This window comes from Marmota flaviventris, chromosome 17 (assembly GCF_047511675.1).
Source record: "Marmota flaviventris isolate mMarFla1 chromosome 17, mMarFla1.hap1, whole genome shotgun sequence".
Taxonomy (NCBI): Eukaryota; Metazoa; Chordata; class Mammalia; order Rodentia; family Sciuridae; genus Marmota; species Marmota flaviventris.
The window spans coordinates 6,392,336-6,536,514 of NC_092514.1; the positions used below are offsets into that span (position 1 = coordinate 6,392,336).

At 42.5% G+C, this 144,179-nt stretch overlaps 1 pseudogene; it reads left to right on the plus strand.

Moving 5' to 3' along the window:
- Positions 1-34,916: 34,916 nt before the first annotated feature.
- LOC114080942 (MYND-type zinc finger-containing chromatin reader ZMYND8-like) lies at positions 34,917-104,234 on the plus strand (annotated as a pseudogene).
- The last annotated feature ends 39,945 nt before the right edge of the window (positions 104,235-144,179 follow it).

Consider the following 144,179-nt stretch of genomic DNA (forward strand, 5'->3'; position numbering starts at 1 on the left):
CAAGTTTGATAGTTTTATTTCCTGGGGGGTAATTATGAGTCAGACAACTTGTGTGCTTTGTGTCATTAAATATGATCAAGAGTAGGGAGTGCAGCTGGTCTTGAGCAACATGATTTCAAGAGATTAAGTAGTGAAAATTATTACAAGACAGGAAAGAAAAATGAATCTCTGGGCCTACTACAGAGAGCAGAAGGGAATACCAGGAGCAGCCTGAGGAGTAACTCTGGGCTGAGCAATAGGGAGGCCCTTGGAGGTTTCAAAACAGCACCTTGTACTATTCAAAGCCCTTCCTATTATCATGCTTAATTCTCTGACTACTCTTTGGGTTGTGTACAGTTGATATTTTTATCTCTGTTTTTTTTTTCTAATAAGTAAATTAATTTTAAGAAAAGGTAAAGTGATCAAAAATACACAGCTAAAGAGAAGTTGATGTAGGACTAAGAAAATACCAGAACTTTTTCCACTATGCTATAATGCCACTGGAATCTAAAACAGAATTTCCTAATCGGAAAGATGTCTAGAGTACATTAGGCAAAGGTAGGGAGGGGTATGTGAGTAGGGAAGACAGTGGGATTTTTTTGTTTGTTGTGCTAGGGATTAAACACAGGACCATGTACATGCTGTGAAAGTGCTCTACAACTGAACTACATTCTCAGCCTGAGAGTGTTCTAAGTAGAGGGAATAGCTCTTGCAAAACCTGAACGAATGAGAGAGAATTGTGGTTCCTAAGAACCAAACCAGACCAGTACATTTGAAAAAGAAAAGCAAAATGGATACTGATATGATATGAGGCTAAACATATAGGAGGGACTAGATCAGCAAGGGGGCTTAGGGGTAGTTTTCTACTTCTTTAAGTAGATCTTGCATATCCATCAGCAGTCTCTCTTATAAAATAGGATAAGCACACTTCTTTCTTGGGGCTTTTGCTAACATCAAATATAATCAGTCTTTGAGCCTCCGAGATAGTGGGAAGGTGACATGGAATTAAGTGTAAGTACATAAATCTGTTTTTCACTTAATTCCATGTCACCTCCCCGCTACCTCAGAGGCTCAAATGAATATAAGTGTTGTTATGAATAAAACTCAAATCCATGCCCACTTACTCTTGAATTTCTGGGAGCATTCAGCTATTACATATATAAACCCTAGATCTCTCACCTCATCAGCCTGTGACAACAAATACAGTTGCAACTGGGGCTGGGATTGTAGCTCAGTGGTAGAGAACTTGCCTAGCACATGGAGAAACTAGGTTTGAGCCTTAGCATCACATAAAAATAAATAAATAAATCTAAGTATAAAAATATATAATGCAACTCCTTTTTGCTCTACAAATCATCATGGCTTAAAAGGGTCACCACTTGAAGTATTACCCAGTTAATTCTGAATGTTTTCATGGGTATGGAGAAGATCTTTTGGGTTCTTTCTGCTTGAGCTCCTTCCATAGTATTTTCTCTGATCTTTTCTGCTGATGGTTCATTGCAATTCTATATCCATGATCTTCTATTCCTGTGAACCCATCACTACCTTCCCACTACTTAAGTCCCCCTTGTTACTTTCATTCATTCCCACTGGTAATATCAGCACTGCTACTGTTGGACTCAAAGCTCAAATAGCTTTCTTCCTACTGGGAATGAAACTCTGGTGTAACATCCTGAGATGGAGGTTGGCCCTGCCCCTTCCCTGATATTGATCTCCCCTCTAGCCATTATCTTCTGTACTTTTGCATCCACCACTGTATCTGGTGAAACAAACACCAGCCTAGACATTTCTGGCAAGCAAAGTCTTGCTCTTACAACACATTTCATCTTTTTCCCCAGTATATAGGCAGCTTGCAGCTTACTCCCTGCAGGAGAATCTCTCTGAGGGTCTCCAGACCTATAATTCCTGTCCAACTGGCCTAATAAAAAGAGAGAAAGCCTTTTGTTCCTGTAGTCCACGGGGTTATCACATTATTCTTTTTTTAACAAAATTTCATTGACCAATTTGTATTTATTTGCATATTATTTATGACTACTTTTATACCATAGTGGCAGAACTGAAAGACTGTGACAGAGCTGAAAAGTTGTATGGTCAAAATTGGACCTTTACAAATAACATTTGTGAACTATCTCATCCATTATCTAGTCTGTAAAACATTCGAAGAATAGCTTCAGGATGGAAAGTGGGTGATATGATCAGATTTATTCTTTTAAAAGGTTACCCCAGTTGCAGTGACAAGAGTGAATTCAGAGTGAAACAGCAAAACTGGAGACAGAGACCAGGTAAGAGGGAGTTTCAAGAATTTAGGCAAAAGGTGATAGTGGTCTCAACCAAAAGATCAGAAGTGAAAATGGACAGAGGTCTTGGATTTCAGAATACCAGGAAGGTAAAACTAAATAAATATGGTAGTTGATCAGGTGTTTAATGCTTTTCTCTGAAATTCATCCCCCAAACTTGAAGCACTTTAATTATGACAATGGATATCTTCTTGTGTCTGGAATCTCTACTCTTGAAACCCTGTCTGCATCTTCTTCTAACCTCTATTAAAACAGTACAGAACTGCCTTCCTACTTTTGCCAGATTGCTAAGGCTCTGATACCTCTGACCACCTTTTATGGGGAAGTTGAAAGATATCAGCCTCAGGATTTCATGTCTCTTTTCTTTGTGCACAAATGGAAGATACTGCTAACATGGAATTGTGTTGCCATCTGGTATCATAGACTCAAATCTCTGGGGGATTTTTTTGCTTTCTCTGTCAGACTGGAATTTCTGTAAGCTGTTGTGTATTTCAGATTCAACTTTTCAGAGCTCACTTGTTTGTTTCTTTTGTCAGTGTTTAAGATGTTTTCAATCAACTTTATGATACAATAGATGTAAAGAGGAGGTGCATGTCCAGTATCTTCATTCTACTTAAAAATGCCATTTCTGTGCTTATTAGTCACATATCTCAACTGAAAACTTTTTGATGGAATGAGATATAACTCTCTTCTGCTCTCCTTTAGGGTTCTTTGTTTACTCTATATCCCAATATGCTGGTGGTTCCCAATTTTATATTTTGTATCCTGATTTATACCATTTTTTCCAACTATCCAGTGGATTTCTTCCTTTGTATGTGCCCCAAACACATGAAGTACAATCTATCCAAAATCTAAAATTTTTCCCTATTTCTTTATTTCCTACTCTGTCTCCCAGATTCTCTTTGCTGAGTGTTTCCACCAAATCATCCTGCTGTGCAAACAAAATTCATGGGACTCATTTCAAAGTTGTAAATTCTTCTTATATCTTACTCTACAATCTATCAGTTTTTTGTCTCCGATGGAATGAAGTGATGAGGATTAAACCCAGGGTCCTGTGCATACTCAGCACATACTCTAACACTGAGCTATATCTCTGGCCCTTCTTACATACATTTGGAAAATAAAAATGATCATCATTTTAATTTCCTCTGAACTGAATGTGAGATTGAAAAACAACATGTTCTTGTTGGATATGTATTTAATTTTAGGAGGAAAATCAGAAATATGTATATTTATCTTGTCCTTTTGATACTCACTCTGAACTAAGATATTCTCTTTTCAATATATTCTGTTCAAATTCTAGAAAATTTCTCCTCTGCTATGGAAGACCTCAAATGTGGCTTTTATTATGACTTTAAGGTGGTTTGAAGCTCTTTTGAAATAAAAAGTTTGGCTCTTTTACAAGAACTGCTCTGGCTCTCTGGGAAGGCCCTATGAAATGAAAATTCTGGTCTTACCTTAATTTTTATAATGTCACCTTTGTCCCTTGACAGTCTAAGCATATGCCTAAAGTAATATGGATCTCTTCAATCAACACAATGTCTTCACATCCTCTTTAAAGTTCAGGCTTGGACCAACTGGTATTCAGTCCCATCAAAAGGCTCTGCTGAGAAGAGTGATCTTTGAGAGATATTTAGAGATAATGAATCTGTTTCTAAGTTTTAACCTTAAATCAAATTAAAAATTTGCTTGAACTGCAGTCTTAATTCTACTAGAATGTCATCGCTGAATAACATTTGAATATTATGCTTTTGGGTTTTGTATAGGATTAATTTTTTTAAGAATTTTACTTCTGAAGAAACACCCCCAAAGTACTTTCCCTTATTTTACTCAGTGTTCAAGAAAAGTGTTTCAAATATTACAATTTTGGAACCAGAAAGTCTTTAAAGATTTTCTATAACAAGAATAAAATGAAGCATGTATGCTATCATGATCTTATCTTATGCACAAGGCAGACATTGCTAGTTGAATACAGTGCTCCTTCTCACCAAGCCTAATCATGGTCTTAATAGGGCTCCTCTCAGCAAAGCTTTCCTATTTCATTTTGTTGGCATGAGATGAAAGCTACTTATTAATCCAGATCTACTCCAATTATTTCGAATGGATGAAGAGAGTGAGACTAGGAAAGGCACAGTAACTTGCCTAAAGCCACACAAAAATGGAATCAGAGGAGCTGGGGATGCAGCCTAATGCTACAATACTTGCCTAGCATGTGAAAGGCCCTGAATTTGATTCCCAGAGCTGCAAAAACAAAAAACAAAAATGAGCAAGAAAAACATGAAACAAGAGCCACACCTATCAAGTCCAGCATTTCCTCTTCTATGTTAGACAGTCAGATTCTCAGGTATCTCTCAATCAAGGTAATTTCTAGAAAATTTCCAAGAATGTTGGTGTTGGTCTCCTGAAATCTTTTAAATTTAATTTTTAAAAGATATTTTACATCCTAGAGTGGAAACATGTAAGTTTATTTCTCACAACAAAATATGCAGGAATGGAGGTCTGAAAAAATGGATAAGAAAAAGTAGTTTGACTAGAGGCCTAAAAACTTTAGGAATTACCTAGAAATTAGTTCCCTGGGTTTTTTATTTTTATTTTTTTCTTGTCTCCTGTATGTCTTGAACTTGGCACAGCTAAGACTGATAACTTGGAAACAGGCACAGAAAAAACAAAATAACCACAAAAGAAACCTGGGCTCTCTGGCCAAAGAAAGAACTATGAAAAATTCTTTGTGGAACATCCAGCTCGATGAATCAGAAGGTTTTAGTCATACCTGCCTTTTCTCAAGGTGAGTCCTATGAGCAAGTTATTCCATTCCTCCACCCTGATGTGCACTGCAGGACTAGTAGAATCCATGTGCAGAATCCTGTCCTCTAATCACTTTGAAAAAAAGGAGATGATGCCCTTCCCCCATAGAGATTGCTGGTTGAATTCTGACATCCTATGTTCATTCTGCTCTGGTTATGCTCCTTTTTGAAAATTCCCTCAAACTTCAAGCTGAAATTTAATCGTGATTATAACAGTGTTGCAAGTTTGGATCTTGAAGAGGCAATTTGGTCATGGGGCACAGTATGGTGAATGGTTTAGAGTCATTGTCATGGGAATAGGTTAGTTATCTTGGGAATGATTTTCTCTCTCTCACAAGTGTCCTCTTAAAATGTTATGTATTCTGCCATGTTATAACACATTTCAAAGGCCCTCATTAGACCTAGGCCATTGATCTTGGACTTCCAAGTTTTTAGAACCAAGAGCCAAATAAAACTCTCTTGTTTATAATTTACTCAGTCTATAGCATTATGTTATTGTAGCAGAAAACAGACTGAGGGAGTTTGCCATAGCACGAGGTTGGTGTCTTAAACAAGAAAAAAATTAATTTCTCCCAGGTCTGGAGTATGGAAGACCAAAATCCAGGTGCAGATGTAATTAATTTCTGTTGAGGCCTCTATTCCTAGTTTTAGACAGCTGCCGTCTTTTTGTATCTTTACATGGCCTTTCATCTCTACATTGTAGATACAGACTGAAAAAAGAACTGGTGTCTCTTCCTTGTCAGATTTGGTTCCTACGTTCTGATCTCATTTAAGCTTAATCACCTCCCTAAAGATCTTATCTTCAAATATAGTCACTGTGTTAGTCAGTTTTCCATCACTATAACCAATTCAGCTGACAAGAACTACTTAGAGGAGGAAGACTTTATTTTGGCTCATGGTTTCAGAGGTTCAGTCTGTGGTTGATTGACTGAATTGCTCTGCATCCAAGATGAGGCAGAACATCATGGTGGAAGGGCATGGCAGCACAGGACCGGGCAACCAGGAAGCAAAGACAGCTTGAATGCAAGGAGTTCTCGAGTAGGGATAATAAAATCCTCAAGAGCACCTCCCCAGTGACTCACTTCCTCTAGCCACACCCTACCAGCCTACAGTTAACACCCATTAGTCTTCTCAAATTATTAATCTATCAAATAGATTAACCCACTGATAGGTCACAGCTCTCACAGTCACATCATTTCACCTCTGAAAATTCCTGTATAGTCTCACATATGAGAGACTTTGGGGTACACCTCATATCTAAACTATAACAGTTACACTGGGACTAGGGCTTTAACATGTGAATTTGGCAGTGTACACAATTCAGTCCACAACAACCCTTGAATCCCTGTGCTGCAGTAATGTCCTGTCTTTTCAGGTTAAGCCTATGCATAGACACCTAATATTTAACCCTGTCCTGCACTAACGAGAAAACAAAATTGATAAATTAGACTTCATCAAAATTTAAAGATTTTGCTTTGTGAAATATCTGCTAAAGGGATGAAAAAACAAGCTATAGAGTGAGAGAAAATATTTGTAAACCACATATCTAATGAAGAACTTGTATCCAAAATACATAAAGAATTTTATAAACTCAGTAGTAAGAAAATAAGCACTTCAATTGGAATATGGGCAAAAATCTTGAATAGATGCTTGTCTAGAGATGATATACTACTGGCAAATAAATACATAAAAAATATTCAGCATCATCTTCTAGGGAAATACAAATTAAAGTTACATTTGTTACCACAAAACACCTACTAGAAAAGGCAAATTATAAAATACTGGTAATACCAAGCACTGACAAAGAGTTTAAAAGGGTTTAACCACTTTGGAAAATATATGAGTTGTTTCTCTTAAACATACAGGAAACCATATGACCTAACAATCTCTTTTGTGCGTGAAATCTGTACTTGAGTTCCAAGATGGCAGATCAGAGGCATCCAGAACCTACCTGCTTTCCATGAGATAGAATCAAAAGGACAGGAATGTAGCTGCTTTTTGAGGTGGGTGACCCATGGGAGTGCTGAATACAATGGAGGAGAGCAAAGAAATCCACAGATTTTGGATAGTTAAATAGAGGGAGAAATAGAGCACCCTAGCACTAATAGCACAAAAGCAGTAGGGCAGGGAAAGGGGCATATCTCTTTGGCTGGTGTATAGGTAAAAAAGAGAGAGCCCTAGTGAGCTCCACTACTGCAGGATTCAGCCATGTAGTCTAAATAGATAAGAGACATGGAATATGCATAGTGAGCTGGCTCTAGAGAAGATCTCTGCACTTCCCAACATATTCTCATGGTGTTGTGACCACGAGCCATCTTGAGAAAGGCCCTATTATCTGAGCTTACTACTCTGGAAATCAAATGCCTCAGGATTTTCCTCTCTTTGTGACCCTGTGTCCTTGGCAGTGTACTAGATCAAAGGACAGCTGCCTCATGAGTCAGTTTGGCCTGTGAGTGAGAATTCACACCAACCTGCTGAAAATTCTATGGAGTAAGAAACTGAACTATGATATGGAAGGGCTTCCCATTAAAATTGGTGATCCTGGGGATGTGACAGTCAGGTGTGATTTCACATGGGAGCCAAGTCCAGGAGCACCAGCATCAGAGGCAGCAGATGTATGCGAGTCCTGCTGCTCTCACTTCCCATTACAGTTCTTTTATGACTCCAGTATCTTTCTCCAGCTACATGAGCATCCTCATATACTCTGCAGAGCTGGTGTCAGGCCTGTTCTCAGAACACGCTGCCCAAAAGCTCAGAGAGAATCTTTGGGGAGTTTGCATTCTATGCTAGCTCTCGGATAAACGACAGCACCAGTGCTAATCCTGCCCTTGAGTGTCAGGCACAGTGGCACAGACCTGTAATTCCAGTGATTAAGGAGGCTGAGGCAGGAAAATTGTGTTTGAGTCTAACCATAGCAACCTAGCAAGACCATGTCTCAAATTTTTTTAAAAAATAAATAAATAAAAATAAAAATGGTCTGAGATACAGCTCAATGGTTAAAAAGCCACCTAATTCAATCCTTAGATCCACACACACTCAAAATCCAAACACAAATACACAAGACCACCACCAACAACAACAATAAAACCTCTGGAGGAAATCTTTTATTGGAGTTTTGCATTGCATTCCAGTTCCTTGACATGCTGCTTCACTGGCATTTTTCAGCCCTTGGAATGCACAGACCAAAAGGCTCCAGAGAGGAATTTTACCTGGAGAACTTTGCTTTCTGCATTAGCTCTTTTCACTGAGCAAGGCAACTAAGAGGAATTTCAAGTAGCTTCAGCTAAAGATCACTCCTGCTAGTTATCAGGTGAGCATTACAAAGGAAAGAAGAGGGGGCAAGTACCCCCCAGCCTTTGCTTTGTCTATGCAGTGCATGGCCTAAGAAGACTCAGAGAGAAGCTTTGATTAGCTTAAGTTGCAAACATTCATTCTTGCCCTTTCATTTGAGTAACTCAGTGAGGGGGACAGTTTTATTTTCTATTAATATATTTTTGTTGTTTGTCTTCTTTGTTCTCACCTCTTTTTAAGTTTTAATATTTCTTTTTTCCTTTCTTGAGGAAGACAGACATCCAGGCACCAGAGGCATTTAGAACCCCAAATAGACATGAGCAAAAAAGAATCTCTCTATGACTTATTATAGCTAAATTGTCAAAATGTATAGCAAATAATATTAAAAATTATAAGAGAGAAATGATAAGTCACATTTAAATGCAAACCCATTATAATAGACTTTTCAGAAGAATCTCTGTAGGCTAAGAGGGCACTGCAATATATTTCAAGTCCTAAAGGAAAAAAAACTGCTAATCAAGACTATTATACTCAGCAAGGTTATCTTTCCGAAGCAAAGAGGAAATAGTCTTCATAAGATAGACATCAATTAGGGAAATTCATGATGGATAGACCAGCATTACAGAAGATACTTAAGGGAATCCTACACCTATAACAGGAAGAAAGATAAACAAAATTGTGAGAATATGGGAAAGAATAGATGGTACTGCAAATGTAGACCCACAAATGTAAAATAGAAAAGAATTTAACATTGTCATATAGTTTTCATTATACTATATATAATATAACATATACTATAGTAACTTTCCTTTAGACATAAGATGAATAAAGAGAGGAACCCATCAACTAAGATGAATAAGAAAGGAAGAAATAAATGTAAAAATTCAAAAAAACCTAAAGAAAATCAGCAAAACAATAAAACAACTACATACCTTTTGAAAACAACCCTGAAATGTAAGTGGTCTGAATTCACCAATTAAAAGATAGACTGACTGATTGGAATAAAGAACAAAACCCAACAATATGCTTCCTGCAAGAGACTCACCCCACTTGCAAAAACATACACAGATTAAAAATGTCAGAATGGAAAATGAAATCCAAAAGCAAGGATTATATCTGACTTATATACTTATATCTGACAAAATAGATTAAGACAAGAGCAGATAAAAGACCACAGAAGGTTGCTACGTAGTGTTCAATATTGATATCAATATTGATATTTGGTGCATATATACTTATAATCATTATATTTTCATTAAGAAGACATAATAATTATAAGTATATATGTACCAAATATCAGAGCACCAAGTTTTATAAAACAAACACTACTAGACATAAAGGTAGAGTCAGTCCCAATACAATAATAGTGGGTGGCTCTCACCAGTATATAAATCATCAATTCAAATACTCAACAAAGAAACATCAGAGTTACATTACACAATAGATCAAATGTACTTAACAAATTCAAAAACATTGTGATAATTCTTGCATTTTATTTGATCACAATGGAATGAAAGTAGAAATCAACACCAAGAGAATTTATAGAAATAACACTAACACATGGAGATTAAACAATACCCTTCTGGGTGAACATTGGGCCATTGAAGAAATCAGGGGTGGTGGAATTTAAAAATTCCTGGAATCAAACAGAAATGGAAACAAAACATACCAGAACCTGTGGATAGATTGAAAGGAGTACTATGAAGGAAATTTATAGCAATGAGTGCCCATATGGGGGGGGGAGGCGAGGCAGGGGGTGGGAGAGGTGGGAGAGAGAGAGAGAAAGAGAGAGAGAGAGAGAGAGAGAGAGAGAGAGAGAGAGATCTCAATTAAATAGTCTAATGAAGTACTCAAAGTCTTAGAAAAACAGAAGTAACCAAACTCCAAAGCAGTAGATGGAAAAACAAAATAAAGGTCAGAATACAAATAAATGGAATAGCAATTAATAGAACAATGTAAAAGATAAATGAAACAAAGAGTTGGTTCTTTGAAAAGAGAAACAAAATTGACAAACATCTAACTAAACTTACTAAAAGAGACAGAGAAAAGACTCAAGTAAATAAAATTTGAGGTGAAAAGGGAGATTACAACAGATATCACTAAAATGTAAAGGATCATTAGGGAATATTTTGAAAAACTATATGCCAATAAATTGAAAATTTAGAAGAAATAGACAGACTTTTTGACACACAACCTACCAAAATCAAACTACAGAATGTAAAAAAGCCTAAATAGATCAATGAAATTGAAGTAGCAATAGGAAATTTACCAAAAAAGAAAAGCCCATAATCAGATGAATTCACTGCTAAATTTCATCAGAATTTTGAAGAACTGACAACAATTCTTCAATTACAAACTAAATTTAATAGCATCTTAAAAAGATCATACACCATGATCAAGTTGGCTTCATGCAGTAGCTTTTCTATGTATGTATGTGTGTGTGCATGCATGTGTGTGTGTATATATGTGTGTGTGTGTGTATATATAAATATATAAATATAAATGAAGTGTGAGAAAGTTATAACAGCAATGCCATACACAATATTCTTTAAAAAAGTTAGTCATAAACTTAGCTAAGAAGGTGAAATACCTACACAATGAAAAATAGAAAACACTCTATAAAGAAATTGAAGAAGATACTAAAAGGTGAAAATTATTTCCCATGTGCAGAAGGCCGGCTGGCTGCAGCAAAATAACCGGGGGGGTGACGAATAACTTGTGTACGTTGATACAGCAGAAGTGGAAGCCGTTTATTGCAGGACAGGAGCAGTATTTATACATTCCACACAGCTTATCTAATTAGCATAAACTAGATACATCAGTCAACCAATCAGGAATCTCTACACTTAATGGCTCGCTTTTGTTACTTCTCAAACCACTCCCTCTGGCATTTTGCCAGGCACCATCCAGACTTGTTTACAACTCTAACATTCCCCTGGCAAAATGCCAGGTGTTATTTTGACTTGTTTACAGACTCTAACACCCATGTTCATGATTGAAAAGAATTAATATTGTTAAAATGGCCATACTTCTGAAAACGATCTGCAGGTTCAATGCAATCTCTATTAAAATGGCTTTCTTCACAGAAAAAAAAATTAAAATCCTAAAATTTATATGGAAGCACAAAAGACCCCCAAGAACCAAAATAATCCTAAGAAAAAGAGCAATGCTGAAGGCATCACCATGCCTGATTTTAAAACATGCTATAGAATCAGTAACAAAGACAGCATGATATTGGCATAAAAATAGACCTACAGATCAATGGAACAGAACAGAGGACCCAGAAAAAAACCTACTCATCTACAACCAGATGATTCTTGACAAAGGTGCCAAAAATATAAATTGGATAAAAGACAGTCTCTTCAACAAATGGTGTTAGGAAAACCAAATATCTGCATGCACAAGATTGAAACTAGACCTTCATGTCTCTCCCTGTACAAAAATCAAGTCAAATGCCCCAAAAAACCTTAAGGTAACAGCTGAAACATTGAATTTTTACTAGAAGAAAACAGATAAAGCTGGGCATGGTGGTGCACAACTATAATTTCAGAGACTCCAGAGGTTGAGGTAGGAGGCTCAAAAGTTCAAGGCCCACCCTGGACACTTAAAGAGACCCTGTCTCAAAATAAGAAATAAAAAGAGCTGAGGAACACCATCTTAGAAACTCTAGCCAGAGTAATTAGACAGAAGAAATAACGAGGTTTGAAAAGAAAGAGAAAAACTCAAACTCAATCCCTTTTTGCCGGTGACATGAATATATATTTAGAAGACCCAAAAAGCTACACCAGAAAACTACTAGAATTCATAAATGAATTCAGCCAAATAGCAGGGTATAAAATTAACACCCATAAATCAATTGTGTTCCTATATATCAGTGATGAATCAGCTGAAAGAGAAATTAGGAAAACTACCCCATTCACAATAGCCTAAAAAAATATTTGGGAATCAATCTAAAAAAAAAACAACAAAACAGGCGAAAGACCTCTATAATGAAAATTACAGAACACTAAAGAAATGAATTGAACAAGATCTTAGAAGATGGAAAAACTTTGTTATTGAATAGGCAGAATTAATATTGTCTAAATGGCCATACTACCAAAAGTGCTATACAAATTCAATACAATTCCTATTAAAATTTCAATGACATTTTTCATTGAAATAGAAAAAGCACTCATGAAATTCATTTGGAAAAATAAGAGACCCAGAATAGCCAAAGCAATCCTTAGTAAGAAAAGTGAAGCAGGAGCGTCACAATACCAGACTTTATATTATACTGCACAGTTATAGCAACAAAAATGGCATGGTATTGGTACCAAAACAGAATGTAGACCAATGGTAGAGAATAGAAGACACAGATACAAACCCACATAAACACAGTTATCTCACACTAGACAAAGATGCCAAAAATATACTTTGGAGAAAAGATAGGCTCTTCAACAAATGATGCTGGGAAAACTGGAAATCCATATACAGCAAAATGAAATTAGATCCCTGTCTCTAACCCTGCACAACACAACTCAAAGTGGATCTAGGCATTAAACCAGAGACCCTGTGCCTAAAAGAAGAAAAAGTATGCCCAAATCTCCATCATGTCGGCTTAGGAACCAACTTCCTTAGCAAGACTCCTAAAGTGAAAGAAGTCTGAAATTCAAGAACCAACAAATGGGATGGAATCAGAACTAAAAAGCTTCTTTTTTATTAAATTATTATTTATTCTAATTTGTTATACATGATGGCAGAATGTAATTCATTTCATATTACACATATAGAGTACAATTTTTCAAATCACTATACACAAAGTATTTTCACACCATTTGAGTCTTCATACATGTACTTAGGGTAATGATGTCTGTGATGTCTGTCTCACTCCACCATAATTCCTATTCCATTCTTGCCCTCTCCTTTCCCCTCCCTCCCCTTTGCCCTATCTAAAATTCCTCCATTCCTCCCATGCTCCCCACCCCCACCCCCCACCCCCATCACCATTATGTGTCAGCCTCCTCATGCAAAGAAAACATTTGGCCTTTGGTTTTTTGGGATTGGCTTGCTTCACTTAGCATTATATTCTCTAACTTCATCCATTTACCTGCAAATGCATGGTTTTATTCTCTTTTAATGCTGAGTAATGTTCCATTGTGTATACATACCAAAGTTTCCCTGTCCATTCATCTATTGAAGGGCCTCTAGGTTGTTTCCACAATTTAGCTATTGCTATTTGTGTTGCTATAAACATTGATGTGACTGTGTTCTTGTAGTATGCTGTTTTTAAGTCCTTTGGATATAAACCAAGGAGTGGGATAGCTGGGTCAAATGGTGGTTCCATTCCAAGTTTTCCAAGGAATCTCCATACTGATTTTCAGATTGGCTGCACCAATTTGCAATCCCACCAGCAATGTCTGAGTGTGTCTTTTCCCCCACATTCTCATCAACACTTATTGTTGTTTATATTCTTGATAGAGGACATTCTGACCGGAGTGAGATGAAATCTTAGGGTGGTTTTGATTTGCATTTCTCTAATTGCTAGAGATGTTGAATATTTTTTATATGTTTGTTGATTGGTTGTATATCCTCTTCTGAGAAGTGTCTGTTCAGTTAGGAAAGAATCGATAATGTGAAGAGAGAGCCTACAGAAAGGGAGAAAATTGTTGCCACCTGCACCTAGATAGAACATTAATCTTTAGGATATATAAAGAACTCAAAAACTTAACACCAAAACCCCCCCCAAATAACCCAATCAATGAATGGAAAATAGGTACTTCATAGAAGAAGAAATATAATTAGTCAACAAATATATGAAAAAATGTTCAACATCTCTATCAATTAGAGAAATGCAAATTAAAACTGCACTGAGATTTCACCTCATTCCAGTCAGAATGACAATTATTAAGAATAAAGTAACAATAAATGTATGTGAGGATATGGGGGGAAATGTATATTTATACATTTCTGGTAGGATTGCATATTGGTGCAACCACTCTGGAAATAGTATGGAGATTCCTCCAAAAACTTGGAATGGAACCACCATTTGACCTAGTTATCTCATCCCTTGATATGTACTTAAAGAACTTAAAATCAACCTACTATAGTGATATTGCCACATCAATGTATATAACAACTCAATCCACAATAGCTAAACTATGGAACCAGTCCAGGTGCCCAACAGATGAAGGGATAAAGAAAATGTAGTATATATACATAATGAAATATTACTCAGCCATAAAGTGAAATGAAATTATGGCATTTGCTGGTAAATGGATGGAACTAGAGACTTCATGCTAAGTAAAATAAGCCAATCCCCCAAACCCAAAGGCTGAATGTTCTCTCTGATATGCAGATGCTAATTCACAATAAGAGGTGGGGTAAGGAAAAATAAAAGTACTTTGGATAGACAAAAAGAAACAAAGGGAAGGGAGTGGGAATGGGGTTAGGAAATACAGTAGCATGAATTGGACATTACTTTTCTATGTTCATATATGAATACAGGGCCAATGTAATTCCACATTAGGTACAACCAGAAGAATGGGAGGTGGCACTCCATGTATGTATAATATGTCAACATACATTCTACTGTCATGTAAACATAAAAAATGAACAAATAAATTAAAAAAAAAAAAAAAGCTGAGGGACTGCAGTTGTAGATCGGTGGTAGAGCACTTGCCTAGCATGTGTGAGGCACTGGATTCGATCCTCAGAACCATATAAAAATTAAAAAAAAAAATGGATAAAAAATATAATAACATTTTTTAAAAAAAGAGCTGAGGATGTAGCTCAATGGTTGAGTGCCCTGGTTTCATCTTCAGTCCTGAGAGAAAAGGATAGAAGGAAGGAAGCAGAAGGGAAAACAAAGCAAAACATATAGAAAACACTTTAAGATATTGGCACAGACAATGATTTCCTGAATAGAATTCAAAGAGCTCAAGAAACAAAAACAAAAATATACAAATGGGCCTACAAATTAAAAATTTCTGTACAGCAAAGAAAGCATTAACAGAGTAAAGAGAAAACTAACAGGAGAAAATCTTTGTCAGCTATTCACCTGACAGAGGAGTAATATCCAGAATGTGTAAAGAACCAAAAATAAACAAATAATCCCCTCCCCCAACAATAAAAGTACAAGTAATCCAGCCAAAAAATGGGCAATGATCTGAACAGACACTTCTCGAAAGAAAGGTAAATGGCCAATAAATATATGAAAAAAGGCTCAATATATTCAGCCCTCTGGGAAATGCTAATCAAAAGTACAATGAAATTGCATCTCACCCTGGTCAGAACGGTTATTATCTAAAACCAAACAAAAATTAAATAATGCTGATCGGAATGTACAGGAAAAATAACACTTGTATCTTGTTGGTGGAAATGTAAATTAGTATAGCCACTAGGGAAAACAATATGGAGGTTATGCAAAAAGCTAAACATAGAACTAATATATACTACAATTATACCACCTCTGTGTATATCTCCAGAGGAAATGAAGTCAGCATACAAAAGAGATACTTGCATACCCATGTTTATTGTGACACTATTCACAATATCCAAGGTATGGAATCAAACTACATGTTCACTTTCAGATGAATGGTTAAAGAAAACTTGGTATATAAACAGAGTGGAGCATTATTCACTTATAAAGAAGAATGAAATCATGTCATTTAAAGGAAAATGAATGGAGGTGAAGGACATCATGTTAAGCAAAATAAGTCATACACTGAAAAACAAGTATTGCATATTTTTCCTCATATGTGGAATATATACAGTATATATTATATACTTATATATATAATACACAATTATATATTATATATACTTTATTATATATATATACTTTATATATATAGTATAATATATAAAATATATTTCTACTTTTAGAAGGGTGTATATATTTAGAAGAGAGTGTGTATATATATAGAAGAGGGGCTATTAGTAACTGGAAGGAGCAGGAAAGAAGGGGAGAACAAGAGATGATGGATACAATCAAGGCATGATAGATACGTGCATGTATGGAAATGTCATATTAATTTATACAATTAATGTGTTAATACAAAATTAAGGAAATATGTATATGAATATTCATAATAGTTTCCTTTCTTTTCTTTTCTTCTTTTTTGTGCTGCTGGGGATTGAACCCAAGTCTTCATGCACACTAGGCAAGTGCTTTACCACTGAGATACACCCTGAACCCATTTGTACTTGAAACAGTCAAAAACTGCAGATAAATCAAGGCACAGTGGTGCACACCTGTAATCTCAGAGACTCAGGAGGTTGAGGAAGGACAACTTGAAGTTCAAGACCAACCTTAGCAATTTAGCAAGGCCCTAAGCAACATAGCAAGACTCTGTGTCAAAATAAACAATAAAAAAGGCTGGGGATGTAGCTCAGTGGTAAAGCATCTCTGGGTTCAATCCCCAATACCAAAAAACAAAAACAAAAACAAACAAAACTGGTAAATACCCAAATATCCTACAGGAGGTAGATGGACAACAAACTGTGGAATATCTATAATACTGAATACTACTCAACTGAATAGAATTAACTATTGACACAAATAACAACTTGGATGGATCTTAAAGGAGTTATGCTGAATGAAAGAATCCAGTCTTAAAAGATTACATACTGAATGATTCCATTCATATAAGATTATTGAAGTGACACATCTCTCATGGTGAATGGGTCTGTGGTTGCCAGATGTTGAGTTTGGGGGCAGGATATGACTATTGGGGTATACTCCAGGGGAGTTTCTTTGTGTTGATAAAGTAATTCTTTATCTTCATTGTGGCAATGATTATACCAATCGTAGAACTATCTATGCACACACACATTCCCCTCAAATAATAGCCAATGCAAAATCTGATGAAATCCAAATAAGCTCTGCACTTGATACTGTGTTGTACCAACATCAGCTTCCTGGTTTTACAATATCCTGTGGCTAAGTGAGATGCTATAATTAGGGGAAACTGGGTGATGGGTACATGAGAACTGTCTGTACTATTTCTGGACATTCTTGTAAGCCTAAAACTATTTCAAAATAAGAAGTTGCAATTTTAAAAATCAGATGTAACAAACTTTAAACAATGTGCTAATCTGAAGCCCATCTGATTTGAAAGCCAGTACTCTTAGTCACTACATTACACTGGTAAGGATCCGTTGGAAAAATGCCTTTATTAGCATGCATAAATAAGATGCATTCTCAGCTATTCAAAACTCTTTTTGTCTCCTTAGATCTTAGAATGAGGAAAAAACTTCACAAAAGAGAAAATGGTTAGTTGAAACATTTATGGCATTTGAGATGGGATGGTTTAAATAGACTTTATATATCAGCTCATTTATGATAAATCTCACTTATTTGTTATGGAGTGATCTCAATGTATTGTGAATTCTCCTTGCTAGATTTTTACATCTGTATTCAGACAAACCTTATTCTACATGTTTTCCCTCCTCGGGTATTCTTTTTGATAGCATACTATATTTCAAAAGCTCTTTCCTATCATTTTAGTTTAGAGGAAAGTTTAAGGGAAACTAACATGTTCAAAATAAATTCTTAAAAGCCATAGACTATATTTTAAAACTATTCTTGTTATCCTACTATTTCATTAGTGTTATGACATTCCTGAAATATCTAAAATAGTTACAACTGTGAAAAACACAAGTACTGAGAGACCATATCAGATTTTGAAACACTCAAAAATTTTAACTGGGAAATACATAAAACAACTCTATTTGTCAGGGTTAAGGTCAAGGGAAATATATCTTTTTGCATTTGTAAAGTATAACATCATAGAAAGCTACGCCACATAAAGCTACGGAGCAAGAAGCACAGCACCAAACTGCAGTTACATCATCTGCTAAGCATGTATGTTGCAAATTACTTAAAAGCAATCATCATAATATTCTGGGTCCCACCAAAATGTTATGATTAAACATCCACAACAAAGGCTGTGCCCAAAAAGCCCTGCTTTTGTTCTGAGCAAGGTTTATTTGAAGGAAATGGAATGTGATTGTAATAAGAAGCCGGGGCTGGCTCTGTCTCTTCAACCCATTAGGCTGCTGTAATGTGCAAGAGGCAGTAGGTTGGAGGAAGACAGGCTGGGAAGAGACTCATAAGTTCCACTCCAGGACTTGACAAGGCAAGAGGAGATGACAGGTGCAGAGGAGATGTATGAAGTACTCCATCAGGTAGCTCCCGCAGAAATGTAGTCCTAGCCATAAGGGCAGAACTCCCAGGAGGGTGCACTCTATCATAGTCAAAAATTCCAGTGATACATTGTTCATGAGAAAAATCAGACAAGGCAATTACAGGACAGAGCAGAAAGCCACTTCCGTCTCCCAATCAGACTTTCAATATTTAACCATCACTTCCTGAGTGCAGTGGGGCTTGGTGAATAATGCAGCATCCACAAGGCTATCTGAGATTTGTTCCTAATAATGGATTTTTGCATCACAACTGAATAGGGATCATCTATTCCCTTCTCCTCTCTGTGGTTACTTCTGCCTAATTTGCATTTTTACCTTTAAGGTGGCCTTTGTTATAAGAAATAGGAAAACATCATGGCCTATGTGTGCCTGAACTACTTAACCCTATATTAATGAAGCACAATCTTTTGGATACTTTGTTCTTTCTGGCACACAGGCCTTCAAATAGATACAAATAACATGTAGTCAAATCCAAATGTGGTCTTTCCATCAGAAAAATAAAAGCAGGAACTGGCCTGCTAGAAGCTGAAGGTGACAAAGTGGAAATAGTCATAGCTGAGATGAATCAAATAAATAATGTAAGCCTTGGGCATTTTTCATAAGAGCACTGGCGTTAGTAGTTGTCAAGGAGGGGGCATTTTTTTAAGCTGTAGTGTTTATTTAGGGTTTTCCTTGGTAACATTACCAAGGCTGTGGCTTCAGACAACCATTTATTAGCTTCAAGTTCTGTAGGCTGGAAGTCCAAGCATGGTGTGGCTGGATTTCTGCTGGGGTTTCAGAGGTTGAAATCAAAGGGGCTGAATGAAGTCTCATCTGGAGACTAAGGAAGGATCCACTTGTAAACTCACTTAACTGGTTAACAGAACTGAGTTCTGTGCAGTGGTGGTGAAGTCCCTTTGAGCAGTTTTGAGGCTATAGGGATGTCACTCATGTTTAGCTGTAAGGCTAAGCATGGCAATCATTCCTCTTGAAGAGGGAGAATGTTCACATTTGAAAGACTGCCTGGGCTCTGTCCTTGTTTAGGCACCAGTTAACTATCAGGTTTCTAGACCATATTTGGCATTAAGGATGTGTTAACAAACTCCACTTTCTAAGGATTCTGATGCTTAGATATAATTCAAGGGATATAATAGTTTATTTTCATCTGCATGTATTCTCACTTATATTGAGGCTGTGCCAAGGAAAGTAAGAACACCTGTATAATAGGCAGCCTCATCCCTCCCTCCCTACTTCCATTTTTCCTCCCCTTCTCTTCCTTTATTTCCTTCCTTCCTTTTCTCTTCCCTTCCTTTCTTCCCTCCTCTCTTCCCTCTCCCAAAAGAAGTTGTTGAGTCCCTCCCATGTAACAGATAGGCACAGTGCTAAGTTCAAGGAAAAATTACACCTCAGAAGACATAGCCTCTGTTTTAGGGATGATTTTATAATTCAATGTGAAACACAGAAAAGTAAATGGGCAATCTCAAAGTCTGATAAAAGGAATAACATTTTAGGATGATAAATACAGGGGTATCATATTCACTAGATTTTTCTCTTAACTATCCATTAAGCCTAGTATCCCTTGAGCTGTATTACTCTTATTTTACTGAAAAGTCTTGAGGTTTAGTCAATTTTGCAAATTTATAAACTTAGCAAGTGTAAAGCTTGGATTTGAATCCTATCTGTGTTCTACAGCTCCAGTACTTATTGAACATGGACACTAATTGGTTGCTCTGGGAAAATGTGGTGGGAATGTGCAGCTAACATAGTCTTGGAAGATCCAGGGGATGGACATGAAAGGCTTCATAGAGAAAGTTACAGTTTATCTGAGAACTGAAGAAAGATTAATAGTGGAAGAACACGATATAAAGAATAAGATAAATTTGGGTCTGGAACCTAGCTATTCCTACTTCCTAGCTTGGGGGAAATGTTTAACTTCTCAGATTCAACTCCCTTATCTATTTTTTAAAATGAGGCTAATGATATCTTATGTCAGAGTTATCAGAATGAAATGAGATAGCACATGTGAAATTTCTAGCATAAGGCTTGGCATTAAGACGACATCTAGTAAGAATTTTTTTTCTATACTGTACTAATATTCTGTTTCACTGTGCAAACCATGGAATACATGATCTACTTGAATCTCAAAGCCATGGGATGATTCAGATGGTTTAAAATGAGAGTTTAGATTATTTATTCTAATTTATATCAGTATAACCTGAATATTTCCTTTGTTATTTTGGGTATTTCTTTTATCTACCTGCTGAGCAACTCATTCAGCTATTACTAGATATGTTTTAAGATAAACATTCCTGGAGGGAAAAAAATGCTTGGATATTTCTCAAAAATGTCAGAGCCTGAAAGAAGCATTTATTAATACAACTCAATTAAAAAAAAAAAAAAAAAAAAAACTTCTGTGACTGGTTGTCCATCCATGGTACTGGTTGTACCATCCCCCCTCCCTCCCCTCCCATATTCTCTCTCTACCCCATCCACTGTAATTCATATCTCTCCTTGTTTATTTTCCCATTCCCCTCACAACCTCTTATATGTAATTTTGTATAACAATGAGGGTCTACCTCCATTACCATGCAATTTCCCTTTTCTCTCCCTTTCCATCCCACCTCATGTATCTGTTTAATGTTAATCTTTTCTTCCTGCTCTTCCTCCCTGCTCTGTTCTTAGTTGCTCTCATTATATCAAAGAAGACATTTGGTATTTGTTTTTTAGGGATTGGCTAGCTTCACTAAGCATAATCTGCTCTAGTGCCATCCATTTCCCTGCAAATTCTATGATTTTGTCATTTTTTAGTGCTGCGTAATACTTCATGGTGTATAAATGCCACATTTTTTTTTTATCCATTCATCTATTGAAGGGCATCTGGGTTGGTTCCACAGTCTAGCAATTGTGAATTGTGCTGCTATGAACATCGATGTAGCAGTATCCCTGTAGTATGCTCTTTTAAGGTCTTCAGGGAAAAGTCCACTAAGGGCAATAGCTGGGTCAAATGGTGGTTCCATTCCCAGCTTTCCCAGGAATCTCCATACTGCTTTCCAGATTGGCCACACCAGTTTGCAGTCCCACCAGCAATGTACAAGAGTACCCTTTTCCCCACATCCTCTCCAGCACTTGTTGTTGTTTGACTTCATAATGGCTGCCAATCTTACTGGAGTGAGATGGTATCTTAGGGTGGTTTTGATTTACATTTCTCTGACTGCTAGAGATGGTGAGCATTTTTTCATGTACTTGTTGATTGATTGTATGTCCTCCTCTAAAAGTTGGTTATTTGAAAAAATAAATAAGATCGACAGACCCTTAGCCATGCTAATGAAGAGAAGAAGAGAGAGAACTCAAATCACTAACATACGGGATGAAAAAGGCAATATCACAACAGACACTTCAGAAATACAGAAGACAATTAGAAATTATTTTGAAAACCTATATTCCAATAAAATAGAAGATAGTGAAGACATCGATAAATTCCTTAAGTCATATGATTTGCCCAGACTGAGTCAGGAGGATACTCACAACTTTATACACTTTATATAAGGTCATTTTATTCATTTAAAACTAAGTTTCAATTTGAGAACTTGACTGCAAGGATGTTAACTGATGGAAGAGATCTGCTATTTTTGATACAACTAATGATCTCTCTTTTGGTTTTCATTATAATAAGCTTGGGAGAAATATATTACTTATTAGTAGCACTGATATGTTTACCTTTTTATTGCCCATTCATTTTTTAGTAAATAACTACAGAAGCATAATAGGATACTCAAATAATTGCATAAACACTGTACTAATTGAAAGGTGGCTATGTTGCTGAAATTAAGCTGTTCGGGCTAAGCAAGAGGCAATGTCAAGTGGTGATAGTTTGAAACATTTGTTCAACCATTTACATTGTCTAAACTCAACACATGAATGTAAATTCAGGGGTAATGATATGTAATTAAGAAAACCAGGGCTGCTAGTGTATTTTAGAAAGTTGTTAATTATAACTTCCATTTGATTAAACAGGCTTTAGCATATTGCCACAGTTATTAAATATTCCCCTCTCACTTTATTTTCACCCAAATGGATTTACTATGCTTCTAGTGTCAGGTTTGAGAATTTTCACTAAGATTATACCTTATTTATTACTGGGCTTTTTTCTTTCCTTTTATATTTAATCTATTTCTTTGTAGAAGAAATTCCCTTTGGTTGCTATATTCTTGACATGAATTTTATCAAATGTCAGAAAAAGTTATTGGTTACTTTCTTATATTAAAACATCAAATTCACCTTTGTTATCTGTCTTAGTCACCAGAAATTTCTGTTTATTTATAGCATACAGAAATTGTTATCTGTCTTAGTCAACAGAAAATTCTGTTTATTTGCAACAAACTGCAATTAACTTAGCAAATGCAGAATTTATTGGAAGGGAATTGGCTCATTAACGCTTAGGATAAGAGGAGAAGCTGAGGCTTTGGAGTGTCTGGAAAGGAAGCACCCAGGAAGCCATGAGCTGAAAGGTTGCTCTCTAAGTAAGGCTACTCACTTAGAGATTAAGCCTGTGCCTTCTAAAGGAGCCTAAGCAATGAACCATTCTCAGAATGAAGAGATCAAGGATCCCATGGGATGTTTGTTCATTACTGTTAAATAAATACTTTTTGTTGTTGTAGTTCATTTTTCACATTTTCACACACTCCCACAAATTATCAAGCAGGCATAAATCCATCTACATAGTAGATGCTAAATAAATATTTGTTGAGTTAAAAAAATGTTATTATTCACTTTTAGAGCATTGTCACACATTCCTTCTTGGATATGAAAGAGATGTGAGAGTGACATCTGCCCCTCCATTGACTGATTGCGCACATCAGGATTGCCCTGGGTGGGACTGACTTGATACTTTTTCTTTGTGCTTTCTGCAGACTGTAATTTTCCACCTAATGCATGAAAATCTTATACAATCAAATAACATGAGTACAGGACAATGACCTTCTGATTAGTGTTCTTTGAAAACCAAGCTGCCTGATTTGGAAAGAAATTTTTTAGAAAAATAATTGAAGAGTTCAAATTAAGTAAAGGTTTGAATTAAGGAAATCTTATAGTAGATTTCATTTAAAACTTTTTATACAAATTATAATTCTATCTGAGTGCCAGAACCTTAATGCATTAAGATATCTTTGTGGTGAGATCAATTCAATAAAACACTGGAGCAAACAGCAGAAGTTCCTTGGCAAAATCATCCTATACCAAGCTTTCCCAAGCTCTTGCCTGGGACTTCTCATTCCCCTTATTTTTCCTGACCAGATTTGGTCTTTGGCACCCCAATACTTGGATCTGCTTTTCTCTCCACATATTAGGAAGTCTTTTCTGATCCCCATCCAAGCTTCTTCAATCCCATTACCAACAAATGCAATTTGGTTTTCTAGTATCTGTCCACTAATATCTCTTGTGTGTGTGCCCTTGTGAAAATATTTTCTGTTGACTCTGCTACATGATTTAGATCCACCTCTCATGCTACACACTAAGACTGATTCCCAATCACATATTCCTGTAAAAATCTTGTTTCCTTTTCTTAGGGTACAGTATTAATCACCAATATATTTCTTAGCATGGGTCCTTGGGTCTTATGTAATGAAGAGACATGACTCATTTGTTATTGTAATCATCCATGGCAGAGTTGCCATATTATTTCTTGCCTACACTAGAAAAATGCTTGAGAGTAAAAGTAAGCATGATTCATAATTGCTCTATAATAACAGGTGCACACTAGACCCTGGGCTAACTGGAACTGTTGTCATCATAATAATTATGATTATCTGTTTTCTCATTTCTCTCCTGAGATTTACTAATTTTCCTTTATATTCTTAAGTCTCTCTCTGATTTTGCTAAGTTCTGGAAATGAGCCATTTAAAAAATAAATTAGGGACGTATTTTATGGAGATGGTCTTTAAAATCAAACAAACATCCTAAGAACCTTAACTTTCAAAACACTTTGATATTTTACGCTTGTGTGCTAGGGATACTTTTATTTTTAAAGTAAGAAATGAATTACATTGTCAGAAGGACTTACCCACTTTTTTCTTTATTCATAAAAAATTACCAATTTCTTTAATATTAGATGGCATTAGGTTTTTAAGTTTTCTGTGGCTTGGTCCAGAATGCCCACTTTAAAGTTCTGTTGTAGAAACACACATTGAAAATTTACTAAGTAGTTTGGATGTTTTTATGCAACATTTTCAAGTTTCTAAGTTTTGGATAATTTTATATATGTACACATATATATTTACATATATTTGTAATATATATTTACATATGTGTACACATATGTATATTAAATGCCTGAATTAATAATTAAAATACCTCAAAAACCATCTCATCCCTTGGTTCTTTCCCTTTGTGGCATATCAGAATTCTAATTTAAGTGGTCTTGGATGGGACCCAGGAAGAGGCACATAAAAAAAAAAAAACCCTCAGGTGATTCTAATAAGCAGCCAGCACTGAGGATCTGATTAAATTCAACCCTTCATTTTACATGTGAGAATATAGAGGTCCTCTTACTTCAGCTGTCACTGTGGGTTAACAATCCAAATATCCCTGTAAATCTCTAGATGCTTTTAAAAGGGCTCTGTGAAAGTGACATCACCTTCTTTATTTAGAACTGATCATAATTTTTATGGTTCCAACAGATGTCTTAGTTTCCTGAATTATCCTTTCATATCATGGGGCTTCTAAAGCACTTGCCAAAGAAGCCGGAAGGTATGTCTCTTTTTCTGTTCTCCAAGTAGTACAGCATATTTTAGCTTTTTATTTCTTGCCAGTATGTTTGCTTGAGTTTCTTCATTTATCTTTTGTCCACTGAAGTTTATCCTCTAATATTTTAGATTATGAGGATTGTACCACTAAAGAAAGAGCCTGCAGCCTCAAAAATATTTCTCTTTTGTCTTGAGTGATTATTTAGCTTAGATGTCAGCAAATTAAAACCCATGGGCCAAATCCAGCACACTGTTTTTACAAATAAAGTTTTATTGGAATTCAACCATGACTTTTTTATTTAACTAATGTCTATGGCTGCTTCAAAACCACAGAATTGAGTAGTTGTGACTCAGAGACAGTATGAGCCACAAAGTTGAAAACATTTACCATCTGATTCTTTACTAAAAATGTTCTCTGACCTCTGGTTTAGCTAGTTTAAAAAAATCTTTGGACTCCAAGATATTTGTAGCCGTTGCTCCTCTATCATATAAAGTTAAAAGCTGTGGAGTTTTCAACTAGATTCCCATTGACACTTTTATTTTATTGCCCACATTCAAGACCTGGTCTTTTTTCATGCGGGAACCCAACAGATCCTTCAACTCTGGAACCTAATATCTTCTCAGTTGCAACTATCCCACATCATCTTTTCTTGGCATACCATACATTTGATTTTTTATTTTTGTTTATTTTTAATGATATCTTGATTGAACATAGAATTGGACACCTATAATCCAAAGATGTTAATTATCCCCATTTTATTTAACTTTGGTGAGCATCTAATGTTCTTTTTTGCATTTATTTTATTTTTATATTATTTTGCTTACTTTTGTAGCACTTTTTATAGTATTTTAGTAACATTTATTCATCCTTTCCCTGGCTCTTGTATCTTTGCTTCAAGATTGTTAAAAGTTTTTATTAAGTTATTTGATTATATGGAAATATGCCTAATCATAATTTCATCTGCTTTATGGCAACATTTTTGCTCTGTCAAAATTCAGTTTTTTATGTGGAAATTGTTTTGTCTATATATTTCCTTTGTTTGCTTGGGACATCTTCATGTATTTTGTGTACTGGTTCCTTTGTAATAACTACTTATTTCTGAATATGTTCTTTCGGACACCTGTTTGCAGGAGACAAGACAAGGTTGTGCTTCTGAGCTGTGAAGCTTTTTATCTGGTTTGCAATCATGGCAGAAATTATTAATTACATTCTTTAACATCCATTTCTCCCTTCTATAACAACAGATACCAATTCTACTCATTGTCATTGTGCCCAGATAAAACTCTAAAATTCCCAGCTTTCCTTACTGCTGGTTTTGGCCATGTGACTAAACTCTGTCCAAAAATACATGAGTGTTGATTTTGGCTTCAAAGTAAGCACCTTCAGAGTAGGAAGGGGATGGTGTCTTCTTTCTCAACTATCCAAAAGTGCTCCAAAAGTTATTAGGTGACTGTGTGGTGATCAGGAACATGGAAACCACGTGAATATCAGCGCAGAAAGTTAGGAGCTGTTTCTTTGATGACAAACTCAATCATCAGATAAATCCTTTTCTTGAAATTTTTCAAAGACAGAAATAGTCATCTATCATTCTAAGGCTTCTTTTGGTTGTTATATAGGTAAACCTTATCTTAGCTAATATGGTAATAAGATTTATAACAGGATTGTGTGAGTGTGGGTTTGTATACAAGATAATTGATTGGACTTTACTTTTTCACTTTAACCAAAGGGGTCAGCTTGAATCTTTCTCTATTGTGCCCCATCTCACCAACAGGTTGTTTTCTGTTGAGATGTCTGTGTGGTTCTTTCTGCAGCCCCAGATTCCTTACTTCTCTGAGTGCCAAATGAGGACCAAAGAAGTTTCAACTACAAGCTTGTATGTTCCAACATCATTGTTTAGACAAGGAATCATCAGCTGCTCTTCTTGGGTTCTCCCACATCTTAGGAGACTAGGTGCTCTGCAGGCTTTGTCTGAGCTCTGTGTTTTCAGGTGGGTCTTGGCTTTATCTTCTTGTGGGCCTCTCTACTGGTCTCTATATTGGGCAATTCCCTCCTCATATATATTGGTTCAGATTTAGTTTTCCTAGTATTGTCAAAGACATAGTTTCCATTTCTATTTGTTTTCTGCCTGTTGTAGCAAGGTGACTTTGGAGAAGAAAAGGGGTACAGATGTATTTCCTCCACCATTTTAAAGCCAGAAGTCTCCTTAGTTTGTTTTAAAAATAATAATATTTGAAATAGAACAGGATATATGCTCATCAATCAATAGTGACTACTCTCTTTTTAAAAATATCTTTATTTCTTTATGTGGTGCTGAGGATCAAACTCAGTATCTCACACATGCGAGGCAAACACTCTACCACTGAGCCACAATCCAAGCCCAATACTGTCTACTGTTAACATTTTAAAGAATGTTTTTTTCACCAAATTTTCTCATTTTCTCTCAATCTTGTTATCTAAGTAGAGTGATAGGAAATACTTATATATGTGTAACATATATATAATAGGATATATATATAATAGGTGATATTTATTTATATCACTTATTTAATTTTTGGGAACATGATCTAGAATATACTTAGTCTACAACAATATTTTAATTATTTGTTGGCATTCCACAATATGGATATACTAAAAGTTATTAACCAATTCCCTAGTTTGAGATATTAATTTTTCACCCATTGGCTATGATAAGTAATTCTGTAATGTACACCTTTTTTTCTTAAAAAACAACAAGCTAAGAGTGCCTTATTATTTACATTTTCTTAGAAAATTTTTGTAGAGTGAAATTTCAGCTCAGGTCAGATGGTCATTCATTATGATTTATTAACTGATTATTATGTTCTCATTATTATTCAAGGTCAGTGAGGAGGCAGGATGGTAAAGGGAGCCCTGTAACTCAGTAATTATGTCATCCTCATCACTAGAGTAGAGGCTATGTTCCTCAACTTCCTGGCAGACCCAGACTGAAGCTTTTTATATAAACATAGGCAAAAAAGGCCCCAGAGTTTTAAGGACTGGGAAACCTCCCCTCCTGGGTATTCCTAACATCATAAGACCTAACAGTCTTCTCTACTTCCTATTAGGATTTTTAAAAAATATTTTTTTTTCTTTTAAACCAGCTTTAGAGCTGTAAAATAGATGAAAAATATTACAGAATTACCTTCTATTCCTTACCGTATGTCCCTTAAGACTAATGTCTTAGCCATAATATAATGGTTAAGAACACTATGTTAACATTGGTAACTTTGGAAACTAAACTACATGCCTTCTATGAATTTCACCAATTTTTCCATTAATGTTCTTTTTTAAATAGTAGAGGCCCAGGACAATTCCATATAACATTTAGTTTTATTTCTTCTTATTCTAGTCCAGCCTGTAATAGTTTCTCAGTCTTTCCTCATCTTTTCTGATATTCACACTTTTGATTAATACTGCTCCCTTACTTTGTAGAATGCCATTCTATTGGGATGTGTCTGATATTTTCTCATGATTAGATTGAGGCTGTTTGTTTTGGGTGACAATACTACAAAAATGATATTATAACTTTCTCAATGGGTCATATTGAGTTCATGATATTGACATGTCTTATTGCTGGTCATGTTTACCTTTCACAGTTGATTAAGTTGGTGTCTGACTATTTTCTCCCCTATAAAATTATTGCAATTGATAAGTATCTTGGGTGACATACTTCCAGACTATGCAAACACTATTTCTCTTCAAAATATTGCCCAGTAATTTTAGTATCCATTGGTGGATCTTGCCTTCAACAATTATTACTGTGATGTTTATCTAATGGTAATTCTGTATTTTTTTTTCATTCTATGTTTATCAATTGGAACTTGTGTGAAAGAGCTCTTGCTTTTCCCTCATTTATTTATTTGATTATTTATTATTTATTTATTTATTTATTTATTTATTTTATTTATTTGATTATATCATTAGGAACATATGGATATTTATTTTATTCTTTGGATTAAAAGCATGTATACAAAGTTATTTTTCTTTAGCCTCCAAGTTGCCTATCACGACATTATCTTTCATACTTACTTAGATTAGTTCTTCATATATTAGCATTATTATCCCTTTGTGCCATATATGTTCTGAATCTTTTGTCTCTGTCAGTTGCTTTTTGATTTTTCATTATAGTGGTTTTGTTATACAAAGCATTCAAAGACATTTATATAGTGAAATTTATCAATCTTGCTTTTTGTTGACTCTAGATTTTGAATCATCCTTAGAAAGCTTTTCCTACACAAAGTTTAAAGTAGAATTTACTCCATGGCTGCTTCTTGTATTTGTAATGTTTTATTTTTTTTAAATTCAGCTCCCTAATTCATTTGATTTTTATTGATTTTTATGATTGATGTAAGATATGGATCTAATTTTATCTTCCTTTAAATGGCTATTTTTTTAAACATTGTATCATCCTCTGTGCTCCTGTGTGATAGAGTGCAGAGGAAATAAAATCATGTTTGTGGCTCCTGACAGCATTCCCTATCCGGTTGTTGGGTTGTATTGTTGTGGTGCTGGTGTGTGTTTTTAATAATACCATGTAACTCTTTAAAAACAATTTCATTTTTGATCAAGTCCCAAATCTGCCAGGCTGTTCTCTCTTCCTAACTGTGGAAAAATGAGACAGTTACTTGAACATTTATTTGGTAAGTAAAACAATCCATTTCCTCTGTGACCATGTAGCCAGAGTTTTTGTGAATATTTGGGGTCTGTTTGGAAGAGGGGATCTTGGCTACAGCAGCTGGGGGCTTCATTAGCAGGAACAAAATAAAAGCTTTTAAAAAGAGTCTGGAGTTCAGGTGACTGTTTGAATCCACTGTTTTTCCTGATAACCTGCAGCTGGGAGGGAAGATTTCACTTCCTGTTTACCCTCAACCAGGGGAGAAATGTTCAGGGCATTGTCACTTGCTTCTACACCTTTAACTGGGTTTGTTTGGATCTTAGGACTCTGGGTAGGAGGTCTGCTTCTTGTAAGTTAATGCAACTGCTTGTTCTTAGAGTCACAGAGCCCTACAAACATGGGGGGCAGGGAGCTAACTGTTGGTGTGTGTGTGGGCATGGGGGTGTCAGTACTTAGTTTTAGGGTTACTTAAACGTAGTGCAAAATCCCATCCACCACCAAACTTGATTTCATTCAGGACTCAACTGATCAACAGAGTTGGCCTTTTTCCACACCTGACCCACACATCTGTAAGCATGCTGGCCTGACTTGGATTTATCTGTCTTTTTCTACTTTTCCCCTGATCTCTGGATGCTGTAGCTAGAATTTAAAAGTGAAAAAACGTCCACTTTTGCTTACCGTTACCTTTAGAATTCCCTTGGAAATTCATTCCATACATTTCCAGCTGGAAGACCAATTCAGCAGGATTTTAAGTGCTAGAAATATATTCAGTATCTGTGTTATGCCAACTTGATGAAGTCAGTTAATCTTTTTTTCTTTTTAAAGTAGTGTCCAGCCACCCAACTTTTGACAGCAGTTGGATGAAGGTGCATTGAATAAGGAGAAATGCACCAGATTCTAATTTGAAGTCTAAGGTGGGCCAGCATCTTAGAGTCAAAGTGCAGAGGGTGGTGATATTTTATATGGAACAGCCCGCCCCCAACTTAAGTTCAGACACTTAGCTATTTTCTTTGTTCTTATCTCCTTGCTCTAAATGGAAATTTCATATAGAGCTTCTCATGGTCTCCCTAGAAGCAATATCTAATCACAAGACACCTGGTTTGGTGCCTTCAGTGTTTGCATAATACTTTGTTTGTTGGGCTGCAAGGAGACTTAAGGACAGAACATTTGTCCTCTGAAAGCTTCCATTAAAATGGCTTCCACGGGTTTGGAAAGCTAAGACCTGTTTTCAAGTGTGCTGCCCCAGCACCTTCCCAGCCCTTGGATCAAGCTGGTCACTTTTCCTCTGGTACTGTGGCCATCACCAAGCACATTTCAGTTAAAAGTTAATTGCTTTTCAAAGTAGCCCTTATTTCCCAGTTCCTAAAGGGAAGGAATGTCTGCATTGCAGCAGGACGAGGTAGAGACAGCATTGTGGGCCCACGGAGCATCCCAATGGGCTTCCTCTCTCTCGCTCTTGAACCAATAGACTGAGAGGAAAGGTTAAAGATTGACAATTGCAGTGGCCAGACTGAGAAGGGGTGTTCTGGAAATTTCTACTACCATCTTTGTTCCTTTAAGGAAAAGCAGCTCCTCAGGCTGAAGAGTCCTACATTTCATTCCTCGGGCATCCTCCTTCCTCCCCCCTTGCTTCTCTCATCAAGGTAGAATGTTCTTCTGCCACATTGGTAAATTGCAGAGGGAGGAACATAATGATGGGCTGATTTCCTTTTTTCTTCTGCCTCCTCCGTCCCCAAAGAGAATGACAGCTGCACGGAACAAACACAGACACACTGGAGCTTTTGATTCCTTTTTTTTTCCCTCCAATACCCTCCAGGATGGATGCACTTTCTGCTTTGGGAAATTAAGTGGTATTCACGTGGGGGAGGGGGAGGAGGAAGCATCGGCTTTTATTAGCTCCAGAAAATGGTCAGTGTTCAGTCTGTAACTAGGAATTAATTACATGTAATCACTCAGTAAACTTTCTTCAGAGTTTTTCTAATTGCTGAGCATGAACATAGTGAGGCCCTTGGAGCCAAGTCCAGCTACTTTTGTAATTAAGAGCTCAAAGATTTGAGTCAGAAAGAAAGAAACAATGAGGGTCTCTTGGTTATAAATTAGGGATGAAAACAATAGTCATTTTCCTTTCTTTCTTGTAACCACTTTTCTTTTAAACAAAACATCCCCCTTTTCTTTCCCTGAAAAAGCCAGTAGGGATCTTAGAAGTAGAAGACTGAGTCACTCTTTAGAAAGCTGGGTGACAATAACCTAGCAAAACCTACAGGAAGGGGTGGGTTTTGGAAGGACCAGCCACTTCCAATGGGTAACCTTCTTTGTTTCTTCAGCCTTCTCTCCCCTTCTGTCCTCTGGCAGAGGCAGCCAAACATTAGTCAGCCCTGGATCTTGTTTTGCCTCTGGTTGACTCTGAAAAGAAAGATACATTCAAGGGGGCCTTCCCCACCCTGCAGCAGAGACCTGAAAGCCGGCCTGTTTGGAGGCCCCAAGTTGTTCTTAAAATGCACAAACAAGTAAGTATTCACCCTTGGCCTCAGGTTGCTGCACTGGGGCTGCCCTTCCCCCCACCCCTTGCTCTCCTTACAGACAAACAAGCAGGCAGTGGCCATGCCAGCTCTGCAGCCTGAGCCTGCCAGGCTGGCCCTCCCCATCATGGTCACCTACCTACCTACCGGCCGGCATTGAGCTAGTGCCCATCCTCATCCTCGCCCTGGCTTGGCTCTGGGTTCTGTGCCCTCTTTCTCCCCTGGAGCAAAAAAGCAGTCACCTTGAAACTCCTCATTCCCAGCTCTGGAGGAATCCTGAGGCCAATTCTCAGACCTTAACAGTAAATGACATTATCTACCATGAGGCTATTAGTTTGGCCTCTGAAAATGGGTTTTGAAAAACCTATTGCTCATTCTCAGGGCCCTGTTGGGGGTGGACAAAAACCTAATTTGTGAGTATCCTGTTCCTTGGAGAGGGGAACTTGGGACTTAAGTTTTCTCTTTTGCAGACTGGGGTTGTCTTTCCTTGATGTTAACATCTTAGGGGTGGCTCTGCAGAGGGCTGGGTGGATGGTGGCCATTTTCAGGCTTATAAACAGCCTTTTAATTTTACCTTGGCCTCAGCCTGGGGTGCAGCCCTCCAGCCTAGCTCTGCAGATGCCTGCTGTTCCGGAAGCACTTTCATTTTACCTAATTTGCAGGATGGATGCAGAGCTGGCCGCCCTGCACTGAGAAGGGGGAGTGGGCTTCTACCCACCCCCACCCTGCCCCCACCCCCAGCCTGCTCCCTGGGAACATTTCCTGTTTGCACAGACACCTGTCTGTCTGCCAGTGTGATTCCTAACCTTCCACCCACCTAGTTCCAGGGCAAGAAGGCCCCATCCCAGAGCCTCCTGTTGAAGGCTCAGAATGTGAAAGGGAAGGCTTTTCCTCAGGAACATGCAACTTCACAAACTCTCTCTCTCTGTCATTGCAGGTTCTGTTTTTTTAAGCTTCTAAGCATTGGGTTGTTGGTGTCCTTTGGTCGAGCTTTTCCTGGTTCTGATATTTAGGAAGGTGGCTTTGAAACTAGCAGGGCTGCTTAGATATAGGCTCAGCTATTGAACAAACTGCTACCATTTTAGCTTCAATCCAGGAATTAGGCAGTGTTGCCAGATGTCATTTTAAGAATCCTGCATAAATAGCTTAGCCACCGATGACTGTTGTGTTATTGTATGTTAGTGAGGTGTTTAAATTTAGCAGGCTTCTCTCTTCTGACGAAAACCATTTGTGACAACACATCAGTTGTTTCTTTGGTTATCTGTGTCACTGGCTTCTCTACAGATGCTGTGTAAATTAATTTGTTAATGGGGTCCAATATCGGAATGCTAAATGTGTTAATATCCTGATTTAAACCCAGACCAGCCTCCTCCTCCTCCTCTGCTGGGACTAGTTAGTGGAGGCCCAGAGCTCCTGTGATTTAATCCTGAGCTATCATCTTTTCCTTTCTGTCTGCCGCCCATCCTGAACTCTTCTCCCAGCAAACCTGGGGCACTTCTAAACACGTCTCCATCCTACACTGAGGTTCCAGGCCCAGGCCGCCTTTCTGGAATCTTTTGCCTTGTCACTGTCTTAGACAGCCCGACAGAGACAGGATGTTCTTCTCTAGCCTTCTTCCTGCCCTGGCTTCAGTCTTCCCAAAGGAAAACTCCAGCCCTGTCAGTTGGCAATGCACCTCTTGCTCCTTGTGGAACTGTGGTCTGATGGAATCACATTCTGAGTGGTGGCTGAGTGGAAAGTTCTAGCACCTCAAGCCCTTCTTCACACCTATAAACTCATGACTTCACTTCTTCCCTGGGCTTGGCTTGGGAGGTGGTATGGGGGGAAGATCTGGAATGGCCCAAGTTCCAGCAGAGAGGAAGAAGGTTCTGGAAGACTTTCCAGCTAAGGGTGCTTGCTTACCTTCCTTCTCTCCCCATCGCTGACTCTTGGCAGGGTCTTTCCTCATTCCACTTTTGTGGGGGAGGATAATTAGTCACAGCTCCAGAGGGAGCCAAGCCTTCTCTACAAGGACGCACCATGGGGGGCTGGCTCCCTAATTTGTGGAGTCGATGCTGATTGTTGGAATTGTTTTGCAACCAGCTCTTTCTTCTTCTAGTCAGTCTGAGCATATTTTACTACTTTGTAATTTAACCTGTATCTTTTTCCCCCTCCTTGTGTTCCTGCCTCATCAGAGAATTGTAAGATTTTAGCGGTTTGGGAAATACTCACTGCAGAGTTTAGAGATGAAACTCTGGGAACTCTGCGAACCCTTCCTGCTGCCTGACTTTGAACCCAGTGCTGGCAGTGAGAAGCTTGTTCATTTGAAGGCTGGGTTCTCATGAGCCCAAAGGAGTAGGTTGTAATTGTGTATCCAAAAAGATTTGCTTCTTTGCATACCCAATAGCATGACAACTGGAATAGTAATTTGACTTAAAAAACCATCTAGTGTTTTAAAGGAGTCCTTTAGGAATCTTAACACTGTGAAATCAGGGTTGTTCTTTCCCCTATGGTGGAGAGGGATGGGGGCTTGTCTTACCGATGGGCTGTGGCTAGGCTTCTCAGTGGCTGCCCCAAGGCAGGTTCTATCCCTCCTAAACATGAACATAATTTGCTCTATTTCAGCTTGGCTGAAGAGGAAATAAAAACAGAACAGGAGGTGGTAAAGGGCATGGATATTTCTACTCGCTCCAAAGGTGAGTAAAATTCTTGCATTATCTATTTCTGCACAAAGGAAGGAATGGGGGTTTCTTTTTATTGTTGGGGAGCCGTGAAGTATGGCCCTCTGAGCTGGCATTGCAACAGTCCGTGAATTGTGAGATGTGGACCCTTTAATGACTGAACCTAACTTCTGGAGAAATCTTTTGATTATCTTTCCCCTGCATGTATGCTTAGGTGTACCTACTTGTCAGGAATTGTCCCGACATTAGGTTTTGGGCATGTGTTGGGCCTGGAGATGGGCAGCTGCTGCTGGATTCCTGATTTTAGCAACAAGCCTCTTTGGGATCTCAGAAGTGGGATGAAGTTGGCCTGGTGCCTTGGGAAATGGTGGTCTTGGGTCAGAGATGAGAAGGAAGATCTGGGCTTTCTGGAATGTTGGGGGCAGTGTTTGCATTTAGGGCAAATTGTGGCACATTTGGGCACATCCAGGCCCCATCTACCTGTGGAGACGCCTCTTCTGGTCCTATAAGCATGGGGACCTCTTCTCTTCATCTCACGCCTGGGTTCTCCTGACTTGTCATCAGGTGGCAGCCCCTCTGCTGCCTGAGTGACTGCTTTGGGTGACCATGGCCTCTCCCTGCTGGAGCTAGGAGGATGTTAAAAAGCATCTCTTTTTTGCTGGCCCCTCCACCGACCTGCCAGCACCCTCCGTTCCAGTCTGAAGTCCCTGTGCCCTGCCTCCTGGGACAGCCTTGCTCCCTTCCTCTTGTGACATCCTATTCTCCTTGGGCCATTTCTCCCGACTCCACTCTACCTCTCTGGCCTCCTTCTGTGCCCTCCTTGGGGCTTGTGTGCCCTCTTTCTGGAACACGCTGCCCTAGGACCTGGCTGCTTGTGTCTTGTTGCTTGGATTCCTCCCCGAGGGTGACTTTTCTCGGCCACCTGGTCTGAAGGAGTCATTCCTTCATTTTCTGTTGTTTTTTGAAATAAACTTTTTTGTGTTTTAGAGTCACTTTAGATTTCCAGAAAAGTTGTAAAGACAGTGCTGAGAATTCCCACGTCACCCGGCTTGTGAGCCCACCCCACCCTGCTCCTAGCATCCTGAGTGCGAAGCATTTGTCAGAATCCGAGTCGGGGTGGCATGTCATTACCAACAAAGCCTTTGCTGTGTTCAGATTTCTTAGTTTAGCCACTGAGGCCCCTTTCTGTTCCAGGCTCCCATCCGCCATACTTGGTTGTCTTATCTCCTCAGGCTCCTGGCTGTGACAGATTTTCAGCCTTGTTTTCGATGACCTTTACAGTTTTGAGGCATGGGCCAGGCATTTGGTAGGTTTCCCCTTGCCTGGGTTCATGTGGGGTGTCTCAGGATGGATGGTGAGTTGATAACCTCAGGATTGACATGAGGAGTTTTGGGGAGAAGAACCCCCCAGGTACAGTGCCATTTCCATCACATTAAGGGTGCCTGTTATCAGTGACTTATATCAGTGCTGATGTTGACCTTGGCCATCTGGCCTTGGTGACAGTTCCTTTGCTGTTCATGTGGTGTCCTTTGGAAGGAGGTTGCAAGGCCCCAGCCACACTTAGAGTGGGAGGCCCACTCCACCTACTGAGGGTGGAGGATCTCAGGAAATTATTTGGAGCTTTTCTGTGTGGGAGGTTTATTTTCTTCTGCCCTGTTTATTTGTTTATTTAATCCTTTATGTGAGTGTGAATTTAAGGATAATTGGTTTATACTTTGGGTTGTAATACAATGCTAATTATCTATTTTATTGCACATTGTTCCCATTTTGGAAGTTGAATCCCTCTTCCCCATAATTGGGGATTGAACCCAGGACCCCTCTACCACTGAGCTACATCCATATCCCTTTTTATTTTTTTTATTTTGAGATAGGGTCTCACTAAGTAGTGGAGGCTGGCCTTGAACTTGAGATCCCCCTGCCTCAGCTGCCTGAGTAGCTGGAGTTACAGCATATGCCACCTCACCTAGATCTGTTTTTTTTTCTTTTTCTTTTTTTTTTCTTAATTGGAGAATGGTATTAGAAATCAAGATCTGGGGCTGGGGGCATAGCTCAGTTGGTAGAGTGCTTGCCTCACATGCACAAGGCCCTGGGTTCAATCTCAGCACCAAAAAGAAAAAGAAATCAAGATCTGTGTGCTGGGCATGCTCATGGTTCCTGGGTGTCTGTGCTTCTAGGTTCTCTGATTGACAGCAGGGAAACATTTACCTGTGTGGTCACCAGGGCATAGGCACCTGTCTGTCCATATTCCTGCATGTACCCATCTGTGTTAGCTAAATGTAAGACCATGAGATCCTGCACTTGACTCCATACTTTCCTATTCCTGCACAGATCAGCTCTAGCCTCATCCCCTTAGTTGAAATCTCCCCCTTCAGCAGTGAGAAAGGTGGCTCCTGCTGTCTGTCCTTGGTGTACCATGTCCTGGTGCACAGTTAACCTGATCTGTGACATACAGCTTGACGAATGACCGAGCGAACACTTGGGGCTATGACTCAGGTCAAGATAATTGAGCATCCTCAGCATCCAGAAGGTTCCTTGATCGCTCTGATATTGCTTTCATACTGTATTTGTTGGTTTTTGTGCCAGAATGTGGATGCCTTTTTTAGAAGGGCCTGGGCCTCCATGCTCACTCCTCCTCTCCCTTCGGGGGTCAGGAACTGCAGTTTCAAAAGCCAAACTCCTCCAGCCAGATTCCCTGGTTCTGGGTTGCCTCCTCCCTAGTTCAGTATTTATTCTTTGTGGCTCGGTTTCCCCACCTGGGGATGACAAGGATATAGGGTTAGTGCTGAGGTGAAGTTGCCCACCTGTAGAGTGCTCAGAGTGGAGCTGGGCCGTGGTGAGGGCTGAGGGGCTGGCCACCATTGGAACAGGCTTGCAGAGGCGGGTATGTCCAGGTGGCTGCCAGGGCAGGTCCTCCTCACTGTTCTGCTCTCCCCGCATCTTCAGCCTCTGGGAAGAGGGTGTGCAGGGAGATGGGAAAACGGTATCCAGACTGACCCCTGCTCAACAGGGAAGGATCATGTAGGGTGGCCCCGCAGAGGGCTTGGGACCTCTGTCTAGAACCCGACCCCGGGCACCGCCCTGCACCTGCCTGTCCTGCGGCCCCCACGGCTGTGGGAGAGAGCTGCTCTGCAGCTGTTTGGGATGAGCTCCCAGGTGCTCTGTACTTTTCTTGGGTTGGGAGTCCCTGGAGGGGCTCACCTTGTTTTGAGGGCGACCTTCCTCTTTACTGGGCGTTTCATGGAGGCTGTCCCTGGGCAGAGCTGAGTGCTCTTTCCTGGGGAGGGTGGCTGTGGTGGTGGCTTTTGTGTCCAGGACACCTTTCTCACAAAACCACTGGCACCAGGTGAGGTAGTGACACATGTAGTGACCTGGGCTTGACTGGGTTGCTGAGACTTCAAGATCCCAAGTCTGTGTGCACAAAGGTGTCATTTGTTTTTTCTGTACCAGAGATTGAACCCAGGGACGCTTACCCATCGAGCCTCACCGCCAGCTCTTGGTATTTTATTTAGAGATAGGGTCTCACTGAGCTGCTTAGAGCTGTACTACACTAAGTGGTTGAGGCTGGCTTTAAACTTGGGATCCCATCCTTCAGCTTCCTGAGCAGCGGGGACTTCAGGTGTGCACCACCGTGCTTAGCCAGTGGGACATGTTTAAAAGTGGACAGGACGGCTATGGAGTCTGATCTCTCTTTAGCTCCAGTTACCTCTGAGTTTGTGGCACAGGGCTCATGACTCAGTGAATGCTGGCTACTCCTCCAGCCTGCTTTTCCGTTTGGGAAAGTCAGTTCTTTGGTCCCACATGAAACTTCCCATCTGTGTTCTTTGGTTATGAGCCATGGAAGCCAGCTCTCATTTATTTGGATAGGAAGATGGTCAGCGGGCTCCCAGGAAGGCCAGTGGTCCAGGTGGCTCTGGGGAGTGGAATCACTCTGTGCCTCTCAGGAGCAAACTGCGACTATGTGTCATGTGTCTGTCCTTTGGTTAGGGAAGGGGCCCACCAACACCATCCCCTCCAGGGAAGAGAGAGTTCTCAAAAGGAGTGGAAGAGACCACCTTGGCATGTGGGGAAGCTGGCAGCGGTACTCTGCTGGCAGTTAGAAAACAGTCCTGGGCCGTGCTCTACTTGGGAACCTTGGACACTGGTGATTAGCCCAGAATTCTTTCCTCTTTCTCCGATGTCTGCTCCTTACAACCTTCCAGGTTATCTGACTGGATTTCCTTCTGCGTCCTCTGCCCAGCGAGCTCACCTGTTAACCAAGTCCCAAGTCACCCTTTCCATTATGCCAGCCTTGGCATTTTTCAGAGTGTTAACTTCTCAGAATACAAAGCTTTCAGGTTTTCAAGATGACACTGGACATTCATGTCCAAGGAAATGTCATCTAGATGCCAGGGGCGTTTGGGGGGCTCATGTTTTGTGAGTACTTACTGGGCTCACAAAAAATTTGCAGATGACCACATTTGGTTCTATGATAAAGGCTTTGGTGTAGGTATGCTGTCCCTGTTTTGTAGTGAAGGAAATCGAGGCTCCTATGAGCTGACAAGAGCACTGTGGTCAGACTTTATCTTTGACTTTAAGCCTTTCACTTAACCATGGACCATATCCAAGGATTCTGAGTTAAATACGTGTAGGGCCCAGCAAGTAGGTCAGTGGCATGTGGGATTCTGGGGACTTCTGTGAATGTGGGTGCGTCCATTTCATTGTTGACCCCTAGGGATATGGCCTACCTGGTTTAGAAATGTGGTAAAAGAGAGAGGAGAGATGTAATCTAGGTACACCAGCTTTTCAAAGACTGTGGATGAATTTAACGAAACATCTTGAGACGGAAGTGGCCGAGGACTGTCAGTTTGCATTCTCTGTGTTGGGTTGGTCACAGCAGAGTTCTTGCAGGACTTTGGGCATCCTATGTGTGAGTCAGGACAAGCCCCTGGAAGGTCTGGCTCTAGAAGCTTGAAGAGTGATGGGTGTGGGTTGAGTCCTATCTCTGTACAGGAGGCACAGTCCTGCCATGCACCATCCTGCCATGCATGCATTCACAGTAGTGATTGTGGTATGCATTTGCCAGGCTGACAAATCTGAAAACATTTAAAAAAAAATGTCTGTGTAATGTCACCAGAACAAGAGAATGAGCCACTTGGAAACCAGGCACAGATGCAGCGGAAGCCTGAGATATTAAAATCCTTCACGGTACCATTGTTGATGAGATCTGCCTGGGTAGGAGATGTTTTCAGAGACAGGATGCTACAGAATATACAATTATAGCAATTTGCTAACCAGCCCCAGACCTTAATTAGTACAGGACCCTCGTTTTCATTGTTGTATGTAAATTAAGATTCTCACAAAGGGATTGTTTATGAGGATGGCTCCGAGATAGAGACCTTCTGTCATTTTTCAAGGAAACTCTTTTAAGAAAATGAAACCGTAAACACTTTGTGTAGAAGTGCTGAGAATTTTTTTCTTTGAAGAAATGAGCATCAGTAATTTCAAGTCTATTTTGCCTTTTTTTACTTCTCCAAGTAGCACCATCCATGGACTGTGCACTAGAGTGTATTTGTGAGTTAGATAACCACCAGATTGTTCCTCTCCCAAGAAGATTTGAAATATCCTGGAACTTGGAAGATGCCTGACTAGAAGCTGGGACGTGGTCCACCCTCCCTGCATGGAGCCCCGTTGGTGACGCCTGGGTGACTTAATTTAGCTTTGGGGTTCACTTGCAGAAACCCTGCACCTGCTCCACATTTGAAGCCTGACCCTGGGACTTGTTTGTGGGACTATTACTATTCTGAGGGACTATGGTCAGAAATAGACCCTTTTCAGCCTTAAAAAGGAGCCCCATCTCTTTCTTCCTCCCAATGCCTTGAGTATACCCCAGTGGCCCCCGAGAGCTTTTAGAGACCCTGACACTTTTTCACTTGAAGTTTTGGGTAATGTTACAGGTTGAGTGTCCTTTGTCTGAAATATTTGGGACCAGAAGCGTTTTAGAGTTGGGATTTTTTTTTTCCTTCAGATTTTGCAATATTTGGGTGTGCATACTGTGGTATCTTGGACGGGACTCGAGTCTAAACAGAGTCTAACACGAGTTCATCACTGTTTCATACGCATCTTCCACAAGTGGCCTGTAGCTCATCTTGGGCAGTATCTTTAGTGGGCCTCTCTTGCGACTGACCTGTCACATGAGACCGGGTGTGGAATTTTCCACTTGTGATGTCACATCAGCATGAAAAGAGTCAGATTTTAGAGCATCTTGGGTTTCGTGTTGTTGGATTTGAGATGCTCAACCTCTACTTCATTTGGCTACAGTGGATTTTTTTTCTTTTTTTTTTGACATGGGATCTTGCTGTGTTGCTGAGGATGGTCTTGAACTTGGGGCTAAAGCCATTCTCCTGCCTTGACCCCCTGAGTAGTTGGAACCACAGGTCTGCACCTTGGGAGCTGGCTCATATAGTGGATTCTTTACCAGTGACATACAGAGCACGTTTGGGAAGGCCATAGCTTGTGGTGGGAGTGAGTGCAATGCTGTAAGGTCCCCAAGGTCCCCTTCAACCTCCTGGGAACCCCTGCCTCCCCCTGCACTCCTAGGAACCTAGAGATCAGCATTTCACAGACTTGAAGAAACACCTTTATTGATCCCCGCCTCTGCTGTCTGGTGTGTGCCTCGATTCCATCCTGAACATGCCTTATCACAGGACTTTGAGGACCATGCAGTTCTAGGTCAAGAAAAGCAAATCCCATCCCTTGTTCTATACCACTGACCTACACCCCCTGATCTCCTTGGTTTTTAGGGTGAAGATCTCCGTCCTCAAATCCTCATGCACTGCCCCTGCCCATCTTCCTGGCCACCTCACTGGCCTCCTTACTCCCTGTATTTCTCTCTTCTTCATTCATACTCGACCTTACAGATCCTTGAAAGAGTCACTTCTGGCCACAGGGCTTTTGCTCATACCTGGAAGTTCTCTCCTCCCCTTTCTCTCCTTGATGCCCCTCCCCACTCCACCATTTAAAGCTCTAGAAGAGGAAGAGTTCTGCCTGTTATTTTGGTTCATCCTCTTAACTAGTACTGTGCCTTTCGTAGGTGGTGCGCAATGAATCTTTATTTTGAATGAATGACTGAACTTTGTCTATCTGATGGATGGAACTTTGATCCTTTTGGCTTGGTTTCTAGCATAATCCAGTGCCTGGAAATACTTCCCTGGCTCAGGTGTCTGTTCTGTGTGCTACACCTTGTGGCTTATCTTTTCCCTCCAGGGACATGGGACTGTTGGACATGGCCCCTTCCCTGATTGCTTTCCTTCTTGACATACTGTTTCTGCTGGGCTCTTTCTAACACACAAATCCAGGTGTGTGTCCTGCTTTGTGTCTGAGGGCTGCTGCAGATTGGGCGGTGCAGAGGCAGACTCCTTGTTGGGTTGGGGATGCCCCGCGGGGCTCTGCAGACTGGCTGCCTGTGGTCCTGTGATGCGCCCTTACTGAGCCGCCCTTCAGCTCCTTCCAGCTGACTCTCTCTGAGGACACCTTACCCTGGTCTTCCATATCCCTGGAGACCCAAGCCCTCCCTCCTGAGCCCTTGATTCACACAATATAACTCTTGAAAGTGATCAAATGGCCCAGGAAGGTAATCCGTTTTGATCAGAAATTCTTAGGCTCACTGAAGGTCTGAGAAGTTTAGAGCTAGACTAAAGGAGGATTGAAAGGCAAGGCCATGTCCACCTCTCTAGGCCTTGAGTTCACCTTCCAAACCCTCCAGGCCGATGGGGAGGGGCCTGCCTGCAGGCCTGTGGCCTGTTCTGGGTCTTCATATCAAGCTCCTACTGCCCAATATGGCAGCCACAGGATGGCATTGTGCGTTTGATTCACAGTTTGCAAAACCAGACCTCTTTCCTGAGCGGTTCTAGCCCTGCTTCATGTGCACAGCAGCCCGGAGGGGCTGGAGGCCATCATAGTGGACAGCACAGATGCAGAAGAGACACAGAACAGGGCCGCCATTATAGCAAGCGCTATCTGGCCACCCTCCTCTGTGGCTCCAGAAGTGAATGGGCTCATTGTGAACTGAGCTGGGCTTGGAGGGGTCACACACAGCCAGGCCCAGTGCCGGGTGGATACTCTGCCTTGTGTTGAGTTGACATTTTGCTTGATGAGATCTCTCTTCCCATCTTCCCAAGTTGGCATTTCTTGCCCAGGTCCTGAGCAACTGCCTTTTGCCAGATCCTGGCACCGAGGTTCCTCAGGGGGTGTGGAGAGAGCCAGCTTCCCTCTCCTGGCCTCCTTTCCTGCTTTGGGTGTGTTTCCTGTCCCTGAACCCAGGGGGCTAGGCCTGCTTCCTGTCCCTGCACCCCGGTGTCCAGCCCTTGCATCTCTTGACTGTGGGGCAGTCACTTCATAGTAGCTGCTGAGTACATGCCTTTTTCAATGAAGGGTGTCTTCCTACAATTAAAATTAATTTTAAGGGAAAAATGTTTTGTTGGATTATTCCTTTACCAATTACAATAAAATCAATGTAGATCTCCTTGCAACAAGTCAAACCACTCAGAGAAAAAGTGAAGACCCCTCTTTTGGCAGGTGACCATTGTTAACAGTGGTGTGCTTGTATCTGGACTCCCCGCCCCATGTATAGACAAACCTATTCAGATCCTAGGAGGCTGAACCTGAACCCCCCACTCCATGTCCCCCAGTCCCGCTTCTGTGGCCTTCACTTTTTCTCATTGCCCTCTTGGCTGCATCTTCTCCCTGCCCTGTGAGCGGTTAACAGTGGAGACTGGCCACCAGGGAGTCTGCACTACCACCTGAGGGGCAGCCATGGAGAGTGGTCTCTGTGGAATGGGGGCCCTGCAGGGCCTGATTTGGTGACTTCACATCTGGTTTTTAAAATTTAGTTTCTACTTTTCTTTCTTTCTCATTTTCTTTTGTGGTGCTGAGGATTGAACCCCAGGGTCTTACACGTGCTAGGCTGGTGTTGTATCACTGAACAGCACCACTAGCCCTAGTTTCTGCCAATTTTTAAAAATCAAACCAATTAATTATTTATCTGGGGTACTGGGGGTCTAACCCAGGGGTGCCTGACTGCTGAGCCAGGTCCCTAACCCTTTTTGTCTCAATAAGTTGCTGAGAGTCTTGCCAAGATGCTGAGGCCAGCCTCCATCAGCCGCCTGAGTCTCTGGGATCACAGGCCTGTGCCACTGTGCCCAGCTGCCAATTTAAAATTTTTAGAATAGTGATGTCCAGCTGTGGGGGCTTCTGTTGGCCACCTCTGGCCCAGGCCTTGCTGGGGGTTCCCATGGCCTGAGTGCCAGTGGTGGCTATCCTGGATCACTGGTTCCCTTGTTACCCTAGTGGGGCTCTCCTTCCTGACCAGGCTGACCTGGTTTGTCACCTCCTCCTCCCCAGTGAGCCTAATTCCCTTTGTGGCACTTTAGTCTTTGGGGACCATCTTTCAAACCCATGGCTATTTTTGTGGGGCCAGAAATAGTAGTCTGTGAAGAGCGAGGGACTGTGTGGTAGGGTAGGTGGGCATCTGTGAAATCTGGACCAAGTCTGGGGCCACAGAAGCTTCGCCAGGCTGAGGAGGCCCAGCAGAGGCTGAGGAGGCCGAGCAGAGGCAGGAAGAAGGTTGACTCCTCTCACTCCTGCCCTGGGGCTGGGATGGGGTGACAGGCTTGAAAGGCAGCTTTGGCCTTGTCCTGGCTGCAGGAGGCTTCACTGTGCAGGTGCAGAACTGAGAATCCCATTGGCTGAGGACCTGGGGAGGTGTCCCCACAGAGAGCTTCAGACCTAAAAGGCCCCTAAGACAAAGGGCAGAGAGGCTGGGGCCTCAGGTGCCTGTGATCTCCTGGCAGGGAGTGTGTTTTCCCCAGGGAAAGTCACTTCTCTTTTTTACTGCCCCTGATTCTCCAGAACAATAGCTCTCCCCAAGAGTGGGATGAGTGGGAAGTGGGGGGCCAGGAAGCCTCCCAAGTCCCCCACTTTGGTCTTCTGGTGGTTTGTCTGAGCACAGCCCTGACACATTCAGGGTATAAATCCTCACTTAATCCCTTTCTTTTAGGGGGAAATGGGCCCGAATGGCCCTGTGCCTGTGGAGAGGGGAGTTTCCTGTTTTCAGGTCCCCTTTGGGCTGTTGACTCCACATTCCTGCTCTGCTGGATTTGCTGAAGACATTTCTGAAGGATGGGGAAGACAACCTGGAGTGTCCAGGTGGCTGGCACCCCTCTGGTCCTAACCTCCTCATCCAGATGTGTTTGGGGGCACCTGGCCAGGTTGTGTGCCCAGCTGTGGACTGCAGAAAGGACAAGCATGACGAGATGGAAGTCACAGTCAGGAGGAGACACAGTCAGCCAGTGAACTGGCAAAGGAGGAGAATCACTTATTTTACTTATTTATTTTATTTTTGGTCCCAGAGATTGGACCTGGGGGTGTTGAACCACTGAGCCCCATTCCCAGCCTTTTGTAGTATTTTTCTTAGATACGGGGTCTCACTGAGTTGCTCTGGGCCTTGCTAAATTGCTGAGACTGGCTTTGAATTTATAATTCTCCTGCCTTGGCCTCCTGAGCACCTGGCAGAAAATAACTTGATAGTCCTCAGTGAGGGATGGTGACCCAGGGAATACACCACAACTTCTGGATATTGTGAAGAGGAGGCTGAGGCCAGGGTGGTCAGGGAAGGCCTCTTTGGGGAGCTGATATTTGAGCCCAAAGCCAAAGTTGGCCAGTATGGAAAAGATTGCAGAGAACATTCTAGATGGAGGTGCATCCATGTGCAAATGGCTTGTCTGAGCAGCAGAAAGGGGGACACTGAGGTTGTAGTTGAGTGAATGAAGAACAGAGGGGCACAGGGCTGCTCACTGGGGGTGCTGTAGGTCTTGATAAGAGGGTCTCAGAGGAGGGCTGGAGCAGGATGTGCCCTTCCTGGTTCAGTGCCTGGTCTTGTTGAGGCAAGCAGACCAGCCGGTGGTTGGATAGTCATGGGATTGAAAAGTGGCAGCCAAGAAGGTTGGAATGAACGGGCAGAAGTGATGGTGGGGCAGGAGCACCCTTTGCTGAGCACCTTTTAGGTTCCAGGCACCCGACCTGTCATCCTAAACTGCCTCCCTCGCTCTCTGCCTTCCTTCCCAGCCCTGGGGATCAAACCCAGGGTCTTGCATGTTTCAGGCAAGCCCTCTAGCCCTGCCCTTCTTATTTTGAGACAGGGTCTTGCTAAGTTGCCTGGGCTGGCCTCCAACTTGCAGTCCTTCTGCCCGAGCCTCCTGTTTTCCTGGGATCAGGCCTGAGCCACCACACTCCTTGCACCCTGGGAGGTGGAGGATTCTTAAAGTAACTTCTCAACAAGCAATAGCTGAGAAATGTATGAGCCCTGTATAAAAAGAAAATAGAGAAGTACTTCCCTTGCTATACCTTCCTCCCATACATAATCACATATTCCTGATGTTTCTTTTTAAATTTTTTTTTGTCTAGAATGCAATCAGTCGTTTTGAATTTACTAGCCATATTACCATGGGGCTCTTTTCCTCTGGGCCTCAGTTACCGTATCAATAAAATGGGGTTTCTCAGAACCTACTGTCTTGCAAAATTGTGGTGAGCTGGAAATAAGTTGATTCTTATTTAGAAAAATCCCCCCCCCACACCAGTAAGTGTTCAGCAGGAGGCAACTGTTTGTTTCTGGTGTCCTCCCTGGAGGGCAGGCCCTCCACTGATGCTGGTGGCCTGGATATCTGGAAGTTGCTCAGTGACTATCTGTGAGTGACTATTGCCATTGTTTTCTTCCCTTTGAAATGCAGGTGAAACACTGGGTGTCCTCAGCCCAGGCTGGTTGCAACAGCGGGTGGCATGTTTACTCAGGGTTAGGCCTCCTGCAGGCTCACTGGAAGGTCCTTGATACCGAGCTTCTCAGCACAGTGGACATTATGGACCTGATCAGTCTGTCCTGGGACCCTCCTGTGGGGTGTTTGGCAGAGTCCCTGGTCTCTGTCCACCACAGGCCAGTAGCACCCCCTCTCTTTGTCTACCGTATCAATAAAATGGGGTTTCTGAGGGGTGTGGCAATTACTAAAATTATCTCCAGATGTTTCTGCTGGGTGTCCTCTGGGGGGACCCAGTTGATGACCTCTGTTCCTCTGTTTTAAACATCTGAGTCCCTTAAAGTTGGCCCTGGATGGATGTGCGGTTGGGGGAGGGCTGCCCTGAGCTCCTGCTGTATACTGGATCCTGGGGATACAGGGTAGGAGCACCTGGCATGTCCTGAGTGTTCCATCAATCTGTTGTCCCAATCCCCCACTTAAAGTGTTGGAGCATTCAGGGGCCCAGCACTTACTGAGTGTCCTATGTCTTGGCAAACCCAATGTGTGCCTGGCCCCTCCTGCACCTAGGTCTTGTGGCTGCCTGGTTTCTGAGGCCTTTGTGCCCTGATAGCACACAGATGCGTCTCTGCATCCCACCATGTGGCCAACCCGTGATGCTCTGCGTCCCACTCCCCCCATGGGTAGGCACTGCTGTGCATCCTATCTTGGGCTCCCATGGCCACGCTGCAGTGGCTGCCCTGGTGCCCGCTCTATGTGTGCCTTGCCTGTAGGCGGTAGGAAGGGCATCTCAGCATCGCTCCACTGGTGTCCTGGGGACAGGAAGCCTCCCTCCTTCCCTCCCTCCCTTGGCTCTATGGAATGTGGGCGATGTTCTGCATCTGAAATCCTCCCTTCCCCAGAGGGGTGCCCTGCGTTCACTGTGGAGGGCTGTCTCTTCTTCCTGGTCAGCATGCTCTTGTTTTCATTAAGGGGACTTTCCAGAGGCCTGCGGAGCGCTGCCTGGTCGGCCTTCATCTCCTCCTTTCTGAGGCACCTTTCTTCCCCTGTCTTCTCGCAGACCCACTCCGGGCTTCAGCTGCAGCCGCCACAGAATCACCTTTTTTTTCTGAAGAGGCCCTCGTGCCGCCACGGCTCGCACTGCCCCGTTTGAAAGCGTGGGGCACCTGAGCTTCCCAGAAGCCCAGCCGCACAGTGGGGGTGGGCACGGAGTTCTGCAGCTGCGAGAATCATGCAGATGGGTCTCTGCCAGCAGAGCCAGAGGCCTTGGGATGGCCTGAGGCAACTGGTTCATCCACATTCCCTGTGTGGTCTGGCCGAAGTGGCTGGCCGCCCTCTATGTGCCATGTTGGAGTGGCCTCGAGGCCTGGCCTCTGTGGGTGTGTGTGTGTGGGGGGGGTCAGTGCTTTCCTGGAGTGGGTTGGGCTCTGTCTCTTGGTAAATTGCACTGAGTTGGTTCTTCAGCAGGAGATGCCTGGCCGGTGGTCTCGCCTCTTCCTCCCCCAGGGCCTCGATCCAACTCCAAGGAGAAGTGAGGTTGCTCAGGCTGCTGAGCTGAAAAGAGAAGCCATTTGGAAACCAGCCCCCTTCCCTGGGTAGAAGCAGGTCCACCTCTTGCATTCATACTCCCCTTTGATCCCATTTTGCCCTGTAGAGTGTGGGGTGGGGGAGGCTGTACAGGGGCAGGGTCATTCCTCCTGCACCAGGACAGACTTCTCCCTTCCAGGAAGCGCATCAGAACTCAAAGACAATTTGAAGCAATTATTAAGACAATTGAAAGCACATTGAAAATACAAGGCACAGCCTTCAGTCCCCTTCCCCTCCTCACTCCTGGTCTGCAGAACAACTCAGACTCCTTGTGTTTATTCACCTTCACCTGAATAAATGGCTCTTTGGTGCAGTGCACTGAGGACTTGCAACGTGGCTGTGCTGCTGTCGAGGGTGATAAATCAGAGGCGAAGGCTCACAGACATGAAGGCAAGCCTCTGCCACAGATGGCCTGGTTGCAGAAAGGTGATGGTGTCCTTCCCCCACCAGGTGACCTAATGTGTCCAGAACCAGGGCTGGCCTGGTAAGTGGTGACTCTTAGCCTGTCCTCTGCTTCTTCCTCCTCCCCCTGGGAGAGGCTGCCGAGGAGCCGGAAGCAGAAATGTCTGCAAAGGAAGCCTCTGTGTCTTTGGAAAAGGACAGGCCAGGCCCTCAGAGAAGCCAGGCTTCCTCCATGGCCAGTAAGCATGCCCTCCCTGATTCCTGTGCTTGCTTTAGGTCACAGTGCCCAAGTTGCCAGGAAAGTGACCCTCTTATCCCACTGCCTTGTTTTCCCTTTCACCCCATCTCCTGGTTCTGGGTGGGAAGCTCCCGTCACTGAGGGCATCCTGGAGGAGCCACCAGGGCTGTGGAGGAGGCCGCTGTCCTCTGACCTGGCAGGCCCAGGCAGGCGGGCGCCGTGTTCCCCATGGGTTCCTGTAGCTCTGAGGCCACGTCTGCCCAAGGGCTGTGGGGACTCACATGCTCCTCGGGGCTCAAGATTCTTTGCTCTAAGGACAGTTTCACTCCCTGCCCCGATCCATTTCCCTGATTCCTGCTCTCTGCAAGGAGGAAATTCCGGGTCCCCTTTTTTATTTAGTAGTTGTTCCTAGCAGAGACCCCAAGATTCCTGCAGTGGGAGGCTGCTTGGGTCCCTGCTCTGTGTCCCAGGAGGGCAACTGCTTTGGAAGTGATCAGCCCTGCTCCACCTCGCTGCTTCTGGGAGGGCAGCTGTGGGTGGTCCCCTTTGAGGTGGGCTGTGCAAGGGCTGTGGTCACTGAGAGCTGTCTGAGCCTTGCTGTGGCCTCCTCTGACCTCTTCTGCTGCTATTACCTGGGAATCCTGCATTTTTATAGTCTGATTGAAATGCAGAAATCCATCCTGGCTCATTCCGAGTTCCACATGGACTGGTGTATTTGATAACTGTGAACTGTTTGTGGGGTTGATTTAACATGCATTTTGGAGAAGGCATGCTCTGCTTTAGGGGCAGGGTGGTGGTGGGGAGGAGGAGGAAGAGGAGGAAGAGAAGAAGCAATGATTGAGATAGTTCCTTGATTGAGCTCACTTTGTGCCCAGTCTTCTCCTGAAAGCTGAGCAAAATCATCTCATCTCCTCCTTTGGTGACTCTGCCACTTATCTCCATCTTACAGAACAGCCCAAAGAGGCTGAGTCGCTTCCTCACGGTCACACTGCTGGGGAGAGCAGAACTATGTTCTGGAGGCTGTTAATGCCAGAGAGCAGTTTCCCGACCGCCTGTCTTTGTCATCTACGACCTGGTGCCTCTACTCTGTAGGATGACCAGTTGTTCCAGTTTGCCCAGGGTACCCTGCTGCAGTGGTGGACATGCATGTCCCACTTATCTTACATGCAGGCCCCAGCAGGCTTGTGAAGACATTAACACCCACAGAAACAGGAGGCCTGGGCCTTGGCGCTTCAGCCTTTCCCCTGGAGGGACGATGATTCCCTGTAATATGTGTCATTTCCGAGACCCAGGAGAGCATCCAGTGCTGAGTCAGGCCCTGGGCGAGGGTGGGGATGAGGTGCCTGGTGTGGCCTGTCTGGGAGGCCTCAGTGGAGACAGGGAAGGGAGGGGAGGTGACCCTGGAGCCCCCAGCCTCTTTTGTAGCACCCAGCAGGTTCTGATGCCACCATTGGAAGATTCGAAGGTGAATGTGCTCCTGGGCGACTGTCGTTGGAGAGAATGGTGTGCCACCTTTGCCCAGTTCCCGCAACTCCTTGTGGGACCTTCCCTGCCCCCACAGCTGTTAGGGAAAAAAAAACCAAAAAAACAAAAGCAAAATCAGAGCCACCTGTTCAACCCTGGGCCCTAACTTAAGAAGTCCTCACGCTCAGAGCCAAGGATGAGGCCCTGCTGGGGCAAGGTCCTGTGGTGCCAGGGTTGGCAGTGTGGGCCTCAGAGCCAGCACAGCTGCCTGGGTTCAATTCCCAGCCTGCCACTCAGCAGCTTTGCCATCTTGGACAAGTGACCTGGAGGGAACCTCAGGGAAGCATTTTAAATGGTGCCTTGTACTTATTGCATGTGACAAAGGACAGTCTTGGCTGTTAGTACCCATGGCTCAGGAAGGCTCCAAGGCCAGGCCTGCTTGGAAGATGGATTCCCTCAAGTCCCGGCGTGGCTGGGCAGGGGTGAGCAGGGTTATTTCTGGTGGCTCCCAGTTAGGTCTGGGGAGGATCTCATCACATGCTGGCTCTTGGTACCCAGGAGACTTCCCGTATTCTGAAGATCTCAGGGAAGTGTCACCAGCCGGGAAACTTGTGCTGCTTCCTGTTGAAGGCCAAGCTGTTTCCCAGAGTCATTACCCTGCCCCTCCCTGGCCCAGTTCACCGGGATGATCCCTCACAGGTCAGACCTACATGGAGGGCGGGTGGGGGCCCAGGGTTGCTGGTGGGTCAGCCCCATAGAGTCACCGGTCTCCCTAACCCAGAGAAAGTGGCCAGAAAAACCCAGACCAAAACAGAACCAAGAAACCCTTCAGATCAAAGGTGAACCCTTCCCCTCACTGCAATCCAAGTGGCTGTTTGTCATCCTTCCAAGTTCGTGGATGAAATGTGCTTAGCAATAAGGCCTAGTCAGAATTAAATCATTAAAGGAGAAAAAAAAATGAATTACCCTTTTGGAAAAGCTCCCCGTGGTGGCTTTGTTACCGTGACAACAGCCAGATTTCTACCACCATCTTGTCACCACCAGAGGCCTGGTCTCAGCCAAGGGCTTGCATCAGAGCTGACCGCCATCTCCGACCTCTGAAGGGTGGGGGGTCCGGCGGATGTTTCCTGAGGTTTCTGCCTTGGAGCCTTCACAGAAGGTCCTGCTCTTGCCAGATGTGTCTGCTGATTGGAGGCTATTAAATTTCTGCCCCTTGGATACAGTCACTCAACTCTCATTAACTCTGGGGGGGAATCGGGGCCTTTGTAACCTCAGACAATTTTTAAAAATTATTTATTTATGTTTTAAAAACTATGTTTAGTTGTCCATGAATACAATACCTTTATTTTGTTGGTTTAGTTTTATGTGGTGCAGGGGATCGAACCCAGGGCCTCGCATATGCTAGGCAAGCGCTCTAACACTTGAGCTACAACCCCAGCCCACAATTGGAGTTTATATGTTCTGCTGAGACTGGAAAGTTTGGGATACTCTTCAGTGTGGTGACCCTGGGCCAGACCCGTCCTTCCACAGTTCAGGACCCCAGTTTCCTCTTGGTGTCCTGGTGGACTTGGGCAAACCTGGTTGGGTGCTCTAAATGGTTGACAGGAATATTAATTTCTAGTGTTGTTCTGAATCTTTCCCATGGAATTAAAGGATTTTGAAGTCCCAGAGGGACTTTGAGATCTTCTGGCCCTGCGGTCTTGATCTCTAGGACACCTCTGAGAAGCCTGAGTAGGCTGTGGCTGCTCGGCCCAGGGAGTTGTGTCTGTGTGTAGGACATGCCTTGTGTTGGTGGTGGACTCCAGGGAAGAGCTTCTACTTGGGTCCCTTTCTTTCTTCCTTTCCCACTTTAGAGACCAGGCGCTGAGGCCCTGAGAGGGAAAGACACTTCCTAGGGTTCTTTTTGATGTAGCCTCATTTTCCGGCCTGGTCACATTGCCTGGCTCTGTTTGTGGAGCCCCAGACCAGCCCCCACAGGTTTGATGGGAGGTGGAGGAGATGCCTCCCCAGGCCCGAGACCTCACAGTCCCCCCAGACACACACCACCCAGAGCATCTCAAACTGGGCACATCTTAGTCCTGGAAGGCCATTGAAGAGAGTGACTGGGCCCTGCCCCAGTGTTTCTAATCCTGTAGATCCAGAGCAGGGCCCCAAAATTGTCATTTCTAGTGTATTCTCGGGTGCTGCTGCTGCTGCTACTGCTGCTGGTTACCATCACCCCAGGGGACCTCAGTCACAGAGATAACAGGGTGCCGAGGGGAGCTGGCGATGCTCCAGCTCCAGCGGCCATCTGAGCACTGGCTGGGCTGGTCTGATCACCAGACCCTGTGTATCTGGGGACTGATGGAAATGAGAGGCAGAGTGTTGAGGTGGTCCTTGCAGTGAGGATGAGCCTTCCCTTCCAAAATCCTCTTGAGAAACACTGAAAACTTTCACTCCCTCTCCCACTGGTGAGCTTTTCTTCTCTCACAATACACTTGAAAACACACCAACCAAAGCCTTTTCCTGATTGCTCTCTATGTATGTGTTTTGTGTGGCTGGGATGGAACCCAGGGGTGCTTTGCCACTGAGCTATACCCCAGCCCTTTTTAATCTTTTTATTTGGTTTTTTTTTTTTTTTTTGGTTCCGGGGATTGAACTTTGGGGGGGGGGGGCACTTGACCACTGAGCCACATGCTCAGCCCTGTTTTATTTAGAGACAGTGTCTCACTGAGTTGCTTAGCGCCTCATCTCACCATTGCTGAGGCTGGCTTTGAACTCTCGATTCTCCTGTCTCAGCCTCCTGAGCCACTAAGATTACAGGCATGTGAAACCAGGCCCAGCTCCTTTTTATTTTTTGAGACAAGATCTTGCAAAGTTTGGAGGCTAACTTTGAACTTGTGATCCTCCTGCCTCAGCCTCCTGAGTCAATGGGATAACAGGTGTGCGCCACCACTCCTGGCTCAGAACACCTTTCTTAAACATTTATACTCTGACACTTGAGCAGAATACGGGGGTGTACTAGAGTCACGTAGTGCAAATCCCAAGGGCCTTCTGTGGTTCTCAATCCAGTCCCAAATTTATCCACCTGGGACGTTTTTATCCTGAATTGGGCCTCCTCCTTCGTTCATCAGGGACTTTGGTTTGCACCTGCTGCTTTCTTTCTTTCTTTTTTTTTAAATGTGTAACTGAACTTTATAAATACTTTTAATTTCCCTTATTTTGGTAAAGTCATTCAGGCACATAGTGAGTACAATACACAGAGGTATACAATGAAAAATAATCTCTCTCTGCTCCCTACAGGTCTCCTTCCAAGGCGGCCACCTGTCCCCATGTAGAGCCCTGCTGTATTTTTGTGTTCATGTGGGAGTCTTCAGAGGATGCACAAGCACCAATGTACAGTCACATCCTTACGGGTCCCTTAATGTGCTGGATACCTGTTGCTTTTACAATGTGGCACCGAAGCTTGGCAATGTCAGTTCATGGGGAGGTGCCCTTTGGATCCTTTCTATTTTGCAGTGCTAGGGAACATGCCAGGGCCTCACACATCCCCGGCCTTTTTAAATTTTTACTTGGAGACAGGGTCTCACTAAGTTGCGGAGGCTGGTCTTGAACTTGCCTTCCTCCTGCCTCAGCCTCCTGAGTCACTAGGGATGACAGGTGTGGGTCACGGCACCTGGCTGCCTGTTTTTCTAAAGGGCTGGAACATTCCATTGTGTCTGAGGACTGGCTCTTCGTGGACACATAAGTTGTCCAGTTCTGGGCACAACACACGGTGGCTGAGTGGGATCCTCTTGTTCCTGCTCTGCTCCAGGAGGGGTCTGTGGAGCCAGGCAGTGTGGACAAAGTGAGTTTTCCCGTCAGATAGTGGAGTGGACCCTTCTGGGAAAGCCGTTTTCCTGGGGAACGGTCCCTATTCCCAGAGCCTATCCCGGGTGCTGTCTTTTAGCTTTCTGACTAACTAGCTCCTGTGCCTTGGGGGCAACCCTTTGGGCTTTCTGGGCCTCCACTTGGTGTCTGTGGGATGCTTCCCCAGACCCTGGGCTCTTCACACTCAGGACACCTGTGGTTAGCATTGAATTTCCTCTACCGATCATTGGTTCAGAACTTTCTGGAAGCCTGGTGGTGAGGCAGGAGTGTCCACTCATTGTCAGGCCTTGTGCACTTGCTAGAGGCTGCCTGCCCTCCCAAAACAAAGGGAGCTGCTTGGAGGCCTTGCAAACAGTTTTGTTGGACCCTGAAGGCGGGAGATGTGGTGCAGGGTGATGTGCGTGCTGAGACTTTCCCGATGCTGAGTTGCAGGAGGAACATTTTTGGGGATTGTCATCTTCCCGTATCTCACATCCCATGCCAGCCCCAGTGTGCAGGGTGCACTCTCCACTCTCATGTGTCTGTAACTTTTGCTCTTCAGGATGCCAGCTGTCCCAAGCTGTGCCACTATTGTCCATGAGCCGAGGAGGCCACCTTGGGGCATGGGACGGACTCTGGTCCTTGCAGGTGAAGACTGAATGGATGGTGGTAGAAGGATACACTGAGATTCTGACTGGAAGGGAGGCTGGAAATGAGGGGGTTCTGGTAAGAGGGGAGCTGGTACTTTTCAGGCAAGAATCAATAAGAATGTAATTTGTATTGATTTCTTGGGAGGAAGGTCTCAGGGTGCCCACTGCTGACAGCCGGGAGAACTTTCCGGTGAGCAGGGTCATTCTTTTTACCCGTTCTGTTTTGTCAGCTGTGAGCATACACAGCAGCTCTCCTTTTCTGCACAGAGCAAGGTGCTGTCGTTGCCCTGGTGTGTGGCCTTGGTGACCTGCCTTTCATTGTTTCCTGATTGGCCATTTTTGTGGGTGTGGAAAAGTAGTTCGTGGGCATGCCAACAGCGCTGGTGCCTATGTGATGCCTCTTAGGAGCTTGGTTGCAGCCTTGTCAACAGGGACACAGTCAGGAACGGTGATGAGTGTGCAAGGTGGAGACTCATTCTCACCCCAACGTGGGATTGTTGCTCAACTTTATCTGGTGTCATCACGGCCTGTGGGCCCTGAACTTTTTTTGTTTTGGCAACCAACCAAGATTTCATAAAAATATCACGTAGGAGTGGAGTGTGGTGGTTCATGCCTGTAATCCCAGCTCATTGGGAGGCTGAGGCAGGAGGATCACAAGGTCAAGGTCAGCCTGGGCAAGACCCTGTCTCAAGATAAATTTTTTTAAAAAGGGTTGGGGATGTAGCTCAGTGGCAGACTGATCCTGGGTTAAATCCATAGTACCCCCCCCAAAAAAAAAAACAGTCATGCACATCCTTGACCTTGGACAATAAAAAGGGGGTCAAGTATATTATAGGAGGAGGAGTATACTTGCAAATGACCTTGAGTTTGGGGAAAAATGTACCACATCACATTCACCCTCCTGTGGGACCATGGCCACCCTGGTGCTTTAAAATGTGTGGTCCTGTGTGTCTCTTTCAGATCCTGGCTCTGCAGACAGAATAGCCCAGAAAAGAAAGCTCCCCAGCCCCCCACATTCTTCCAATGGCCACTCACTGCAGGACAACTCTACAAGCCCCATTAAAAATAAAAAGAAGCCCAGCTTACTGAGCAGCAACAGCAAGAAACAGGTAAGGCCGCGGCTGGGTGTGGCATGGCAGTGGGCACACCAGCGGGCAGCAATGCTCCGTTCCTCGGAGCCGGGTTTGGCATCTGTTCAGCAGGCTGCCCTGGCGCTGCCTGTCATTTGCATGTGTAGAAAGGGCAGCTCAGAGGGGCCTGTGTGAGGTTTCCAGCGGGTTCTCAGATCTGCTTGGGGACAGAGCAGTGACCCAGAGGAGATGAGGATATTCTTCTTGAGGGACTGGGGCTTCTCCTTGGCTTCATGTCTCCGTACTCTTAGGATGGTTTTCCCGGGTGGCCTGAGGATTTCCCCTGCTGACCAGTGCTGGGCGACACAGCTCCCTGCCAGTCTCGTTTTCTCATCTGTAAAATGAAGGGTGTGGGCCCCTAGTAGAGGCATGGCCCAAGGGTCACCTCCCCTTCTCTTGAGCACAGGCTCCCCATCCCCTTGGCTGACAGGATTGTCAGAGGCTCGGGAAAACCTCCTCACCATCCTGGGTCTCATCTAGGGAACCTTCTGGCTATAAAATTCTCTGGTGCAGCTTAGACATTCCAAATAGGGAACGTGAGAGCACTGTGGACTCACTGGTGGAAGTGTCCACCCCTGTGTGGACTGCGAGGTCAGGGGGTCTTGAGTGGTTCTTGAGCAGCAGTTCCTGGTGACCTGCTCATCTGTTCTGTGCATTATCACGCACTGCAGTGGGCCCTGGGGATGGAAGGTTGGATTAGATGAGATTGCTGCCTTCACGGGAGGAGCCCTAGCCACGTTAAGTGCCCCGGCCTGGGAGAGGCATGTGTCCAGTGCAAATCTATTTTCATTCTCAAAATTATAGAGTGAACTGCCAGCTCTGGCCTTGGCCCTGTGACTGTGGGCACGTGGACCTCCGTGGCTCTGGTTTCCTCGTTCACGGAACTGGGCGTCCTGGCGCTGCTGTTCAGGCCCTGGGGCTGTCATGGAGACTCATGGAGCTAAAGGACAGGGCAAGAGCAGAAACGAAGAGCACAGCCAGGCTCCGTTGCCAGAGTATGATCTGAGATTTGACCTTGGAGGCAGGCTGTTTCTGTGGCAGTGTCCTAGACCCCGATGTCTGGTGTCGACCCAGTCACGTGTGGCTCGTGAGCCCTCGAAATCAACCAGTGTCAGGGAGCAACTTGGTTTTTTTCATTCTGTTTAAAGTCACGTGGCTGCCTGTGGCTGGTAGCTGCCTCGTCAGTTAGAGATCCCATCGGAGGAGGAGCAACTGGGGGATCCCACGTGTGTTTTCAGGGGCACTTGGAAAAAAACTACTTGGGGAAATAAAAAGCATTGATGATGATACCAAAGCAGCGTTTGCCCCATGTCACCTGCCATTGCAAACATTTATGTCAGTCTGAATGTTTGTGCCAGGAAGGGCCATGTGCATCACCATTTTACAGTTGAAAACATAGAGATTGAATTGCTCCGTCTGTCCCAGAAGCTGGTGAGGACCTGCTGCAGTCGCCCCAGAAGCACCTCAGAGCTATCAGAAAGAAAATGGCAGTCAGATAACCCTCAGCCCTTAATTAAACCACCAGTTTGGCTTCCTGTGCCAACACTCCCTTTCCAGTTCCCAGGGAGTCCTGAGAGCAGATGTCCTTCCTGGCCAGAAGCTGTCCTTTCCTGTCTCCTCCCTCTGCCCATGCACACCCATGCACACCCATGCACACTCACTGTGGGAGTCCCTACTGTTCTCTAAGAATTTGCTCACAGTTCTTTCTCTGGAAGCTAATCCACTCGGGTATTTGCTGCCTTCTTACCCTGTGTGAAGACCGTTTCTGTGGCACAGAAACCTCATGACCAACTGATGTGACTGTAAGTTGGTGTCCCCTGCTTTGGATTAGCAGCCTCAGATCCTGGCTCTACAGACAGAACAGCCTGAGCGAGTGTTCAGGGTTATGTCGCCACAGGGTGGGAACTCGTGGATGCAGAAGGCACTCGGCCATGGACACAGCAGCGCCAGGGCGGGGAACACAGGGCCTGAGCACACTTCCTGTCCTCTCCAGTACCCACAGATGGGGGAGTTGCTCCTCTTGGACACAGGATCCTTCCAGTTCATGGCATCTGGGGGACTCACTGGGGGTGGCCACATCAGTGGCTTTCTCTTTGAGCTTCAGTTTATGTCCTAAAATAGGGTTTTGGACTAGAACATCCTAAGGTCCATTGCATGTTTGCATTTCTGATCCAAAACTCCAAGGCACAAAGGCCCAGAGACTTTTGTTGGCAAAAATGGAGTGACCTTCACTGAAACTGGAAGACGTCCCTGACCTTTGACCCTGTCATTCCTAACAGCATTTTTTTAAAAATGCTGGCAGAGTAGGGCCAATATTCTTCATGTGCAATCTCTGTTTTCCTCATAGGGAACTTAAAAGAAATGACACTGGATACCTACTTTTAAAAAAAAAAAAAAATTTAGAAGTACTTGGACACAATACCATTATTTTGTTTACTTATTTTTATGTGGTGCTGAGGATCAAACCCAGGGCCTCGCATATGCTACACGAGAGCTCTACCACTGAGCCCCAGCCCCAGCCCCTGAATACTTACCTTTCCTTTCCCTTCCCTTCCCCATATGTTGGTTTGACCAATATGTCATGATTTCTGTCAGTCACCAAACTCTGAGGATCGTGAGATTTCAAATAAAATCTTGCATTTCTGGGTTCTTATAAACACTAATTGTCTTAGCTGTTTGATTGGCTGTGACAAAGCACCATGGGCTGGGTGACCTACCAACAGTAGGAATTTCTGGAGGCTGGAAGTCCGAGATCAGGCACCATCACAGTTGTGTTCTGTCATAGAGGTGTGATAGAGGGTGTCCTGTGATAGAGGGTGAGCGCCTCTCTGGTATCGTCCTGGATAAGGCACATTCATCAGTAGTCAGAGGCCCCACCTTCTAGAAGATACCAACTTGGGAATTTTGAGGGAGACACAAAGATTTAGACCAAAGCACTTAGCAGAATCCAGCAACCCCAGTGCTGAGTAGAATCTGCCAAGCAGACGCTGGGCTGAGCTAGTGTTGGGCTGAGCTAATGTCAGCCTACACCGTACTCCCCACCCCTCACTATAGGATCACAAGCAGTCAGCTCTGCTCAACCCTTCCACCTCTGGGGGGGGCGGGATTAACAGTTTTCTGACTTTTGACTTATGTCTCTTTCTCCCCCCGGCCCCCCCAGGTTTTTTTCTGTGTTCCAGTGTTCTGAAAGAAAGCCATTTTGGCCTTGTAAAAAAGCAAACCATGAATTTCCATTTTTGATGAAGACCTGTTATTATCAATATCTGAGCCAAGTTTAAGTGCAGGCACTTTTTTTGTCTCTTTTTCACACATTGGGAGTTCAGGACTTTTAGAGGGAGGCTTTCTGTTTTTTTTGTTTTGTTTTGTTTTTTGTTTTTTATTGTTGTTGTTGTTATTGTTTTCTTTACTTTTTTCTTTCTGTGATGGTACTCATCAGACCCAGGGCCTCCTGAAGGCTGAACATTTGCTCTACTACCGAGCTGTATCCCCAGGGGGAATTTAAAAGAAAAAAATATTATCATATTTTTGATATTGGGGATTGAATCCAGGGATGCTTAACTGAGCCACATCATCCCCAGCCATTTTTAATATTTTATTTAGAGACAGGGTCTTCATGAGTTGCTTAGGACCTTGCTAAGTTGCTGAGCCTGGCTTTGAACTTGGGATCCTCCTGGTGGAGCACACCTGGCCCCAGGGTGGGGATTTAAGAAGACCTTTAAAATACTTTATTTGGGGCTGGGGACGTAGCTCAGTGGTAGAGCTATTGCCTGCCATATAGGTGGGTTCCCTGGGTTCCCTCCCCACTACCAAAAATAATAAAATAGAAAAACCTCAACCCACAAAAGCACAAACTAGCACTTCTCACAGCAGTCCTTGCTTGAAGTAGGCAGTGTATTAACCACTGGGATAGTTGGTGGTGCCCCCACAGGTTGGCCTGGGCTCTGCCCACCATCCCACTCACGTCCAGGCTGGTGAGCGTTCCTCACTCTAGGGTCCGGCTGGTTCCAGGGCTGTGTGGCTCTCACAGGCTTTGAAGTCAGCCCCACTCCTTTGCAAATGCAGGACAAAAGCTGATGCACGGTGCTGTTACTTATCTGTGCCACCTGAGTGGTCTCTGCAGGCATTTGAACTTGTGGCCTCCCCTCCATCACACATATGCAGGTCCAGAGCACCCGTTCTCGGGTGGATGTAGACGAGGTGTTGGCAACTGCTGCCTGTGGCCCAGGAGCCTGTTTTTGTAAAGTTTTATTGGCGCACATCTCTGTGGCTGCACTGATATATTTTCTGTGTTTCTGCACTGCACGGCCAGAGCTGAGCACTGTCAGTAGAGACCAAGTGGACTGCCAGGCCTCACCTCTTTGTAGAAAGTGTTTGCTGGCTCTTGATGTGCATGAAGAGATTCCAGAAGTGAACGGAAGGGTCTTTCCCACTCTTCTTGTCATACCAGCCTGTGGAAGGGCAGAGAATAAGAACATGTGCTCTCAGGACCTGTAACTGTCCCATTGAATCACAGGTTGTAACCTGCCTGCTCTGCTCTCAGGCTGCTTCCCTGTGGGGAAGAAAAAAATCATAACTCATTTTGCCTGAAAATGCTTTTCCTTTTAAAAGTGTTCCATATTTGTTATCAGATTATTTTTATGGAGCAGGTAACACTTATAAGCAGCAGATAAGGAAAGGATCTGATTGACAGGTGATTAATCAGGCAGCTGGTTCTCAGCATCCAGGGCTGCTCCAGGAGAGGAGGGAGTCTGGAGACTGGACCAGCCCAGCTGCAGCTTCCCCCATCCTCTGGGGACAGCCACCTGGAACAGTGGGGTGGGATAGTGACAGGATGTGAGAGAAACTTCATGCTGAAGGTTCAGTAACCTGGATTCTGCTCAGTCCCCAGCACCAAGGAAACAAAAACAAGACCAAAAAGATCCAGCTTGTATTTGACAGTAGATGTGGTTGCAAGTAAGGGAGGTTCGCTGTCACACTAGACTCTTCCTGTTTTATTATCATTGTTATTTTTGGTAGTGGGGATGGGACCCAGGGGTGCTGAACCCTGAGCCATATCTCTATCCCTTTTTGTGATTTATTCATTCATTGATTCATTCATTCATTCATTCATTCATTCATTTATGGTGCTGGGGATTGAACTCAGGGCCTTGTGCATGCAAGGCAAATACTATACCCACTGAGCTGTATCCCAGCCCCCTTTTTACGTTTTATTTTGAGACAGGGTCTCAGGAGTCGCAGAGGGCCTTGCTATATTGCTGGCCTGGCTTTGAACTTGTGATCGTCCTGCCTCAGCCTCCTGAGACTCTGGGATTATAGTGTGCACCACCACACCTGGCCCCAGACCTTTTTAAAGAAAGTTTTTTGAGACAGGGTCTCACTATGTTGCCCAGGCTTTCCTCAAACTTGAGATCCTCCTGCCTCAGCCTCCTGAGATGGAATTACAGTTGTGAGCCAAGCTTTTTCAATCACACCACTAGTTACCAGGATGTTTGATGCTTCCCATGGACTTGATCATAGATTTAAATAGGATTCCATATTGGAGCGTAATGGTGGTTTTCCTAATGAGTTTCTTTTGAGTGATTTTATGTGTTTGAAGGATGGCTTCCCTGTATTTCTGGTGTCCCTGGACCTGCCACAATCTCATCTTCCTGTGTTGTTTGTAATGAAGGCTGAGGCTCTCTGGCAACTACAGGGGCCTAAAGTGTTCAAGAGATGTGACTTGAGGAAGGTTCTGGTTGGTTCACGACTTTGTGCCTTGGGGATGGCCTTAAAAATGAAAGATCATTTTTTGGTCACTCAAATCCAATTGCTATATTCTCTAAGTGCCTACAGTACGAAGACTCCCAGGGCAGATCGCACACTTCTGTTGGCTTTGTAAACATGAACTTGTGTACGTTGGGCTCTTAACCATGGGGACAACATTGGTGATGGTGGCACCGTGTTAATTCCATACATTCTATCCTCTCATTTGAACACAGCCCCATAATCCCATGACATTAGGTACCTTACCCTCATTTTACAAATGAGAAAACTGAGGCTCAGCGGTGGGGAGACCCCTCCAAGGTCATGCAGCTATATAGCGGTAGTTAATATTTGTACCTACATAGGCCAGGGCCGCCTGGTGACTCTGAGACACTAGTGTTCAGTCTGTGGCCTTTTAAAATGGGAGGGAGGAAAGACCCTCATAGTTATCCAAAGACCTGCTAATGTTGTGGACAGTAGAGGAACCGCAGCTAGCTCGACTGTTTAGCAGATGTGAAATGCTGTGATTTTCTTGTGCTGTTATTGATGTACTTGTTCAAATTCCTGTTGAGAATGCACATTTGTTTTGAAACCAAACCTGTCTTTCTTGCCTACATTTCAGTCAGAACTAAGACATGGTCCGTTTTACTATATGAAGAAGCCACTCACCACAGACCCTGATGATGTTGTACCACAGGATGGATGGAATGATTTCTACTGCTGGGTTTGTCACCGGGAAGGCCAAGTCATTTGCTGTGAGCTCTGTCCCTGGGTTTATCACGCTAAGTGTCTGAGACTGACATTGGAACCAGAGGGGGACTGGTTTTGTCCTGAATGTGAGGTTAGTTCCCAAGGAATGAATACATTACCTGCTTCGTTTCCTATCTCTTCTCTTCCTTGACTTACAAACTTTCCAATAATCCAGATAAGGAGAAAAGAGACATTTCTTGTCTCTCACCTGCTTTGTCCTGGCCACCCCCCTTTTGGTCCAGCATCTGCCCCTGGCTGCTGTCCTGCAGCTCTTGGAGAAATGATCACATGGAATATTGTCTGGGTTCTTCTTGAGTCTTTGAATCGCTTTGACATCTGCTGCTACCTTTCTTTTTCTGGAATGCATGTCTTACATGATAACTTTTGAACTGTTAACAGTTCACACGGTCTGAAACACTCTTGCGCAGCTTCTCTTGGGTGTGCCCTGCTGTGTCATGGGGTCAGCAGCCGCCACCGACCTGGGATGCCCAGTTTGGGTCCTGTGTTCTGGGTGATGGCCGTGCCATCTGAGTCTTTCTTTCATGCAACAAGTATTTCTAATGGAGATCGGATAGTGCTCAGAAAAGTAGGCACGGATCACTTTCCTTTTAACAGAAAAGGACATAAGTGAAAATAAAGTTAGAAATAATGAGTTTGAAGAAAGGTGCAAATTGAAGATGGGGAGTAGGGAGTTCAGGAGCCACAGGGTGTTCCATTTTAAGTGTCCAGGCCTGGAACGTCCCCCTGAGATTTGAGAAGGACCTGATGGAGGTGGGCCCTGCCACCCTCTGGGGGAACCTTCAGGGCAGGGGGTGCAGCCTGGGCAGAGCAGGGGGACAGTGAAGGCAGCATAGGTTTTGTGGGTAGCCAAGAGCTGCTTTAAGGTAACCAGTCCCTGGACTTGCAGGGTTCTGAGGCGGCGTCTGTTCTTGGCCACTCTGGACTAGGAGGCTCTTTTGAATGCTAAAAAGAAGCGAGTCATCTGAAAGTCATTTGGTGTAGAATGTCTCTTGGATCCCAAGGCACGTTGGCCTCAGATTGCACATGAAGACGCATATGGGGAGCCCTGGAGGGGCTGCCCAGATGTTTTCTGTGGAAAAGAAAACAAGTCACAGGTAGTGTCCCTGCAGCCACTTCTGTGCAGGGAAAGAACGAAAATAGAAAATAAGTGAAAAGAAATCAGGCATTGAGTCGGTCTGGTGACGACCCTGGGATGGCACTCTGCCTCCGAAATGGCTGGAAGGTGGCTGCTGGTTGCCTTGGTCACTCTTCCATGGAGACTGAGACGGGCTGGGCATCGCCCACCCATGCCCGCCTATGTTTGGAGCCAGATCTTGTTCTGCTACACCTAGAGCGAGACCTGGAACCTCCACCAGTGTCCTTTGGTCCTAAGCGACTGTTCCCATTTCATCCCATTGCAGAACAGGTAGTGGTTCCCCTGGGACGCTTCCTCTGCAGGGAGAGCTCCTTCAAACTGTGCCTGAAACAGTGGGGTTTATTATCAGAATGTGTCGGAAGGGCCCAGAGACGGGGCCAGTCCCAGCTGGTGCCCAGTCAGGCCCTTTCCATCTCATTCTGAGGCCATGTGTCCCCCTCAAGGCCCCTAGGTGGGCTCCAGTGGCATGTGTGCATAGACAAGAGTCCTCTAAGAGAAAGACACTTCTGGCATCTCTTTGTCAAGCAGAAGGATTTTATCCTCATTCTCCAGCTGATTTATCCTGGCCTCAGGGTGAGCTTCCGATCCTCAGTTCCTATGCAACAAAGGTGTCCTAAGGGCTTCATGTAGCACTTCCAGGCAGTGCCAGCCAGGAGGTAGGAGCAGGGGGCGAGGGAGTGAGGGACAGTTGAGCATGTAACCCGAGTGTTCTCCTTGGATGGAGCCCAGCAACAAACTGCAATTCAAACAATCAGGAGTTCTGCGTGCACGATCCACAGCCTGATTTTCTTCCAGGGTCGCCTGGTAAGGTAGGCTGCTGGCAAGACTAGCTCTTCTGGCTCTGGTAGCCCAGGGATGAGACACATGCATCATGCAGCCTTTCTAACTTCCTAGTGACTCGTGGGTGGTCCTTCTCCTCAACAACCAACCAGAAACATCTGAGAATTCACAGAGAAGTGAAGAGTGGAAACAGTCCAAATTATCCAAGAAAACTTATCCACGCTCCTTTCACAGATGGCTGAGGAACATTGCATGACTTAGGAGCAGATGCTATTTTTGTTGTTGCTGGGACATGGGCCTTCTGAATCCCCGAGATATGGTATCACAGTCCCATGGCAGAATCCACTTTCCATCATTTCTCTCTGTCTCCTCTTTGATGGGACTTTCCTTTGTGAAATGACATCTCTTGCCTGTGTGGACAGACAGGTAGATTCTGCCCTTTGGAAATGTGCCCATGAATCCCAAGTGAGTTCACATCAGTGCTGATGAACAATGGAGTCCTATTAATTATTAGTCCACTCCCACCCCCGTGTTCTTCCTGCAGGGAGCCCTGTCTCTTGCCATCAGACAGTGCTGGGCCACGTTCCTGCACGTTAACTCTGAGTCTCAAGAGGCTTGAGATAAGCAGCTGATGAAAGTTCATCTTGGGAGGAGATCCCTCCTCTGAATGCATCGGTGACCTTCCCATTCACATCCCCTTCTTGAGAACCAAGGTTGGGATAAGGATGCTTTTCCAGATTCCCATCTCCCCCAACCTCCCCCAGATCCTGTTGTCTCTCTGAGCTGGAGACACTTGCTTGTAAGGTAGTCAGTGGGCTGGTTGCTTTCTAATGTCTACCCACAGATCCAGTATATTTTGGTCTGGTAGTTTGGAGTCCTTGCCAAGGGAAACAGCTATTCACATTTAGATGGGAATCTCTTTTTATGTGTATGTTAAAAAAAAAAGAAAAGAAAAAGTAGAAGGAGAATAAACCCGTGGCTCTGTGATTTTCTTTTTTCTAACTGGATGTGTGTGTATGATTTTTGACTCGTAAAAGATTGCAGTAGCAGAGTGCATTGAGACCCAGAGCAAAGCCATGAAAATGCTCACCATTGAACAGCTCTCCTACCTGCTCAAGTTTGCCATTCAGAAAATGAAACAGCCAGGGGTAAGAGGATCAGTCCACCAGTATAAGTGTAAATGAAGATAAGACTCCATTTAGTTCTGTTAGCAGCTTTCCACGTTGCTTGTCAGCTTTGCTTTTCAGATCCCTCTCCAGGCTCTTTAGACTTGTCTTGTGTGTCCCCACTTTAAATCTGTCAAGTAAACATCAGGTACAGTGCCATTCAGTGAGTTCTCTGTAGTGAGCTCTCCATGTCCCCAAGGAGCTTAGTCAGGAAATAACACGAGGTCCAGTAGTCAGTGGGGCCTTAAAGTCCTGATGGGTTGAGAAGTAGAACTTCACAGCCCCTTGGCCCTGAGGGCTGTGTGCTCCTTCCCTCAGCATGGATGGAATTCCACTTCAGGGAGAGGAGGGCGTCCCAGTTTATTTATAACTGAGGTCTGGTGTGGAACCAGGGAGATTTCCATAATGGGTGAGAATCTGGTTAGTTCCGTCAATTGTGAAATGAGTCCTGCTGCACAGCCTTTGCTACTTTTGGAAACTGTATGACAGCAAGGGTGCCAGGCTTGGCTGTGCCCTCACATGGCACCCTGCTGGGAGTGCCCACCATACCATAGGTATATCTGTTATTATTATGATAGTTTTCAGGAAAATGGCAGAGGAATACCTTCTGTCAAAAATAATATGATGATACTATGGACATATTATGACTCTGTCTCCCTCCAGATAAATCTAAAGAAGCTTAAGGATGGGTCCCTCCTTTCTGATTTGCTTTCTAAGTCAAGTGCATATGCAGTAGCCAAGTATCTCACTGCTTTTAGTGACCACTGTGGTTTTGTTTCTTTAAACAAATAAAAGTTTTGCTTTGAGACATTCTGAAATTTGTTATGATGAAGAAATTTAAGATGTGCCAATTAGATATTGAATTAGTTACCTATTTATCTCTTGAATTAAATCTTATTTGATGGAAGCAAAACTGTGCTAGTAGCTTTAGTTTAGTTAAAAAACAAAAATCTTGGGCCAGGGAAGGAGCTTGACTAATATGTGTAAGGCCCTGGGTTCAATCCTTGGAACCATAAAAAAAGAAAAAATCTTTTTTTTTTTTTTTTTTTTTTTACTGTGGAGTGATTGAACATGATGACTATTTACAAAAAGAGCAGAGTGTGTAGATTTGTCAGCTCTGTCAAGTTTTAAACCAAAGGACAAATAGAAGAAAGCTTTACTTTCTCACTCTGTTTGATGTAAAGTCACTGATTTTGTTGAAACCTCCATTCTGGAACTCGGGGCCTGGCACATGCTAGGCAAGTGCCTTTCCCATGAGCCATACCCCTGTTCTGGAGAATTTTTTAAATTTATAGTGGTCAAACTTTCATTCTGGATTGAAGTGAACACAGGTGATTGCAAAAGGAAATCTGTCCCGATTCTTTGCTTAGGTATAATTTGGTATTTAATTAAATCTTTGGATTTAAAAAGAAAAAAATTGTTAAATACCACCCAACCATCTTGAGCTGAGTCAAGTTAGAGCTTAAGCAAATGGGTGAAGGTAAAGACTTTTTGCACACTTCTTGTACTGAAGGCAATTTGACCTCTGAAAACAGGAACAAAATCTCACTGTCTAGATTTCCCATCGTATCAGAAACATCTGTTGGCACCCAAGAGACTTTGTCTGATGTGTCATCTTTAGGTGTGAACACATTTTCCCCTCAAGTCAGTTTTGGTGATGAGTCCCTCTAGGGTGTGGCCTAGCTCTAAAGTGACCCCTGGTGTATTGGGACTCTCAGCCTCACTGGAAGGGGACAGAACCTGCTACTTGGGTGTATGTTGATAGTAAAGCAAATAACAAAACCCCAACCAGTTCATCTGGGCCCAGGATTATCAACATCCAGGCAGCCTGGGATGGTGGCCAGTGGAGCTGCCTACGGCCTCCTTCCTGGCAGTTTCAGAGAGGTTCTCTTCAGCTTCTCAGTCCAGTGTTAGTTGAAGCGTGGTCTTCCTGGCCTGTGCATGTGTACCTTTTCTCTTACAGACAGATGCATTCCAGAAGCCCGTTCCCTTGGAACAGTATCCGGGCTACGCAGAATATATTATCCACCCCATGGACCTTTGTACACTGGAAAAGGTTGGCCTCTGTCTCAGAGCCTGCCGTGTTGGCCCCGGGTGTGGAGATGCCAAGGCAGCCCCTCACATCCAAGTTAGATCAGTTTTATTTGGAGAGAAGAACTCTTGGTCCTATCACTTCATTTCCTCTGTGATGTCCTTCCAGGGGATGAGTGGGTCCTGGGAGATGTGCTCACTGCTCTTCTGGGAGTGATTCCAGCTTCTACCTGAAAGAGCCATACTTCTAGGAATTAGCGATTTGATCGATTCGCGCCTTACGTTGTCTTCTCTTTCTTTCGGAGGTGCTAATGAGAGCAACAGGAAGGAAGAAGAGAACATTTAAGTAGCTGGAAAACCTCCAGATTAGCAATAAGGACGTGGTTTCTTAGAATCGGCTTCTCAGCCAATAAGTCTATTTTGTTAATGCCTGAAGGTGTTTTTCCAAGTTCATGCTAAAATTCCATGGTGAAAATTATATTTGTAACACTTTAGATTGCGCACACCACCATGGTGCTGATCTCAATATGGGTAATGAAAAGTATCTATGAAGAGGACACATTGCTGGGTGTGTTGGTGCATGCTCGATATCCCAGTGACTCAGGAGGCTGAGGCAGGAGGATTGCAAATTCAAGGCCAGCCTCAGCAACTTAGTGAGACCCAGACTCAAAATGATATAAAAAATGAAAAGAAGGACTGGGGATGTGGCTGAGTGGTAGGGTGCCCCTGGGTTCTTCCGTAGTAGAAAGGGATACATCTTTCATACTGTTGGCATAGTGTTGTGTGAAGTGGGGATGGTGATGTGTGCTTCCTTGAGTTTTCAGGAGGCTCATGTGAGACCTGTCTTAATAATAAATAAAAATAGAGAAATCGACCTCTTCTTGGAAGGAACCTCTTAACAAATGACAGCAGCGTTAAGATGAGAAAATTCAAGTTCCTGTGATGAATTCAGTGGTGCATTTTTTAATATAGGGTCATAGATCTCCCAGGATCATGGGAAATGAGTGGACGAGCCTTAATCAATTTGCCGAGTGGTGGTGAGAGGATGGTGTGAGGGGCAGGTGGTTCTGCTGTGTGTGGAGCCACTGCTTACTGTTCCCCGTGGCTTCTCTTCCCAGAACGCTGAAAAGAAAATGTACGGCTGCACGGAGGTCTTCCTAGCTGACACCAAGTGGATCTTGCACAACTGCATCATTTATAACAGGGGTGAGTGGCCGTGTGGCGCCCGGAGACGGCACCCTGCTCCTGGTGCACGCTCTGCTGCCCCTCGCAAAAAACTGGGCTGCAGAGTCGAGCATCAGGCTTCGGGGGACCGAGGACACTGTGTGTGCATGGCCGTGGCATGTGAACGGGGCCAGTGCGACCTGCACGGTAAGGCATGAGCCGACGTCCACGGCTCAGTGATGCGTGGTTTGCGCTCTGATGGTCATCTCCAAACTCCATAATTGAACGGAGGTAGAAATGTCAGGGAAATGCACAGGTTCATGAGCACGTTCAGTGACTTGGACAGGCGCAGGGCCACACCTCAGGTCAGGTGGAGGCTTTCCAGTCCACCTCCTGTTTCTGCTGGAGCTCCACTCTCCCTCGGTGGCCTAGAGTTCCAGATGGATGGGTTGGGGGTGCTCTCGGTGTCAGGGAGCACACCCTGCAATGGGATTTGGCGTGACCGAGGATTGTGCCTTTGTTTTTGCCAGGTGATCTTTTGCGTGGTCAGCACTCTTAAGTAGGTCCCTTCCCCTGGTTAATGATGGATGATCCTGTGGTCTCCATCTTTGGGTTCCGTCTTTGGGTTGTTGTGGAGGAAGCTGCAGGGGACTCCTGTGGTGCCCTTGGTCTGGGCAGGTGTGCCTGTGGCTCTTGGCTGTCTGGTGCTGGACCATCGAGTGGGTCATCTTAGATTCAGGAGCACTCTTGTCCCAGTGTGTGTGCACAGGGCTCATGTCAGTGTGCTCCATGGGCGGGCATGTGCTGTCCAGCCACCCCACATCCTGGCCCTGCCTAGCTTTTTGACCTGGCCATTCTTGGGTGACTTGAAATGTCTCCTATGTCACCAGGGGTTTTAATTTGCCTTTTCACTATGGCCAGGAACTGAGTCATCATTTCATGAACTTCACAGTGATTTGTGTGTTGGGGTGAAACCCCCCGACTGTTCACTCAGAAGCTGGGCTGTTGCGCTCTGTGGCTCACTGCCGGCATCCTTGATGTGCTGGATCTAGTGCTAACCGTTGTGTTCGTGGATTTGGAGGATGGAGCCTTCTGGCCAGAACAGAGGAGAATTTCCACTGATTTTCCTCTGGGCACCTTCCTTAAGGTTCTTTTCTGTCTGCCTCTGGCTGGGCAGGTCTCCCTGTCCAGCCCACCTGGTGCCCTGGTCTGCAGATCAGCTTGTGCTTGTGCTGGGTGGTACCTGCTGCTGACCTTCCACCTGCCTCTGCCTCCCTGGCCTTCCCTGTGACTCAGCCTTTCGGCCTCTAAGACTCCTTCCCTGAGGCCCCAGGCCATTGGAGGTCTCTGTCCTGGGCTCTCTACTGGCCTGGCTGCATCATCACAATTCCCAAGTGGTGCTGTTTGTATGTGCTTGATCTCTGCACCCAGAGGTGACTCCTCCAAGGGTGGGTCTGCCTCTTGTTCCCTGCGAATGAGTGGCCAAGTGCAGACCCTCAGCCAGCATTCCAGGGGAGCTCCCTGAGCAGGAGTCTGCATACTGCATTGTCAACTCCTCAGCCGCAGGGCCGGGAGAAAGGGGAGGTGCTGGGCAGTGAGCACAGAGTGGCCCATCGAGCATGTGAGAGAGTGAGTGGGGTCAGGGTGAAGGAGAAGACCAGCAGCCACAGGGATGGCCAGTGGGGTGAGGGGAGAAGGGACTCCTGGTTGTTTGGAGAGGCTGCTGTTGGTAGCTCCCGGGGCTTGTTGATTACAGGGTCATCAGACTTAAGGAGTTGGATATCTAGGTCGCGTGTGTGTATGTGTGTGTGTGTGTGTGTGTGTGTGTGTGTGTGTGAGAGAGAGAGAGAGAGAGAGAGAGAAATCTCTTTGTCAACAAATGTAAAACTTCTGAAAACATTCTAAGGGTCAAAGAAAACATGATTTTTTAACCACCTCATCCCCTGCTTTAGAGGAAAGGTAAGGAATTGGGTTAGACCTGTCCAGGTCTCTGCTTTGTTATGAGTGTCCTGGTGGAAGAACCTGATCTTGCCTTAGTTGATAATTGAGCTTGAACACTCTTCCCTGCTTGCTGTTGTGGCTCCTGGAGGACTCTTTGGAAACCCCTGGCCCAGCCACGTGGTGACGTCCCCACCGCCTTCTTGGGTTGCTGCAGTCTGGGATGACGGGTACAGTAAGGCTCCTCTCCAGGACTTTTGAGCCTGTAGAAGATCAAAACCTTTTTCAGATATTAATCCATGATCTGGGGAAAGCCATACCAGTCGCTTGGTTTTGGAGATGACCTTGAGGCATCAAAGACTGGTTGGTCTTGAAGGGCGGATAATTGGAACTGACGTTAGAAAGCAGAAACTTTGGTCAGCTGCTGGAGGAAAGCGAGCTAAATGTTGTCAGGGGACATCTAATTGCAAGGTGGGGTGTTACAGTGTTTCTGGTAGAATTAATCCTATTTTCTTATTGCCCTAGGAAATCACAAATTGACGCAAATAGCAAAAGTAGTCATCAAAATCTGTGAACACGAGGTATGTGTTTCCCGCCGACCTGTAGACGCGTCCAGAGCAGGGTGCTGGGATCTGAAGGCACGGTGGGGGGCCGTGGCCACCGTGGGCTTGGTTGACCTGTCTCTTGAAGGAAGTGAAGGCGACAAGAGAGGGGCTGCAGTGTGATGAGAACCTTTGCCTCCTGGTGGCCTCAGGGAGAGGATGCTCCTCTTTGGTTTTCTCCCTGAGGTCCTGGCCACCACCGGGGTCCTGAGGTCTTTTCCTGGTTGTCACTAGAGCTCTCTGTGTCTGGCCCTGGCTGCACAGCCTGTGGCTTGGAGTCAGTGTCCTTTCTGTCCTCCTAAAGATGAGGTTTGGGTGAAAGGTTCCATAGGGTGGCCAGGGTGTCCTGGATAAGCTGTCCTACGGACCCCCACAGGCTGTGCTGGACCTCTTGGGTCTGTGAGCTGTGAGACTCGGTGTGGTGGGACAAGATGGCAACCAGAGTAACAGGGAGTGACGTTCTTTACCAGATCCCTTTGTAAGAATAGAAACCGAGACCCGCCTTTGTGCGTCTGTCCCTTCCTTCCTAAGCGGAACTGCCTGGGATGGCTGGGGAGCATCCATGAGGCACGTGCTTCTGTGCGTGTCCACAGAGAGAGAAAGTAAGATTTTCTAAACTGCCTTTTCACTTGAAGTTCGAGTACTATCTATTTTCTGGGTAATTGAACAATGGGAAGAACTAAATTTTTCATGGCTGTGTAGTATCCACGGACATTTTTTTTGTCATTTGAGTGGAACCTACTTGTGACAGCACTTTACCTAAGGTGACAATGCATGCCGTTGCCCCTCCGGCTTGGGGTGTCCCATCTGCTTCTGATGGTCACTTTGCACAATGTTTAGATACACAGTGACCAGTTTGGAGGATGTGAACAGGGCAGAGGGCTAGGTAGATGCTTCCTGGTTGTCTTCCAGAAGAGCTGTTACACCTCACACAGCAGCTCGGGAGCTGACAGCGGGGAGGTGGTCTTCCCTCACTGTGGTCACCAGTTTGCCTTTGTTGGATGACACGTGGCTGTGTGTGGTGTGCCTCTGGAAGAGCCCAGCAGCTGAGTGGAGTGGGAGGAGATGACCCCTCCCTTCATTCACTCATGTCTTTGGTCACCTGTTAAGTCAATCGGTTTACAGTAAGTGGCCCCTGGCATGGTGATAGGTGATAAAGAGAAAATCGGGGCTGCTGACATGGGAGAGAGTAGCAGCTCACCATGCAGTGGGGGAGCTTCAGGGCTTTGGAGCCTGGTTGCCTGGGTTTACTTCCTGACCCAGCCACCTTGGTGCTGGGCCCTTGGACAGGTTCCTCAACTTCTCTGGGCCTCATTTTCTCCTCCTGAAAAATGGTGATAAGAAAAATCTCCCCTCGTTGGGCATTGTTGAGTCAATCCTCAGCGAGCACTCAGAAGGCCACCAGTCCTCAAGTCTTGGACAGCTGTTCACTTGTGTGGATACTGTGTCATCTGGCTCATTCTGTGTTTTTTATTAACCCTGGGATAGGATACCAATGGCACCCTTTTCCTTCCAAAGAAGAGGGGAGAATCAGGGAATATGGAGCTAGGAAATGGTGGCAGTGAAGTTGGATCAAGGAACTTCCTGGCTGTATATTCTGAGTCCGGAAGTTACTCGAGAAGTGTGCTGTATTCTGCAGGAAAGGGACAGGGGAGGAGTTTGATTTTGGGGTTGTTGTCACTGGAAATAAAGTAAGGATGGCATGATTAGAAATGGAAGTGGAGAATGGTGTGTTGGGGGACAGAGCAGCCAGAAAGGCTTGGAGAGCGGTGCTGGTACCAGGGGAGCTGAGTCCAGGGTGCATGTGACCTTGAGGTGCTTCAGGCATTTAAGTTTCATTGTTAGTTTCTCAAATTGGCATGCCTGGTATTTGGGGCCTGGGAACTCTTGGTCCAGGGAGCAGCACCCCCCAGGTGTGACAATCCAAAATGCCTCAGACCTTGCCAAGTTCCTGGGGCGGGAGAGGGGTGAGGAACCTGCCTGCAGACCCAGTGCAGGGAAGTCTCTGGAAGCTTTTGAAGCAAGTTCAGATTTCTGTGGCTCTGGGTCCCACGTGGGGAATGCACTGTTGTGGGGCGAGAGTCCAGGCTGGATACCTGGGGTGTCCTTGGTCCATAATGTGATGGTGGTGCCAAGATTGGATCTATTTCCAAGGTGTTCCCATTGTGGCCCAAATCATTAAAATCATTAAGCAAACTATGTGTGTGAGCCTACAGTCCCAGCTCCTCAGGGGTGGGAGGATCCCTTGAGCCCAGGGATCAGGGACAGCCTGGGCAACACAGCAAGAACCCTGTCTTAAAAACCAAATCCAGCAAACAGCCAAATCACCAAAAAAAAAAAAAAAAATCCCTGGACATTCAAATAAAAGCATAAACACTTTAAAAAGAAACCATCAAGCATTTATGAAGGCCTCCCAGATGTGAGGCTCCTGGTTGACATATTCTAATGTATTTTTGTTTTACAGATGAATGAAATTGAAGTATGTCCAGAATGTTATCTAGCTGCTTGCCAAAAATGAGATAACTGGTTTTTCGAGCCTTGTGTAAGTTGGAGTTACTTTCCTTATTTCATTTTCTGAACTCTGTCTTTGATGGCTCAGCCTTCTCCAGGGGGCTTAGGAGACGAAACTTTGGATGAAGTTTTAATATGTGTTTTTACTGATAAAATAACCTAGATAGAATAAGCCTCCTAGGCTGTTCGTGTGCGAGAACTAGTTAATCCGGGAGAATTGCAGAACCCAGAGTCGAAGGGAATTCAGAAGGAATATGGGATGCAGGCAGGGGGAGGTGTGGAATGTGGGATGTGGGGGGACAGGACATGCATGATGTGGGTCACAGGGTGCATGAATAATGCTGAGAGTTTTGTGAATGTTGATGAGTGTGTCATCCACAAATCTTCTTGGGCCTGTTTTAAGAATGTTAGAAATCTCTCATGGATTAATGTTATAGACTCTCCAGTCCATGGTGGTATTTTTTTCTTTCTTTCCTTTTTTTTTTTTAATTAGCAAAGACCAAAGTTCAGCTTTTTATTGAAAATGTTAAGAGCTGTCAAAAAAACCAAAGCCTATGCTTGAACCTTGGATACTTGGTTTCCATTTTCTTCTCTGGGTCAGAGGGATGGAGGGGAGGGACCTCCTGCTGACACAGCACCTGCTGCTACAGCGCACCCGCCAGCCCTGATGTTGCAAATGCAGCTCTCCAGCGTGGACATTGGCCAGGACCTTTGCAGACAAACCAGGCCAAAAAGATTCAACATTTACACCACCTGCCTCAACAAGGGTATTGATCTTATCCTCTGTGATAGTCACCTTGTCCTCATGAAGGATGAGGGCAGAGTAGATGCCATCTCGGGGAAAGAGGCCATGGCAGGCTGCAAGGTGAAGTGAGATCTTCACCGCAAGTGGCCTTAGTTTCCTTGGAAGAACCGAGTACCTTGGTGGCATCTGAGGAGAAAACAAATCATGGTTCTTGCAGGATCTAAAGACACCTTGGTTTCTCACTGTGGATCTGAATTTCCAAAGTGGTGTTTATTTTTTCCCTCTGTGATGCTGGAGGTGAAAGCCAGGGCCTTGTGCATGTCAGATGGTATTTTGCAGAGAGAAGTGGTGTGAGGTGGATAGAGGGGGTGGGGATGGAGGGCTGGAGGGGCATGACCAGGCAAGTGAAGGGAGAATCAAAATGTGCCTATGTCCCTTCGGGCCTTTGGAGATAAACACCTGATAGCTGGGGCTCAGTGGTAGAGCACTTGCCTAGCACCTGTGAGGCCCTGGGTTCTATCCCCAGTACCACATGAAAAAAAAAACTAAATAAACAAAATAAAGGTATTATATCCATCTACAAATAAAAATATTTAAAAAATGAAAAGAATAAACACAGCCTCTGCTGCCCTCTGTGCTGCCACAGGGCACATCAGCCCACACTTTGGGGGGGGGGGGAGCAGGCATCAGGGCTCTGTGTGGTGCAGGAAGGGGAGTGCCTTGCTCAGAGCCATCCAGGTGACAGCAGAGCCAGGACTCCAGCCTGGTTTTGTTGTCCTCGGATTCTGTCCCCTCCCCATTGGAGCCCTCCCCAGTTCTGTGCAGGCACCATGGCCCCCCTCTCTAGGGAACCCCACCGGGGCCTCTGTGGCCGCCTTCTCCCCGCTGTCTCACCCTCCCCAGCCGGGAAGTGTGTCTCACTGCCAAATGTGTGCCAACTCTGGGTTCTGTTTTGCTTCTAGAGCAATCCACATCCATTGGTCTGGGCAAAACTGAAGGGGTTTCCATTTTGGCCTGCAAAAGCCCTGAGGGATAAGGACAGGCAGGTCGATGCCCATTTCTTTGGATAACACAACATGTGGGCGTTAAAAACAGGCTTTGAACATGTAGCTTCACCGAACCTTTGACACTGTCATTGGATAAGAAAAGAGGTGGGGGGTATCACTATTATTTTTATTATTATTACCATTTTTAAAAGCTGATTTTTCCTCTTGTTGTTCACTGGTATGGCTGTGATTTGTTTACCGTCGTGAAACCAACCCTTGATCTTGTAGTAGAAAAGGTTTTCCTGTGCTGTGTTAAGCCTGATAATGTGTGGGCTTCAGTTTTTTTCCAGGTACATTAGAAAATAATCTTACTTTAGTGGATTTGTTGATCTAACTGGCATCGGAATGAATTCCCGGGCTATTTTAAGTGCTGCCATCCTTTTCAATTTTTTTTTTTTTTTCCCATCGTAAATTAAATCTGTGCAAATTGCTTTTCAAAATAATGCTTTCAGGGATCAGATGTATTTTCCCAGATTGCTGGTAAATGAATCTCTTATCATCCTGCTGGGTAGTTCCCTCCTGTTCCCTTTTCTCTGGAAATTACCAGGGGCTGCTGTTTTGACAGGTGTGAGCCTCCCCTCCCAGCATCTCTCCCTCCCCATTTCCACCACACACCAGGAAGTGCCTTTCAGCTAATAGCAGTTCCCTTCAGGGCAGAGCCCCTGCACTCAGAACAACAGGTAGACAGGGATGGGCAGGTTTATATTGCAGTCCTCTCCTGGCAAGTTCCCTTAGGGTTAAATGAGGCACATGCCAGACTGCCCCTGCCCCTGCAGTTTGGAGAGTGCATAGGGGAGTCTGTTTAAATACACGCAGCACATATTATACCCCACATGGGATACACAGAAAATGCAGTTTGAATTTTGAAATTTTGCTTGAGGTCTTGCAGATCAAAGAACAGTGTGAATTCCAAAGTAACTCACTTTCTTATTATGAATCCCAACAGTGCTTTGTCAGGAGACCAGATGGAAATTCCTTGATAGGGTACTGGGTTTGATAGGAGGTATCATATTTGGATTTTAATGGCTCTTGTTGGAAATCTGCTGGAAATTCTTTTATTAAATTTTCATTCAAAGAAGTATACATTTGGAGCCTGCTCAGCCTGGGTGCTGGGTGCTGGGGACACGGGAGTGAACAGGCAGGCAGACATCATCGCTGGGAAGATGGGTCACACCCAGGAGTCTGTTGGGCTAGCCATCTCCATCAGGAGGTGGTGGTGGGCCTGGTGCAAAGGTTTGGGTAGAGTGGGCAGCAAGAGCAGAGGTTCAGGCAGGGAAGGGTGGACCTGGTGTGTGATTAGAACAGGGAGCAGGGAGGAGAGGATGGTGGGAGACCGGGTCCCAGGGTTGGGCAGGACTTGTTCTTATTTGAAGAGCTGGAGGAATCCATGGCAGCCTGTTGATCCCACATCCTGATCAGAGCGTGGGAAAGTGAGCGGTCTTGGTGATTTAGGATTCCTATTCTGTAGGCTGGCACAGTGTGGGGACCTGCACTGGAATGTAGGTGACAGGGATAGCAGTGCTTGCCCCACATAGCAAGTGCACCAGGAGCTGAGTCAATCATCCAGCTCCCTCTTCTGGGACCATCCTGCAGAGACCTCTTGGTCCTTCCCTTGCCAGTCATCCGCTGAGAGTGGCTTAGGTTGCTAGAAGGAAGAGTGTGGGCTTTGCTCCCCAGTGGGCAGAGGCTGTCCCCAGAGCTTGCAGGTTCAGTCTTTGGTTCTAGGTGGGAGCCATCGGGGAGCCAAGCCCTTTGTGTTAGGTGGTGAAACTTCCCTGCCCCTCTGAGCGTCTCTAGTGCCCTCTACCCCTGTAGAGTGACTGTGTTGCCCTGTTGGTTTTAACTTGGGTGAGGGGGGCCCAAGCAGGGGGTTTGGTAAAGACCGTCCACAGTGCTGCAGTGACAGAAAAACCCTAAAATGTCCAGCTGTTCTCCGAGTGTCAGAAATGACCAGCATCCTGTGTCCTGACAGCCACCTTTCTGCTCATGCCTGCTAGGGAGGTTCTCCCCAGGGGAGTCCCTCTTTCCAGGAAGAGTTGCTGCCTCCCTAGAGGCAGGCACAGGGGGGCAGGCTCACGGACAGCTGCTCTGATGGGACCAGGCAGCACGAGTCCAGGCTCATTGGCACAAAGGCCAATGCACTGTCCCCTGCTTCGGGAGCTCAGAGGTGCACCAGAGACCAATGCACTGTCCCTTTCTCAGAGAGTTAAGAGGTGCACCAGAGGCCAACATACTGTCCTTTGCTCGGGGAGCTCATGTTGGGGTGGAGGAGCCAAAACATAAGCCTGAACACGTCCAAGTGAAGTAGGTCAGGGGAGGGAGAACTCAGCGCACAGCTCCTGTCAGCTTAGTGAGTGCTGGCATGGGACTGGGGGCCTCCTGCCCGACTCCAGGCATGTTCCTCGAGTCCCATGTGTGCCTTTTGTCTTTTAGAAGAATTTTCTTGTGTGTGTGTGTGTGTGTGTGTGTTTTAATTTTTATGATAGACCTCCACATGCACAGCCAAGTTAAAAACTTAGGAACTGGGTTGGTAGTGGTGATGCTGGCCTGTCATACCAGCTACTTGGCTAAAGCTGGAGGCTGTCTTGAACCTAAGAGTTCAAGGTCAGCCTGGGTAACATATCAGGATCTGTTTTTAAAAAAAAGACTAGATGACAACAACAACAACAATGAACAAAGAACTATTTTATTAAATACTTTCAGATTTTTTTTCTTTTTTTGGGGAGTTACTAGGGATTAAATTTAGGGGCACTTGATACTGAGCCACATCCCTAGTCCTATTTCGTATTTTATTAGAGACAGGGTCTCACTGAGTTGCTTAGCACCTCTCTAAATTGCTGAGGCTGGTTTTGAACTTGTGATCCTCCTGCCTCAGCCTCCCCAGCCCAGCTGGCGTTAAAGGTGTGCACCTGGCTCAGAATTTCTTTTTAAGCTAACATTAATTGAGTACTGCCTGTGCACTAGGCATTATTTTAAGTTATTTTTGTGGGGGTTATATTTTTGTTTTTGTAAGTTGCTTTTATCTGTTCTACTGATAAGAACATGGGGCCCAGCTAGGTCAATGCTTTGCCCAGGTGACTCAGCTAGCATGTAACCAGACTGGCTAGAACCATGAGAGTTTAACTCTAGCCCTTGGGCTCTGTAGGGTGCTGCTCTGTAGGGACCTCTCATGACACGTCCTCTCCCAGAGACTTTATATAGTAAAGCAGATCTAATTTCTCTTTAAATATTTTCTAGGCTTGTTTTGAAGGAAAGAAGCAGTTTCCCAAGGCCCCTTTGAAGACACCTAGGAACTTGGGAGGAGACAGTTATGTACTCGAAGCAAGCAAAAGTCTGGGCAGAAACAGGGTCACAAGATGTGGCTGCAGGCTCAGGAGTCCCTGGTAGTGCCTGGCCCTTGGCTCAGGTCTACTGTGTCTGCTCCACTGGAGAGGCCTTGGGGACTTCACCTCCTATCAGATCCGCCCTGTCCAGCCCGAGCACAACTGGAGAGAGGCCATGGTCTCCTCCTAGCCCTCCCCGATCCTGAGGGAGGTAAGTCTTCAGGCCTCAGCAGGAAGGTGGCTGGTCATTTCTGACACTCAGAGACAGATGGACATTTTAGGGTTTTTCACTTTTGGTTTCTGTCACAAGTCGCTATTGTCAGAAGCCAAGAGTGGCAATAAGGCACCTGTGTGCTCCATCCCACCCCCACTGATGGCTTTACTTCCTCTTAAAGAACAGGACTTCAGGGTGGACTGTGGACGAGTGGGAGAGGTAATGCTAGAAGCCCACAGTTTTGCTTCTTTTCAAAGCATGAGAAGGCGGGGACTCTTGGTCCAGGTCCTGCTCCTGCTGCTCTGCACTGCAGGGAGTAGGTGTCCAGCAGATAGTAGGTGTCCAATTCTCCCTGGGAGCAGGTGCAGGCATCTGTTCCCAGCACCCACTTGGCTTCTCCTTGGTTTATACCTGGATTGAGCTCCTGTGTGTGAAACCCAGAGGGATGCCCTAGAAGACCTTATTCCCACCACTTAGCAGTTATAACCTCTTGAGCTGGGTCATCAAAAGTGCTGCAGGCTGTGTTCTGAGGTCCCCGTGTGCCATCACCCACAGTGTCTATTCAGGTGTGCCAACCCCCTCCTGCAGCCACGCGGCTCGCTGGTTCTGTGAAGCAGCCACAGTTTTTTTTCTTTTTTCCCCCTTGCTATCAGGGGTCTGTGCAGAGTGTGCTGGGCCGTGGGGCATGGATGCTGGGAAGATGGGACTGGAGGTTGCAGACCTGAAGGCTTGGAGGGCTGCTTTGCAGTGATTTTCCCTTGTGAATTATCTGAAATTCACAAACATGAACCTCCTTCTAGGAATATGGGTTTCTGAAGTCCTAGTCCCTTTTAGAATAGCAATAAGAAAGCTGTTTGAGTCCATGTACAGTTGAGGGAGACCTGGGGAATACCCTTTTTGGTGGTACATTGGAGGAATGCAGTAACTTTTATTTTTAATTCTCTACCAGGTAAAAACCACAGGGGATTTAGTGTGTGTGTGTGTGTGTGTGTGTGTGTGTGTGTTTAATGGATTAAAATGTCTAAGACTGTCGAGCCTTTTACTATCTTTGCTGAGTTATGCTGTTCTGTGTTCTGTCCTTGTGGCAGAACATGCCTGTTAATTGGATCATTAATTAAACATTGAAACCAAGTCATTTATTTAAAAAGAGAATAAGCACTTAAGAATCTTGGCAAACATGCTAGGCTAATTTGGTTTGTATTCAGGAAAGAAAAAAGAAAAAAAGCCTTGCAAATCACTAAATTTGACTTGAACTTTCTTTCTCTTTTGCCTTCCCAGGGCCTGGGTTCCAATAAATAATTGCTACCTCATGTCTAAAGAAATTCCCTTTTCTGTGAAAAAGACTAAAGGCATCTTCAACAGCGCCATGCAGGAGATGGAGGTCTACGTGGAGAACATCCTCAGGAAGTTCGGGGTCTTTAATTACTCTCCCTTCAGGACGACCTACATGCCCAAAAGCCAGTACCAGGTGCTGCTGGATCCCGCCAACCCCGGTGAGGGCAGGCCAAGACGGACAAGCAGGAGAAGGTCAAGCTCAATTTCTACACAACGGCCTCGCCCAAGATCCTCATGAGCAAGCCCCTGCTGGGCGCCGGCTCGGGCTGCCTCATCTCTTTGTTGGACATGCCATGCTCGCCCATGAGCACCAACTCTTCGGTGCACACGGGCTCCGACGTGGAGCAGGATGCCCACAAGAAGGCCACCTCCAGCCACTTCAGCGCCAGCGAGGAGTCCGTGGACTTCCTGGACAAGAGCACCGGTCAGTCCCGGGCGGGGGACGGGCGGGACAGGGGACCCAAGGCTACTTGGGCGAGGGAAAGGGCTCCCGTTGGGGGAGGGGCTGGCAGCGAAGTAAGGGCCTTGAACGCAGAACTGAGGCCCAGACCAGAGGCGGGGCTGGACAGGCTCCTGGCATTCGGTTTTCCCCTCTGTAACGTGAGGATCTTAACGGTGTGCCTGGGAGGTTCTTGTAAGTAAGAGGAATTGGAGTGCACTTAGGACAGTGCCCCAGACACCCACGCTGCACAAGTGCTGGCTGCTACTTCTCCTGATGCTGCTGTCCACGTGGATCAGGGAACTGATGCCAGCAGGGATGGCCAATGGGTGAGAGGGAGAAAAGTAATGGTGACTTGAAAAAATTCTTTCTTCCCCAAAAGAATTTGGTCATGTGTTGAATATTCTATGAACGTCATTGCCTTCATGAGGAAGTGGTTTTGCTACTTTTCTTGAATTGTGGTATTCTCATTTTTTGTTACTCTGCCTTTGAGATATGGGCACAGAGAACCTTCTGTACCCAGCATGATGGTTCCTGGTTAGCCAGCTGTTGAGAATGGTGGAGATGTGGACACCTAGGGCATGTGCCTCATCTCAGGGACTTCACCCGTTGCCACCATGCAACTATGTGGCCTTGGGGCTTTCAGATCTTGATATTCTTCCAGAGAAATGGAAAATGTGGATTTTTAAGTAAAATCTCCACTTATTAAATGTCAGGCTGAGATGTCTTGGGGTGTTTTCTGGGGTAGTACATGTGCAGTTGGAGCAGCAGCTTTAGACTTGGAGCTGAAGTGCTCACCTTCAGTCGATGCCCCGCCTTCCCACTTGCACCATAAAATGATTTTCACTTCATATTTTTTATCGTAATAAGCAATGGGAGACTAGAGCCTAGCAATAGAACTTAGTAGCATATGACGACTGTGGAAACATTAAAGATAAGAGAGTCCTGAAGGATCAGCCATCCACTCTTCAGGAGACTGCTAATGACCCTAAAGGTAAAATAATGATGGGGACTTGGTGGCTGTGCACTCAGAGGTGCACCGATTCTGCTTCGCTCTCCCTGGATGGCCACAGGGAGGCAGAGCATTGGTGCTGGGTGGCTGTAGGGTCTTTGTTATAACAGACTGCAGCTCTGCCATGTACCCTGGGGTCCCCCATACTCGCAGTGCAGCTGTAGGGTCTTGTCCCTGGAGCCACATAGCTTGTGTGTACAGTGTCAGAAGGTCTTTCCTTTTGTCCCCTTGTTTCTGACCAGAGTCCTTAAAATAATACTTTAATTTCATGCATGGTTCTGTTGAAGCGAAATTCACAGAACATGCATGGTCTGGATCCCCTGGACCCACGGACTGTTACTTTTCATAGAGAGCTTGAGAAGGTGGGATTTCAGTTCTGGTGGCTATGCTGTGAGTCCCCATCACTTTCTGTGGAGCTTTGTTCCATTGTTGAGTGTTGGATCTGCAACTCAGCTTTGGCCTATGCAAAGTGAAATGTGTAAGCTCCTGTTTTTAAATGGCTTCTTGTTTTTGTTTTTTTTTTCCCCTTAATGCCATGAAGTTCACGGATGTTAATACATAAGTTGCTACAGTAAAATAAAAAATGTTGATGTGTAAACTGCCACTAGTTCTCCTGGGCCACATGTCAAGAAAATACAGTTTGTACTATTAGAACACATCTAATGTGTTTAATTTAGCCTCTCTCTTCCTTCTGGAGTGGCAAAGGAGAGGGATAAATGGCCTTAGACTTTGTGACAGAATTCCTCATCATTTGGGGTTTTAGGTGAGAGCAGTAGATTCCCTTTAAACTACAGAGATTCTTTCCTAAATTATAACTCTCTTGCTCAATATGTGCTTGGGACTTGGCTAATCCTGAACCCAATGTGTAGGAAACAGGGATGACACTTAGAATGTTGTTGTTGTTGTTTTGGTGGCACTGGGATCGAATGCAGGGCCTTACCCATGCCAGGCAGGAGTTGCACCCCAGAGCAATCCTTGATTTTGCAATCCTCCTGCCTCAGCCTCCAGGGTAGCTGGGATTATAGGCATGCTCCACCCCACCCAGCCAGAGTCATTTTAATCTTACAAATTGCCCCTGTTTCTATAAGAGGTCAAATAGTAATTATTTTAGGTCTTAAAGTGTATTTTGAAGCTGTAGACATGAGGTGGGCGAGTTCTAATAAAACTTTGTTGGTGGACACTGGAATTTGAATTTCGTGTGACTTGCATGCTTTATATGAACTTTTAATTCCTTCTTCCCTCCCAGCCACCTAAAAATGTCAAATCCTCATAGTTTGCAGGCTACATGGAACAGGTGGCATGTCAGATTCTGTGGCGCAACTTTGACAACCACTTCTACAGACTGAGAGAGTTAGGGGCAACTCTCATGGGTGCCATTGAGGGCCCTGCAGAGCGCAGGGGAGGCACAGAGCCTGCTTCCTCCCATGGCAGCCTGCTGCCCTCTGCTCTCCCAGTGACAGGAGCATTTTTTTTAACAGGGAACAGGAGCTATTAATGGCCCCCATGCTACACAATGGAGACAAAGTTGTGGCTTATCCAAAATCCTGCTTTAAAGAGAAGACCTGTCATGTCATAGGATAGGAAAACCATGTAAATAGTTTATGACAGTGACAAAATACGCAAGTCACAGCACAAAGCCACAAATTGGAATAAGTTATTCTATAAAATTTCTAAGAGACTTTGGAAATCTCCCTTTTGTTTGGAGGATTAGAGGCACAGACATGGGCCCTCCTTCTCCGGGCTAGATTTGCTCTCTGAGAAGCTCTTTGGTCAGTGGGAAGCCGTTAGCTCACAGGTTCCTGGAATCCCTCAGGCTTGATGGCCAAAGTGGTCCTCATTCTCAGTGGTTTTTCTGGTTTCTCATTTCTATAGGCCTCCTGGCCAGAATTGATGCCTTCACCAATATTGGCTTTCAGGATCCCCGTGCAAGACATTAAAATGTATTAGGGGAGCACCCTGGGGCCTGCTTTCGACCCTCTAGGGGCTAATGGTCCTTCAGTGTCATAGCTCCACTGTGGGATACCAGTCAGGGAGCAGGGAACGTGGTTCTATATTTTCCATCTCATGGTGTCATCAATACTTCTTTGTTGGAAGATAATTGTTAATTACAGGAACTAAAGTCACTAATGATTCCACCTCCCATAGTCAGCCCTCCAATGTTATTTTAGGGCCTTTTGGGGGTAGGTTTATAGGTCACACTATTAAACTGAAAACTTGAAATAGTCCCCCAAGGACCAGGCTGCTATGGAGATGCATAGGTCAGATGTGGTGGAGACTGTGGTGAGGAAAGCAGCAAGACACAGCTGTCCTGACCTGTCACACACGTCTGCCTGTGTGCACATTTGGGCAATAGTGCCACACATGCTCATTCTTCTGATAACAGGATGCATTTCTAATGTCTGTGTTTTTTGTTTTGTTTTGTTTGTTTGTTTCATCGTAAAGGAGATGCTTATAGCTCACTAATGGATCTTGATTGACCTGTAGCTCTCAAAATGTGGAGCAAGCTACTGGGGCCTTGTCTTGCAGCTGGTTCTGGCTAAGGGAGCTAAGCAGGCTTCATATTGCCAGATTGGTGATATTTCAAGAGCATCTGCAAATGGTTTTTCAATTGCAAACTACCCCAATTTTTACCCACTGTTTCAAATTTTATAAAAAATCTCTCTATCCTGAATCAAATGTATTTGTGAACTGCTTTAGTTAGTGGATCCCCTGGTTTCCATGTCTGGTGTAAACAGTGTAGGATTTTTGTTGTTGTTGTTTTAATCTGGAGCCTCACTTTCTTTCATTATTGAGATGGGATCTTGCTGTGTTAACCAGGCTGGCCTTGGACTTCTGAATACAAGGGATCTTCCTACCTCAGCTTCCCAAGTAGCCGTGACACAGGTGCATGCTACTACACCTGACATTTTACCCCTCCAGATGTGTTTCTTTTTTTTTAACGTTTTTATTTATTTTTTTAAAGAAGGAAATTTTTTAGAGAGAAAGATAGAGAGAGAGAATTTCAATATTTATTTTTTTAGTTTTCAGCAGACACAACATCTTTGTTTGTATGTGGTGCTGAGGATCGAACCCGGGCCGCACGCATGCCAGGCGAGTGTGCTACCCCTTGAACCACATCCCCAGCCCCCAGGTGTGTTTCTCTGTTAGTAAATAACCCTTAAAAACAGCACTTGCCCAACACCTCTTAGGCCACCCTAGACCATCAGGTGTCAGTCTGACGCTCAGCTCACCTGTCCCGAGGCACCTGAGCATGTGCAAGGTGCAGCCCTTTGAACATATAAGTTGTTTTCAAGTTTTGTGAATTCTGCACATTTAGCATGAATCATTAAGACCTCCACCCACTCCCACCCGCCCCAGTGCCGGCTGTGTGGGAGAGAATGAGGGGCACATTTTTCTAATTTAATATTAAGACTCCTATGTTTCATGGAGTCAGAATAGCACTTAGCTCAGGCCAGGGTTTTGTAAATGGAGATAATAGATGATGTGTTTTAGCCCACACTCATGAATTGTACATCAAAGTGTAAAATCTGATTAAATTATTTGTGACTTCAAAGGCAATTAGTTCTTCCTTTGGGCAAGATTTATGGCTTTATAAAAGGATTGGCGTCTGTTTCAAAGTTTAATTGAAATGAACATTTCATTTTTCAATTTTGTGAAAGCAAAAGGACATTTGGAAATGTTAGAATGATTTAAAGCAGTGTTTCTCAACCCCAGCTCTCTTGACATTTGGGCTGGACAAGTCTGTTGTGAGGTCTCTCCTGTGCACTGCAGAATGTCCAGCAGTTTCCTTGGCCTCTTCCCTGGAGATGCCAGGAGCAGCTATGTCACAGGATTGCAACAGGCAAAAATGCCTCTGCACATTTATTGCCAAATGTCCCCGGGGGCAAAATTACCCCTCCAGTCCCTCTTAAGAACCTTGGATTTAATATATGTCATATGTCAGTCTTTTGGACTTTAGCATTGGTAATATGATTGTTTGAAATTCTTCAATATTTTAATTTTAACGTTTAATTTTGTGTCTTTTTCCTGAGTACACAATATTCCGCATACTTTGGAAGAGACCCAAGTGCTTCCTTCAACTTCCTTCAACTTGACATCTTCCTGTGTCATCATGCAATATGCTGTGTCCTTCCCTCCCCTCCCTTCCCCTCTCCTCCTCTTCCCTTTCCTGGAACCCAGGGCCTTGTGTGCCCGACAAGTGCCCTCCCACGTGGCTGCATCCCTGGCCCTATATTTTTGTGTCACTGATCACCCAGCCTTATTTGTAGTAGGGCACCATATGAAGATGGACTCCACTGATGTTTCTATATGAAAACATCGTATTTGGTTGTCTTTATTGTGTCTTTGTTGCTTGTCATGACCACCGTAAGGAGAGGAGAAGCGGAGTCCTTGTTCTTTGGTGAACGTCATAGGTGCTCAGGACATGTTGGGCTGTGACCTGGGGGTCTGGTAGCCTGGAGGAACTGCTATCTGACATTCTCACAGCCACAGGGAGCCATAAACCAATGTCACCTTAGATGGGCCAGCAAGGGAGAGCTCTGAGGAGGTGACGTTGGGGGACCAGCAGCCAGTGTGTAGGCAGGTGTGAAGGCTGTAGGTGGGATCTGGCTGCCCCTCCCAGGTGTGGCTGGAGCCCCCTGGGGTCAAGGACTGGACGTAATTGATTAATATTTTTGGTGCCACTGTGTCGCTTGCGCGGCTTCCTGAGGTCGGGTGTGGAATTCTGCACTCCAGCTATCGTGGGTGCTCGCAGAGCTCTGAGCCGGGGCTGGCAGGGGAGGCTCAGTGGTAGAGCACAAAGTTCTGGATCCCATCCTGGCACCAAGAAAGAAAGGTCAAGTTCTGGAGCATTTTGGGTTTTCAGATCAGGGGCTTGTGTTGGACGTGTATTTCGTAATGCTTGTGCCCCTGTGCCTGACACAGAAGGGGAGCCAGACACTCCCGGCCTCCAGCACCCTGTGCAGCGTGTGTGGAGACAGGACAGCAGGAGTGGAGGTCATGGAGAGGCGGGGTGAAGTGGGGTGCACAGACCCTGGTGAAGAGTCAGGTCGTTGGAGGCCCGAGGGCGCTCAAGGAATTGCATTGGTGGAGGGTGTTAGACCTTGAACTAACAGGGGATGGTCATGGCATTAACTGCTAGGAGGAGGACAGGTCAGGTACAGGACATTACACAGGCTGGGGAGTTGGGACAGGGTGCATTTGGAGGTGGCATGGGAGGTCTCTTTTTTAAGGAGATAGAGTTCTGCCCAAATGGGATCTGTGGGTTGCTAGATGACCCTAAAGCTGTGTTCCTTCCCAAGTCTGTGAAGCTTTGCAGTCCTAGACCCCCGGGGGATGAGTGGGCCCTCTCCTGTCCAGACCCATCTCTGCTGGAAACCAGTGGAGACTACCTCATTCTTGCCACAGCCATGTGGTATGACCATTTCTTCAATCCTAATATTTAAAGGTTATCAACAAAGGAAGCATCCATAGAATTAAAAGCTTCCAATTATTATTTTTAATACACATGCATGTATATAACAGTTAAAAAAATTGACTTCATCCTGTGTGTTGCTAAAACCCACAGCAGGATCTCAGGTAGGACTGTCCTGCTAGAGCCCCTGTTGGCTGCACTCACCTGCTCTTCACTTGAACTTGACCCCATAAGCAGGGGATTCTCTATATTGGGTTCTGTGTGCTCAGTGGCTCTGCTGTCCCTCAGGATTAGGTCTCCTTGTCAGTTCCCAAGCAGTTCCTTACTTGCTAGTTTATAGGAATTAGAGAAGCTCTGGTCCTCCATCTGCACAGGGAATTCGTTATTTGGATCTTTTTAGCTACCACAAATCTCATCTGCAAGGAGGTACGACATACACGAATAAATTATTTAAAAGTCCATAGTAAAGATTTTATTGGTCATATTTCCTTAAAATGCCTTGTGTTCATCTTGTTGCTTTGTGTCCCATGGTAATGAAGGTGACAGTGGCAGCAACGCCCCCAGATGAAGGACTTCTCTGTGCCATGGCTGGGCCAGTCTGCCAGTCCGCCAGTCCTCGCAGTAGAATGGACATAATTGAATATTTTTAAAACCTAATTCTCAAGATGATTTCCCCCGTTAATTGAGCGCTTGGTTAAGCACGAGTGGATGGGCCCATCTAGCCCTCACCCCTGCCCCCGCTTCTCAGGAGAAGAGGATTTCCATGTGTCATTGTGGGCCAAGTAGTTCTTGGCTGTGGGGTGTCACAGGACATTCAGCCGTGTCCTGTGTCTCTCCCTACTAATTACCAGCAGCAGCCCTGCTCCCCTTGTGCTGGCCACCAAAATTGCCCATGCACATTGCCAGTCCTGTCCTGGGGGGGGGGGTGATGGGGGGTCAGGGGTGCATTTGCTTCTGGCTGAGAGTCACAGGTTCAGTGATGAAACTGAAGCCTTTGAGGTCAGTGAGGACATAGAAAACAAGTGCCCAACAGCAAGCAAGGGTCAAGCACTTGGTAGGTTCCAGGTGAGGCTCGGATGATGGACAGTTGCTGGATTCACTCCCCACAGTGGCCACAGGAGGTGTAGCTTTCCTCCTCCCCTCGGATCAAGCTCTGAGCATCCCCCTCTGCTGCTGCCATGTTGGGGGCTGCGGGGCTGCCTGCCCAAGGCCACCCAGCAGGCTAGCAGCTGGGCTGGGATTTGAACTGCAGTGTCTGCCTCCTGACCCTTGCTTACTCCAGGCCCCCCACAGTCTTTCCCACCAAATTATATGAAGATAAAGTTGACAGGTGCTGGGCCGAGGTTGGCTGATGGACACCAAGCCTTGGAGCTGGTGTGCAGAGTGAGCCTGTGGGGTCCCTTTTCTGCACATCTGTGTTGAGAAAGCGAGGGGGCGGAGGCCCGCCCCTGCCCCAGTGGACGAGCGCTTTTGAAGTCCCTGGGGAGTCTCATTCCTGCTCCCTTTGCCATCTGTAGCTGTCTGTCAAGACCAGGTCACCTCAGAGTTGAGGTTTCTTGCCTGTCTGAGGAGAACTGGCCATTTGTCATGGGTCATGGCTTTAGACCCAGCTGGTTTAGAGGAGCCCAGCAGGCCCCATGGTACAGTCCCAATGCAGTTGAGTGGCCAGGGCCAGCGGGCAGGGTCTGGGGGGCTCTGGTTGGCTCTTTGTTTTATTAAAAGAAGCACTTTGGTTTCTGTCTTCCTTCTCTCTCCCCCAGCAAAGGGAGGCGCAGGGGCAGCAGGTGGGAGGTAGGTAGTTTGAGGTTCAAAGCCGCAGGCTGCAGGACCACCTTCATCTCCCTGTTGAAGTTCCAAACACAGAAGGAGAGGATAATCACCAAAGGCTCCCTCCCTCTGTCTGGTCCTGAGTGGGGTTATCTGCAGCCTGGGAACCTCTGGACCAGTCGCTGCAGATATCCCTGGGCCTGGCTGCTGCCCTGGCCTGGCTGCTCCCCAGCAGGTGTGGGGCTGTGTGAACAGCCCCTGTCCCCATGCCCGTGGAGGCCATGCCATTTTCCAGCCTGGCTCCTGATCTCCACATCTGGACCTCGTGGGGGCTGCTGCAGTTCACTGATGTTTATTTTGAGATTTACACCCGTGGATGGGCCAAACCAATTTTGTGGGCAGCATAGCCGATTTGTCTTAGAGCTTTGTGTTTAATAGAGGGCTGGGAGGCCGCCTTCCTGGTGGCTTTAAGGGTTTAGCGTCGGGTGACACTGGAAATCAGCCACCAGCCAGCCCCGCCCTCTCCTTCCACATGCCTGTGTCCCAGCCAGAATGGTACATGCGCCCATCTATCCCCCCACCCCACCTGTGCCTGTGAGCACTCCTGTCGGTGTGTAAGTCTGACTTCTAACAGTGCCATACCTTTTCAGCCTCACCAGCCTCCATGAAGACCTGACAGGCAGGGAGTCTGTCCGGCAGCCCGAAGCCTTTCTCCCCGCAAGCGTCTGTGCACATCATGATGAAAATGGACAAGACATCCACCACCGGAAGCCTCCTGAACCTTAACCTGGGTCAGTTGGCAATTCTGGCAGAGTCTTTCTGTGACAACTGTGACTTGGCAATTGTAATGTCCTTTTCTATGTGTAGTTCTTGAACCTTTGAACTCTTTTCTCTGTGCAGATAATTAAAAAGGTGCAGTGGGTGAAGGTGAGGTGAATCATTCCCCCAGCCCTCCTTAACTTTGTTTTGTTTTTAGCATGGCCTCATCGAGTTACTGAGGCTGGCCTTGAACTTGCAGTCCTGGGGCCTCAGCCTCCTGAGTCACTGGAATAACAGACATGCGACACCACACCCATTTGCAGCTGTTCTTGTCTTGAAGGGCCTTAGGGCAGTGTTCAGAAGCTTGTTTCTCCTTAAGCCTATAAACCAGATCACTGATATGTGAATACATACATGTAGTGGAAAGAAGTTCCATGAACCAACTTTCCTGTGCCCAGTGTACTCTGATACACTGTTCCCTTTAATTTTCTGATATCGATTTTCATCCCTTGAATTAGTATTTTTTAATCAATTGGGTTTAGGTGGTTATTTAGAAAATACTGTTTTAGGAGAAAAAAAACCTGTTAGGCCAAAGTTTTACAAACATGCATGAGTAATGCCAAACAGCCAAGTACGGAGTCGTTTTGAGCCATTCTGTCATGACTCTTGCTTTTGTTGAGCACTTAGTATTGGGTAGTATTGTAGGCCTGGGAGAGAGGTTAGCCAGTCAGCTAGGGACCCGGCTCTTTCAAAGCTTCAGGTCCAGAGAGTGTACTCAAAGTAGGTGGGCAAGAGGGTTCACGCCTCCGTAAACACCTAGGAGGAAGAATCAGCCATGCCAACAGGAGGAAGAACATTCTAGGGGAAAGAAGAGGTCCTAGAGGTGGTGGGTGAGGACCCACTTGCTGTGCTGTAGGAGTGGCCAGGAGGCCTAGGTGGCTGCATCCTGTGGGCAGGTGCAGGAGGTGAGTAAATTGAGGGCTTGCAGACCCTGAGGTGGAGGGACCTGTGCCCACCTGAGGTGTCAGAAGGACAACTCTCTGTTGATCAGTCATTTTTCTGGTCAGTTGTGTCTCCACCCCACATGTGACCATGTCTGGGACATTTGCTTGTCCCCAGTGCCGCTGAGTCTCCTGTGGTGCCCAGGACCCTCATGGTATGGAACTCCTGGACCATGTGGTAACTGGGCCGACTCCCTGGCCAGCGGCAGAGCTATGGGCCAAGAGCTCCCCTTGGAATCAGTTTAAGATGCTTGTCAGACCCCAGGTGGGGAGGGCAGAGGGCACTTGGTGGCAGGTGCTCTGAGGCCAGCTCTGCAGGAGGTGAGTGCCGGCCATCTAGATGGACAGGCAGGTCTGGGGGTGTGCAGTGCCTCTGGAGCTGGGAGACACTAGGTCTGGACAGCACCCTGGGTGCCCAGCAGAGCCCAGCAGCCCAGCAGCCCAGCTGAAGCCCAGCTGTCTGTCCTTGGATCCTGGGTCTCCTGCGTGCTGGGTTGCCTGTTCCCGCAGCCCAGGTGGAACAGGGCACTCAGGGTGGAGCTTGGGGGTTCGGATTCAGAGTGACTAGAACAAAAGGGAACCCACTTGCTGCCTTGGGAACATTGACTGTTTCCTACCATTCCCAGAATGGTGGCCTCCTTTCCCACAGCCTCCCTCCTCCCTCCTGCACACCCGAGCAGCCAGGCTGTGTGGAGGCCTGCTCCCTGCCTTCCTCTCTGCCAGTCACGTGTGGCCAGAATAGCTCCTTCCGTAAATGGGGTGACCGGCAGGCATCCTGGTGACACTGTAGGTCTCTCAGTGTGGCTTGACTCACGTATGTGGAAGTGCAGGACCCTTACTGGGGCGTCTGTCTCTGGTGGGTGGGGAGTGGCCATGGGCAGTGGTGCTGGCTGCGGCTCCTGCCGCCTCTCTGGAAGCCCACAGCCCCCGACACACTGGGCAGTTTTGCCTCCTTCCCAGCAGGGATGAAGGCATGTGAGCTGGGTGTTGCCGTGGGTAGGATCTCAGGTCCCTCATGGGCAAGGATCCACTGGGTCCTGAAGTCTAGCAAGCTGAGTCCCACTGCCTGGGGCTGAGCGTGAGCTTCGTGGGCTTAGTCATGTCTGTCCCTGTGACAGCCTTCGCCAGATAGGAGTGATACAGAGTGCCAGAGACAGACAGACAGTAACAGTCACAAAACAGAATTCCATTAAAAAACCCCACAACAAAAACAAACAGACAAATGGATAGACAGACAGAACACTGGAAAAGGCAAAATCATAGTGATGGAAGCAGCCCGGGGTTGGGGTGGAACACTTGATCTTCCTGCCTGAGCCTCATGAGTTACTGGAATTACAGGTGTGTACCACCATGCCTGGCTGGTGGTTAATTTTTTCTTTCTTTCTTTCAATTGCCGATGGACCCATTATCTTTATTTTATTTTATGTTTTAAATTTTTTCTATGTGGTGCTGAGGCTTGAACCCAGGGCCTCATATGTGCTGGGCAAGTGCTCTGCTCCTGCGCTTCAGTCGCAGCCCCTGGTAGCTTATTCTTAACAAGAACGGACATAGTAGCCATTGATCGAGGCGAGAACACTTATTTTGTAAAAGAGGGTGCTTTCCTTTGGTTGTGTTCTTCCTGTGAATGTGCAACAGGTGAGTCTTCCTAGAGTAAACTTGAAGGGCCGCGTCTATCACAGGCATGCATGTGCACACACGTGCAACACAGGTCGAGGGCTCAGGTGAGGGCTGTCTCTTGATGAGCCCCATGAGGCGATGCAGCTACCACGGTGAAGGCCGTGCTGGATTTCTTTACTCACAGAAGTGGTCTTACACCAGGGTCTCAACACCAGCTGCTCCTAAGAGTCACCTGGGGGGTTTCTCCAGGTCTCCCAGACTGTAAGTCAGGGTTTCTGAGGGCCTGATGGATGCCGTATGTCAGCACATGTATATTTTTTATTTTGGGGTTGGTTTCTTCGTATTTGTTTTTAACCCCGTTAACATTAAAGCGCCCGAGGCAGAGCACGGGGTGTTTTGCACTCCACGTGAGCCTCAGTTGGCCACAGGGTTGGCGCGCTGTGCTGCTGTTTCACTATCAATGCTCTTTGTAAGCTGCAGATCCAGGCAGGTGCAGGTGAGTTTCTAGTTCTTCCTCAAGGAAATTTGAATGAAAGTTCTTCCCTCCCAGGCTTCCTCCCTCCCTTGAGGGCCTCTCTGAACAGCCTTCCGACGGGCCTGTGAACACACAGTGCACACACACGCGGGAACACATGCACACCTGGACTTTTGAGGGTGCTTTTCTGGAATCATAGTGGTAGCATCTTTGCTAGCTTTGAGCACTTACTTCCAGAATCTTGCACGTTTTGAGGAAAGAGCCCTTCCCAGTTAACCTGGGTGGGAAGGAAGGTCATTGGGGCAGTTTGTTGCTTCTGTTGGGTGGGGGTTTTGGGGACCTCACTCCTTTTGGTCACTAAAGGAACTGGTTTCTCCAAGTGCAGTGCTGGAGCATGCCCTCACTGGTTGAAGGTGAAGGGCTTTGGCTCATGCCAAAACAGAAGGAGAAAAGCAAGTGAAAGTTTTGCAAGCTCTGGGGTGATCTCCTGGGGCTTCTTTAACAGGCCAGTGAATAGGTTGCCTTGGGTGCGGGGTCAGCAGGGAGTGAAGGGAAGTCCAGGAGATGAGCCCACAGTGGCTAAGAGCAGGTTCAGAGGTGGCTTCTCCTCTCTGGTGGGTGATCAGATTTCACCTGCTTTCTGACCTGTGTTCTGGGGTTGGCTGGGTTGGGTTGGAGGGGATGCCACAGAATAATGTCAAGGGAAAGACAGGCTCCCCTCCCCCGTGATCTTACCTTGCTTTGGTATGGGAGAGCAAGTTCATCAACATGGGCTAATTGGCCCATTTGGTTATACAAGAGCCCTTGGTGGAGTGACACAGGGGACTTGGGTTAGGGGATGTCATCGCAGAGGGCTTTGCTTGGGAGTCATGATGAAGAACTTTGGTTCTTACCTGAGAGACCTGTTGGTCACAGGTTAGTGTCCAGGAGGAATCTACTTACCTGGCCTCTGCGGAGGCTGTCAGGTGAAGGGAGGCACAGCCGGGAAGACCTCCTCTCCCCTGTTTTCCTTTTCTAGTTTGATCCCCAGATTGGGTAGACCAGGAATGACCAAGGAAGCCTCAGTGGATGGTAGGCAGCCAGGGTCCCCAGCCCCAGGTGTCTCCAGGGGCCCCGAGCCTCATTTGGGTGGAAGCCCCACTCACTGGTCTTGGGGAGTTTGGAGCAGGTGTTGAATGCTGGGTGTTCTCTCCCTGCTGATTCTGAGACTGAGCTCCTCTGGCTTTGGAGGGTCTCGGGTCTTACAGACTCTCTGCCTGGCACCCTCCAGCTTACACCTGAAAGCCGCCAGTGGGAATCCACCTGCTGCGGGAGCTCACTGGCCGTCACCCCAGCCTCCCATGTTGCTGGGGAGAGCTCAGTGGTGAGTACCACTTGGGCCCCGCGCCTGGGCTTAGGAGGGTGTGGTGGTGTCTTCCAGATGGTAGCAATGCCGAGATGGACCTGAAGGATCTGAGTGAGTCCATGCAGCATCAGTCCACCCCGGCGCCCCTCATCTCCCCCAAGCAGCAGATCCACAGCAGGTTCCAACTGAATCTCGACAAGACCATAGAGAGCTGCAAAGCACAGTTAGGTATGGCTTATGGTGACTTGCTGTTCCTGATAATGTTTCTAATTGTTTGTAATGATGACATCCACCTGGACCGGTGAGGGTCCAGTCCTGGCTGCTCTTAGCAGCTGTTCTGACCTTGAACCACCTGTGGAACTAAAATGTATTTCCACTCATGGCAAAGTGTCCTGGACCTGCTAGTTAATTATTTAGTTGATCCTTGGTGAAGACAGCCTTGAGGACTCACGGTGCTGAGTGCTCCTCTGCCCCTGCCTCACCAGTGTCTCACATCTGTCCTGAATGGGTCTATAGGAACCTGTCCCCGCAGGTGGGCCAGTCACTTAATCCCTCTTGGGTCCTCCCACACAGCTTTGTAAAGCCCCCCATTCCTGTTTACTGAATGCCTGTGGTACATCCTGCCCTGTGCTCAGCACAGTGCATCCATCATTCTGGGAGATTGCTACTATTCTCAGTCTCATTTTTCAGATGAAGAATCTGAGGATCAGAGAGGTGCATCATTTGTTCAAGGTCACACAGCCAGTGACACCAGGAGCAGGATTTAAATTGTCACCATTTTGATTCTGGTACCTAGTACTTACTACACGTTTGGTCCAACTTGTCTTTCTTGGGTCCAGCCATTAGCTACACTAGCACAAACATGAGATCTAAAAACCATACCATGCCTGGGTGTTCTGTGTTTCTCCTGTGATTTTGACCGGGCCCTGGTGGAGGCAGGAGTGTTTCCTACAGATCTGCCAACCTCCCAGGTCCTGAGCTCCTCATGGCTCTTGTCCTCTTGTGGGTCTCTCTTGGTGTGTCCAGGTCAAGACAGACGATTCAAGAGGCCGTTGCTCCTGAGGGAAGAAGTCCAAAGAGTCGATTGGGTTTTCTTTCTGATTTTAATTTTTGGGCATAGTATTGTTTACCTGTGGCCTGGCCACACTCGGGCATTGCCGGAAGCACAGCGGGGCTGAGCAGAACTGCTCCTGGGAGGGGCTTCTCCCCTGTTTGGAGCACCTGCTGTTTTGTGCCCCCTCCCCCCTCCTTTTTTTTGGCGGGGCTGGGGATTGAATCCCGGCTTTGTGCATGCGAGGCGAGCACTGTACCCACTGAGCCACATCCCCAGTCCCTGTTCTTCCCTTTCGGGGGACATGGGCACATGCAAGTCCATCTTGGCCCCTGTGAGTGGAAGAACAGTGAACAGTCCACTCTGTCCTGGGGCCTGCTGGTTACTCTGTCACCTGAAGAACCCCCGCCCCTCTCCCATGGCTGCTTGGCCACAGGCCTGTGTCTGAAAGTAGGCAAGTCCTCTGTTCTTTGCTGACTCTGCCCGCCACCTTGGTGAGTTGGGCACCATATCCTAAGTTAGAAAAAGCAAAACACAGACATAAATGGGTGCCGCCTGCCAGCACAGCATTCCCTAATGAAGGTGCCTGTGGCTGGGTGGGATCGAGGGCCTTGGCCTACTTCTGGAGGCCTGGACAAAGGGTGTGAAGGGCACAGAGGCTTTGGAAGCACACGGGAGGAGGCTGGTGATGAGTCTGAGCCTGAGATCCACCTTCTGCTTTTGTCTCCTGGTTGTCTCCGTGTCCTAGGACAGGTGATTCTCTGAGCCTCTATTTTTTTTAATATTTTTTTTAGCTGCAGATGGACACAGTACATTTTATTTTATTTATTTATTTTTATGTGGTGCTGAAGATTGAACCCAGGGCCTTACATTGGTGAGGCGAGCGCTCTAGCACTGAGCTGTGACCCCAGCCCTGAGCCTCTATTTTTTAACCTGTAGGTTGGCTGGTTTGAGTGGCTTGTCCCTTTGTTCCTCTACCCTCTCCCTCTCTTACCAGCGATGCGGATTTAGCTTGCTCCTGTTTAATCATATGTAGGGAGGTCCCAGGTCACCTCTGAAGGCTAAGGCCCGAAGCCCCTGCAGACAGGGCTCCTGCTGGTCACTTGTATCCAGCCGCTGCTTCCATTTACTCCCATCCCTTGCACCAGTGTGATGTGATTTGAGTGTGTTTTTCTCACTCCAGCCTTTGGCATGGGAACCATCTGCACTTCCTAGTCCTGATTTTGGTTCGATGACTGCACAACAGGCTGGGTTTTCTCTTTTGAATTTAGGCATCAATAAAATCTCGGAGGACGTGTACACGGCCATGGAGCACAGCGACTGGGAGCATTCCAAGATGTCGGAGAGTAGTGACAGTAAGTACCTCAGTGACAACGAGAGCAGAAGTCCAAGAATGAGCCAGAAGACGCGGAGGACAAGGATGGCAGCACGCTGGACAAAGAGCCACCCGCTGCCAAAAAAAAGCCCAAGCCCGCCAACCCCATGGAGGTCCCTGAGGAGCTGAAAAGCCGTCTCCAGTCAGTTAGAAGGAAGAGCCCACGGCCGCGAAGGCCAACCCGGAGCCCGAGAGGGACCCTGCCGAGAGAGCAAAGCCATCCCTGCATCCCGCCAAGGACAAACTGAAGGGCAAAAATGAGATGGATTTTCGATGGTGCACTTGGGCCTGGACTCGGATTCAGAGAGTGAAGTTGTCATAGACTTGGGAGACGACCATCCTGGGCAGGAGGGCCGGAAAAATAAGAAGGAACCCAAAGAGCCACTTCCCAAGCAGGACGGTAAGTCCTTGTGTCCATCTGCAGGTTCTCACTGGAACGCCCCTGGCCCTTGGATTGGCAGAAGCCATGGGGCCCCCAGCTCTATTCAGCCAGGAAACCTTCGATGGCCTTACGTTCCCAGGCTGAGGACAGAACAGGACCAGGGCTTAGGTGTAGGCCCCCTGACCTTGGCCTGCTCAGTGCCCACCATGATTGATTGGGAGCCCAGACAAGGAAGCACTTAGAAAATGGTAGTTGATTTTAGTCCTCTTTAGCCTAAGCTACTGCTTTTCCAACAGGCTCACTCATGTCCCTGAAGTGTTTCTTGACATGTCGACCTCTGACCAGGCTCAGGTGCCTATGAGCATTCAGTCAAAGGTCCTCCTTAGTCCAGCTTCCTGTCTGTCCATAATGCTACTCAGGCATTACCAGGTACATTTTCTTACAAGAATGTGAAACTGTTTGGTAATTGGTACCTGAGTGCCTGAGAACCTTTTGAGGACCTAGAAACCGAAGGGGCAGTGTCTGGTGACATGCCACCTGATTTGATGTCCGTCCTGTTCATTTAGCTGACTCGAGCCAAGTGCTGCTCATCTGGGCACTAGGGACACTTTGCCCTAGAGAGTTCTCTGTCTTGTGCGCTGGAGGGTCTCTAGGAGCATCCTGGCCTCTACCACTAGGTGACAGCAGGACCTTCCTGGTGTTGGCTGTTAGGTGTCCCTAGAGGGCATGACACTTCATAGAGCACCCTTTCTCTGCAGGAAAACCCACTAGAGGGAGCTTGGGAATGAGTCGGAGGGTGTTCTTGCCCTGACAAAGCCATCAGCATATTTTCCAGCTGGCTTGGCAAATGGGTGGTGGGTGGAGCCCAGCATGCCCACGGAAGGTACTGAAGAATTAATTAAGGGTCCCTGGAGAAATTTTGCCTGAGGACAGATTAGAGATCATAACCATAAAGCCTTATGTACTTTGTGGGTAACTTAAAGCATAGCCAGGTTTAGTTTTTGACTATGCCTTACTTCTGACAGCTGCTAGCTTCTTATCCAAACCATTGAGTAAGATGTGAGTCTGTGTCGTTTGAATTTCCCCAGTCTGGTGGCTTAAAGCAAGGGCTCATTCTGCAATCTGTGTATGGGGTGAAGGCGGGAGTTCATAACCCACTTGAATCAAAGTGTGGAATATGATATGTCAAGAAATTTGTAATATTTTGAACAACCCACAATAAAAAATTAAAAAAAAAAATAAAGCAAGGGCTCAGTGTGTGTGTAGAATCTTGCTGCTGTGGAGTCTCAGTTGTTAGTGAGGAGAGAGGGTATCCCGCCGCTCAGGAAGAGAGAACAGGATGTCTCTGAAGCATGCAGGAGTGGAGAGGGAAAGGAGACACAGCACAGAGAAGGCAGGCTGACCGTCTCTGGCCATCTCTTAGATTCATAGATGCTTCTGAAAAATACAGTGATGTCATGCATTGAGTTCTGAGAGGCTGCTCTTTATTATTGCAGAAAAATGGGCAGTAGCATTTGTTCCATGAGGATTGTGGAAGTGTGATTTGGGTGTAGGTGGTACAGGACTCCTGAGGCACATTTATACTGTTCTGTTCTTTCTGGAACAGGCCTTTTGATTGATTGATTCATTTAATGCCCCTTCCCCTTCCAGACAGGATTTTCAGCAGATTGACAAGAATACATAATCATTAAACAGAAAGAAAATAAAGAAGTCAGTGTAAAAGGGAAATGAAGGAGAATAACTGGGCAACACTTTTATGCAAAAGTATGTGCTATCAGCGTTTAGAGTTGGGCTCTGAGCTTCCTGGCCATGAAAGCAAAAAAGGAAGAGATCCTTAAAAGATCTCACACTCTCCAAAAACTCAAAATTAATCCAGTTGTTGAGAAAAAATAGAGATTTTCCTCATGCTGATGTCTCCAGGAAACTTCTCCTGGAGCCCCTGAGTAGATGCTGGATGATTGAGCAAAAGATTCTAGAACCCAGTTCAGTTAGCAGCTTCTTAGTGATTAGGAAAAAACAAATGATCTTAAATCCAGAGTCTCTTGGTGGTTCGGGTCTCAAAGGCTCAGTCTTGGACTCTGCAGTGGAGCAGGGTCCCTACCAAGTGCCTTCGCTTTTGCTCAGTTGAAGGGGAGGGCATTTGGGACTGTGCTGTAGGGACTCCCACTCACCCTCAGCGTGGAGTGCAGCATGTGGTGGAGTAGGTACCTTCAGAGCAGAACCGCTCCAATCAGAAGCAAAGGGAGCCCCTAGAGACCCTGCTACCTGCTGCGCCCAGGAGTCCTGCCACCCTTCCCCACCGGGATGCTAATTCAGGGTGGCAAGTTCTGGAATATGTCAGGGAATTTGATTGGGCAGCTTCCAGGGTGCCAGCCCTTTAAAGGCTTCACCCTTTTGGGATGAATTTTGGGTGATTATATACTCCAGATTTCTAACCAGTGAAATTTCCTTGAGATTCCTCCCCGCCAATCATCAGAATACCCTAGAAATTAAAATTTGCCTAAATGATAACGTGGGGAGCTGGAGGCGGGAGTCTTTTCAGGCCCCCCACCCCTTTTCCTGAAGGAAGAGCCAGCATGACCCTTGCAGAGCAGCTGCCCCACTGCACAGCTGCGTGTTTGCTCTTATAAATCAGAAGGGAGTGACCCTTTGGCATTGCCCTTGGCAGGGGCATGCAGGCCACATTGCCCAGCGATACACACATTTTCTCATTGGCAGAGAGGGAGGCGTTGAATGTGCTTCTGCAGGTGGGAGACTGGCTGGTGCCAGGCCTCTGCCCAGCTCTCAGTAGAGCCCAGATGAATGCCTCCTGTGTACCTCGAAGGAGCAGGGGCTGTGTTCAGTACTTGCAGGTCACCTAGGAAAGATCGGGACCCCTCATTGCAGGAAGAGAACCCCGCCCAGCTCCACTTGGGCTGATGCCCAGTAGCCGGCTGAATGCTGCCCTCCAGGAAAGCAGGAGGGCTGCCCCAGGCTGGCCCAGAGTCGGCCAGCTGCTGTCCCTCAGCTTCCTTCTCCTGGCCTCCTAAACCCCACAGCATCCTGACCGTCCTCCCTTCATCACGCTCTCATGTTTTATTTGAGGAGTTTGATGTCCAGGCAGCACGGAGTCTGAGGTCAGGGGTGGTTAACCCGCACCTGTGTTTGCAGTGTGTTCCCTGATGTCCTCTTGGGGACAAGTCCACCTAATCCACGATTGGGACTTCGGTGGCCATGAACAACCCCCTTTCTGAATGTGCCCCCTGCTCTCTCAGTGCTTCTGACTCTTCTGCCTCGGCTGCTCCTGCCCCGCTGTCTCCTTACCACGGTGGCCCTGTCATGGCCTGGGCTCCTCCCTCTGTTCTCACTCTTCCGGGTGAAGCCCCAGCCCCAGCCCCAGCCCCACTTCTCCAGGAAGACCGCAGGGCAGTGGGCACCACCTCAGGCCTTCACATGCACAGTTTTTGTGATTCTCAAGTCCTGCTTGTGTAGTTGTTGACAATATTTTTATTAAAAGAAACTCATTTTAAAAGACGTGAACATGTGTTACACTTGACCACCACACAACGGGAGAGCCAGGACTGTGTGCCATGGACACAAGACAGCAGGGCAGACAATCATCCAGAAGTAAAACTCCCAGAATGACTGTGCTGGGGGAAGTTCTGGCTGTGCGTGGGGCAGAGTTCCTTTTAGTGTCAACACCTCCCTGGGACGTTGTCCTGGAGGGAATTGAAGAGACAGAGGGGGCTTTTCTTTCTGGGCGGGTGGCTCCATGCTGCTCAGTCCTTGCCAGAGGAGAGGCCATCTGGTTCTTGGGGTGCGGGTGTTAGAGGATCCCTACCTGAAGGGCTTCCCCTGGCCCTCTGGAGTGAGTCCTTTCTTAGACAAGCACTTGCAGGGATTCTGTCACCCACTGCTTCCTTCCCTAGTGGGGGGTCGTGTTCACCTCCTGTCCCCCAGGGTTCTTGGCTTGGGTCTCGATGCCAGCCGGGCTCAGTGGAGGTGAGATGGAAAGTGGAACTGCTGGTCCTCAGTGGGCGCCTGGTGCGGACCTCCCTGGTCACCCTTGGCTTTGGTTGGTTTTGCCCAGAACTCACAGGCAGGTTCCTGCCTGCTCTGTTTGTCTGTCTGTCTCCACACCCTGGCTGTAGTCATAGGTAAAGCGCCACTGTCCATGACTTCGGGCAGCCAGTCTCCCCCCGAGATGCTGGTGCTCACCTGCTCCTCCTCCCAAACCCCCGTGGCCGGCGTCCCGGCCAACACCAGCACAATGTCCACCATCACGGTCACCGTGCCGGTCACCACGCCAGCCCCCGCTGTCACAGGAAGCCTGGTGAAAAAGCAGAGGCCGCTCTTACCAAAGGAGACTGCCCTGGCCATGCATCCGGTCGTGTGGAACTCATCAAGTAAGTTTCAAACGTCCTCCCAAAAGTGGCACATGCAGAAGATGCAGCGTCAGCAGCAGCAGCAGCAGCAGCAGCAGCAGCAGCCTCAGTCTTCCCAGGGGACGAGATATCAGACCAGACAGGCTGTGAAAGGTATAGCCCCCTTCTGCTCTGTGTGGCACCCACTCCCTTTGCCACATCGACAGGACAAAAAACATTGCCGTTTTATTTTTCCCCCCTGTTTGTGTTCCGGCCATCGTGTCCTGAGGGCCTCACACGTTCCATTTGGCGTTATTTTTTTTAAAGTTGGTTTGCAACTCACTTATTCACTTAATTTTTTTTAAGGTGATACATGCCTCTCTTCTCCTTAGAAATGGGACAGGATGTTTATATGATAATTTTGTTGAGTGTTGTCCCGTTCACCTTCCATTTAATTGTCCTTCCTTCCTCAGTAGCCATGATCAGTCACCTAAAACCCTTTCCTATGCATGTACGCACAAGTATGTACACACACCGACCCCCACACACCCACACACAACACCATAAAAGTACTTATTTTCCCCTTATTTCTTTTTTAAGACATAAAAATTGTACCATACTTGCTTTTTTTTTTTTCACCCATCAGCATGTTTCGAGGTCTGCCTGTGTCCCAGCATATGGCCCTGCCTTCTTCTTTTGGACTGCTGCGCAGTATTCCCTAGTTTATGTAAAGCATTTCCTTCCCAGTGGGCTTAGGTTACTTCCATTTTTTTTTCTACCATAAGCAGTGCTGCAAAGAAAGTTGTACCTTTGTATAGTGTTTCCAAGGGCACATGAGCAAAGCCCTAGTCCTTGTTTTGGGAAGAGTACAGTGGAAGAGGTTGACAGCAAAGCTTACTCTAAAAAACAGGGATTTGCCACACCCATGAGATATGCAAGTGGCAGGAACTGCTTGCTGAAGTTGCAGAATTGAAACTCCCACCAGAAAGCAGGACGCTCCATCTGCAGCTGACGTCAGGGCACACAGAGGGCTGGCTGATCTGCCCAGGGTCAGTTTTCCCAGGTTTGTGAGGCTGGGGTACATTTTGTTCCTCAGGGAACCTCCTCTAGATCCTGGAAAGTGGGGCCCCTGATTGAAAGTCTCCTAGTGAGTGCACCCTGGTGAGCAGGCCTTCTGATTAGCAGCAGGATGCAAGGTAAAAAGGTCACCTCAGAGGAACCCCATGTAACCCTCCAAAGATTGGCGAATGGGAGAGGAAAGAGTGGAAAACTGGAGAGGTCAAGTTGGAAGACAGTTGAAGTGACCTAGTGCTTAAAATGTGTTTGGAGCTGGGCACAGTGGCCCACGCCTGCAATCCCAGCAGTTCGGAAGGCTGAGGCAGGAGGATCGAGAGTTCCAAGCCAGCCTCAGCAAAGGCGAGGCATTAAGTAACTCAGTGAGACCCTGTCCCTAAATAAAATACCAAGTAATTCTGGGGATGTGGTTTAGTGGCTGAGTGTCCCTGAGTTCAATCCCTGGTACAAAAAAGAACAGTTGTTGGGACAGATCTAGGTTGCTGGAAATGAGGATGAGTATGTCTTGTCTTACTACCCCGTGAGCAGATGCTCCTTTCCCAGGGGAGGTTTGGTGCTTCCAGAAAGACTTGTGGACATTATGGTCCTCAGCTTTCCAATTGTCTCTGTCAAAATAAAGTGACGAGGACCGATGGCATGTTTGCAGCACTAGTTAAGGTGATAAGACACCTGAATCAGCTGGGCACTCCCACACCACTAGTTAAGGTGTAATCAGTCATACACTGGTGCACTAGACAGGGAGTCCAGGTGAACTGACTTCTGCTTTGACCTGTGTGGAGGTTTTGGGCCTGTGGGTAGGTTGAGGGAGCAGGGAGGGTGCAATGAGGGCTCAGGAGAGTCAGGAAAGTTGGACAATATGGGCCATCCAGGGTGGTGAGGCATCTCCCCTCCCATGGGGCTGGAAGACAGAGCCCCCTCTTCTGTTGCCCTGTTGCAGGTTGGAACCAGCTGGGGTTCCTTGGGCAGCCTGGAGTCTGCCCCGGGCACTCGGGGCACCAGGGCTGCCTCACAACCTTGAGCTCTCAGAGATGGTTCATGTTTCCTCAAGTTTTTCTACTGGGGTTGGGTCCTAGCCTGGCTCCTTTGGTCACTTTAGAGTAAAAAAATCCCACAGGGTGCGTCAAGGGCTGGGCTGCAGTTGTCACCACAGCGTTGTGCTGGGACAGCCCTTCCTATGTTTCTGGGTGACCAGGACCCTTTGTTCTCCTAGATGTCCAGCAGAAGGAGGTCACACAGAGCCCGTCCATGTCCACCATCACCCTGGTGACCAGCACACAGTCATCCCCCCTGATCAGCAGCTCTGGCTGCACAAGCACCCTCAGTCATCAGTCAGCGCCGACCTGCCCATTGCTACCGCGTCGGCCGACGTCGCCGTCGACATCGCCAAGTACGTGAGCAAAGTGAGTGGCAGGCGCCTGGTTGGCTGCTGCAGGGCGCCTGGGCAGAGGACCCTGTTGCTCCCAGCCCAGATCCACACTGGCTCTGAAGTCCATTCTCAAAGGGTATTGTAGGGCAGACTCAATCTCACACCAGGAAGGCTTAGATCCTAAAACCAGCCCATAAAATCCAAAAGGCGCTGGAGTCCCCTTTGGAATTCAGGCTGCTCATGAAGGACAGGATTTCTTTGAGTGCTGGAGCAAAGGACAGTTGACCCAGGGGTTCAGGGTCCCCGAGGTTCTGAACAGGGAGGATTCCAGGGTCAGTGATATGCCACTCACGATGGTTTTCTGGCCTGTTCATTACCTGAGCCAGTTTTGAGTTAATATTTTTATTTAAACTTAATTCCTGTTGTTTAAATCCATTCCGTTTAAAAACCTAAATAAATGAAGCTTAATCTCACCAGATACTGTTTGTGTCAAGGCTTGGACTGGAGGGAGACTGACCGAGCTTGATATCAAATCAGAGACATGCCTTCTGATAGAAGAAAAAGTTGGCTACGATCTACATACTGTGGGGTCGGGCTCCAAATTCCTCAATAGGACACCCATAGCACAAAAGTTAATAACTAGAATCAACAAATGGGACTTACTCAAACTAAAAAGTTTTTTTCTCAGCAAAAGAAACAATAAGAGAGGTAAATAGGGAGCCTACACCCTGGGAACAAATCTTTACTCCTCACACTTCAGATAGAGCCCTAATATCCAGAGTATACAAAGAACTCAAAAATTTAGACAGTAAGAGAACAAACAACCCAATCAACAAATGGGCCAAGGACCTGAACAGACACTTCTCAGAGGAGGACATACAATCAATCAACAAGTACATGAAAAAATGCTCACCATCTCTAGCAGTCAGAGAAATGCAAATCAAAACCACCCTAAGATACCATCTCACTCCAGTTAGATTGGCAGCCATTATGAAGTCAAACAACAACAAGTGCTGGCAAGGATGTGGGGAAAAGGGTACACTTGTACATTGCTGGTGGGACTGCAAATTGGTGCGGCCAATTTGGAAAGCAGTATGGAGATTTCTTGGAAAGCTGGGAATGGAGCCACCATTTGACCCAGCTATTCCCCTTCTTGGTCTATTCCCTAAAGACCTAAAAAGAGCATGCTACAGGGACACTGCTACATCGATGTTCATAGCAGCACAATTCACAATAGCAAGGCTGTGGAACCAACCTAGATGCCCTTCAATAGACGAATGGATAAAAAATGTGGCATTTATACACAATGGAGTATTACTCTGCATTAAAAAATGACAAAATCATAGAATTTGCAGGGAAATGGATGGCATTAGAGCAGATTATGCTAAGTGAAGCTAGCCAATCCCTAAAAAACAAATGCCAAATGTCTTCTTTGATATAAGGAGAGTAACTAAGATCAGAGTAGGGATGAAGAGCAGGAGAAGAAGATTAATATTTAACAGGGATGAGAGGTGGGAGGGAAAGGGAGAGAGAAGGGAAATTGCATGGAAATGGAAGGAGACCCTCAGGGTTATACAGTGGAGGGGGTAGAGAGAGAGGAGGGGAGGGGAGGGGAGAGGTGGGGAGGGGGGATGGTGGAGGATGGGAAAGGCAGCGGAGCACAACAGACACTAGTATGGCAATATGTAAATCAATGGATGTGTAACTGATGTGATTCTGCAATCTGTGTATGGGGTGAAGGTGGGAGTTCATAACCCACTTGAATCAAGGTGTGGAATATGATATGTCAAGAAATTTGTAATGTTTTGAACAACCAACAATAAAAAATTAAAATAAATAAATAAATAAATAAATAAAAGAAAAAGAAAGCTCAGAAGAAGAAGTATTATCAGGAAAAAAGTTGCAGCAAAAGGCTATTACTAAAAACTTTTTGTTACCGGAGGGTGCGTGAAGCGGAGAGGCGGCTGCAGAGTGTGCAAGCTGGTCACAGCGCAGCAAGGATTTTCCAAGAGGCGGCGGCTACTGGCCCTTCCCCGCCTCCTGGCCGGGGAGCTGGCTCGTCCAATGCCGCGAGCCCAAATCTAGACCTGACCTGGAGGCACAGTCTCGCAGGCTCTTGCTCCCTGTGCCCAGTAGCAGTTTGAGTCCGGGACACTCCCCAGGGCCATCTGGGGCTGCCCAGGATGCTACAGCCAGCAAAAGATGCTACTGGTGTCCCTGATGTTTGGTCATTTTCAATGCCAATAACTAAGCTACAATGGTTCTCCCACACCTGGAAGCTGATGAGTAATGAACACTATTAATGCTTATTTCAAATGCAAAAAAAAACCTTGAGATAATGTACTAAATTGTTCAGAAGGTTGTTTTCTTAGTTGAATGCTACAGGATTTTCTTTAGCCATCCGGAGTTCATGCCTTCGTCCCAGTGCCGATAAAGACCAAGGTGGAAGAATTTCCAGTGTTGCTGAAAACCGGACGAGACTTCGGCTGAGAACCGGAGGAGACTTCAGATCAAGCTAGCTGCCTGCAGAACTTACCTGAACTGTGAACTTAAGCTAGCTGCCTGCAGAACTTACCTGGACTGTGATTTAAGCTAGCTGCCTGCAAAACTTACCTGGACTGTGAGTTAATCTATTTGAGACACTGCTTTACCTGGACTGAGACAACAAACTGTAATCTATAACAAATTGTAACTCGGTATCTTTGCTAACAGTGTCATTGCTGGTATAATTTTTCCAAGGGCTTCTTGCATGGAGCCATCAATTGGCTTGGTATTGTGGCATTTAGTATCCTCCCTTTCTGTTTGTAGCAGGTTATTTATGGTGTTTCTGTAAAAACCACTATGGTTGTTATTTAAATTAAACAAAAGGGGGAAATGTTAGAGTCTGTAAACAAGTCAAAATAACACCTGGCATTTTGCCAGGGGAATGTTAAAGTTCGTAAACAAGTCTGGATGGTGCCTGGCAAAATGCCAGAGGGAGTGGTTTGAGAAGTAACAAAAGCGAGCCATTAAGTGTGGAGATTCCTGATTGGTTGACTGCTGTATCTAGTTTATGCTAATTAGATAAGCTGTGTGGAATGTATAAATACTGCTCCTGTCCTGCAATAAACGGCTTCCACTCCTGCTGTATCAATCTACACAAGTTCTTCGTCACCCCCCGGTTATTTTGCTGCAGCCGGACTGCGGCAACTGTCCACTTATGGGGGGCTGGAATCTTGTACAGGGAAGAAGGAACCTTGCAAGATCAGTACAGAGCTGGGCACTTACTCTGGGATGGGCCCTTAAGGGCTGGAGCAGTATACTGCATGTCCTTCCCATGTGCTGCTTCAGTTTCACAGGAGTAGAAGAATAATCATTTTTTTCAGCAGTGCAAGTTCATCAGACCCAGAACCTTCCTTCTGCAATGTCCCTTGTATGCCCTCTACTGACAAAGATTAACATGAAACTCAGTACAAATTCATTATCACAGAACAGGTACTAAGGGGTGAATTGAAAGCAAACCACAATTACATTGAAGAGGAAGAACAATGTAGGAAGACTTGATTCTGTAAGACTTCACAAACTATAAAGCTCTATTAAGTTAGATAGTGTAATATTAAAGAGGGGACAGGAAAATTAATCAATAGAACAGAACAGAAAAGTAGAAAGACACATATAAAATTTTGACAAAAAGTGTCTCTTCAAAGTAGGAGAATGACATTTTTCCTAAACATACAAAAATATAGATATTTGGTATTATCTGAAGCCATAGGTATATCAGAGATGTAAATGTCAAAAAGAAATAATAAAGACAACACATGATAATAAGGGCTATTATCTAAATTTCCATAGAATAGGAAATTATTGTTCATAGAGGATAAAATATAGACTAGTCATGATGGAAAAAAACTCAAACTGGACTAAGTTTAATACATTGCAGTTCTCAAAATATATTTTAAAAAGCCAACTCACAGACTAAGAGAATATTTAAATCATGTGTCTACATCTATGAGATATAAGAAACACTCACCTATCAATTTCTTAAAATAAAGAAAATAAAATTTGTCTACAGACTTGAGTAGTTACTTGATTATATTGAATATTCAAATGGAAAGTTACATATGAGCAGGAAATCAATTTTCTTATAATTAGGGAAAGGAAGATTGAAAGTATCTTAGATACCAGTACAAAAATAGCCAAACTTAATAAACATGTCTAGGAAGATATGGAGCAAAATTAATATAAATTAATAAAATAATTTTAGACAATTATTGACTTCTACTTTAAGCATACATATGTTTTAAAGCATAGCCATTCTACTCTGTGTATGAACCTAAAAGAAATTTGTACAGAGTACATGAAGAGACATATACATAAATATTCTGAGCGGCATTATCTATAATAGAAGAAGCTAGAAAGCACCCAATATCTATCAACATAACAATCAATTAACTAATGTTAATGCAATGGAATATGATAAAACAAGAAAAGTTGAGTTTGTATACCATACACAAAATGTTGACTGAAAGAAGCCAGATGTATAAGAATGCGTACATTCCTATTTCAAGAGACAAAAATTGAAGAATGATTATTAAAAGACATTTTAAACTTGGATAATATAGGAGTAAAAGTTGGAGGAAGGGTATGAAAACAGAGTCTGGTGTGCTGGTAATGTTCTATTTTATAAACCAAGCGATTGCCACTCAAATAATTTTGTATTAATGTATTAAGTATATTTATGTTTCTTCATTGACTGTATGATAGATCCACAATTATATAGATTATATTATATAGATTTAAAATAAATTATAAATGACTTTTTGCTGATTTTAGTGTGTTCTGTTAAAGAGCATGGGTGAAATTGCTAGCAACTAAAGAAAAAATAATCTTCTATAGACAGAGATAAAGAGTAATCATATATATTTCAGCTAGAGGGTTCCAACTGTTTTTCAGAAAAGAAAAATAAAACAAAGAATCTTGAAGATCTCATGCAAAAAATATATCTCAGGTTCCAGCCCAATAGGCCATGTTAGAACATAGATCCATGTGGACTGAAAGTTCATCTGGTAAGAAACAAATGCGTCACATGGAGAGAGATGTATGACTGCATCAAACATATCAATGATCATGAAACAGGGAATAAAAGATATATAGTCATAAAATTAGAGCTGATCAAGAAGATGTAAAAGTTCAAGTCAATTAAAGGCTGTCCATGGCATCTTTGTGAATAAAAAGAATGAATAAGAAAAAAATAATATGATTTAATATGTGTCAAGAAATCAAATAACTTGAGAGCAGTTTCAAAAATACAATGTTCTATGTAAGAGTAAATTCATAAGGGTGGGCCACATTTATAGTAAAAGAGTGGGAAGTTATACACAACAGAACAAATAAGTTAGATTCTACCTAAAGCCAATTCATTAAAAATTCTTCTAAATAAGGAATTAATCTAATTTTTAGTCTTGTAGGTCTTGACTAGAATAAAAGTATTTGGAATGATATTCTACATGTATGTGTATGTACTTGTGAGTATGTGGAGTGTGTCTGTACAAAAGAATGTAAAGAAATAAAAATGTTAGAACTCAATTCTCAATTTCTGGTCCATTAATTCTCAAAAACAAAAGAAAACAAAAACCAAAAAAAAAAAAAAAAAAAAACTCCTGTCTCAAGTATGAGAGCAATAATCTTTGAAGTAGACTAAATAGATTTTAGTAAAATTAATAAACTTTTCATCCTTTCTCATTCCCACTTCTATTTTTTAATATGTATTTTCCCCAAACATAGCTTTTAGATTGTCTCCTTTATAATAAAAGACACTTTATTACAACGAAGCATCCTTGAAGTAAAGTTTTCAATGACAAACTGAGGGATGGAAAGTGGGAAATGCCAAAACGAAGCAAACACTGGAAACACAAATTGCTAAAATTTATTTTTAGTTTATATCCTCAGAGATTCCTTTAAAACCCAGAGCATCACTACAGGACTTATAGGAATGACTATTAAATTATACTGTCTTTTCCCTTAATATTTAATCTAACTTTCTGTTTTATTCAAGAGATGAATTCAAGATTAAAAACTATACTGGCAACAGAAAAAATAACTCCCTTATCAAGTGATGAGACACAAAGTTTAATTTTTCTGATCCTTTCCAATATACTTTACTAGATATTTCAATTCTTTATTTAGTAAAATCTATCTTGTCTTGCTGATAGTGGGAAATTTCTATCGATAAATTTCTATTTTTCCTTTTTTTGTTGTTCTTGTTTTTTTTTTTTGTTTGTTTGTTTGTTTGTTTTTCAGGTAGGCAATTAGAGGCCTGTGTAGAAAAGTGGAGGAGAATCTCCTGTTGGACTCATTGCAAGCATACTTACACTTTTCTTAGATCACATCAATGAACTAACAATGGATTGATTTACTTTCCTGGATTCTTGCTTTCGATTTAGCAAGTGTTAACCCTTCAACTGTATAGGTTCTGCCAAGGAATAGATCACATATACTTAGTATTTATCAAATAGTCTTGCTTGTGTGTGAATTCCTGAGCACATTAGTGCAGGGGCACTCTCTCCACTCAGTCATTGGTACGTGGGTTCTGGTGTACAGTAGAATACTCCCCATCTGGTGTCTATGGCAGGGGCATAGGCATTTGTTCTTGCCAGACCTGTAAAGAGCTGATTATTGTCTTTTTAGAAAATCATATGTAATACTGTTTAGACACACTAGCTTGAATCTTCCCTTTCCAAAATTCTGGAGGTTGATGACTAGTTTAGCTTTTGTCTTACAAGTTGAATGTTTTATGGACATGATGCTTCCATACATTTTAAATTTAGAATGCTGAGTGATAGAAAGTTTAATAGTTATAAATTCTACATCATCTTAGAAATAATAAATATTTTAATTATTTGCTACTTGCTATTATATCAGCTTCATTACTTGAATTCTGTACTTATTACACATAAAAATGCATCAAAATTAATAAAGAATATTGGTTGTTAAACAAATAGATGTGGGGTGTCATTTAGTGATTACATTTTTTATTACATTTGTCAATTTTGATAACATTTGTCATTTAGTGATTACATTTTTTTTATTACTTAACATAACAACATTGGTCAAAGGTGGTATGATCTCAAAAGGTTTTGTGTATGAGTTTACCTGTGCTTATTCCCCAATTCCTTACTTTTGCCACAAAACACACAGTTTATTCTAGTACCCTTTTACTTAACAGGATTTTTATTAAATTTAATTAGACTTCTGAATTTTTATTATATACTACTATCCACACTTCAGTTTCTCTTTAAGCTGACACATATGAGCAGCATCAATAGTTGCTGTGCCTTCTAGTTTCAAGTTATGCTGTGACAATGAGAAGGACTAGCCATAGACTACAGCATGAAGTTTGCAGATCATCCATGGGAGACCAGAGTACCTTCTCATCTGCTGTTTCCATGCAACTATACTTTCATTAACCAAGACTACCCTGTCCTCTTAGCACCAGGGCTGGTCATTTCTCACTGCCGTAGCTGCCACAAGACAAGGATGACATTCTACCTCCCATACCAGTTTTCCTAAGCCCTCCTCTTATGGCTGGAAGTAGTAGTAAGTAGTAGTATATTAACTAAAGTCTTCACTTAGCCTCTTTGTCCTGTTGGTTTTCTACTGAGTCCCTGACAGTTGTAATTTTTTTAGTAAAACACACTTTTTTTAATTGGTTGGTTTGTTTGGTTAGTTTTATAGAAAAGTCTTTGGTTTTTGGAATAATTTGTAAGGGAATGGTTTAAAAAGCATTTACAGTAATAGTCATTTCAGAATCAATATTTGCAAATATAAAGTGACTACTCTGAATAGAAGAAGCATAATCCTTTAAATATCAAGGACTCAACATTTTCCCTATCAATCACAATAATAATGGCCACATCTTTTATTGCCAAGAGTCCATTTGTCATTTCCCTTGTTAAAGTCATGTCCTAACTCCCCATGGCATTTGATAATTTTTAGTACTTTTATAATCTTAGTTTAATCATGAAATGCTATTTGACCAGTATTCTCTTAGTAAAACTCTCCTCTTATTTTCTGTAAAGAGTATATAGTGTAAAGAGAGAGTTTTTCATAGGTTCTGCTCTCAAAGCATGTATAATTTATTTTGGTCAGTAAATTATGTATTGTTATTAGGTATAGTTATTATATTCTGACATGAGCTTAGGAAAACTCTCAGGACAAATTCATAAGGTCTAGAAGTAATATTTTAAGTCATTTATTTTGCATTATTGGTATCATTGCAAGGGTGAGCTAATAAAAATCAATATACAACTATTCCTAAAGTCTTAGGAAAAATTCAGTGGAGATGCAACAAGTTTCTCTTTTAATGGAAGTAGCCTCCCAAACGGTGCAGGTGTAGTCATGATAAAACACATTCAAGCGTCGCTCTTGGTTTTCTATTATATTTTGTTTTATTTTTAAAGGTAGGAATTCCTTTAGTAATAAGCCCACTCTATGTGAACTTAAATTTGAAGCAAAGTAACTTGAAGCTCCATTACATGATAGGTGTTTCCAAAGTCTTTTCTTTGTGTTTGTGTCTGTAGTAAAGACTGATTCCATGTTCACACTTTTGAGGTTATTTGTTTTTAAGGACAGCTTCTGGGTTATATGTCATTGGGACAGGCAGCCAATGAAGGATGTGCAGAAATGCTCTTGCCCTGCTGCAGGGTTTCACTTCACAGACCGGGGCTCGGTGGAAGATAGATGAGTCTTCCTACCATTGTTCAGTATTCAGTCCAGGAGTTTAACAGAAGAAATCAATGAGGCACAACTGTGTAAAATAGAGGTCAAATATGTACAGCTGTGGCTCCACATATATCAGTAGCATGGTTTGATTTTTCTCTAGACAGCGTTCATTATCAAAATGGGTTTCAGAAGCTTTTTATTAAAAACAAATTGATGTTAATTAATTCAGATTGCAGTGGCCATTAGTTGCTATCACATTGCAGGAAACTAGATAGAATCAAGTCTATTCCCTGTAATCTCTGATGGTTTGCTATCTCTAAATCCAATTTTAAGATGGAATTCTTATATTTTGAGTTAATGTGAGCTTTCCAATCTGGTTTTCTCTTGAATATCAGCTGCTTTCTTTGTTTGCTGCTTGACTTTATTTTAGAGATCTGTGTTATCTTATTTTCCCATTTATTTACTGATAACACTATGCAATTACATTTTTTCTATCATATATTTCTGTCTTCTAAAAAGTATGATTTTACACTTGAATACACAAGATTTTTAAATCTAAATACATTTTCAAGAGGAATCAATTTTCCCCCACATTTTGTAAAATAAATATGTCCTAAACATACAAATTCTGACAAGCCCCTTCTCTTGGTGTTTTAAGTATTCATATTCTAGAGCTCTTTTCCCGTATATTATTCTGCTTTCACACCTTATCTCTTTCCAACACACACATACATACATAAACAAAAGAAAGAATAAATCCTTTCAAAGATTCTTTACTTTTTTTTCTCTTTTCCTATAATTAGTCTGAATGAGAACCATTAAATTGCCCTTTTTCTCATTGTCTTGGCCATTTGTCTCTCTGAGTGACCCACAAATTAGGTGCAGGCAGATATGAATTATGTTTGCTTCTTTTTTCCTCACCTTTCTTTAGACCAATGAATAGTAAGAAAGACAGAAGCAGGAAGCAGAATCTCTAGAAATAGTATGTGAGAAAAAAAGAAAGTTACCCAAAGATACATGTATGACTATGTGGGGCTGGCAGGGGTGCAGAAAAAGAATTTCAAATCATTTGCAACAGAGCAGTGAGACTATTGGGACAAAAGTTGCCATAAGAAGGGAATTTAAGGTGATTTAAAACTCACAGGTGATATTGCTCTTAGACCAAGCTGAACCGCCATTCCTCAGATGGCCACCGCCTTTTGAAGTACCTTTTTCAAAACTCTCAACATTCTGTTTTAGGGGATGTGAAAAGCTGAGCTAGTTGGAATAACTGAAGTCCAGATTGGTACTATGTTTTCCTCTTACAGGTATTCTCTGACCCTCTTCTTGCTTCAAAATGGTGCAGTTATTGAATACCCCCAAGAACTCCTGCACTTGCAGATATGTAGTCATACCTGGGAGCTCTGGCCAGCTTCCCAGGTCCTGGTTCTAGAAAGCTACATGGACATGTAAATTTTCCCTTTAATTAAGCATTTCTCTAATAGGATCTAGCCTAATTGGTGGCGACCTGCTGATTTGAAGCAAAAATCACTCTCATCACCTTTTACATTGTGACCCCCACAATATTGGCATCTAGCCCTCCCAAAGGTTGGTCAATCTTCCAGGGGTTATTGCTTATGTTTCTTCACATGACTTTTCATGGTATTGTATTATATTGCTAATAGATCCTTTTTTAAAAAAAGGTTTTATTTATTTGCCAATGGATACATTTTCTTTATTTGATTCATTTATTTTTATGTGGTGCTGAGGATCGAACCCAGTGCCTCTATGTGCTAGGCAGATGCTCTACCACTGAGCCACAACCTCAGACCCCACAATGGACACTTTTGATCAATGTCCTTTCTTACTTCCAATTGATGGGGTAGATTCCCCCCCTCAGGTCAGTCTTAAGGCATGATAGAAAGAGAAGGACATTTCTCTTGTGAATGAGACTTCTTTTCTCACTCCACTAACAGACCTTGTTATGGACTAAATGTTTTTATGCCAAATAGGTCATGTTGAAATATAATTCCTAATAGGATAGAATTTTAATGTTGCACTTTAGAAAAATAAGTAGGTCATAAAGGTGAAATTCTTATGAATGGGATTAGTGCCCTTATAAACCTGGAGAGAAATTGATCTGCATATGTTGATTTCATAGGTAAATACATTAAGAAGACAGTTCTTAAAACTCTGAAGGGTAAACTCACTCAGAACAGGACGATGCCAAGACGCTGGTCTCTGATTTCTAACCTAAAGAACTGTGAGAAATGTTTATATTTAAGCCACTTGTCTATGGAGATTTGTTATAGCTACCTTAATTGACTGAAAGTCCACTTCCCTACACTCCTGACTAATGTTAGTATATAAAAATAGATCACATTTTAAGAATGTAATAATTACAGCCTCAAGATTACAAGAATTGATACTGTTAGAAGTTGTAATATATTATAAAATTTCATGTACTACATATAATTTGACCAGGTGACAAATTATCATTCACAATTATCCAATTTCCCCCAATGTCTGGGTGAGACTTGCATTTGTGGATCTCTTCAAAACAACAGAGTAATGTCTTCTTAAGGAATCCTTGGGTGTAGTTTCATGGGCAGCATGACAGATGGTACAGCTTCATGAGAAATGATGTCACCAACACTAAAAAAATGGCATTAGGGAACTGTGGTATTGAGAAGATCTAGATTGTTTCAATACAGAAAGGTTGTGAAGAGCATGACATTGTGAGTAATAACTGTTGCTACCTTTCTCAAGGTCGGAGACATAAAGTTATCCAACTATGACACATTTAAAAAGAAAGAATCTAAAGAAATACTCCAGGATCTGAAGACAAAGATTGTGCCTAGACACTACCAGAATCTTCATATGCACTGATCAAATAAATAAGTACCAAATACCCTTCCCTCTGCCTGTTATTTTACATGTTAACTGATAGATCATTCAACCTCACATGGTATTCTGAATTTTATTAAATTTTAAATCAAAGTGTTAATGTCTCAACAGAGACATTTTCTCATGATTCTGACCACACTAGAGGCAACCCACTTCACCAGGTTCTCTCTGGTGATCCATCCATATTCCCAGAGCTATGTAGGCTATAATCATGCTTTGAAAATGTGAAGAACACTTCAAATGTACAGTGTGTATTATAGTAATAACTTTCCCAAAAGAAAACTAGTCCTTAATATGCTGATAAATTAATCCTGAAACCCAATTCCACATGAATGGAGTAGAAGGATGTCAAATTCCCTCTGTGGAGCTGATGTGAATTGTCAGAGGTTGAGCCAGGAGGGTTCTTTACCTCACTCTGCTTCCACAAAAGCCATATAAATTCTGTACCATACTGATGGCAAGTTAATAGTGAAGCAAATGAAGCGTATCCACTTTCCTCACTTACACAAATTCCCTCCAAGTCGCTAAAACTAAATTTATATTTACAATCTGTGTTGCCTTAATAAAGAATATCCCCAAAATGTGTTCTTATGAGCCTAGTTCTCTTACAATCATGTGGCCAATAGAATGATCAAGATAAAGCTAATTGGAATTGGTTAAGCTATTTTTTGCACATGGGAGCAAGAGAACTCAAAACACACCTGCTGTAGGGATGTCTTCCCAGGGAAAGATAAAGTCATACAACAAAGAGTAGGACACATGGAGGAAGGAGTGATCCACGATCAGATTACTTCAGTCTGGCAGAGCCAGAAAGAAAGAGTGTTAAATCTGTCTTTGGAAGCAGATCTCTTTGTCAGAAGTACAGAATCAGCAGAACTGATTCAATTCATTGATAGAAAAATTTTGTATGAAGCAAATTAAGTAAGAAAGGATGAAAGGACATTTCACTAGGAATAGATAAGAAGTGAGTGTGAAAGAACCAAATGGATTTTGCATAACTCTAGTGCAATTAATAAACTAAAAGAGATACACAGTGGTCTAAACCGATATCTTGGTGGGGACTTCCTGTCATCATGGAAGAGTTTGCAATAAAAGACCTTTCTCCTCTATCTTGGTTACCTCCATTACTGAAAACATCTTCCCAATAGAAAAATGTTCTGTTGCAGTTGCAAACCACAAACATAGTTTTATATTTTCTAATAGATACCTGTTTAAAAGTAAAAGGAGCCAGTGAAATTGTTGGTAATAATAAATGTTTTTAATCCAATATATCAAAATATTTTCACATTTCTTATATTACAAAGTACAATCCACATAAAAAATTACTAATAAAATATTTGACATGTACTCTTACAGAACATTTATTTTAACAAGCTACATTCCAGATTCTCTGTAGGCATGAGTGGCAGAGGTAAGCAAGCATAGAGGTAACTGTGGTTTGAGGCTATGAGGTGCTTACTCCTAAACTTCATTATATTTAAATTCAAACCCAGGCTGGGTATGTAGCTCATTCATAGAGCATGAGCTTATCATAGGAGATGGCTTGGATTCAGTCCCAGTGTCCTGAAAAACAAACAAAATTCAATCATCAATGAGAGGCTTTTAGATGACTAGACCCTATTGAAGAAAAGTTTTTGAAAAGAGCACATACACACGCACACACACATACACACACACATACACACACACACACACACACACACACAAGAATAAATTAAGTGTTCTGCCCATGTATCATGAAGGATAAAGGACTATAGCTATTTCAGCCAGAAGGTATAACCTCCATAAGTTTACTGGTTGGAGAAAGTACCCTAGCAAAGTTACAGGAGTCACCTACAACAGAGAACCAAAAACTCTGGATAATAGATAAGACCAACATTAGTCCATTTAAAAGGAAATCAGAGCTTTTTTAAAAAAAATACATTTTGATGAAGGCTTCTAAATTTTTATTTAATAAATACTACCTCAAAGCCTTTGCTATTTTCTGAGTTATAGAACCATAACTTCATTAGAGAAAATTTTAGAAAGCATTACTCTGAAGAACAACAAAAATAATAAAAAATGTTTTTATTTAAAAAAAGGAAAAAGAAAAAGAAAAGAATATTTATTGTTTAGTCAGCACAATAGTTTTCCTGTTCTCTTACAAGAAATTATTTGATTTAGATTGTCTAGCTCCTGGGACAGTGGTTTCTGTTTATTTGTTTTTGTTTTTAAATAGGCCATATCTTTTTGATATTTATGTATGTGTACTGTGTGTGTGTGTGTTTCCTCTGTAACTCCCACAGTCAGATGCAAACTCCATATGCCCAACCATTTAAGTAGTTTCTTTAATAATACAGGAAGAATAATTCCTGAATTAGGATATTCTTAGCTCATTGTTCCACTGTGTACATTATAAATGTAAAGCAGGCACCAGCTCTGTCTCTCCACAGGGAGAATTTATGACATGGTACTATTATAGACCCAAAGATTTTATAGTGTTTCATTTTATATCTACTGTGCCTAAAATGACCTAAGGTATAATTTTCCTCCCACTGATAGATGCCATCTACAAAGTGCCACTGCTATTGAAGGGTTGGGCTGAACCTGCAAGGAAATAATTCTCACCTTTATGTCTTTTGCTGCTAAACCCAGGAGGTAATGAAAGGGTGGTACATCAGTAAAAGGTTATTCATTAAGTGCCCTTAAGCATATTTGTAAGTACAGGGAACAAGAAAGACTCTAAGAACATTTCTGACCGCAACTTTTGGTCATTTGAAGCAATTACTTAAGGTGGTCTCTGTGAATGCTCCTAGAACCAGTGAATTGTCTAAGGAAAAAAAAAGTGAATTCCTAAATAGCTTTTATAGCTAATGTGGCCTCTAGCCATTAAGCTCATCACCACACATGAGAACAAGTGCCTGTTTATCTTCTCCAAATATACTTCATTTTAGCTCCGTATGTGGAAGCTCTTAATGCTCCATTCTAGGTAAAACACTGTCTTAGAAAAAAAAAAGTCCTCAGTGATATATATTTAAAAGTGCTTAAAGGATATTGAACATGAATTTGATTCAAATTTATTTGTGAATAAAATGAAGCACTGGTGATACAGAAATTGTATTTCAATTTAATCAGTATGTTTGAATTTCAAGTCAATCTAGTATAATGATAGATAAAGCTCCATAATCTTCAGAGAGGCCAGTCATTATCAGTTAACTCAACACTATGGCTTTCATATGCTATCCACACGCAAATATGATATTAACTATCAATCAGTCAATCTCACCTATGAGCCCCCACCCTTTACTCTTCTCAATTTATTTTGTGCTTCTCATTTGTTGCACTTTATAAAATGTTTTAGCTATCTGTCTTTGTTGTGTGTGTGTGTGTGTGTGTGTGTGTAATTTTTCTGTCCCTACAGTTGTGTTCATCCTCACATTTAAATGACCCCTTAACTTGTTATCTCCTCCAGGATGAGGACTGTGTCTTTTGCTTTGTATAACCCCCAGAGGACTTAGGGAAGGATTTCTACATATCATGGATGATATTGGAAGCTGTTGCATTAAGCCTCATATAAAGTACAAGTAAAACCTTTGGAACTAAAACTTTGAAAGATTTTCATATTTTAATTTAGTTACACAAGTAATTAGGCAAATAAAGTTCAGTCTAAATGAGCACTCAGTTTTTCCCATAGGTATGTGTGATTAAAGTTATCACTTGATGCATGCAATTGACTCTAGTTGGGATATATTTTTACCCCTCAGAAAAGAGGTAAATAGAAATATATTGGTCTCTTTATTGGTATGTAATTGAAAAGTGGAGCTCAGAATGTAAAAGCTAGTATTTCAGGTTTTCAGGCACTAACAGACAGATGTCTGCTGGGTCCATGGTTAATTGTGAAGAATTTAAGAGAGGTCCCCCTAAGGAAATAACATGAAGGGAACAAAGCTTCCTTAGATAAAATCCAGTCTAATACATGAGCCAAGGGAGAAAAAAAAATGTTCTTTTTTTAATTCTGATTTTTTTCTAAGGAATTAGTAGGAATTTACCCAAGATTGGATTCTATATAATAATAAAAGAATAAGTATTGTATTTTACTCAAGCTATAGCTCAAATGGTGCAGCTAAAATGCCTATTCTCAAAAAAACCAAGTCACCTATGCTTGGTCAGAATTTGTGAATCTTTGTGCTAGAGTGACAGTTTAGCTGGCTTATTCAGCTCAAATTGAGAGAAACTATTTGGGCATGAAGTCCTCTTTCCCAGCAGACTGATTAATAAAAATACAAAAGTTGTCTTCAATGATTGTATAATCCAGCTGCAGATAGGCCCTGTTTGCCTTTTTAAAAAATTATATATTGATTGACTTCTTATTTATTTCATTTTTTCTAGTTATGCATGACAATACTGTATAATTAACATAATCATACTAATATGTAGTACATCTTATTCTGACTAGAATCTTGTGGTTGTACATTCACTGTAGTTTATTTATATAGGTGCATAAAAAAGTTAATTCAGACTTATTCCACTGTCTTTCCTATTCCTGTCTCCCTTCATTTAACTTTGTCTAGTCTACTGAACTTCTAATCTTCCCTGCCTTGTTGTTTGTTAGCATCTGCATATCAGGGAGAACATTTGACCTTTTATTTCTAGGGGATTGGCTTATTTTGCTTGGCAAATACTCTTCAGTTCCATACATTTCCTGCAAATGTCATAATTTAATTATTTTTTATGACTGAGTAATGTTTCACTATATATATATATATATATATATATATATATATATATATATATATATATACACACACACACACACACACACACACACACACACACACATCCCTTTGGGTATATGCCAAGGAGTGGGATAACTGGGTCAAATGGTGAACCCATTCCAAGTTTTCTAAGGCATCTCCATACTGCTTTCCAGAGTTGTTGTACCAATTTGTAGCCTCACTAGCAATGTATGAGTATACCATTTTACCCACATAATTGCCAAAATTTATTGTTAATTGTATTCTTAACTGTTGCCATTGTGACTGGATTGAGATGAAATCTCAGTATAGTTTTAATTTTCATTTCTCTAATTGCTAGAGATGTTGAACATTTTTTCATATGTTTTTGACCATTCATATTTATTCTTTTGTGAAGTGTCTGTTCAATTCCTTTGCTCATTTATTGACTGGGCTATTTGTTCTTTTGATATCAATTTTTTGAATTCTTTATATATCCTCAAGATTCATGTTTTCTCTGAAGTGCAGGTGGCAAAGATTTTTTTATCATTCTGTAGGCTCTCTGTTCATGTTCTTGATTGTTTCCTTTATTGTGAAGAAGCTTTTTAGTTTCATACATCCCATTTATTGATTTTTGATTTAACAACCTTTTGAATTTTAATATCCAAAAAGATGGCTGGAAACGTGGAGAATTCTTGTCTCTCATGAAAACACAGTCTTTTGGTAAGCCCACAGGAATGTGTCAAGAGTATTCCACTGTTATCCATAAGCTATTTTAGAACAGGAGAAGCAGCAAATCTTATCAGGGAGTAGTGCCCTACCATGATGAAACTGTCAGACTCTAGATTAGACAAAACTTATCTCCAGTTACCTAATCACCTGTTTCAGTTTTATGTAAAAAATAATGCCAACTATCTCACCATATAGATGTTAGATGTTACCTGAGATGAAAAGGTTTGACATGTACAGGAGGTTTTAGCAAATTTAATTCTTGTAAGATTATTTCCTTAGCACTATAAAAAATGAAACACCTTACTAGTAATTTTGATTTTATGTAGAAGTGACAATGATACACAGCAGAGTTTGTTTCTATAAGGCAAGCTGTTACTGTCTTTTCAAAATCCCTTTCTGAACCATGATTTAATTTAACTGCATATGTTATAAGCTAAAGTACATTCTCCTGCCATTGTTATGGTTAGGGATGACCAGTAAAATTATAGGTAGAAGTCTCATGTGATACTTTCTGATATATTCTGTAGAAGAAGGACATTTCTCTTTGTTCTTTCTGCAGCCTCTGGTTTACACCTTTGGTATCATGTTGTAGTCATTATTTTGGATTAGGAAGATCAGTTCCAGTCAATCACTGAACCCTAAAAATGTCTGACAACTTTGTGAACATTGCAGACAAACCTGGGATTTCTTATTGCAAATTCACTGTATGTAAGAAATAATTAAATTTAATATTTCCTATCATATGAGAGAGAAATGAATTTCTCTATTTTCTACATCATTTTTATTTTGGTGTTTTTGTTTATCTGTTATAAGGACACTTAATCATAACTGTTGTCCCAGGAATAACCAAATTATTTCTTCCTGAAAGTGACTAGTACATGTTAAAAGTCAATATCCACACAAAAAATTATTTGTAGACCAAAAACGATCTTTAACTGTTTTTTTTTTTCAAAATCTAAGGAAATCAAGCTGTTAAAAGTATAAAGGGAAAGATTATGAATTTAGCAATTTTGTTCTCCAGCAGTAGCAATACACACAAATTATAGATTTTTTAAAATTAGAAGAAACACAAAAGGAAAAAGAGTCCACAATAGACTCATCATCTTTTTGTCTACTTACCGATTTTCTCTGTTTGCTCCTCTTGTAAGAGGAAGATGTGTGCCTGATCACAGTGAGAAGCTCAGGTGTGATTATTCAGAGATTGCAAAGGTATTCAACTTTATTAAACCCAGAGAAGGGGACAAAAGAAGATATAAATTTACTTTAGTTTGACTGTACTCAGTTACTGAACCATCTTTGAAGAATAGGAAAAGAACAGTAAGTAGAAGCAATCTTCAGGGCAAGTTTTACTTGTAATTCTCTTAAAAAGTTTATTGCCCTAGCTTCCTAGAAGTTGGCTAGTTCTTCCTGAACTGACATTTTTAGGAATCAATTTTTTCAAGGGTTTTTTGGTGACTAAGAATGCTGTTCCTGACAATTGGAAGCCAATAAGTAGCAATGTGGAAGCTCAGCTTCAGTTGATTAGGTCATAATTTCCACACCAATAACTTACCTATTTTAACATTCACTCTAACCCTTGGTGTATTTTGCTTTTTTCTACTTTTCACAAGAAAAGATTTTACTTTGCACAAAGCAAATTCAATGTAAATAGTTTATGATATATTTTGTAGAAATTTTCCAAAATTTCTGATGGTTTGAAATTTCCCTGAGTTATCCATGAAGATAGAAGTCTTTCATTAAAATTATACCATTTTGATATCAGACAAATAATACCACTGAAATATTGTAAAGAAAAGGTTTCCCTTTTATCCTTCCCCCTTTGATCATGTCAAATTTTGAATACTTAAAATTTAGTTTAAATGAAAAAAAGTCCTCAGAGAAACCTTTCCCAAACTAAAAACTTGAGTTATCTTCCTCTGTTACAAAGTAAGCACCATTATGACTTGTTTACAACTGGATCATAAGTACAATAAACTTAGTATTCCTGGGTACAATGTCTAATGTTTTAGAAAACATTCTAGACTTATTTATTCAGTGGTCCATTGTATTGATACACTTCAATAAATTTGAGCTAGTAAGTTCATTTAAAATGGACTCACATTACCCTCATAGATTGGAATTTTTTGTTTTATTTTAAAATCTAAAAAGATCAATTCTGAGGAAGAAATTTTGTAATGTGTAATTAGTTGGCTGTGAATGTGACATGCTTTATATTTACTAAATACTTATTGCCAACAACTAAATGAGGATTTATATGTCATATTACTTAACAAAATTGATACAAAACAGAATGCATAACATGGGCAGAAGGGATTAGACCTAGGATATCACCAAAGTAGTGTGGACTTATATTAGATGCATTATTAAGGCCATATCAGTTTTGGAGACCTGATTATTCCCAAATGTTGGGTGCAAAATAACACTTAATTTTCATTATTCTTAAAGTAAATTTGTGCCAAATTGTTTTCATATTTTATCAAATTTAATCACTGAACAACTCTCTGAAAGTTGGGTTCTATCTAGATAGCTACTGTAGTTTTAGAAGTCTCATAAGCATTCAGCATTATTTGCCCCTAGGCTTTATTTGCCCAAACTCAAATAACTCCTAAAGGTTGGTGCCAAGGATTTGAATTAGTCTGAATGAAAGACATTTCCAATCCCTCCAAACCACAGTGATAATGTACATATGTATTCCTGTTTCTGCTATGCACATATTATGGAATATTCAGACTAGATAAGGATAAGAGAAGTTCTATTCTCTAGAGAGTATGGGCAAAGACTCTGGAGCCAAATAGCATACACAGGTTGTTTCTCCAGCTCCGCTCCCGCCCCTGTGCCTTGGATAATCTTCCTATCACTCAGGTAATCTATGTATTAAATGTAAAAAATAGAAGTACTAACTCATACTGTTTCTCTGGATTTGTTCAGTTATGAAACAAAGCTAGCTGATCATCTTTGAAGTATATATTCCTGATTAGGGAGATGATTTCATCTGGAGTATAACAAACTAAAATATTTGTTTATCTTAAATGTATTAAAGTAAGTAAAAATCATCAGAATGTTGCCAGTTTTTCCTGACATTGAAATTTCTTGCTAAACATAAACTTGAAATCAGCAATGTTAACATGTCTGAAATTTTCTATGCCTTAAAGATTCAACTATTATAAATTCTCATTCCAGTCCAAACCAGTGAGACTGCAGTGTACTCAAACACATAAAAGAATTATTTTACATATTATGAACTAGAGTAAATTGAAAAATGAAATAAAAATGTGTTGACTAATATCAAGTTTAGTGATTTATTATTGACTTTGTTCATAGAGAAAATAGAAAAGCATTATCCACCACTCATTGACTTCAGGAAAAAGATGTCATTTTTGAGATTTGAACCCAAGTATTGCAATAACTATTTCTTAGAGATAATTTGGTTTTCTATTTGCAAAATTTCTTCTCAAAAACTCTACATTCAGAAGTTTGGTTCCCTTGGCAACTTTATTTTAGCAACACAAAAACAGCATAAACATGTACTGTTGTCCAGGACTGTAGCAACTTCAACCAATTTTTACCAAGTATGTTTTATGCTGTGCTGTCTTTTTTTGTATTTTTAAAAATATTCATATTTATTTGTTCTAATCAGTTATACATGACAGCAGAATGCTCTTCAATTCATTGTACACAAATGGATCACAATTTTTCATTTATCTGGTTGTACAGGAAATAGGGTTACACCTTTCGTGCAATAATATATACATCTAGGGTAATGATGTCAGATTCATTCCCCTATCTTTCCCATCCCAATGCCCTCTCCCCTTCCCTTAGCACCCCTTTGGCCAATCCAAAGTTCTTCCAATCATCTCATGCTCCCCACCATTACGGATTAGCATCTGCTGTTTTTTTAAAAAAAAAACAACTACAGCCTTTTTATATACTGAAGTCACTCCTTATAAACACCCTTCACATGTCTGTTACAAGAATAGCCCAAAGACGACAGAAAATAGAAGATGTAAAATTAATTATAAATAATATATAAAGTATATTAAACATATATAAACTTCTCCTGTCAATGACAGTCTCATTAATTCAACCAACAGAATCAAATTCTTAGACTCATGTTTTATTTAAATTATCATTTATCTCTTTTACTTTCTCATAATTCTTACCAGTTATTCTATGAAACATGAGCTCTGTTCATATTTTTCTCTTCATTTTATCTACTACCAAACTTGTCCAATTCCTTATCAACTCATGCCTGGTATTTGCAATCAATCACCTGAGTTCCAAGAATCCAGGTGAAACTGCCAAATCCACCCTTTCATTATGATTTATGCATGTCATTGACAAATGAAACTAATGGTATCCCCCCAAATTGAAGTTAGTTCTAATTTTTAAACTTTTCAACAGTTTATTATATTTTTTAAAAATTTCAAGTGTTTTATTCCTTCAACATCAGTCAATTATTTTCAAACTTATATAAACGTATGTTTTGAGATACAAGAGGATATCAGTCAAGCAAGCATCAGAGAGTAGACATTTTTCTGCGATACTCCCCTCTGTGGCCCACGTGTAGATCTGTTGAATTTCTTTCCTAAAGATATCTGTATCCCAGATGGGGCAATGTTCTCATCAATTCCACTGCACTGGCAAGCCATGCCTCTCTGGGTGGTCTTCAAGAACTACTATTAAAACATACTGTGTTTTGTTCCTTATTGGTCATCTCCATGGAATGAGCAAAGTGAAAGCAATATTCAAAGAATTTAAGATATAGGAAAATTAACTGACAATACTTAATGATTAAAAGTATAATTCAACTTCTTCTACCTGGGCAACACTTTGAAAAAGTATTAACAATTTTTCACATACTGTTTACTTTATGAGGCTGAAAAGATTCTTTCAGAAAGAAAGTTTTAGTAATATATTTTATCCCAATATTTTGCACTTTAATGTGTTTCTATGATCTAGAATGGCAATTTCATAAAGGTCATAGCATTTGATCTAGAAGTAAAGAAAAGTTCATTTGAGACAAAATGTTGATGCTAACTAGTAGCTAGAATTTATAAAAATATTTTTTTCACTTTAATTCTAGACAAAATAAAGAAGTTAATTTAGATTGTGCTTCTATATCCAATTGTGACCTTTCTACTGTTCTCAAAATGCATGCATCCAATTAGAAAATTCAGCTTTAAGAATTGAATAGTCAGCAAGGTAGTGACTTCTCTTGATTCCTCCCTCCTAATGTTCAATTCTGAGTATGGGCAATACCTGATGTAATGAATTTCATTCATTACTACCTTTGCTTCTAAACAAAAATTATAGCAAAGGTGATTGGATTCAGGGCTTCATTCTTTTTAAGAGTCATTCCAGATTATCTCTTTGTTGGCTTGCAGAAGTTAAAATTTTAGGAAATTCTCCATGTCAAGGAGCTGAATATGAGTGTAGGAATTATAGGCAGCCTCTTAGGAACCACATGAGATCCCAGGAAGAGAGCAAGAAGTCACATGAAGTCTCACTGCCACAAAGGAATGGATTCTGTCTTCAGACTGAATGAGAATGAACTGGGACTTACTCAGCCAAGCTTGTCCAAATGCAGTCCAGCCAGCAAGCTTCACAGGCTTCAGTTAAGCTCTGCCTGAGAGCCTGACTCAGAATCTGTAGGATCATATGTGTGTGTTGTTTCAAGAAACAAAGTTAGTGGTGATTTTTTTTTGCCTAGTAATAGAAAATTAATGAAGACAAAAGCATTCCAGGTTAATATTTGCTGTGCACTGTCCATACAGCTTTCCTTACGGTGAACATCTCATCTATGAGAATGATGCCTTTCCATCTCTATGCTACTGACACACTTCAGTCCTAAGCTATTCTCTCCTGTGGACTCATACAATTGGTTTTATGTAAACTATCTTCTTGCACTTTTACTCCTTTTCAATTCATTTTTTAATATACAGATCAATATTATGTATTTTAAAATAAGTTTGTGTCACTTCCTGACATTAATCTTCTAATGGCATCTTCCTGAGATGTGGAGAGAGGAGGAGACACAGTGGGGCCAGAAATGGAGATGGATGTGTTACTTCACCTCAGACTGTGCCCTGTTTATTATACCACATCCACTAGCAGTCTTTGCATTCTTTAATGAAATGAAGGTTATTCCTACATTAGAGCTTCATTCTTGATCATCTCCTTGCCCATAATATTTCAGTGACTGGCAATTCCTTCTAGTCCTGGTCTCAGCTAAACTATACATTTCTTGTTGATATACTACTGTACAATCTCATTACTCCAGAAATTTTTCTAGAAGCATCCTATTTTATATTTATATTGCTTTCTGAAATTATCCTTATTATTTTTGTGAGTTTATTATCTGCCCTTTCTACTACAATTTAGGCTCCCTCTCAAGAGATTCCTTATCACTCTTTTATTCATTATTGATTGCATATATATGAAGCACTTAAATATTTTTAAGTGAATACAGTAAACAATAATTTTAATAAATTGTTCCCTTTGCATGCTCTTCAAGATATATCAGCAAAACATGTATATTATCAGAGCTTGAAGTTTGATAGGATCCAAAATCTCCACCCATCCAGAAGAAAGTGTGAAACCCATTGGCTTATACAATGTTTAAAATAAGTCTGTCTTAGATTTGGTTTCCCAGAAAATGGTTTGTTAAGCAAAAATTTAAAGAACTGACATTTCACTCAGAAAATACAAATCCATGGCTTCCAGAATGAAAAATAAGGCAACTAGGGAATAAAAATGGAAATAAATGCCAAGTAATACAGCATGACATTGGGTACTAGTTCACACACACACACACACAAAAAGAGGAAATACAGTGTGTCTCTTTCCAAGTTGAGTTTTCATTCAACACAGGAATTTCTACCAACAGAAGAAATTGTAACTTGGGACAATAACTTAAAAAGAAAGAAGAAAGAATTTATATCTCTGATTTCCTTCTTTTCTCTTTTTCTCAGTGGTCAGAGTTCACATCATGGGTTTTTAGCCATACTTCTGGGAGTGTCATCAACAGTTAGAGTCTATAAACAAGTCAAGATGGCACCTGGCATTTTGCAGAGGGAGTGGTTTGTGAAGTAACACCACCGAGCCATTAAGTGTGAAGATTCCTTATTGGTTGGCTGCTGTATCTAGTTTATGTTAATTAAGAAAAGCTGTGTGTAATGTATGTATACCCCTCCTGTCCTACAATAAACGGCTCCCACTCCTGCTGTATCAATCTACACAAGTTGCTTGTCACCCCCAGGTTATTTTGCTGCAATAAACCATCATTCTGCCACCTAGCATTGGCAGGTACCTTTCCTGTAGTGTGACATTCCATTCCAGTGGGATAAAGGTAGCCATAAATTCTGCAATGTCAGCCAGTTATCCCAGCTGAGCAGCATTGGTCAAGGAGAACGGCCTGACATTACCAAGTTGACTAATCCCTTTTGTAAAAGCTCAGACCATCCAGGAATTAAAGAAGGATAAGAGAATCTGAGGTGGCAGCAAAAGTTTATTTGAATGACTGATTAATAAAAAGAGATGTGATCTAAAGTTCCACAGGGACAATGCCAAATAATGAGGGAAGCAGAGACTGGAGGAATACAACTACAAGCCCAAGAATACTCAGGAGTATTGGCCAACAATAGAATCTAGGGTGAAATGAGAAAGGATCCCCCTTTGGAAGCTTCAGAGAGAGCCTGGTCCTGATAGTACCCTGATTTTGGGATTTTATCTTTTAGAACAATAAGAGAATAAATTTTGTTTGTTTTGTTTTAATCACCCATTTTGTGGTGCTTTGTAATGGTACTCTAGAAAGCTAACATTCTGACTAATATCTGGGCCTATATTATTACAGAGCTCATAGTTACTTATCATTCTTCAAATTTATGATGACACATAAGGATATTCATGATGTGGCCCTTTGCCTGCATGTGAAATGTAACATCTTGCAGTGACATCATTATGTTGGTGAAACATGTTAAATGGAAAATCTATTGTTGGAAGAAAAGTTTTGACATATATATCACTCTCTGGAATAAAAATGTTCAAACAAAATAATCATAATCACTAGGTTTGTTTATTCTTTTCTTCTTTTCATTTTTTTTCTTGGTTAAAATTTCTAAAAAAGAGTTACAGTCAAGTGAACAGTGGACATGCTTATGAAATTCAGGAACAGAAAAAGATACATGAATAAACAATAATGCAAAGTGGAAAAAAATTTTTTAAAGACTGAATGCTGAAGACCAGAGCATTGCAATCGATATAATTTACAAAAAAAAAATTAATCTGACATGTTAATGTTTAAAATTGCTAATAAGTAATAAGTAGTATTATAATAAGTAGTAAATAGCAGTTTTTAAGTAAATTGGTAACAAGTTATGAAATTTATATATGTACATAAAGATATTGTGTGATCTGTCAATAATTTTTACTCTTCTTCTGAGACATCAATTCGTCATCATCCACTGAATAATTTACTGAATGTAAACTCAGATAATTAGTGAAATTTAAGAACAACTTCTGCTTGAAATAGGCTTCAAAAGTTGATTTTTTCCCCCAGTAACACTGCATACAAACACCGTAAACACTGGGTCGGGTCTTGTAAGTTTCAAAGTATTTGGAGTAGGGGTAAAGGAGGAATGGCACCCTAGCAAAGAATCATTTGCAAGAGAAATTATGGTAAAAACCTGGTGAAAAAGTGCATTATGTTATTGGCATATAGGGTCCTTGAGATAATAGATCATAGGGAAGAATGATTAATATGGAGATGAAAAAGAAAAATTGCCAAGTGAGTAGAACTAGACTCAAAATCCTAGGTGTGAAAATCTCCATCTTGGAAAAGATGGATGGCACTCAGTCTGTATCTGAAATCACAATAGCATGTTGCCTAATTAATATAAAATAAAATTTTAATTTGATGTAAAACAAAGGAAAAACATGAATGCATTGGTTAATTAAGGGATTTGGGGCTACAGAATTAAAATAAATTTCCTTTGGTTCTCTTAAAATTGATACTGCCAAAAATTGTGGCCATATGCCAACATTCTCTTGCTGCATACATTTACTTATTAAATATTCTTTGGCAGAAAGACAAAAGTATAAATTTTAAGAAAGCTTTATAATAAAGATAAATCATGGGTCCCTCATTTCCCTATGCCAAGCCCGTTAGTACAAAGTCTTCTGTAGAAAACATAAGAAAATGAAAATCAATACTCCATATCACAGAAAGATAATTATGATGAACATGTATTTTATAAAAAAGGTGGTTCATTATTTTTTTCATTTGGAATGTATATTTATGGAGATATAAATGATGGACAAATATATAAAAAACCCTCTAAAATCAATCTCTCTTCTGATGCAAATTATATATATGTATATACAATAGGCATAGTTTGTGGCATCTATGTGACATAATGTGACATAAATGTGTTCATATTTATATTGTTTAAATATTCACATTATATCTAACCAAGTGATACATTGAAATTCATTTAGTCACTCTTTATTTTTATTTTTCCTATGTATTATAGAGTCTGATTCTTTCTGATTATCCTTTCCTAATATCTTTATAAAATCTTTATGTTTATTTTTTATTTTAACTGGTATGCAAAAATTGTACATATTTATTGAATATCATGTGATATTTCAATACATTTCTACATTGTTCATGTTCAAGTCAGGGTAAACATATCTCTCCTCTAATATTGATCATTTCTTGATGATGTAAGTATTAAAAGTCCATGTAGCTTTTATGAAAAAAAACCATACAATACAAAATTCTTATCTGTAGTTAACTACTGTGCAACAGTACCCAGAATTTCTTTCTTCTATTTTTATTACTGTTTAATCACCTTCTCATCTTTCTCCCCTCCACTACGTTCATACACTACAAACCATGTTCTACTCTCAGCTTCTGTGAGATCAACTGTTTTAGATTTCATGAATGAGATTATGTCACTACTGGATATGTATCCAAAGGAAATAAAATAAGTCTGATGAAGATTCATCTGCACTCCTATGTTTATTTTAGTTTTATTCACAGTATCCAAGAAATGGAAACAACCAGAGTGTACATCAACTGATGAACAGAGAGAAAATGTCTATTCAAATATAAAAAAAGAATGACATTGTGACATTTGCAACAACATGAAACAGAAGGTCCTTGAGTTAAATGAAATGAGCCAGACACCAAAAGACAAGTACTTTTTTTAGGATCTTAGAAAAAGATTCAACCTGATCTTTCCTGTCAATGATGTCACGTTCCATGGTGTCAAATCTATTCTGTCTCTTATATAAATTTTTTTAAAGTTTGTGTTTTATTTAATGTGCAGTCTTACCTTAGCTTTTCCTGTCCTCTCTACTTGAAATAACACCTTTGAATCTCATTTTTGTTGTTCTTTCATTTCAGACTCTTATTTTCTAATATATCTGATTTATTTCTTCCTAAGGCCTATTAAAAACATAAAATAATTTTATGCTTGTTTTCATTGATTCTTCCAACAAATATTTTTAATTGAAACTTTTCCCTTTGCTATATTTTAAAAGGATAACTTACAGAGGGCTTGTGTTGTTCATTTCATTATTTTCCTTTGCATGAGGTAAACTAAAGACATGTACCCATACTCCATGTTGTCTTAGGCAATTCTATAAAATTTCTATGTAAATGTCTATGTAAATATTCTATAAAATCAATAAAATTTTCTTGTCTCGTTTTTCTTGTCTTGTCCCAGTAATTTTCACATAGGGCCAAGATTTTACAATCCAGTACTTTCCACTGAACATTTAATTCTACTTCTTACACTGTTCATTGATTATCAATTCATTCCTTGAGTATATGTGGAGAGCCGATAGCATTACTTAGGTCATCATACAATGAAGTGTGTCTGTAGAAGTCAATCAGATTTATTTAATTAATTGAACTAAGTATTTTTAATGTAATTTTTATGTAGCATATGGTTGCAATAAGTATTTAATAACTAGCCATTGTGAGTAGGGTGCTGTCCTATAAAATTTAGACTCAGTTTCAAAGTCAAAATCAGTTGTTTAATCATTTTACACATTAGGCCTATGACTAAACACATTTTAAACTACAGCTACACTTTTCCTTCTTCATGACTGACGTAAAAAACATCCAGAGGGCTTCTTTTCACCATTGAGCTTCTGTTTGCCTTCCCAAAGAGCAAGAATGTGGCACTTATATAAAATGGCTAAAACTACACAATATTCCCATTATGCTAGCTGGTGAACAGTGGTACTGGCCTTAGCCCACCAGACAAATAATTGCTACATGAAAGGAGGTAAATGCATATATATATATTCTCACACACATATATATACATGTATATGTATATATATATAAATATATATATATATATATATATATATATATATATATATATATATATATATATATATATGAATGTGTGTATGGTGTGTGTGTGTGTATGGCATACGTGAATCTATAACAAGGTACTTATCTTCCAAGAGAAGTGAACCTCTATTCTAGAAAATTCCTGAGCATACAGGTGACAGTACCTCTATGTGGTCAACAAATAACTTTACATGGACTTAGGATGTAGCTTTGTAAGGGAGCACTTTGCCTAGCTTGTATAAAACCCTGGGTTCAATTCCCGGCATCACACAAAAAATAAGTAAATCAATAAATGAATGAATGAAATATATATGGATATGTTTATATATGTAGTATATTTTAAGGAGAAGTACTCATGTCAGAGAATTATTAACTTTATAATAGCTGAAAATAAACTATTGGCAACCTGAAACCTTAAAATTGTTCATTGTTTGGTAAGTAATGTTGTATATTGAATTAGTCAGTAGATCATTGAGTACATCTGAATATAAAATTTTGAAACTACAGTTTTGTTTGTTTCTTTGTTGGTCTTGACACTAGAGATTGAACCCAGGGGAACATTATCATTGAGCTACATCCCTAGTCTTCTTCATTTTTAATTTTGAGACAAGGTCTCACTAATTTACCATGATGGCCTCAAATTTATGATCCTCCTACCTTAGCCTCCTGAGTCACTGAGATAACAGACATGTACCACCACACCTGTGTGATAGGTACCTTTTTAAGAAAACACTGTGTCCAGGAAGCAAGATCATAGCATCAAATAAAGGAAGAGTTTTAGGGGTGGTATGGTTTGGATATCCTCAAAAGCTCCTGTGTTTATGCAGCAATGCTTTGACATGAATGATTAGAACATGAGACTATGACCTAATCAGTGCATCCTCCTTTGAAGTATGACCGGATGGTAACTGTAGGCAGGTGAGAGTGAATGGAGGAGGTGAGTCATTACAGGTATGCCCTGGAAGGATGCATCTTTCCTGCAGACTTACTGGACCCTTCTCCCGTGCTGTTCTGCTTTACCTTGGGCAGATAAAGGGAGGGTGGATGTGTAGAAGACAGCAAACAAGAGTTATATCCAACCACTTCTCAGGTATCAAATTGTCTTAAGAACTATGAGAAATAAAATTTTGTTATTTCTGGTGCTTAGTCTAGGAAAACTTGTTATAGCATCCTGAGAAGACTAATGTAGTTATGAACCCCTCTGCCTGCTTTCTATTTGTCGGAATGCAGTCACATGACCTTGTCAGGTATTTTGGTTCCAGGAATGAAACAGCTAATGAGAAGAAGTGATTTATGAAGAGTGCAAGCCACTTTGTAGAAATTCTTTTTAAAAAGTGCATCATTGTATGTATAAATGATGACCTAGTTAAGTCATAAAGATTTGAAAAGAAATTGGGTTAAGGAGGGAAGCAATGTTGAGACTACAGGTACAAACATTAGTTTGTTCTCTGATTTTCTCTGTAAAGATGCATAGGAAACCTGAAAAAAATTAACCAGAGAATGAACTAATATTTATTTATTAGAGATATAATATTAATATCATAATAAAATAATATTTATTTGTTAATTCTCTAATTTTCTCATTAAAAAAGGCATTGGGAACTTCAAGAAACTAATCAGAGAATAAATTAATATTTATTTATTAGGGGAACAGAACTGAAGGAGTAATAAAATATTTTGAAGACCTGCAAACAAAATATACCAAAAAAAACCTTTTTGTCTCTGAATATAATACGTCCTGGGATCAGCTCTGGAGGTGAACTCTCTAAGAGGGCAAAGCATCTAACTGGGTGATAAAGTAGCCTTTGAACAGGATTAAGTGTCTTTGTCCCAGGCAATGAAGCTCAGCAATCACTGAAGGACTGGTTGGCAAATCATTGCATGTTTGCATATTTATAAGGGGTCACAAAAAATAGAAGTGCACTAACTTTTGAGAATAAATAGAAAATCACATGTTACAATGGAATATAGGTTTTTGAATATAGTTCTTTAATTATTTTTATGGTTATATATTATCTCAAATCACCTAATGATGATTGATTGTAAGACACTTAACATAGTGTAAATGTCTATCATGAGTATTTACTAAAAAATGACATGTCACGGACATTTTACTCAAACTATAATGAGCCATTCTATTTTTTCCAAATAATACACATATGATCATTTCAAATAAATAATTTCATAGACCACTTAGGAGTACAAATTAATATTCCTGAGAAGTTCCTTTTCAACCGGTAAATATAATATCTCTAAATACTTAGTATTGTGACTAGAAATTATGCAATGAAAAAATATCAGTACAGACTCCATATCATGCTAGAGACAGGAAATTAACTATGAACAATGGAATTAAGGAAATTTTTAAAGAATTTCAAACATATTCTTTTCGGTAATTACTTCTTTCTTCAAGCAGTAGATCCATGATTTGGAAATTGAAGATGGTTGACTGTCAGGTAAATGTTTAAAGCTCAAGGATCATTCAAATTTTAAACATTTCAAAGGTTTGGTTCAATTTATTGGAGTACCTTTAGGGAGTTTTTTTTGGTTTGTTTGTTTCTTACTAATTCGTCAAAAAAAAAGGATTTTATTAATGACAAAGGCAGTGGTTGTAATTAACAAAACTCCCCCCCCCCCGCCCCCCTGAGTGTTGGGTATTAAACTTAGGGCCTCAAGCAGGTTACGAAAGCAGCTCTACCACTGAGCTACATCCCCAAACCCAATAACCAATGAAAAAATATCTTAATGACACCTCACAATATTGTCTTCTGATGTCAAAAGAAACATAAAATAGTTAAGAAAATTATTAATTTATGCTCAAAGAATATTGTTGTGGGACCTGGGTGATGGCCAATGCCTAGGCGATGAAATAATTCACCAAGACAAGGAGAAGCAGTTATGGGATTTTATTAGCTAAAGATAAGCTATGAGGGAACAATGTGGACACAACAAAGACATCTGCCCCCATACTCAGAAGGGGTCTGAGTTTATATGCACTCTGAGTTCTTTGTCCAGGAGTAGTTTACACTAAGCAAGGAATGATTGACAGATTCCTGTGTCTTTGCCCATAATGCTTATTGCACATATACCAAATGCTTGTTCCCATGTTTTAGATCAGACACATGAGATGCATGTAAATGCATGAGGTCTCAAACAGGGACTTTCCCTTCTTAGGTTTCTTGGGTGAAACTTGGAGGTCTCTGCTTCTCTGGATGGTTGGACAATCTTTTGAAAAATGGAGTCTTACTATTTACACTTTGGGGAAGTCAGCTTGTCCAATAACAACAACTGGACAAGAGGAAAGAGAGGTCCTTAGTGTTACACTAGCTATGAGGATTGAGGTGAGGTGGGGCCTTGGATAAAGACCTCTAATCTCTCCTGTCTCTAGTATCAGAATCCTTCAGCTAGGAAGTTGGGATACATGAGTTTTAGTTTCCAATCCAAAATCACCTAGGAATCCAAAAGCTTAGAATACTAGGCAAATTGATTTACAAAGGAGGCCTTTCATTTGTCTTGTGTAATGATGTGGGGCACAGTAACCTCACATTGTACATGGGGGAAACAAACAAGACCCCCAATGGATGCCTAAAACCACAGATGGTACCAAGCCTTATAATTGTATGTACTGTTTTTCCAATACATACATATCTGTGAAAAAGTTTAATTTGTAAATTAGATAAAATAACAATAATAACTGACAATAGAATAACAATATACTCTAAAATTATTTAAAATATATAAATTATCAAATTATTTATTTCTGGAATTTTCTCTTTATTATTAATTTTTATGCCACAGTTGACCATAGTAACTGAAATGGTAGAAATCAAACTGTGGATAAAGATGATTACTGCAAAGTGAGATAAACTCTTCAATGATACACACAAACTAAAAAAGAAATCTAAAAATATGTTTCTGTTATGTAAGTATACCTCAGGTTGAAAATATCTTAACAATTTTTCCTTAAAACTCAAGTTTTAATTGCCTCAGCCCCAGAGCTATCATAAACTTGAGAAATGACAATTTATATGGGGTTTATGAGCCTGTTTACTGTTATTCATGAAAAAATACCTTACTTTAGCAACTGCTGTGCCTCATGGTACTTATGCTACCTGTGTTTTAGCCATTATATTCTTAAAGAAGCAAAAAGAATTTGTATTAAGAAAGCAGTATATTAGCAGTGCATATTTGAAATAAATATAATTGCAAACTATTTTGAGTTAATTTAGCTCAGTTTAATTTAACTGTTCTTTCACCAAGGAATACTTGTGAGAAGGTCATAATCCATGGGAAGCTCATATACTCTAATTTGATTTGCTAGTTCAGTCAACATTTATGGAAATTACAATTCATAATGTAATATGTACCAGGTTGAAATAGATTGAAAACAGCTGTTTATTCCCATAGATCCTCCTATTTCAAATGAAACATTTAAAACTATTCTCCAAGTGAGAATAATGGCAATTTTTAAAAATTCCTAAAAATCTACATTCTGTTCATTCTTATATTTAAAATGAAATTTCCAGCCCAAATTAAGGAAGAACTTGAATTATAATCACAAATACATTAAACATTAAATCTGCAAAGTATATGGAATTCTTTGATTTACCATGTCATAGGATGTGATTTTTTAAATACCAGACCTTTTAATTTTAGTAACATTTGTCAGTCATTTCAAAACTTAAAATGCTATGGGTTTTTTGTTTTACTTTGTTTTGGCTTTTGACATGAAATTGTTTGAATAAATATAACATGTGGCAGAGTATAATGTAATGTGTATAGTGTTTGTTTAAAGGATAAATCTAGATTAAAACCTTGCTTCTGCTGTCTCCAGCTGTTTCTATTAGAGACAATACTTCATTATTCAATCAATTTCTCCATTTATATAGTGGCAATGTTAATTAATGGATCTTTGTCTTACAGTGTTTTGCTCATTTTATGGACTACATAAAGGTAATATATGTAATATGTTGAAGCACTTTATTGCACTTTGCAGATATTGCCTTTTTAACAATTAAAAGTTGATGGCAAGCCTGTATTTACCAAGTCTATTGTTTTATTTATTTTTTATTTTTTTTTATTGTTGGTTGTTCAAAACATTACATAGTTCTTGATATATCATCTTTCACACTTTGCTTCAAGTGAGTTATGAACACTGCAATCTGTATATGGGCTAAAAATGGGAAGTCTATTGTTTTAACAGTTCAGAAAATGGATAGCAAATTTTAGAAATAAAGTGTTTTACAAATAAGCTATATACATTGTTTTTTAGACATAGTGCTATTGCACTCATGACAAATTAACATCAACATTTGTAAACAATTTTTGTATATGCTTGGAAAATATATATATATATATTATGTGATTCACTTTATTGCATTATTTGCTTTATTACTATGGTCTGGAACTGAACCCCAAAAATTTCTAAGGTATGCTAATATTATTAATATATAAAATTTCACCAGAATATAAGAGAGCAGTAATGGTTGGCCAGTGACATTTTGAGTGTGGCCCAGAGTCCAGAAACCTCAGCATCAGCCAGACCCTACTGCAGACCTCCTGGTGCATATTTTCTCTGTTTTCCAGAAACAAGTTGCTTTGTGGGTTTTATGCACACTAAATGCTGAGAATCTCTGCTCTCATCTTCTGTCAACGATATTTCTGGTACTCAGAATAACAGCGGGCAATAAAAAGACTCTAATTAATATCTGTTTAATCTCTCACTTACTAATAATTATTATTTGCTTCAAGTAATCTTTTTTCAGACTTGCTACTGGGGAGCATCCTATGATGAGATTATTAGCAACTTAGGCTTTTGACATGAAAAGTTAGAATAAACATAATATTCTATGATGAGAAATTATCAGCAATTTTTTTGTCTTTACACAGCTAATAGCAACAATTGGAACAAAAATTCACAATGGACTTTTACTCAGCCAAAAAAAATGAAATTATGTCATTTGACATTAAATATATGGAACTGGCAAACATCATGCTCAGTGAAGTATGTCAGACTGAGAAAGTCAAAGGTCAAATGTTTGCTCTCATATACAAAAGGTAGAAAGAAATGAGAAATTTTAACAAATCAAGTTGGTGTGTGTTGGTGGGTGGAAAATAGAAGAGACAATAGTGGAATAGAGAAAGGGAATCTAGGGTAAGGGAGAAGGGAGGAACTGTGGGATGAAATTGATCAAAGTAAGCTATGTGCATGGATGAATATATCACAGTGAAGTCCAATTTCATATTTATCTGTAGGTACAAATAATAATAATAATAATAATAATAATAATAATAATAATAATAATAAATGAATAGAAGGAAGACTAGTAAGGGAGAGGAAGGGGAGCAAGGAGAAGGAGAAGCCAAGAAAAGTGGAAGTGCTGGGGATTAAAATGGAGCAAGTTCTATAAAAGGCATGTATGAATATGCTGAGATTAGCCTCCTATTATATGTAACTATGATGCATCCATAAAAACATTAAAATTGCATTTGTATGTATTTTACATTGTCAGAAATTCCCTTTGGAATGGTCACAGCCATGCCCCTATTTCCCAATAGCTGTGTACATGTTGGGTTATGCATGAAAAATATTTGGCAAAATTTACTGGCATTATATTGTATACATTCAAAAGCATCTCTTTTTATGGTTAGAGTTATTTTTATTCTAAATGAACTAATTTTTTTTTATTAAAGAACCCTGAAATGTTTCACTTCTCAAGGAAGAAGTAGAATTCTGCTTTCCTTCATAAATTGCTCTTTGGTCTGCTTTCCTTTCTGCAACTTACCATACAGTATAGACGATGATTCAAAAGAATCTCTTCCCCTGTTAAGTGAGGAGACATATGGAATTATATTTAAACATTTATTATACAATATGAGAAAGTTAAAAAATAAAGAAGAAGAAGAAACCTAAGGAAAATACTACTGGCAGTTTTCTTTAACTCAGAGGTTCTGCACACAGTATTTGTAGAAAATAGAATCTTTGGAAAGTTTCTATGGAAGTTTAAATGTAGTAATAATCATGAAAATGAAGAATAAGTTATCTCTTCTATTAACATCTGAATTTTTTCAATTAATGATTGTGTCTGTATTGAAATACGTAGTGATCAGCTAAGCGAAAGACTTTGAATATCTCTGTTCCTTTAGTTATCAGTAACATGTAGCTTTATGTGATTTGAAGACTTCCCACTTAAATAGGAAACAGGATACTGAGCAGTTATATCTGCAAGTGTAGAAATGGCAAGCAGTTCCTCATAGCTTAAAAAAAAATGTTTCCCTAGGAAGTATACTTTAAAAAGCTTCAAAGAATGTTAAAAATTTTCAAATAAGCTATAAATGGACATATGCAGTCCACGCTGTACTTCAATAAGATGAGAATTGTTGTCATGTAAAATCTCCACAGGCTGTCTTTGCTCATGTTTTCCTGGTTAAGAAATTCCACTCAGGCAAAATGAAACCTAACCTTTAATATTACATTCTGTAGAACAAGTTCCAATGACATGTAAAAGGATTTTATCACTGGATCTCAATGGAATTGGTTGAAAACGTCTGCTTTCTTGTAAGACAGATATCAGATGCGAGTACTCTTCAAGAGAAAGAGACCATTTCCTCTCAAAGTGCAAGCTGGAAATCAAAAAGTTGTTGAAGATAATCACAAATAGAGAACAGAAATAGAAATTAGCATGACAAAATGCTTCGTGCAATATGCAAGCCCCCAAAGGATGTATTTATCTACAAACAAAATGTATCTGAAAGATGACCTACTCTATTTCAAGTTGTTAACTATTGAGCTATAAAATTCACAAGTCAGCAAAAGTGAATAAAGCTGTTGTAAATAAAATTTACAAATCAATGTATGATTATGTCTCTTTCTAAAATTCAGTGAGTTTAGTAATTAACATCAAATAAAGCTGGTATTGATCCTAAATGTAATATGTTATATTCAAAATAATGCATTTGATTGAGTTAATTAATATTTTCTTTTTACAAACTGGTTGTCTGCTTTCTACTTTATTTCCTATGGAAACCACAGTGAAAGTTGTTGATTACTGAAGGAAAATACACATTTTGTTATAAGAAGGAAATAAATATAAGTTTGATATTAAACCCAAGTTTGTGGATTTAGTTCCAAAACTATTGATCAAAGATAGTCCTTATATTTTTCCAAAAAAGTTTAAATTTTAGAATGTCAGTTTTTATTATATTAATTTTAGAGTATTGTTTTTAAAAATAGGTTTCCTATCTTGAGATATTGAGTGAGAATGACTATTAAAATACAACTTTTAGCCTAGTTCTTTTTTCAGGGAGAAACATATCTTCTTAGAGAAATATCAAGAAGGTCTTAAAATTAAATATAGCTTGATATCTATAGATTTTTTTTTAAAAAAGTAAATTGTGTATCTAATTTATTTTGGTTCCTAAGTATTTTTTTCAATATTACCTCTATGAGTAGGATATTTTAAGACTTTAAAAAATTTTATTAACAAGCATTTTTAAAGTACCAACTATGTATATATCCGTTACATAGAATTAAAAGCACTTTGAAATATCAGTTCATTTCATCCTAAAAACCTGTCTATAAAGTGTTTCTGCAATCCTCATTTTACACAAAGGAAATAGAGGAACTGAGGAGCAAATACCCTGTTTTGGGTCTCAGAGTCATGGAGCTAATGTTTGAAAATAAACATCTACTGCCAGATTGTTTTTTTTTTTGTTGTTTTGTTTTGTTTTGTTTTTTTAGGGGCCACATTAGCTGATGCTTCAGTGTGGCCATAGGCATTAATTTGCTTGTTAACATTAAATTTTCTTAAATAATACATTTTAATTGAATGAGACAGAATTTTAATATTTTCAGAAATACTTGTCAAATAGACAAATAAAAAATCTTAGTTTATATAATACTTATGATTACTTATGGGCTACAATATAATTTCTATATATAATCATCAAATAAGGATAAGTAGCTCTTCTGGCTTCCCAAATAATATCACTTCTATCTGTTGGGAACCTTCAAACTCCTTTCCTTTAGTTATTATGAAATAAATAATCAATTACTCATAATACAGTTATCCTACTGAGCTAAATAACATTGTAATTAGTTTCTCCAACTAACTATAATTTTGGTAACTTTTACCTAACCTCTATGTTTCTTCCCTGCTCTCCTTCCTATATATAGTGACCTTTGTTTTAATCTATATTTCTATGTGATCAATATTTTTAGCTTCCTTCCACAGATGAAATAACAACGTGTGGTATTTGTGTTTCAATATCTGACTTAAAAAGTAGAATCAATTTAAAAGAAAAAAATTCCATTTCATCCGTGTTGCCACCAACAACAGGATTCCATACATTTTATGGCTGAATAATATTCCATTGTGCATATATACTACAATTTAAAATCCTCTCATCCATTAATGAATCAATATTATAATAATAGTATCTTGGCTACTGTTATAAGGGCTGTGATAAATATGGATCAATGCTACTAAAATACCTGATAAAATCAACTTAGAAGAAAGTAAGTTTATTTGGGGCTTATGATTTCAGAGGTCTCAGTCCAGAAACTCCATTGCTCTGGGTCCATTGTAAAGCAGCACATAATGAGGGAAGGCTACAGTGGAGGAAATCTGCTCAGCTCATGGCAGGGTCAGGAAACAGCAAGAGATTGCTGAGGGAAGAAGGGACTACAGGGAATATGTACCCTTCCAGGGCATGCCCCAGTGACTGATCACCATCATGCTCCAGCAGCCTGCAGTTATCACCTGGTCAGTCCATTTGAACTAGGATGGACTTGTTAGGTTACAGGTCTAATAATCAAACTCTGAATATTCCTGCATTAATACAGGAGCTTTTGGGGGAATACCTCATATCCAAACCATAACAGTGGGCACAGAGATGTAAGTTTTGTGTAAATTCTTCATTAACAAATATCAGAAATGTCTCCGAATGTCTCCATGTGTCAACTGTGAGTGACTGAGGAGGAGTATGGAGAATTTGTGTGGATGTGAGCTTCTAAGGATATGTGATCTCAGAAACTGAGTAGCTGGGACTAGCATTGATTGCTTTTTTTATTAATGCAATTAGACCTCTGGTAGTGGAGTGAAAGTGCAGGCAGTTACAGATTCTAGAGGGTGTGCTCTCAGGACCTTCAGCGTCAAGTATATTTGGAAATGGAGAACTTTGTTGGCAGCAATGGTAGCACAGAGGGTGTACACTGTGGGCAACATGTCCTCAGACCTTCTTTGGATAAGTAACACTATTAGAAATAGGGGCTAGAGATACATAGACAATGAGAGGCTTGTTCTCAGGCTCTACAGAGTACCAACAGTGGCAGAACCATAGTTAATGGTAGCATGGGATTTGGGGTGAGTATAAGGTGGAGGAATCTCTAACTTTCAGAGGGTACACACCTCAGTTCCCCAGGACTTGAGAGTGGCACCCCTGCTGTACAGGACCACTGCTTTCATATTGTGTAAGTTGTTGCATAGTTTTGGGTTCTGAGATGACAGTTGTATAGTTGCGTCTTTTTGGGTTCGTGAGGTTACAGTCTTTTATACAAGTATGGATTAATGTATATGAATCCCAAGGGGTGAGAAATATTGTCTTATGACACAAGGCTATAGCAGCTTGATCTTTGGGAATTGGGGGTCAAACACTTGAAGTGCTTTCTCTGCAGTAAATCAAGTATGGAGCACATCCATCTCTGCCAGACAGTATTCTAAGCCTGTAAGGACGATAGAACTCTCCTGTAGCTAGAATTGTCTGTGTCTAAAGCAGTGGTATCTACTGGGATTCTCTTATTTAACTTTTCCTCCATGATAAGGAGCCACCCACAGCTGAACAGTCAGGGTATAGTAGCCATGTGCTATGCTCTTCTCAATATTGTCACCCCAAATCTTTATGACTTACAAGGTTGCTGTCACTCTATTGCTGAATGGTGGTGCTTTCCCAAAGTCATTTAGCTAGAAATACATTTAATGCTTTGGTTCTTTCTGGAGTTGCCTCAAACTGGGCATCTCTATTCAGCAACTTATCATTTTTTTTTAATTTTGATTTTGATGGTTTCATGTCTGAAGTCAAAAATAAGAGAAATCTCAAGGGAAAACTAAAGTGTGCATAACAATTAATTAGTTTATAGAAAAAGAAAATGATAGTATAATCAAAACAGATACAGAAGACTTCTTTCCACATAGAGTGTACAGGCTCCAATTTTCATAGCTCCAATTGGAGAATAGTGACCTCAATAACAAATTTTGAAGAAAAAGGCTATATGACATTTAAGTTGGATTATAATATAATATTCTAGAGAAAATGTATGAACTTTGGGAATCTTCCTTTTAAAGCCTAGTAATTGATCAAAATAGAAGACTGCAGGGGCATAAATGGTAATATGAAACCAAAAGAAAGAGATGTATCATACTGACAAAGAAATTTGAAAAATGATTTAATTAAAATTGGTATTTTGGACAATATCACCTTATATTTGTTAAACTTTTATAAATATTCTAAATAGAAATTAATAGGTACAGTCAAACACCAAGGGGAATACTCAAAAGACTTGTGGAACCCAGAGCTAGAATGGTTAAATTGTGGTTTGGATCTGAAATGCTGCCCAAATCCATGTGCTAAAGGCTTGGACCCCAGCAGTGGGTATTATCAGGAGATGGTGGAAACTTTCCAACCTGGAACC